A 144,179-nucleotide genomic window follows, 5' to 3' on the forward strand; every position below is an offset into this window, starting at 1 on the left:
AAGCCCCTAGATCACCTGTTGCCTCGCAGATCTTCTTCGGGCTAGCGGAACAACCTTTGACCTATTAACCTGCACAAATATGCTTGATAATTCGACAAATGTTCAACCCTAATCTCTGTTATGGTTCTGGTATTTATAGGAAACTCGACATGGGCTTCATCGAGTCGAGCTCATATTTCAGACCCAGCCCGACATCTTTACGAGGTCGTAATTGTGTCTTTGCCTCGTATTTAACCCTACAAATACGAGGTCATATTTCCTATATGTTGCCTCGTATTTGACCCTGCAAATACGGGGTCGTATTTCTCATAGCAGAATATTAGTACACATTCAATACTTAAACTTAATCTAGTATTCTATGCATAATACAAAGTTCATTAAGGATAATCACATGACAAAGACATATTACAGTATAAGCCCAAACAATCTAGACTGCTATTGACATAAACGTGCACTTACAGACTCCCCCTTGGCAATAGCTTCTAGACGTTAAAATAAATGTCTTCGTTTCGTCTTTGTCATTAATCTACTTCTTCTGCTTTATCTTCTTGCTCTTGCTCTGCTCCCCCTCAGTCTTAGTCTCATTCTCAAAATCAGAATCTGACTCTGACTCTGGAGGAGTATGAGTTAACCCTAACATTTCCTTCTCTTGATCCCTCATAGATCCTGGATCATAATAATAATTCGCGATCTCTGCTCTAGCTCTCATATGAGCCTATGGATCATAACCCAATCTCTTCTCTAGTCGACTCTGTAGAAGCATTGGTAGTAGAATCGATCTTGGTCGACTCACTATCCTGAGCACTAGCAATTTCATCAGCAAGAGCAACAGCTTCAGATTGCCCTACCAAACCCTTACCCAATCTATCAACATCAATATCTTCTGTAAGGAGTTTGGTTTGAGGTGCCTCAGACTCAACTAACATATTCAGCTCTGTGACAATCAGTTCTTGAGTCTGTGGAGCTTCTGAGGTAGCCTTGCCAGCAACATCAGCCTAGCTAGACTCTCCATGAGTCTCTGTTCTGAACACAAAACTCCCTCCTAGCTCTTGAGTAGCTCTAGCAGCATCGGGATCTTCATTCTGATCATCATCATGCCTTGCCTTAGCTAGCTCATCACCGCTACATCCTAAGTTATCTCTCTCTGCTCTAACCTTGAGATAGTTGTTGATGAGCTCATGCAGTTTTTCTTCGGAGATCTTGACTCCCTTCTTCAATGCATCTGCCATCCTAACAACCTTCTCATCTAGAGCCAAATACTTCTTATACATGTTGGACACCACCACCTCGGCCTTGCCCAAATTGTCTTCAAGAATCGTGTTCTTGTCACTAACAACCTTCAAATCAGCAACCAAACCCCTGACCAGGCTTCTCATTTCATCCATAGCCTTATCATGTTGTTCCCTCTGCTCAGATAACTGTCTCTGCAGATCAGCAAGGCTCAAACCAGCCTCTTCAGTAAGTCTTAGTTGTGACTCTGTCTATGTAGTCTCAGGAACAACAACCCTTGGAATATTTTGTGAGACACCAGCAGCAACAGAAGTTTCTTGTTCCCTGATAAGTGTTCTTCTTTTAGGTATGGGCTGCTCTGGCTCCCAATTTGCGTCATCATCATCTCTTGTTCTTCTTCTTTTTCCTTGAGTGGCCTCAGTAGGTCTAGGAACCATCATAGATCCAACTCTAAAGAATGCATGCGATCTGTAAGGATCTTCATCACCATCACTGCTGGAATCATCATCAGAATGTACAGAAGGCTCTTTGTTTGCTTGAACATCAGCAATAGCCTTTCCTCTACCTACATCATCACCACCTGACCCAGTAGCCTGACCAACTCTAGATACACTAGCTTCACCAGCACCTGAACCACTAGCTCTAGTTGCTTCAGAACCAACTGCAGCTTCAGCTACATAATCATCAATGTCCCGGTACAGGTTCACATCCACAAGATCATCCTCATTGGCATTGTACCTTTGCACTTGAGCGATGTCACCCTCTGGATCAGCCATTTGTTCCAATATATCATCCACTATCTCAGGATTGGCTCCAGCTTGGTCAATCATCTCATTTGCAACCTGTACAACAACTTCAGGCTCTTCTGGCACATCACCTTGCACTTCTACATCATGTAGCTGCTTTGGAAGCTCAACATTCTCTGCAGCTTCACCATCCTTTGGCTGAGGCCCTTCATAAGCTGATATGACCCCATCAGCCGGTGCAATGTAGTTTGCATTGATGATCGCACCAAACAATGCAACATCCTGTGCATTTGGATCATTCGGATAGCGAGACAAAAACTCATCATAACCACGACGAATGATCGAACTCACATGCTTCACTTCTCCTACAGCAGGAAGATTCGGAAGTCGAGCATTGATGATCATCATCACAAGTCGAGGAAACAACAAAAACCTCCTCTTGCCCACATCTGTGGTCTGTCGTCTCATCTCTTCAAAGACGAACTTTGAGAAACTATATGGCTTGTTAAATACCAAGCCGACCATCTGTGCCTGTGCTTCCTGGTTTAACATATCAAAACCAGACTTCTTATTGCTTAACCCAACGTTAAGCACATGAGCAAGATACCTCCACCTGCCATAAAAACCCTTCTTAAATAGAGTTCTACTGGCTACGTCACCTGCAAACCCCATCCTCCGGAAAGCACCTTGAATCACTTCATGTTGGAACTTGGTGAGACCTGTAGCACCACCTTCCTGCTCAACTGTGCCCAAACGAAGTATATCAATGAGATATGCAGCAGTGAACTATATCTGCTGCTCGGCAATGGTTGTAAAAATATGTTCGTCTCCATCACGAAAAACATTAGCATTCTCCCAAAAATCTCTTAAATAATCTATATAAATCACTGGCGAATGTGTAAGCGCATGATGAACTCTTGGTCTTCGGAAGAAAGCAAATATCTCGTGATAATACTTTGTGCCTTCTGGATTATCATCGAAGTTCATCATGTAATTATGCGCACCTATGAAATTTCTTGCCATTTCTGTAATCAATAACAAATGATTAATTACCTAAATCGACATAAAAATTCACATGCATAATATACAACTAGCATTATCTCTGTAATCTAGTCAAACATATAAATTATCCCTGTAATTTATATCAATAAACAATTAACATAAATTATCTCTGTAATTTAGTTAACATCATTAACTTTAATTATCTCTGTAATTAAGTTAAACAATCATAAATTATCTCGGTAATTTACAATCAACACATATAAATAAATTATCCCGGTAATTTAGTTATACAAAATTAACTCATTTTCAAATCTTTATTACGATAAACTTTTGAAAATCTGTTAACTTAACTTAAATTAACCCTGTAATTAAGTTAAAATAATAATTAACTCATTTTCAAATATTTTATAAAAATAAAACTTTTGAAAACCTGTTAAGTCAAATACGAGGTCGTATCTCTGTACGAGGTCGTATTTCATGGTCAAAATACGATAAACCAAACTCTAAAATACGAGGTCGTATTTTCCAATTTGGCCACGTGTTTGTCCAGGTCGTAAATCCAACTCGTATTCCAAAAGTCAATCCAGTCAAAATTAATTGACATTTGCGAAGTCGTATTTTTGGGCTACCAAACCCCTAAATACGAGGTCGACGCAACTGTTCATCTTCCCCAACACGAAATCGTGATTTACCCAACCAGAACTTGTAAGCATTGTATTTATACGTTCGTATTCAAGCAATTAAGTTACCCCAACCCTTATTTTTAACCCAAAAACATCAAAATCGAAGAAACTTAGAAATCCTAATTCGAAAATTTCGAGTTCTATTTTCTTGATTTTCTTGTTGCATGGTTAACAATATTACGATCAAATAGTATACCTAGATTCAGAATTTCAAGATGAATACGAAAATATCACTCAAAAACTCTCGATCTAATCGTATATATCGAATCACGAATGGGGTAGCAAAGTGGTTTTTCGGGGTCGTATTTGCTCTGAAACTGATTTTATTATGTGAGGTCGTGATTAGGGTTATTTGGTTTATATACCCACTTGACCCGAATGGTTCTGGGTCAACCCGACCGACCAATTACGAAGTCGTATTGATGCAAGGCCCAATCAACCAATTGCGAGGTCGTATTCTGTCTTCTTCAATTACGAGGTCGTAATCTCACCTCCTGCACACTTTAAACTTCAATTTTCGTCAAAGTTTCTGAATAATTGATCAATGTTTATTACGAACTTCCTGGAAATATGAAAATTAAAATGACCAAACTTGTAGCCATCGAATATTCATCTTTTCCCTGATCTTCGTCTTAAACCTGAAAAGTTAATAAACTTACACAAAATTCTTTGACTTTTCCACGATCAATCTTTCTTAAACAATCTCGAAATGAGCTTTCCCATTCTGTACCACTTGTGAACGTAATCTGTACCACTTGTGAATAATCTACTTGCAAATGTATTCATACAATTTCACAATATACAAACATAGTCATAAAATTGATTTTTCATTCTTACACCCCCCTCAATTTTATGACTGGGATTATAACTATAATCAATCAATATAACTACCATCATTCTTATGTACTTCCCCTCAATTCCTGACTGGGATACAAAACTAAGATGTTATATATGAATAATTAATCATTCTTATGTACTCCCCCTCAATACATAACTATGATTAATTATCAGAGCAATATACATTTATGAAACGAAAATTCTTATAATATAAAATCTCTTTATATTATATAAATTTCAAACAATATTGATTACCTACTGTCTCGTTTCATATTATCAGAGCAAAACACTTTATTATAAAATGTGACAATATATAACACATTTCACAATTATGTAGAAATTCTTATAATATAAAATCTCTTTATATTATATATATTTCATACATTTTATCATATTGATTATAACTTCATATTCTTATGAAAATAATTTCATAACTATATGACCTGAATAATCAATATTTTACACTTTTAACACATACAATTATATTTCGATATCTAAAGTTGTAAAGACACATAAAACTTTTCATATTTAAATATAATTCTTATGTCTAAAGCATTTAACCTTTCACATTCATATATTCATTTCTATTTCTAAGGTCTGCATACTTAAAAACCTTTTAAATTCAAATGATATATCTATGTCTATGTCTAAGGTATGAATAAAATATTCAGCCTTTCACATTTAAACATTATCTTTCTATGTTTAAGGCTGTTCATAACCATGTAATTCTTTTCATATTCACTTAATGTTTTTATGACAATGACAATAAGTCTATATCTAAGGCTTTACATAACCTCTACATTCACATTATGACTATGTCAAAGGTTTACCTAACTTCTACATTTACATTATGTCGATGTCTAAGGACTTTAACATAACCTTTTATATTCACAGTATATCTATGTCTAAATAATCTTCAACATTCACAAATTGTCTATATCTAAGGATAGCATTTAACAATATAAATCCTTTCACATTTACTTAGTATCGATGCTAAGGTTTTCCTTAACCTACCACACTCATACTACGTCTATGTCTAAGGATTTCTATAAGAATTATGTTGATAATCTCAAAATTTCTATATCTAAGATCTTCAACTAATATATATATTAAACATTGCTATAATCATCTTGTTAAAAACTGTATCAGAGCATAATACTTTTAATAACCTGATGATCTTAGCCTTGTTTTAAATCTTCAGTCTTTTTCTCAAAACTCCTTCCTGTGGATTGAATTTTCTGCAAATACACTGAGCAACAAAAACTTCAAGACAACAAATTAATTGCCATACCCGAAACTTGATATCCTGAAACTTCAGATTTAAACAGCAAACTTCAAACTCTTTGTATCGTCATAACAATCAACTAATGCACCAAAGCTTGTTGTAGTCCTCCCCTCAACGATAAATCTCTCCGAATTAAGCATATCCCGAGTCCCTGCTCGCCTAGCATAACCGGCATGTGATAGAGAGGTTGAATTTCCAACAATCAATCCTGTACTAGTTGACTATCATGAAAACCAAAAACTTTGAAATTTGAAGTTCAAACTTCAGGAACATGGAACATCCTGTTTCAAAAACAATTTATTTGTCTCTAATATTCAAAAATCTGAATGTTTCTTCTGATCACTTTTCAAGTCGTCAAACAAAACATATGTGTACAACAAAGAATTGTTTTGAAACAACGATATAAGTCTTTTAGACTTTTCATTAAACTTCTTTGTGCTAACACCTGCACAACCAAGCTCAAAAATACAAACAAAGATAAAAATGATAATATTGTTCTTCATTATTTCATCACTATCTTAGGAATGACTTAATCTAGAACTACATTTTTCATTTTCTTCTCCAAATTTTGTTATTCTTCACTATTATAAGTCATAAAGCATGACATTATCTTAGTTTAGAACTACAAAACAATTAAACAAACCTTATAATCGAAATCATAAGATTAAGAAATTATGACCTATAGATATCTAATCTATTTGTCAACCCATCAATAAAATAAGAATATTATGATCTCGGTCTTATCATTCTAAGGATATTTATCAACAATCTTGAATGATAGGAACCATGTCTTACCATTTTAAGAATACATATGGATAGTCTTCTCTAAGATCTTCCAAACAATTAATTAGAATCTTAAGAACCCTGTCTTATTATTCTATTGAAACAATGGATAACTTACTCTGAAGTCTTTCATTTTATCTATGGATAACCTACCCCGAGGTCTTCCATTAACATCTATTTCAATCATGCAAACCTATATTGATTTAGTTTCAAGTCACTTGATTTTAACTAGGTAAAATCATATAACTAACAACTAATCACTTATACTTTTGCATAAGAGACCTGATATCAAATGTAAAATGTAAATGACCTACACAACCCTCCGTGTTCGTCGTTCTTGCCTTCCTGATGAGATCTTGCTTGACAACCTACAAAAATACACATTTGTCTGCTATCCTGCACATCTCATCAAACACTCATCATATCTTCTCAAAGTAACAACATACAATCTAAAGAAATGAATGACATAGATAAACATGAATATACTTAACAATCTATTATTAACCTTGGTTACGGTAAGGTCTATAATTCATTGTCAAGCACTTTCATACTAAGCAAAATTATTTGACTTCTCTGTATCAAATCTTTTTTATTAACAAAAATCTTTTCAAAGATAAGACTCAAACGATGCACAATGATTCATAGTTTCAGAATCTTCTTTCTAAAGATTAAAACAATTCTTTTAAAGATAAAATTTAAAACTATGAACATCTATGTGTTCATTCTTAAGAAAATCTTCTTTCTAAGAATAAAAACATTTCTTTCAAAGATTAAATTCAAAACTATGAACAACTCAGTGTTCATTCTTAATAAAATCTTCTTTCTAAGAATAAAAACATTTATTTCAAAGATTAAATTCAAAACTATGAACAACTCAGTGTTCATTCTTAAGAAAATCTTCTTTTCAAGAAATTTACATTAACTTAATATTTGTTTATTGAAATTAACAACTCTGTGTTATTTTCCTTAAACCTATATTTAGTTAATAAAACACACTTTCTTTTAGCTTTTGATCGCAACACTATCGCTTAATTACCCTATTTGTTTATTCGTTGTTCCATAAGAACGTAGTTGAGTCCTCTTGGAAACTAGATTCTATTATGACTCTGTCTCTCGTGCAATAGGAACTTTTATTTAAACAATATAAACATAAATAAATAAAAATACACACATTTTACGAGACACGACACACACTTAAACAAACACGAAACATAAACAAATAACATAGTCACTAGAGCTAAAGTACTGCATTGATTAGATCAGCTTAGCATGTTACATAAGCCCACATGAAAAATAATTCTCTTATTATTAGTTATGAACAGTGATCCAAGACGATTACCAATATGTTTGTCCTCTTAAACACTCGGTACTTCCAGTTTCCTTTTGGTTTGTAACACTTTCGACATACCCTGGCTAAGGACAGTCACCATGTAACCCGGGTAGCCTAATATGCCCCTTAATCAAGTTTGCGAACTTAAGTGACCCACATTTAGATATACTCTCACAATCGACACAAGCACTACGATTAAGACATTTGGTAACTAAAGGGAGACGGTCTTTAAGAATCAAGTCAGCGGTGACAGGTCGGTGATTCCTCACACGTAGAGCGACATAACTTGACTCATCGTACAGAAATATACCCAACATTGCATAATGCTAAGTACCTGCATATTTGTGACATAACTTTAAAGCACTTATGAAAACCCGTGACTTTCTATGAGACCCATGTAGGGAACTTTCTGATAACCTATCCCAAGTTGGAAGCTTTAGGTAGGCTAGGTATACAAAGACACCCCAATGACTTACTTGTCCGAATCTCAAAGGCCAAATTAGCTCCATAATTTTCAAAAGATTTATTAGATATTTGCATATCTTGTCACAAATATACATCCGAAAAACAATAATACATACTCATGTATGTACCCGAGACCTTCTATATAACGACCAAATATATATAATTACAATGCAAGATCTTTCGCAAGATTTAAGGACCATACTCTAAATAAAGAGCAGGCATTCTCAACCATAAATCTGAATATGTTTCCCATAAGAAAATTGTATACATTTAAGTTCAGATTATAAGGAAACCTTGGTACTTTGTGCCTATCGATACATCATATAATGGAGTCACTGAACAAAGCAATGTTAAAAGTACGGTTAAGTAGGCTTAAAAGGTAAAGTATCGTCACGTCTAATCGTCTTCACAGAGTGACCTTACCCTTTTTCTATTTTCTTTTTCTTTTCTGATTTTTTTGATTTTTATTTTGTTTTTATAACTCTATATGACACACAATACAACATGACACATTTTACAAAGTTCATGTTGAGAGACACTGTCACTATAGATTTCTCATTCCAATCAATTGGACTAGCAACTCGAAACGAGTTCGATCGAAAGCCTTAGTGAACAGATCAGCTAAATTAAAGTCAAGTGACGAGTGACTTTAAGTAGAATTTCAGCACAATCACGTATAAATTGAAACCTTAAGTCTGTGTGCTTAGTCCTACTGTGCTTATCAGAAATAGATATGGTGGATAAAGTATCCTTCTTTATGAGAGTATAAAGGAATTTCTAACCGTAATCCTCTGAGCCTGTGAACAAGCATTCACTTGCTGTAATGTATTCCAAAATCTCTCCTAAGATTGACATCCACTTATGTCTCTTTCCTCAATAACACCAGTTTCTTTATCTCTGTGATTAAACTAATGCAATTCTGGAACAGACATAAAACATATCAAATAACATAGAATAAAACATACTATAGATCATCATCTAGAAATGATCTTCTACAGTAAACAGTCTATCACAAACTTTAGAAAACATTACAAATAATAAGACTAATTAGAGCATGTTTTCTTCAAGCAATGATCATCAGTTTCACGGAGTTTTCTCTTTCATCCATCTAACCGATCTTCAAAGTCCTTCACAATTTGTTCATGAGATCTGCATATCTCCTCTTGTTGAAGAGTTAACACAAGAGGCACAACTCTAGGATGAACACGATTGTGATCCTCTTTTCTAACTTCAACACTCCACACTTTGTCAATCAAAACCCGAGGAAAACAGTCTTTTGAAAATTCTCTCTCGGAAAAAACCCGATCACCACCCTTTAGTGTATAATGCGTAAGATAGACTTTTTCCTTTTCTAAGTCCTTCTCTGACATCCGTACACCTGGTAAAGAGTCTTGATCCTGTATTTCAACAAAATTAACATGGTCAATTAAAATACTTCCTTTTACAACTCTTCCAACCCCAGAGATTATTCCGCCTTTGGAATCTATAAAACAGACATATGATCCTTTGACAGGAGTAAACTCTGTCACTAGACCCTTGTCTTTCATAATGTGCCTGGAGCTTCCGCTATCGACAAACCATAAACCAGCGGTCTTCCTTAGCAGCTCATGCACATTCACAAACATATTAGTTTCTCAAGGGACCCCTAGCCTTGTTGGCTTTGGGTCTATCATTTTCTTTATCAGAAACCATATCGGCCCAGTAACCACCCATAGGAACCCATACTTTAGTAGATTAAGTAGTTAAACTGCATGAGGGTCCTTTTCTGGGTGAAGTCTGTGAACTTCTTCCTTCACTAGGTCGACGACTTGATGTACAGCCGTAAGGTTTGTCCATCTAGTCGGGTGTGACTTATGTCACACTTACAAAGATGTATATGTTATATGAGATGCGTGACTTAAGTCACAACTATAAAGATGTTTAGATGATATATGTGAAGATGCAGAAGATGACTAGTCACATTTAGGATGACCCATCCTATATGAAAGATGTGTAATGCGAGATGTGATATGATATATGTGATGACTTGTGATGATATGTGTCTTTAATATGAAATATGACTTTTCTATAATGTTTTAAATGGACAAATGTTTTATAAACTATGTGTTATCTTACTTAGCTAATTCGTTAGCTAACACTTGCTCTTTTAAAATTTGTTGTGCCCTTAGGTCCAACAATAGCGAGCATGTAGATGTGAGAAGATGTAAGGCATGGGTATATGATCTTGAAGCTGGCTGTAGTTTACCAATAGTGGCTGCTCGCATTAGACGCTGATTTATGTTTAGATATTTATCATTTGTATTTACTATAATGTCAGTTGTTTAATGTTGGGCAATGTTGGGCAACCGATGGTTCTCCGTTATAAATGGACTCTTAAAGTTTAGGCAAAAGTTAGGCAAAAGTTTTTGGAAATCCATATTTTTAAACGATGGGTGTTACAAGTTACTCTTCACATCTTTGACCATGTTGCAAGGAGCCACCCAAGCAACCACATCTACGCACTAGCCGGGCAAGGGCAAGCACGGGTTAAGATTAACACTTTCACATCTAAATTACGAGCTCGATTTCACATCTCATATAGTTTAGAAGTCCACATTACCTAAACATCATCACATAATCATCATTTCACATAATGTTGAGGGGGTATCAAAGCATACATCGCTGACATACAAGGGGAATCCTGGCTATAACTAATATCATTGGCCTTACATAATACAACGCGTTTTGGGCGTATTGGTTGTGGATAAGAGGAGAACTCCACAGTTAAACGTGCTCGGGTGGCAGTAATGCCATGTGGGTGACCCTTCTGGGACGTTTGCCCGAGAAACCAGAAACAAATCCATGAGCCTGCTGGCAAAGCAGACAGTATTGTGTTATTGTACGGCGGGGTGTTACAAGTGGTATCAGAGCAGCCCTTGGGATTGTTGGGAGTATATGGCGCACTTGCATGAATCAACGAGGACGTTGAGTTGTGTTGAGGGGGTGTGAAAGCATACATCGCTTGCATGAATCAACGAGGACGTTGAGTTGTGTTGAGGGGGTGTGAAAGCATACATCGCTGACATACAAGGGTGGCTATAACTAATATCATTGACCTTACATAACACAACGCGTTTTGGGAGTATTGGCTGTGGATGAAAGGAGAACTCCATAGTTAAACATGCTCGGGTGGCAGTAATGCCATATGGGTGACCCTTCTGGGACGTTTGCCTGAGCAACCAGAAACAAAGCCGTGAGCTTGCTGACAAAGCGGACAATATCATGTTGTGGTAAGGTGGGGTGTTACAATATTCATCTTCTTTCAAGTCAACTCCAATGAAAAGTTGTGGACATGATTCCAGCTCTTGTGCCACTATCTTACTAACACCATCTCCCGATTCCATGAATTCTTGTTTCAGTTATACCATTATCACTTCACCAAAATCAGATTGCTAAAGACAGACATGTGGTTACCTCTATTTCATCAGTGTTCAGGATTTGAATGGAATCTTGTATCTCTAAATATTTTTGGCTTTCAGGAGTTTGAGTATGAGATTCATTTTCCAAGAGATCATAAGCTTCCGTTGTTTCATCAGTCTCATACTCTTCTTGCCATATTGTTTCATTTCTGGGCTCATACACAAATTCGTTAGATTGTATAAATTCTTCCAAATAATCAAATACCTCATCCGTATTCATCCCTACACATTCTTCGCTTATAATTCGTATGATTCGTCATTTAGCCCACGCTCATAAATCGTAATAAGTTCACAAACAAAAATGTTGTTCGTGTTTAACTTACCAACTACATATCTAATCCTCATCCATGCTTCATACCAAGTTTCGTTGGGTAATTGCTTAAAGTATCGAATCTCGTCCGGATATTCTCCCTCCAACTCATAGTCTTGATCGGCCATAGCTGACACTAATACTGCAAAACAAACACTAGCACACCCCGTGAAAAGCACAAGAGAAAAAGAAAAACTAAACAATAAAGAAAATAATAAAAATATTAACACTAAATTACGCTAACTAAGAAAGCAAGTAACTTTCTCGTAAATGAATACAAGAAAGGATCGAACTACAAAATTAAACAACTACTTAAATTAACTCTCTGCCATTGGCACCAAAAACTTGATGTGTAATTTCGAGTTTTAAAATTTATAATCACGAAATACCTAGCTACTGTCTACTACACACTTGCGGGCAGTGTACCCGATCGTATGCAATATAGTTAACTTGGAAAACCGAGGTCGAACACAAGGACTTTGTAAGTAATTGTTGAAATAAAGTAATTTGCAGATGCACGTTTCGTGCATAGATTATTGTCCGTTGCAATGCAATTCCAAGGGCTGATTATGGTGAAGAGAAGGCATCATCAAGGTTGTGATGACGTCAACATGACCTCGTGATGACATCAGCACGAGGCAACTAGTTTGTGCGAAGGAACTCGAAGCCCACAAACGTGATAGAAACCCAGCCCATGTAGCAGCCTATATATACAAAACTTAGGTTACAATTTAGGGTTAATGGTTTGAGTTGCAACAGAAACTATTCATCTCGCACGGGGTAGAGATCTATACCCCGTGCCAATCAGATGTATACTCTATTTGGTGTAATGTTCATATCATTAATGATATATTGTTGGTGCAGTTTCCCTGCACATATTATTGTCCGCTGCAATGCAATTCAGGACAAGAGGTTGTTGTATGAGACATTATCTATACTACATTGTGTATGAGAGGTTGTGTATGAAATGTTGTCTATACTACATTAATCTCTATGAGATGTTATTTATACTACATTCTCTATACTAGTTGATATACTACATTCTCTATGAGATGTTGTCTAACCGGGTCGGGCACGGGCGGGTCACGGGTGGGTCACGGGCGGGTCACGGGTTTTGGTCCAAATGCTCATCCCTAGTTGATATCTCTATACGTGGTTAACAACTTTGTACGTGATTGATGATTAATACACTGTTGTTCTCTATCGCGTGATTGAATTCTTGATTGGGGCTATGCGAAGATTCTATACGTGATGAGATATGGAGTCTCGCAATTGGCAATTAATAGCTTGAGGTCTTATTACTGGAGGCTGAATGAATCTAGAAAAAAAGTAATGAAGTATTTGAGCAAAGCGGGGTATCTGAGAATTAATTGTGATGTATACGACAAAAGCTTTGCAAGAATTTTGATCAATTGAAATGGAGTTTATTATTTTGTTTATTGTGGACTTGTGGCCGTATGAAGTTTTTGATCAAGTATGTTCAAGTTTTAAGCTGATTTAACCTAAGTCCTTATAAATTCGTATGAATTTCTTAATGAGATAGGTTTTGAATATTTATGGACCAGTTTCATGGAAAAAATGAAGTGAAGAATGGGAGATAACTAAAACCGAAGACGAACAATGATGGGCTAATATTTAGAGTTTGTTGCAGAGAAAAGAGGGGGATAAAAACTTTCAGGTTTACCTCCAAGTTTCTAAGCAAAACTCTTTGTTACTTGAAAGACATACCAAGATCTGACTATAGATAATGGTGTGCTTAATGTATTGAATGTTCGAGTAAAAATAAAGGTCATAGTGTTTTCTGATTTGATTGATATCATTCAACAAGATGATCTTTTATATAGTGGTTGTGAAAACTTTGTTGAAATATTGGAGCAATGAAGCTTGTTACTTATAGTTGAGTATTTGAAGATTGAACCTATTTATATTATAAAAATATAGAGATGATAATCAGGCAATTTTTGATGTCGGTTGCGAGATTAAGATCTCTATGTTATTTGGCGGTGTATATAACTGAAGGGGAGATCTGATAGGAAAGACTTCTGGTGATTGGTAGAGTTGTGAAGGTACGAGACAGAGTCAGATACTGGTAGTTGAGACAGGATTTATGGTTCTACATTTTGTGATTCAGGTTGTAGAGTTTCTTATCTTTGTGAGAGCTGATTGATTTGATGTTAATTGTTGGAAATTCAACTTCTTTATTATATGCTCATTAAGCAAGACGTGATTAATTTCTCGGGCAATGATCCAAGGGTGGAAGATTGCAATGCTTAATTCGGATGTGGCTACTGTTGAGGGGGAGAACTACGATGAGATGTATTGGGTTAGTTAGTTGTCATAAAGATATAGGGGTTTTGCAGTTTGAAGATCAGAGTGTAGTGCCAGAAGATCGAGTTTCAACACAGAAGACCCGATATCATTAGTTAAGGGGGAGTCTGTTGATGCAGCAAGTTTTTCTATAAGTAATGTATATCAGAGTTCAACGAAATTGATTGCACCGGAAAAGGGGGAGTCTGTTGGTGCAATTTCCGTGCACATATTATTGTCTGCTTCAATGCAATTCAGGACAAGAGGTTGCTATATGAGACATTGTGTATGAGACATTATCTATACTACATTGTGTATGAGAGGTTGTATATGAGATGATGTCAATACTACATTAATCTCTATGAGATGTTATTTATACTACATTCTCTATACTACAATGTCTATATTACAATGTCTATACTAAAATGCCTATAAGACATTATTGAAGTATACGTGAAATGTAGTATACAACCTTAAGCCCAAGCCCATTCATATTATGTGTCAGTATATATATGTATTATAGGTCTAGGGTTTCAGTTTAATCGTTTTAGACTAGTCAAAAAACTATTCACGGATCGGGGTAGAGATCTTTGCCCCGTGTCCACAAAGTAATTCATTATCAAGAGTTGTCTTTTTGATTGTAATCCCTAATCGTTAAGATGTATTATAAACGAATTCATTATTGTAATCATTCGACTAATGATAAAGGAATTATTATTGTTTATCTCCTATTTTTATCAGATATATGTGTGATTTTGTCAAAAGCTTCAAGAACGGATTCAGGTGGATTCCGCACACCTGGATTCGTACAGATCTCGATGTTCAAGGGTCAACGGGACCTTACACCGATTGATGACAAGTGATACAAATATTTATTTATATTGATATATGTATTCTAAATATTTAAACACTAGCTTGCGGATACTAAGAAATCTCACAAAAACCCTTATACATAACGTCAAAAAAGTCAAAATCGCAAGGACTGCTTGAGGATCGCAAGCCATGTTTGCATATCCTTGGTTGCGATTTGCAACTCCTCCTTGAAGTTTTACGACTTTGTGGGTATTTTTTTGTAAAGTTGAAAAAACTTGGCTATTTTGATATATTTTAGATGGTTTTTGTTTATTTAGGCTATTCTCTCTTATAATAAACTAGTGTTCAAGTCTGTCCAATGGACGGATAGTCTCAAAATATATTAATCAAAGGTAAAAAATTGAAATTCAAGTATATTAAATAGATACTGAATAAAATTAAAGTACCTAAAAATTAAACATAAAATGATTAATCTAGTTAACCCATTTTTTTTTCCAACTTTAGTTAAATAAAAAACTTGTAATTTGTTATATCTAAACTTAAGTCAAACACAAACAACGATTTTAGACTATAATTACGAAAACTAAATAAGGAAACATATGAAAAGGAACACCATATAAATATTGTATCTAGTTAACCCCATTTTTTTTATTCAACTTTAGTTAAATAAAAAATTTGTAGTTTGTTATATCTAAATTTAAGACAAACACAAACAACAATTTAAACTAAAGAAAAATATAATTTCGAAAACTGTAATTTGAAAAGTACATACCAATTCATCAACAAATACCATCTCGAGCGTTTGATTTTCTTTGGGTTATTCCACTATGAAACTGTCCATACATGCACAACATGGAGTCGTAGATGATGATTAACATGTGTTGTTTTAAGATTTTCAAAATAGACTAATGTGGTTTTATTTTTTGTTGTCAAAAAAGAAGTCATGATAAACTCATAATATAGAACAAACAAAAATAATATAAATAATACTAACAATAACATAAAAATTCAATGTTAAATAATGATTAAATATGAAATCCCTCTTTGTAGTCGACTTTTTGGCACGTTTTTGTTTTTTTTGAAGATATATGAATTGTTTTTTCTAAGTCGTATATATATATAGATTTCTTTGACTACCAAAGTAAGCATTCTTCATCTGGTCACCAACCAAAAGTCAAACCCCCTTTGCTTCACCGGATCCAGTTCCATCTGACATTTACTAACATTTACTGTTTCCGTCATTAGCTTGGTGTTTTTCTGCAGAAATGGGGTCGCGTGGGTCCATTAAACGATATACTACATACGGAACTCTTTATCCTACGGTTAGTGTGGTACAGTATATTTTTTATTTTTATATAACCAATTATTATCCTACGGTTAGTGAAACGTTCAAACACTTAATTTACAAGATACAAATAAAAAGATAAATAAAAGATAAAAGTAATAATGCAATTTTTGATCAAAATTAATAACTTACTAGTATTAAATTCTTTGATATTTGGTAAAGTGCGGAATTGTTAATTACTTTGAGCAATCCAAGCGGTTCATATTGTTATGAGTTTAAATTACCAAAAACTTCATACCCTAACTGGCACATGGTTACTTAATTGAGTATTTTTTATTGTGCTTGCCATTTATGATATGATCGAATCACAAGTATATCTAAACAACACTTAACACTTGCACTTGCAGGAGGCACAGAGACGACAGCATAAGGTGAACACCAAAGAGTTATTTTTATCATTTTATTATTTGTATGTATAATTAACATTTCGAGGTTAGTGCAATATATTTTTTCTTTTTATTTAAATGTTTGAATTTGGTATTACATATAATGTCTAATTAAAAAAAATAACAGAACTCAACTTGTTAATAACTTCTTAGTATATATTCCAAGGAATGAATAATTTTTTTTGATAATTGTTAAACTTCGAAATTATAAACCGTCGTATAATTATTATGATCATTTCCAAGCGGTTCATATTGTTTTGAGTATTAAGAGCTCAAACTTCATAACCTGTGTAGCACATGGTGACTCATTTGAGTGACTAGTAGTTAAAAACTCTAGGAGTTAACTCAATGTGTTTGCCATTTATGAAGCCCATATGATTGAATCACAAGTATATTTAAACAACACTTGCTCTTGCAGAGAAATTTTCCGCGATCCAGAACACCTAAGAAGGTACCACCCACCAAAGAGGTATGTTTGTTAATTTGGTATGGATATGTAACTCTCTTATTGTTGTTCTTGAGAAACGTACTTCCAAAATAAGCCTTATGAATTTATATAAGGTTTTTTAAGTGTAACGAGATACGTTATCCGGGCGTTGCCTCGGGAGACATTATATTTATTGTGTTCCGTACTATGTAAAAATTATTACATGCTTTTAGAAACATTATTTAGCTCAAAACCTGAGTTGATATTGATTTTTTAATGGGTAAACAATTATAAATTATAAAAAATCAACAGTATAATTTTATGACAGATTAATATGTTATATAAATTCTAAAAGATAATAAGTATGAAAGTAGAATATTTAAAATAAAAAAAAAATTAATAATACAAACATAATTAAAGCTAATTTTCCAAATCATTGAAAATAGAAACTGAAACAAAAATAATCCATAATAATAAAACATCAACCGAAATAACATTGAAACTAATAATTATTGCAAACAAATTTTTCGGAGATGGTTAGGTGTATATATTCAAAACATACACCCTATTGTTATGTGTATATATACTATGTAATAGTTCACTTGTGCTAAGATGAGATAATTTTAAAAATATTACAAACTTAAAAAATAATAATATGCAATTAAAATAAGTGATCTTTTATAAATAAATTGGAAGCAACTTAAAAAATCAAAACATAATTTGTCAAGCCCAAAATTAAGAATATAAGATCGGTCCAAAAGAAAATGAATTGGTCCATTAAGAAATTAAAACGGGCCCAAAGAAATAAAATGACCCGTTACTATTCTTTACACGTATTTCCGTACCTTTGTTTTTAATATATATATTAATATCTGTGGTGAAGGTATCAAGGGAAACTAAACTCTCCTGCTGAGAATAAACCTTGGCAACATATTTAGACCTTCAAAAAGAAAGTTGCAATATGTATGTTTTAACACGCAAATAACAACATATATAAGATTGTAAAGACCACCCCCTCCCTCCCTCTTTCCTTTGGAATCTAAGTGAATCAGGCTCAATGTTGTTTTAATGGTAATTGTGTTTGTTTAGATGTTAACTTTTTTTTTTTTCAATTAGTCTAAGATGGGACCAATTTAGGGTTTTTTTAAAGTATCTATTGAAATCTTTCCTCATTTTTCTACAACAATATAAACAGATCATGAACGTAACCGAATGATGTCTAATCTACCGGTTAAATCCTCGTTGTTGGAGAACCTTTAATCTGAAGATAGCCTCTAGGAAGCCTAAAATCGACCAAAGGAAAATCATGGGTCATATATTAGGGTCTCGTCTTGTATTAATAGTGTTAACAATTTAGCTTTTCATCGGCTATATGTGTCGCATATCCGACCTTTGGATGACATTTTCGACCAATTTGTTTTACCTTTTATACGTCGCATAAGTTTTCGTTGTGTCGCTTATTGCTCCCGGCTTCCATAAGTTACCTTTATTGCGTTGCATGCCCATTCTTTGTGTCAAATACGCTGTAGACTCAGAGTTGTAGGTCTCTTTCTCGTGGTTCTGTGGACGACTTACTCGTCGGAAGTGGACTTTGTATGAAGAAGTGATGAATACCAAGACAACATCATTGGCTCTACATAAACATTATTTTCTTCATCTTGATAGCTCTATTTTCTTCATCTTGATAGCTCCAAACTTTGTGTAATTCTTCTGTAAATTCATTTAGACTTTCTTGTAATCTTTTTTAGTCATTTCAAGCCTTGTGAACCTACATCAACATTTTCATCCATTTAATTATCAAAAGTTTAGAGACAACAACAGCAACAAGGCCCAATCCCGTGCATATTCTTGGTTTTCTTTCTCTAGGATTTGCTCGTTTCTCTCTCTACACTCTTGTTTGAACACGCATGACACACACCCATATTTATAGGCAAAGACTGGAACACGCAAATGCCCATTTGAGTGTTTCAGGAACATGCAAATCTAACTGGGCTTTGCGTGTTTCTTTAAGTCCAGGCCCATTAGGGTTTTGGCCGTTTGCGTGTTTCCCTGAACACACAAAACAGTTTGAGTGTTTTTGTGGTCAAGCATACGTTTGCTTGTTTCCACAGAAACTCTCAAACCATTTGAGAGTTCTTGAGAACAAGCATACTTTTGGTTGTTTCTTAGAAACTCTCAAATGGTCTCCATTTGAGTGTTCTTACTTGAACAAGCAAAACTTTTGCTCGTTCCTAAGAACCCTCAAATAACACTTAGGATATGTTGAGTAAATGTTTACTGTTGTCAAGACGCAGAACCAACATTGTACTTAGAGTTAATGTCTTTACTGCTGTCAAGACGCAGAACCGACATTAACTCAACTAATGCTTTAACTGCTGTAAATATACGCAGAACTAGCATTAGCCTTCGACAACATTTCAACTGCTGTGAATACGCAGAAACAACGTCGTCTATATTACCTATTGGAAGTGTGTATTTAAGATAATGTTTATACTGCAGTAAATACGCAGAAACACAATTATCTTAACTTCCCTTTGGAAGTACATTAAGTTAATATCTCAACTGCTGTTGAACGCAGAAACAATATTAACTTAATGACTCTTTACATGTTATATCTAAAACCTGCAAAATACAAATAATAAACAAACACATAAACATAAATGGATCCCAATTGGCTCAACAAAATATGCCAAGGTAATATTATGGACAAACGGTAATTACAAGATAATTACAAGACTTGAACTTATAAATAAATATACTTCACATATCTAGAATGCTCATGTCACTGAGAATCATGCACTAACATTATATATAACCTTTTGATTATATAATAATAATTGATTGTGCACCGAATCGTGCAAGCCTAGTGAATGGGTGGAGATGTTTTGAGGATGAACCCTAAGGGATTTTTAGGTTTTGTTGGCGATTCCCCGAAGGTAGGAGCGGTGCTCCTTTACGCCAACGAAGGTTGTTTGATGTGAATGTCGAAGCTTGTTCGACTTTAGTTAGGGTTTTGGTCGATCCGTGATCATATGGTATTGTGTGTTGATATTGTATATCGAATTGTGGAGGAATCCTCCTTTTATAGGCGGAGGTTCCTTGGAGTAGAAGGTTAGAGTTTTCCTTATTTATTCTTTGAATCAAACTCTACTGACCATGTTTATCCGATTTAGTTTCCTTAGGAGATAATCCTTAGAACATTCCGGACTAGGCAAAGATTGTGTTTATCTTTGGAAAGGATTTATGTTAATCCTTTAGCCGATTTACTTGAGTCGACCACCTTCGGGTTTCTGTCCTTCGTGACAGTGTTTCGTAGTTGTATTTTTCGTATAGTGGCTCAGAGTGGTACATCGTCAAGCCCCCCAGTCTAATGTTAGAGGCTCGGAAGACTGTAATTTTAGACTATTCTCGTGCTTAGAAATTTTTAACCATGTCATGAAGGACCAAAAGAGATCTCTTATTCGTCATCCAAGGACTAAAGAGCGGTGACCATATGGGGAGGGACTATTTCTGGGTAAATGCAAAAGATAGTGGAGGTCACACGCATTTATGCACGATAACCGGAGTGGTAGGTGAGGGCTATTAAAGCTTTGTCCCTTCACTTTCCAAGATTATTATCTTCTTTGTTTCGATCAATATTGCAAGAAAATTTCCTATCTAATATTTTCGAATCTCTGATGGCGCGTTCTAAGGCGAAAAGAATTTCCTTGCCTAATGAGGCGGGCACCTCTGCTGGTGGAAAACCTGCCCCTACATATTGTGAGGGTCGTCGGAAAAGGTCGGCTGTGAAAAGCAAACATCCGGTTGTTTTTACAGATTCTGATTCCGAGGTAGACCCATCATATCGTGATTTGAGATATGAGTGGGCTCGTCTCCGTTGAGAACTTGTAAAAGTGAAGGGTAGGGAAGCGCGCCTAAAGGGTGACATCAAGTGTGCCGGTGATAAGATTTGTCATTTGTCCCATGATATGGAAAAGTCTATCCCTTTGATTGCCCTTCGTTGCTCCAATAGACGATACCAAGAGAAACTGAAGGAGCCAGAGGGAGTTTTTGAGGATTTGGCCAAGAAGCTTGATGACTCCGAGAAGCGACTGTCGGAGAATAACATTTATGTTGATGGGGTGAGGAAGGTGTGGGGTGACAAGTGTGAGGACTCAAACTACTCAGTCGAAGATTCAATTTCTGAAGGAGCAATTGAAGAACTGGAGGAAGGAGTTATTCCTCGCATTTATCAAACTACTCTTGCTGATCCTGAGGCTGCAAAACGCTTGGTAGAAACGGCAACTGCTTGGAAAATGTTTCCGATGTGTGCAAGAAAAATAGATTATATAGATTTTGTTGTTTGTTAATGTCATAATGGATATGTTTATTAATATTTTATTTTCCTTCTTTTGAAGTGTGCATGGTCCCGAAGGGTCCCCCTACGGTGTTTCTTTTCATATTTGTTATATATGCGTGGTTGTGAAGGGTCTCCCTTGGTTGCTCCGCGTCTTTGTGCTTTATGCATATTATAATCCTAGGACGGTGTCCTTAGGTTTCTAATTATACGCTATTTGGGCGTCCCCTTGAACATGCGTTTTTCTCAGAGAAACACGTCTTTATAAGTTTAATCGTAACGATCGTGGTGGTGAAAGAAAATACGTAAGGGGGCGACCATTCTTATAAGGAAAATGCATTGCTTTTTGCAATTGCTTTATTTATTCTAAAAAGGATAGTTGTCACATTGTGAGTTCTATCTATTTATTATGACTTAGGTACAAAAAATAATCAGTTTTACTGATAAAATTTTCGTAAATTGGAGTTGTTCCATGTGCGGTCCACTGGTTTGCCATCTCATGTTGTTAGCTTGTACGCTTGATTGCCGAAGGCTACTTGAACTTGATATGGGCCTTCCTATGTTGGTCCCATTTTTCTTGTGTACTTAACCTGACTTGCACTGTTTAGACGAAGGACATAGTCACCAACTTTGAATGAAGTGGGATTCCTTCGCTTGTTGTAGTATTTCTCAAGCCTCTTTTTATGTGTTGCTTCTCTTATCGCTGCTATGTGCCTATGTCTCTTCGTTCTTCTAGCAAATCCAGGTTTTACCCTTAGTTCTTCTTCTTTTTCTTTTGTGTTAACCTTGGATGTTCGGCAGGTTGACACTTGAATCAAACTCTACTTATCATGTTTATCCGATTTAGTTTCCTTAAAAGATAATCCTTATAACATTCCGGACTAGGCAAGGATTGTGTTTATCTTCGGGAAGGATTTATGTTAATCCTTTTGTTGATCTTATCGAGTTAAGCACCTTCGTGCTTATGCCGTGCGTGAGGTTGCTCCGTATTGTATGTTCTTCTTATAGTTATTCAAAGGGGTACATCGTCAATAACTATCATCATGAGTATGTCCTAAATTCATGTAATATTTAAATCAAGAAACTATATTACATCATATCTTGAGAGTGTTATTACTTGCATTAATGTAGTTTATTGTTTGGTTATATGTTTTTATACATTTTTTTATTATTATACTTTATTTTTATTATCGTAACAGATTTTGTAGTTTTTTTTTTTTAAATTTAGGTTTAAAGATTTGTAACGTATGTATTTGTATTACTTATATTACTATATTTGTTCGTATCCAAAACTTGTCGTGTAAGTATTTTCCGCGGCAGTGCGTGGATGTGATAACTAGGGAAAAACTAACAAAGCCTTCTACTTATAGGAGGAAAGATTCTAGGTTTCTACTTTTTTCAATGAAGGAGGGAATAAAAATTTCTTAAGTTCCCCCAATCACCCCCCCCCCCGGTGTGTTTGACCAACTTAGGGCCCTTCATGGGTCACCTTTTGTATGACCCATGGTCAAATGGGTTGGCCTAGGGTGTTTTGGTGCCTGACCCGATTTTGACTTGTTTTTTGGTTTTAAGTCAGTTCATCGTTCTAATTTTTTTTTTTCTAGCATTTATACATTTCCAAGTTCAACTAGCATTTTTATTGTAAATCGTGTGCGACCATTCTTGGAACATATAAAAATGACCGTATTGAATACACTTATATTTCTTTAATTACTTTCCATCTTGACACATTTAACACGTATAGATAAACTCTATTACATAACAATCACTAAAATCCCTATATGTAACCAGAAAAAAATTCACGAACTCAGACAATATCTCTCAAACGGATTTTGATTCTGATTTTCTCATACCCGCCATTTTTGCTCTTTGTTCTACTTAGGAACTCCTTCAAGAGATTTTAGCCAAGTTGTCCGATGAAAGTCTCTTAAAGGAATGTGGATCAGGAAAGTTGTACAAAGGACAACTCTTGCGGGATAGCAAGTTCATGGATATTGCTGCATGGCGGTTAGGTAGTGAGTCTGTGGAAGGATATGTTGACTTCAAGACAGAGATTTCAATGCTTTCTAGTCTCGAGCATAAAAATATCAGCTCTATCTTAGAGTATTATGATCAGGATAATGAAAAGATCATCATTTACAAGGAAGCATTTCATGGGATTCTTGACCAACATCTATGTAATCCAACTCTCAATTGGTCCCGGAGACTGCAAATATGTTTAGGCGTTGCACGTGCATTGAATCATATCCATTATGATGTCATACATTGCGATATTAATACGTCTAAGATACTTTTAGATAAAGATTGGGAACCTAAGATATTTGGTTTTGAACTTTCCACAAAATATCCTCAAAGTTGGAGGCATCGCATTCGGTACTCTCGCTACCTTGGCTCCAAAAGCATTATAACACCAAAATATGATGTATACTCTTACGGGGTATTACTGTTTGAAGTGCTTTGCGGGAAGAAACCGATGATTGAAGGCAATCGTGTTAAAGAAGAATTAGATGAGATCATTGACCCTAATCTAAAGAAACAAATGGATGAACAATCGTTGACTTTGTTTTTAAAAATAGCATACAAGTGCTTGAATCAACAACTTATGGAGCGTCCAACTATGGATCAGATTGTCAAAGAACTTGAGGAAGCATTGGAACTTCAATGGAAACATGAAAATCATGTAAGATTATCATGTTGTTTGTCATGATTTTCTTAATCCTTATGTCATTATTGATTATTTTTTATGTCTATGTATTTATTTATGTTGTGGCAATTTGTATAGAAGGTGCATTTAGCAGATGCGAAGGAAGGGATATCATCGAACCGCTTGAAGGTAATTATCTCTTTTTGCTTAGTTTTGAGGTGATTGTGGTATGTAAAATTGATTTTTCACCAGGTTAATTATTTTCTCATGGTATATTTAGTTGAACTTGTAATTGTTGTTCTACTATTGTATTGATTGATATTGTGCGATTAAGATGATTACAAGAGGTTATATTTATAGAGTCTACTAAACTAATACATGAAAACTAATACTATGAAAACTTATAGAAACTAATATATCTAATATGTTTGAAGTTTCTTGAAAATAAAATTTGATACTATAAATTGGTTTTGAAAAACAAATATATTGAACAAGATAAAGATAAGAGACCCTTACCCAACAAGGTTGAATCAAAAAGGTGTAGTTTTGAAAAATATGCTTTTGTTAATTTTGGTTGTGTTGTTTGACAACTTTGCTTTGTTTACGAGTTGGGGATCTTTCTGAAACTGTGTTTCTACCTTTAGCTTGCACTATTGCTCTTAAACCGTGAAAAAATATGAATCTTGTATCAATTCTCAATGTATGATGGTAACAAGTCTGAAATTAGTTACTCGATAATTATTAGTTAGGTGTTTGCCCCATTTTTCTGTATTTTCGTTTATAATGATGTTTTGTGATTGTTAGTATATTTTCTTGAATTAAATTTCGTTCAATCTTTTTTAATTGAAAGTATAGAGATTCTTTGTTATATTTGTAGATAACTTAAAAAAGTTGTTAGTTACACATTTTCCTCATATTTCATCATCATCCTGCTATCATGTACAAGCTTAAATACTCACTTGTCACTGAATTTTGTAGATGCACTTTCTGAAGATTCCGCTAAGCGAAATATGGTTGGCCACAAATAATTTTGATGAAAAAATGGTTGTAGGGTGTGGTGGGTTTGGTAAAGTGTATAAAGCAAGACTTGACGTTTTAGATATCCAAAGTTTGTCATCGGTGGAAGGGAGAAGTAAAGATAAACCTGTCAAGAAAAGCAAAACTGTAGCTATTAAACGCATCTTCCAGAGGTCAGACGAGCAAGGTAAAGAAGGGTTTTTAAGGGAGATTGAATTGCTTACAAGATGTAAGCATTCAAACATTGTCTCTCTTCTTGGTTTTTCTAGAGAAGATCGCGAAATGATTCTTATATATGAGTATGCTTTTAAAGGAAGCCTTAGTGAGTATTTCGGAAGCACAGATAAAAAAGTTAATCTTACTTGGTCGCAGAGAATAAAAATATGTCTCGACATTGCACATGGAATTAGTTACCTTCACACCAACATGGAGGGTAAACCAAGGATAATACATCGAGATATAAAGAGCGAGAATATTTTGTTGGATGAGAATATGAAAGCAAAGGTTGCTGACTTTGGGCTCTCCATATTCCACCCTACTAATCAACAAGCGAGCACTATCTATACCAAAAATATTGCTGGCACAGAAGTGTACATGGATCCGGAATATCTCACTACATCCAAGTATAAGAAAGAGTCAGATGTTTACTCATTTGGAGTAGTTTTATTTGAGATCCTATCCGGGAGATTGGCCTATGATTCGATATACATTAAGGAATACGACCTGGGGCTTGCACCTGTTGTGCGGCGACGGTTCAACGAGGGAACATTAAAGGAATTGATAGATCCTTGCATGATAGAAGAAGATGATGAACATATCTTTACACTAAACAGAGGACCGAATCAAGAATCTTTTGATTCATTTTCAAAGGTCGCATATCAATGTTTGGCAGAAACTCAAGCCAAACGTCCAACAATGGATACTGTCATAAAGAGACTGCAAGATGCATTAAAATTTCAAGTAAGTAGATATTTTACATCATTCATGTTGTTAATCAGATATATGAACATATAACCCATATCATTGAACCATGGACATATGTATTTGAAGAAGGGTTAATTATACTTTTAGTCCTTGAAGTTGGTAGTTTTTGCACTCTTAATCACTAAATTTAAAAATCAGCAATAAAACATTAAACTATCCACTTAATTTCACTTTTGGTCACCTCTTCCAACTTCGTTAGTTTGTCGTTCTTGCCCATATTTGTTAGCTCTTTTCATTCTTCCCTTTGATTACATGATTAAAAGTGATCGGCCCAACTTTAAGTTTTAGATATTGTTTTGATCGATTAGTATTCAATTATTGAGTTTTGAAACAACCTTTTTAAACTTACAGAGTTGACTACTCTGTTGGTTATAAAGTAGTTGATATAGTTAATTGGTTATTTGATAATTGTTTGGATTTGGTTGATGAGTGTTGTGCAATTTTTTTAATATTTATTTTAGTTTTTCTTAATAAAAATATCCTGAAGATGATTTTCAGATTTAGTTTTTTAAAAATTTAAAGAAAAGTTTGAATATGTTTTCTTGGTGATAATATTTTTAAGCTTTGATTGGATGAAATAATTGTTTGTTGGAAGCTTTATTTATAAAGTTGTTAGGATTTTTTAGTTATTGTGTTTGAATTGTATAGAGAAATTGCTTTGATTTTTTTTATTTATTAAAAGATGTGGTATAAGATTGATGTTGATGAATTGATGATGATACATACAAAATATATATGCAGATATAATATTTTCTACTATTTATATACAAAATGTTTGGTAAGTTACACTTTTCGTTCCTGAAGTTCGGCCGGTTATCACTTTTAATCACGGAATCAATGAGAAGAACGAAAAGTGAAAGAAAAAAACTAACGAAAGTGGGCACGTTAACTGAGAAAACCTAAAAAAGTAGGACGCGGTGACCAAAAGTGAAAAAATTGGATAATTTAATGTGTTTTTTTGCTATGATTTAAGTTCAGTGATAAAAAATGCAAAAACTGCGAATTTCAAAGACAAAGTGTAATTTACCCTTTGTAGAATTATGAATCTATAACCACATTATTTCTATTATTTTAAACCTAAGAAGGTGTTATTTTATTATTTTTTGATTTGGTTATTGGTATTTCAGACTTCCATTTTGAAATGAAAACTCACTTAACATGACTATTAAAGTTCTTAGGTGTGTGCTACAAATTCTTATGTTATGATGTATTAATTGTCTCACCTTTCGGATCCAAAGTTTGAAAATTGATTATCAACTCAAATATTGCAGGGGGAAACCACGGTACTCTCAAGGTTTCGGCTTAGTGATATAGCATTTGCTACCAAGAATTTTTCAAGAAAATATTTTAGTGGCTTAGACTCAAATGGTATGGTGTATAAAGCAGTACTTGATCATTTTGACAACAAAAGTTTGTTGGCGACAGAAGAAAAGAATAGTGGTGAATCACCAAAGAGATGCAACAGTTTAGCTATAAGACGTATCTTATCTAGTAGAGAAGAAAGGCACAAAGAAGAAGGGTTCTTTGAAGAAATAGAGATGCATACAAGTTATAAGCATCCCAACATAGTTTCTCTTCTCGGGTTTTGTGATGAAGGTAATGATAAGATCCTTGTCTACGAGCATGGTTCTAACGGAAGCCTCGATGACTATTTGAGAGACGCTAATAAAATGGGAAAGTATACATGGATGCAACGTCTACATACGTGCCTTGAGACTGCACGTGGACTCAATCATCTACATACTGTGATGGACCATAAGCAAGGAATATTACACCTTGACATAAGGAGTGCCAACATTCTGCTAGGAATAAATTTGGAGGCAAAGATAGCTTATTTTTGGATGTCGAAATTACTCCAAGCAAGTCAAGAAGAAGGCACCCACATCTCTTTAAACAGTGAAGGCATAAAAGCGTATCACGACCCAGAGTATGGAAAGACAAGTGAGTTGAAAAAATCGGACATCTACTCTTTTGGAGTTGTTCTATTAGAGATCTTGTGTGGGAGGTTAGCATATGATCGAGCTTACATAGTTGAAAATGAGAATGGGCTTGCACCCATTGCTCGTCGATGCTTCAATGATGGAACAATACAGCAAATAATAGATCCTGCGCTAAAGGAAGAAACTGATGAAGACGTATTAAATTTACATAGAGTGCCTATTCAAGATTCGCTCGACACATTTTTAAGAATCGCAAATCATTGTTTGGCGGAAATTAGAGCAGAACGTCCATCCATGATGATGGTCATCAAAGAACTTACCACGGCACTTAACTTTCAAGTAAGTCAATGTACTAAAAGTGCAACATATTTTTCAGATACTCAGAGTTTAAGTGTCTTATAAAAAAAATTCAAATTTTCAACATTTTTTTTATTTATATACTAATAAATTTGATTTTACTTAATCATTCCTATGTTGAAGTACTTTACGAATAAATTACAAACTCAATATATGTATGTGTGTTTCAGACAATTCAAAGTCAGAACCAGTCGTCAAATCCATTCGTCGTCACCTCTTTTGTGGTGTCCTAACTTAAATTTACAAATAATTTTTTAATTACTCATCATTTACTACCACACATCGTGCAAATACGATTTCTGGCTGAACTAATTTATTGGAGAGTCCAAGCTAAGTTTATATGAAATTTATATTATTTTTTGAATTATGAAGTTGATTTAAGGTCAAATTATTCATAGGAAAACTTCGTGAAGACCCTCCAAGTTTCACTTGAAGACGTTAAGGTAGCCACAGAAAACTTTAGTCAAAGAAATTGTGTTGGAAGTGGAAGATATTGGAAAATGTATAAAGGAGTATTTCCACATGTTTATGATGCTGATGCTAATGCCTATGGGTGTAGCACCATTGTGGCAAGGCGGTGGGATAGCGTGTCTAGCCAAGGAAGTCATCAATTTCGGACAGAACTTAATATTATTTTTAAGCATAAGCATGAGAATATCGTTGGTCTTGTAGGCTATTGTATTGAAAGTGATGAAAGGATCATTGTTTATGAACACGCGTCTAATGGAAGTCTTGATAAGCATCTAGATGATGCTAGTCTATCTTGGAAGAAAAGGCTCGAGATATGCATCGACGTTGCAAACGGATTAAAATTTCTCCATGGAGGTGCTGTAACGTTAAAGAAAGTGGTACATAGGAACATCCAAAGCCATGTCATTCTACTACATGACGACTGGAAGGCGAAAATATCAAATGTGGAGTTGTCTTCGTTAGATTCAGTGCCGCAGGACATGGATCATGTCAGTGATAATGCTTATGGTGCATCCGGCTATCTTGACCCAGAGTATGACAAACAAGGTTTCTTAACTGAAAAGTCTGATATATATTCATTTGGTGTTGTTTTATTTGAAATTTTGTGCGGAAGACTGGCATGGGTACAGGGCTGCAAGGATCGATCTCAATCTTTAGGTCCATTAGCTAAAAGAAAATATCAAAAAGGAAAGATTGATGATATGGTGTTTAATGGTATAAAGGAACAAATTGGTCCAGAGTCATTGGCAACATTTGCAGAAATTGCCAATAAATGCTTAAATGAAAAGAGAGAAGAACGGCCAATGGCAGCCGATGTAGTAATACAACTCAAGAAAGCGTTGGATGCCCAAGTAAGTTCTCTGCTTTTACTAATCTATCTATATCACATTAATGTATCGCATTAAAGTAATTAAACGGGTTTTATGGTATCATAAATATAGTATACTGGTTTTATGAATAATGTATCTTATGAAATACATAATAAAAACATTTTATAAGATAATTTTGTTGCGATTCTATATTGAAACCACTTTGATTTGGTGAATATCTTTTTTAATTTATTTCTCACTGTAATATATGTAAAAACTGTTGACCTCATGAACAAATTAAATTTACGTTTTACTAAAACCTATGTGTATATAGGTAGAGCATGAAAAATGGGAGGCCGAACTGCCTAAAGACTACAAAGATATAATTCTGATGTCAGAAGACCCCAGGATTCATCCTAACATGAAGAGAAAGGATCTTTATGACATACTTTCCAAAGGAATCCTGATTGCTGATGGCAAAGTGGTATTGACCATGATCTCCTATCTTTTTTTTTTCTTCTCTATATTGGCTTACAAATGTTTATGCATAATACTGATAATAGAAACCTTTCTTTTTTTGTCTTTTGTAATAGTGGTTCTCACTCGGAAGAAGTGGAGAAAGAAATGAAATGGTATCCGCAATTCAATTTTCATACGAAAATCGTGACTCACATAAATGGCTATCTATTCCAGAGTCAAGGTTCCCTTCCTGTCTCTTTGTTTGTTTTTTTGTTTGTGTGCACACGCACAGATGAAAACCTTATTTATATGTTAAGTTTGGGTTCTTTTAGCTTTAAAGATGACAAGGTTTGAGGGAAGCATAAACTAGTTTGCTACAAGAAAATTGTCATTTAGTGATGCATCAAAGAATAGTTTCTAAAGTAAAAAAACTAGCAAAATTCAGTCACAGTAAAATGGTGAAAAGCTTTTTTCAACTTCATAGAAAATGTAGATAAAAAAGTACTACCTATTTTGTTTTGTACGTATGATAAGAAAAAGTAACTAAAATAGGGAAATATATAGAAGTGTGTGATGCATAATAGTGGCTATTACTTAGACTGCAATATGTATCTTCTACAATATGTATCTTGTAATATGTGCAGGTTTCATAAAATAGTGGAGATATCAGATATTTCAAATTTGAAGATCCAAATAAAAATAAGAACCCAATTTTTATCTATGGGTGTCAATTATGGTGTTCATCTCATATTTAGATTTTGTGATGCAAGAAAATCTCTAGCGAAACAAATATATGTGAACCTAGCATACAAAATGGGCAAGGAAACCTTAAATGCATATTTCGCAACATGGAGAGAAGATGAGTGGATGAAGATTGAATTGTATCGGGTTTTGAATGACAAGAAAAACACTGACGTTGAGTTTCTACTAGAGAGCTTTTCACAACGCTATTGTGGTAGCCGTGAGATCTATGTTGAAGGCCTTGAGTTTCGAGTCATTGACAATGTGAGTTTAAGAATACTCTCTTTCTTATTACAAAGTATTTCTATTTTACTCTTTTATAAAGTAAATTATATGTTTATTAAATTTAAAATTTTTAAGTACATTAAAATAAAATGGAAACTAATTTTTAAGAAAATTAATATGAAAATTTTAATTTAAACTTTTGTGTAGCATAGTATACACATTAAAAATATTTTTACATATACATGTAGGTTGTAATTAGATTATTAGAAAAAAAGACACCAATAACGATATGATATTTGTACAGGAGAAACACGAAGAAAACAACCAAGAGGAAGTTCAACAAGGCCTGAATCTAACTTCGAACACGGATCCAATGCCACATGTGCTAGCTGCTCCTTTTTATGATATTTGTGGTATTTTTACTCAGACTTTTTTAAAGTTGTTCAGTTGGAGCAGCAAGGAAAAATATTATATGCTTTCTGCAATGGGGGCCATTTGTGATTCTACCAATACGGAGCTTTTTGATTCGAAACCCTCCACCGACTCCAGGTTTGCCCTTTGTGACAACTTCAATTACATCGTCTCATTCTTATCATTAATCTTTCTTTTGTTCATTTCCCATTCACATACGTATGCAAATAAAAGCAACTTACTTAAAAATAACTCATTTTTGTGAATTGCGAGTGGTTCTTATAATATGAAAATATTTGTTATGTGTATATGACTTAATAATAGGGTCTTGCTTTATGCATAAAATAGTTATACACTTGTCATAAAAGTCAGGTTAAATTTTTCCATGCACATTAACTACAGGTTGTTGACTTGTTGCCTTTTGCTAATAATAAACAACACCTTAGTTATGTCAATAGATAAAACAAATACCTGTTCACTTCAATATTTTCTTGGATTTTATTTTATCATTAAAACTATGTAATCAAACATATATCTTGTATGTGCATGATGCATCCAGATTTAAAAAGGTGATTGAGCTTTTATCAACACAAGAATTTCGTATCAAGTGCAAGATTGAAAGTGAAAGATTCTTACCAAACACAGAATACGTATGTTACCTTGTGTTCAAGCTTTCAGATAATTGTAGTGAGTTACATTTTCCAGTGAAAGTACAAGATCAACACCAGCCCGAGATCGAGATCAATCAGACTCGAATTGTTTATTTTAGAACCCCACATTCATGGAATGTGACCGGTGACGATAATGAGGGTCCAAAAGAGAGGGAAGATGGATGGATGGAGATTAATTTGTGGAAGTTCAAATCAGAGCTTGATAATGACTGTATTTTTATAAATTTGAAACTTGCAACTTACGAAGGAACTATGTCTGGTCTTGTTGTATGTGGCCTAGAGTTTCGGCCGATGTAGAAATCCTTATATTAGCTAAAAGCAGCTTTCTATATACATATATGGATATAGTTTCGCGCATAGTGTGCTTTTATTATTTCATTTTGCTTCTGGTATCTACAAGTTGCCGTTGTAAATGAGTAACCTTGAGACAATTGTGTGTTACATTCCTGAATATTTGATTTTGTATCCAAATATCGTTAATTTGAATTTGAAAGTTCATTCTAAAGCTATCCTGTATGTGTCCCTGCCTCGAGAAGGTTTATGACTTCATGTTCTTTTCCATTGGTATCATTACACACATTAATTTTTAGGTAAGTTTTGGTGCTATTCTGTTTCATAATTCTCTTATTTTGACACACTTATAATGGCGACATGTGCCGCCACAATTAGTTAAAGTCAACTTTAAGCTTATAATAACGACATGTCATCACAATAAACCATTTTGTATTCGGGCATTGACAAGACTTGGCTGTCACACATAAGAGGACACGGAGTGGGTAGGATATACCCGGCGGTTTCCCTCATACCGGCGGTATCAAATTTATAGGTGAACGGTGTGGAAGCAAGGCAATTTACCCGGTGGACATAAATGGGGAAAGAGAGCGTGCCATGGCTAGTTGGAGAGGGGACCACTAGTCAAACGAGCCGTTTGACATAATAGAAAAAATAAAAATTTCTCCCCTATTTTTTCTTTGGTAAAACCAATGTTATAAATATCGGTATTTTAATTATACCGAAGTTGTCCTCAGGTATTTTGTAAATATCGGCCGGTATTTTATATAGCCCGGATATATAATATATTTTCCTTGAAATTTAATATAATACATGTAACAAACCTGTTGTTTTTAACATGAAATACATAGGGCTACTTTTGACCATATAACAAGATTTAACAAGATTCATACTTTACTTTAATAAACTAGCATATAAGTATATAACAAGATTCAATAAGATATACCTTAATATAGTCTTATATTCCAGCAGAAAAATATGGAATACCCTAATAAGTTTAAAAAAATTGGCTCGAGATTCATACTTTAATTTAACAAGATTCTAAAGAAATTCATAAAGAATGAGACTTAATAAAGAAAAATTACCTTAATAAGTTCATAATTTAGGTGGTGGTGGTTTACAACTCGGAACAGGTGGTGGTGGCGATTGAAATTTAGGGTATTAAGGGTTGTATGGTGTGTGTTAATTTAGGTGGTGGCTGATGATATTGTTCACAATTAGGTAGGTTTTTTTTAGGGTATGTTTTTTTTGTATGGTGTGTGTTAATTTAGATCGGTGACTCATGATATATTGATGTCCCTTTGTTTAATTTTTTTTTTTTAAGTAAAGATGCTTATGGCCGGTATTATCTTACCGTTATCAACAGTATTTCGTACCAGCCGGTATTTACATGGGGCGGTATAATCAAAATACCGTTTGTAAAATACCGGGGTACCATCCGGTATCCGGTATTCTGGGTAATACCGGCCGGTACGTATCGGTATTTAAAACATTGGGTAAAACTCACATTTTTTACATTTTTTCCCCAAAACAAAACATACACACATTTTTTAACCAAATCAACCCCTTTTTTAAATATGTATTACTTGTAATGAACTTCGTCCTTTCTTTTTTAACGGCGGGTGAGAAGGTCGACATCAAAATGGGTAGTATGTTCAAGGTTCGTGTAACACCCCAACAAGGTGGAATCACGAGGGTTACACAAATAGTACAACATGACATGGAAATTATGTAGAGTTAAACTAAATGCAAAAAATAGGATCAAATAATCCATACCAAATGATAAAGAATACATGTATGAGTTCATGCATATACATAACCTGTAAGAACCCAAACCTTTTTAAACAAAATCGAATAAATTTTTTTTTTTTTTACACCCACTGCGACTCAGTGGGGTTAGGACACCTCCCACTGCGACTCAGTGGGAAATCTCTGATCGGCAAGCGAAAAAACTTCCCGCTGCGACTCAGTGGGGTTAGGACACCTCCCACTGCGACTTAGTGGAAAATCTCTGATCGGCAAGTGAAAAACCTCCCACTGCGACTCAGTGGGGTTAGGACACCTCCCACTGCGACTCAGTGGAAAATCTCTGATTTGCGAGTGAAAAATCTCCCACTGCGACTCAGTGGGGTTAGGATACCTCCCACTGCGGCGCGGTGGAGCTACCTGCAGCAAACTTTTGTTCAAAATTAGGTTTTCCATGTACTTGACTCATTTTGTTAAACCAAAACACCATTTCAACTTCAACATTTCCGAATACCAAAACATGACCTTTAGAGCATATAAATCACCCATACATTGAAATCATTCCTTTTTACAAGACTTTTGACTACAAAATTCCACAAGCGGGTCGATAACCCTACTTGGGTAATTGTCAAGTTAGTTACAAATTCTACCCTTACCAAAGTTTCCAATGCAACTACAACTTTTCAGAAGTTCTACCAAAATGATTTGACCAAAGAACATGTATCAAAAGCTAATGGGTACCAAAGGGATCATCTACCCAAATTATCCAAAATGCCAACCTTCCAAAAGGCAAGAGCTTCCAAATTCTAACTTCACTCGATCACTTCTTTACCTTTGCTACTACCAACTCCTATAAGAGAGTTAAACAACTAAAACATAAGCAACGCTTAGTGAATGCATACACATATAATCATAATCATGTCATTTCCACTCTGTGCATCAAGCACCATATAAGCCTAGCAAGCTAGCCTTTTCATACATTTCAAACAACATACATTCATTTTCAACATGGTCATGGAAAGTTTGGCTAATAGGAATTTACCCACCTACTAGCTCTTACAAACAACTTGACTAGTAGGAATTTACCCACCTACTAGTTCTAACAAAACAACTATCAAATGGGTCATAGGAATTTACCCACCTATGACCTCTAGTAATAAGAACATGATTATATGCATATACACTCACCTTAAACTTGGCTAGTTGACACAACAAGGCTACAAGATCAACAATTTAATCTTCAACACCTATACAAGAGTAATCACATATCATCTATGAGTTCCATGACTCAACTACTTACATTCAACAACTCTAAGATTATGGTGTTTGGCTACTAAACACTTTCCAACAAATCTTCAATTTCTCAAAATAAAGCTTTATTTTATAAACACTAGCCAAACACCATGAGATTCTTACCAAAGGGGATTCTCACTAACAACAAATTCTTTCAATCAATAATCCATATATCATTCAAATTTAGTTAGAGTTTTACTTGAATACCCCAATAGCAAAAACCCCAACTCTAAGGCTAAGAACCCTAATTTTAATAACAAATCAAACTAGGGTTATGAAATCTATACCTCAAGAATGGGAAACAAAGAATTAGGGTTTTCAAATTGAAATTCTTCCCCTTTTTCTTCCTTAAAGAATCGGTCACCACCACCTCCAAGAAAGCCCCAAATTTCAATTCTAACACAATAGGAGATGATTGTTGATATAGTTGTAGGATTGAAATTCTTTAATTTATGAATGAAGATTCAATTGCATGGACAATGGAAGAATTTTGAGACAAATGGGATAGTTGGGAAAGAAGTGAACTTGAAGTGGGAAAATATGAGTCACAAAAGTGTTTGCCTGGCTCATCACTTGAAAGCCACGTCCCATACAAAATTTTTAGTGGGTTTAATACCCGCTAGCCACTAAAGTTCCAACTAAATTAACCTCTTAACTTAAAACAAAATACCAGGAAACTAATTAAATGTCAAAACTACAAAAAGGGTTAATGTTCTATTACCTTAAAATATTGAGGTGTTACATAACCCTTAATCAGGGATAATGAATTACGGATCCATGAAAAGGTCCAAGTCCAATCCTAGCATGCAATGCCACATCCAATAAGTTTCCAGTTAACTTGTTCACCGGAAAAGTGTACTAAAACACGTCAATATAAAGTTGGTGAGTTCGTAGGGACAAGTAATAGGAAACAAGTGTCGGGATAACAACCGTTTAACCTGGATTCGATCAATAAACGACCATACAACGAACATGTAATCTTATTAGGTCATAACGATCATGTATCAAACTTGTAACCTTGATTTAATAACCAAACAAACATATATCGAACTTGAAACCGTAGTAATTGTTTTCCGTTTACAAGTAACAATATCCAGAGAAGTAAGTTAAAAACTGTTATCTACATTTAGCAATTATTGAAAGATATATATATATATATATGGCATGCATACATTTGTATATATTCATCTGATTCTTTTATGGATACGATTCCTTGAAATCTTTATATGACATAAAGTTCGTATAATTTTGAGGTTGTTACATCTAACGAGGGTTTAAAACCCGTGGATTGCACGGACGGAAGAAAGGTAATTGATTTCATACCAAAATTGATGGATTTTCTCAAACTTGACAAAAGCCATAGAGATACGAACAATTTACACGCACATAGGAAACATAATTGAGTTTTAAAAGCATGAAAGATATATATATATATATATATATATATTGAAAAGTTATTTTAGGAAAAAAAAAGGCAGGAACCCTTTTCCACCAAAACACTTAAGGGTACTACAGTAATTTGTTAATTAGCCATTATTTTAAATGAAAACTAAATTTACATTTACCATAATTAGCTCTTGTAGTAACGTAGATTCAGTTTTGCAATCCCATAATCTCTCACTCATAAGACTGTTTCCTGTGTAATATTTGTCACGCATATTTTCAGACAACTCAATGGATTTGTGTTTAACAGATGAATCAAACATTGATGAAATTTACAATTCGATTATCTTGAATGCGAGGAGTGATATTCCCAGCGAGCATCTTCCAGGTAGTTTTCGAATTTTTAATCTCTATATGTATTTGTGATATTGGTAATGATTGTATTAGGGTTTTAAAACAGCAACTAAGAAAAAAAAAACGAATTCAAGGTTCTCATTTTAGTGTTTTTAAAGGTTTTTTGCTTATCATACACGATCATAGTGTATGGGGTTCTTAATGGTTCGTATATATGTGATTTTTAGGATTTACCATCGTGTATGTTGTTGTATGTCGGCACAATCGGTTTTTGTTCCATCTGTATATATGTGATTATGTGTATGCATATCATAATTTTTCATGTGTATGTTATAAAATATGATCAGTTGTATGCGTTAGCCTATGATCACATGTATGCATATGAGTTGAGTGTAACATATCCTTGATCATGTGCAAGTAAGATACCTATTTTTGTGTATGCATCTCAGACACCAGTTTGGACATGTATATTTTATGTGATTTTAGTTGTTGCATACAGTTTTACATTCTTATTATTTTGTTTGCACTACAACAAAGTCTTCATATGTTAACAATTTTTTAAGCATACAATCAAAGATTTTCAAATTAACAAATCAGTTAGACAATTCTTTCACAAAGCTCAATCAAAACAATTTGGACAGTCAAATAAACGAACTTACTTTGCAACAAACATTTTCTGAGCTTAACCATGCGTTGCGAAACAATTCCATCATTTATGAGCGAAAAGTTGAAGAAGAGAGAACAAATTTTTGTGCTCAAAATAAGTGTCTTGAAGACAAGTGTTTGAAACTTCATTCAAACGAAACATTTTTGACAAAAAGAATTTCTGACCTTGAGAGTGAATTGCAAACACAATCTAAATCTTTTCAAAGTCCAAATCATTGTTTTGCTTCTTCTAACTAATCTAAAGAAGTTATTGAAGTTTGCACTCAACCTAATTGTCCTATATGTGAAGTTGTGAATTCCTCTGTGCAAACTAATTGTGATGTGGTTAACACCATTGAGACCTCACCTCAAACTGATTTTGATTGTGTTTCTAATAAGGTTGAGGTTTCTAAATGTTTTTCAAAACCCGAGCCATCCAAACCTAAAGTTGATGTTCCAAAGAGGGTTTACACGGGTAAATCTTCAAAACCTTTTGAAAGAAAGGTATCTCAGTTTACTAATTACTCCTTGCAAAAGGGTAAGAAGTACGCTAAGAACCCAAATTTTGATGGAACAACTAGTTTAGTGTCTTTTCTATCATTCAAGGATAATTCTGACCACATTTTTCAAGCCAAATCTCAGTTGACGAAATCTAAATGAAAACCGATTTTAAAATCTAAGTCAACTGAGTCTAAATCATTCAAATATTCTTTTTTGGAACTTTTTGGTCTTGCACCAAAACCTGTGAAAGCAGTCGTGCAAAAAGTGAATGATTTTGGTTCGAAAAATCATTTTTAAACTCCATCTCCCAAGATTGGATGTTTTTCAAAGAAATCAAATGATTTTTCTCCGTTTCTTCCACGAAAACTCTATTCAACTAAACCACCGGGTTTTAGTTCTCCGTGGAATGCAAATCGATGAGACTTACATTTGGTCTTTTAACAAATTAAAAACCGTTGGGCCTATTCTCAAATGGGTTTCAAAGGTAATTTCGAAGTGATTTGATGAAAAGTGTCTTATACACACTTCAGTGTATAACCCGTGCAAAAACCGATTTTGTAATTTCTTTATTTTCAGAAAAATCAAAAAAGATTTTTAATTTCTTATTTGAAAAATCCAAAAAGATTTTCTCTTTTTATCATTTTATTTAAGTTGTCTTTGAGTTTCTCACAGAATATTAGGATGAGATGCATGACATCGAACGCCTTTGTGTACTGTCTTCGTAGTCTCATTTTTAATGTTTCTGAGCAACTTTGAAACCTTTTAACTCACCCTTTATATACAAAAACTTTGTTCATATAATGCATATATTTAGGGGGAGTTTGTTTATTAAACCAAAACTTCCAAGTGTTTAAAACACTTTGGATGTTTTTCAAACCATTTTCTATCATCTTGATTGAAGTTCGGTGTTAGATTTGCACACGAGAGTTTAGGCCACTCATAAAAACTCCATGATCTTGTCATCGCCGATGAGATCTAACCCCGGAGTTAAAATCTCAATTTTAAATTGTGAGGGCATATGAGTGTGATGATATTTGTGCAAATAGGACTTGAGGGAGTAGTCGAAAAGTGAGAGGTTACGGTGAAATGATGTGAGAAAGGGCTAAAAGAAATGAAAGCCCTTCCTCAAATTCTTAAAAAGTCGGGTCAACACGTTTCTATTGGATTTCATTTGGTTATTTCTCGATATTAAAGAAGTATTCATGGACCAAGTGAAGCACTGCACATCTTTACCTAACCACTCAAGTGTTTCTTAACAAATGCTTGTTTTATTCTCACGAAGATTTTCTTATTTCCATCGACTCTTCATTTGGAGGACGTTGATATTGAAAAAGGGAGACACTCTGCTCCGGTCCCCGACTTCATTTGATCACTATCGAGTCTAAAGCGTACTTGATATATCTTTCATTTGCCTAGGACACATCGAGTATTTATATGTCTTTGTGACATCGCATATCTTTGTGATATTGCCGGAACATTCGTAGTAATATCATATTTTTGATATTCCACGATGATCGAATGGAAATCCTACCAATGCTAACATCTTTTCCAACGTTGAACGTAGGTCTCATATTTTCATTTTATAAATTTACTGAGTAAACAAGAAGTCTATGTGACCTCGGATTTATTTACCCAAAAGTCTTTAAGGATACTAAGACATGGTTATCGAACGCCTTTGTGACACTGACCATGAAGTACATTCTTTAAAGCAATCTATCGGTTGAAAAGCCATAGACCGAACTATTTAGAGATAAGCTTTGTGCATTTCTCGATAATAATGGGAAGTCCTAAAATAGTAATCGTATTTTTAGGTCAAACCATTAATCCTTTCGATTTTTGGTTGTGTTAATGGATCATTTTTATCTGGATTTCATTTCTCTTCACACAAACACAAAGAACACAAACACCATATAAAATTTTTTTTCCAACAACGCAATCTCAAATTCTAGTTTTCCAATAGGTTCATTGGGAATTGGGAATTGAGTTGGGTTAAGTTGTTTGCTTGTTGTTTGTTGTGATCTCCCTTTATGCTATCAATCATTATTGTATGATGAAACCGTTTCACATTTTCATCATAAGGGGGAGAAATGATTATATGATTGACAGATAGAGTTCAAGGATAAAATTTAGTTGGTAGAATTTGTTCGAGGATGATTGTTGTGTTTGGATGTTCAAAGGATCATTAGTTTAGGTGAAGAGAGTGAATAATTATTGTGCTAAGTTGAGCGTTTGTTTTTGAGAAAGTTAAAGGATTGATTCAAGATCGAGTATATTCAAGATGATGTACATGGTTGATACTTGAAAGATTTGTCGGTTAAATGACCATTGTTTGTTGATAAGAAGAGTTTGAGATTGAATGGTGGTTACTTAGATAGTTAAGTTCTCTCATGCTTTGAAGATTTTGTTCATAGTTTGAGGGGGAGCATGAGTAAAGTCATAAATTGTTACATATGCTCTGAAATGATTGCTTGTTCGAGAAGGAGCATGAAATTTGAATATAATTCATTTTGTTGATAAGTTGCTTCAAGAAAGTAATATTTGTTTGAGGGGGAGCTAGAATAAGTTGATTAAATGATCAAATGCTCCAAGATGATTGTTGATTCAGAGACACATTAGACCAAGAAATGAAGTTTCAAAGCCAAAACCAAGCTTCCGCGATACCAAGAGAATTCAAAGATAACCTAGCTTCCGCATTCAAAATATTTCAAAGGATTCAAAGTCAAAACGAAGCTTCCGCATGCTAATCAAAGATTCAACTTACTTCTCCAAGCAACATGAAGTTGAAATCAACATTAAAAAATTCAAGTTGTGAAAACTCAAATGCTACAAAGATTTGAAAGATGCTTCCAAAGTATTCTAAGTTGCAAGAGAAGATCAAGATTTAGAGAGTCATCGTCAAATCAATATGTTTGTTGAGAAGATTCAAAGTCAAAGTTGATACAAGACGTTGAAGACAATGAGAAAGCTTCAAGGTCTACTCAACATTGAAGATTTTCAACAAATCGGCTCATCATGTTTATTTAAAGACCAAAGACGATGCACATTTACAATTCAACACCAATGGGGAGATTGTTAGAAATATAAATATGGTGTTAAATTGTAATATAGTTATTGTAGAAGGGGTTTTAGTGTTAAGTAGATGAAATGTATAAATACCCCTTCCTTAGTTATTTTGTATTAAGCCTTTCACATAATTCCATACTTACTTCTATCTAAAACTTACTTTCTCTCTCTAAGTTCATTTTCAACCTCCCAACTCCCACACACTCTCTAACATACATTCCACCATTAAACCTTCAATTAAGCTCAATTCATACATTACAAATCGTTACATCATTCATGCACTAGACCTCATATAGCTCAACCTTAGGGCACAATAATTATCTCAATAGCAAGCATGACTACATAATCATCACTATATTCGCACTTAAATTCTTAAATAGTTCAATCCTAAGGAGGAAAACCTTTCATATTCATATTATCCATGGAATTTCATATCAACTTGTCATACCTATATCCCCTTTCAGTTCATTCATAAATAATCAATCTTATTGTCTTATAGTTTAAACAAGTCATGGATTTCATGTCTCATATTAATCACATTATTTTAAAGTGTATATGCTACTCAATGTTCAACATCATAATTCATAAAGCTTTTATGCATGCATTTCTCACAAAATTTTCACATTACACAATCCAAACTTTCATATTGCACATTATAAGCTTTCACATTGCACATTACAACTTTCACATTGCTCCTTATAAATTTCACATTGCAATCAAATCATGCCCATATTCGCATGTTATAGCATAGAGTAGCATGTATCAACGATTATATTTCAATCTTAGATTCATTTCACTCCTAATCCTTAAATATAGCAAGTCTCAAATCATTATGTATGCTTAGGTGAATGTCTAAATGCAACACATATGCTCATAAAAACGGATTTAATAAAGAACTTTTTGAAACGGAATCCTTTTGAACATAAGTCCAAGTGGCCATTTGAGTTTTACATGGTCCTCTCATAATTAAACGTAGATTCATGACTTTACGTTTAATTATGGTCCTACCATGTAAAGCTCAAATTAATCCGCTTAACCTTATGCTTGACTCGACTATAAAAACTGTTTTGAAAAGTTGCTATAGTTTTGAAATTCCTGGAGGAACTCCAATGTTCTCTATAACCTTAGGCCCTGATACCATTTTCTGTAACACCCGAAGTAAGGCAGAACAATGAGACGTACAGAAAGTCAAGTATTCATAACAAAGGATTATAAATAACATTCACCATAGCTTTATTTGATAACAGAATTTTACAAATATACAAGCATGTGGAACAAATTTCCAAGTACAAATGCGTCCACCATACTTGGATATTATGTCCACAAAACAAATAACAAGTACATGAAATAGTATACTACAATGATCAAGGCGGATTTCATTGCCCATCACAAGGTTTGATCTTTGACTCCAAAGTACAATGCAAATAATCATGATGCATATAATTCCTCAAAGCTTAAGCTTATTTCCTGAAAAGCATGAAGAAAAAGTGTTAACTACAAAAACGTAGTTGGTGAGTGCATAGGTTTTTATATAAATCTTGGTATATATCTATTTTAACACTTAGAAAACATATTATTGTTACATTTCAAAATACCCAAACCATATGACCGACAAAATTTCCATATCCAAATATCAAGTTTTTCAAATACCATAATGTCATTTCAAAGGTGTTGAGAATCCATGGTAACTTATAAAGTTCTCACTCGTCAAAATCATCGTGAGAGAAAAATATATGAATCCATTAATCATATATCACATCAAAACCATTCGGTCATCAAGATTTCAATATCGCCATTTTCAACAACTTTCAAGATTCCATATAAGGTCCAATACCCAAACCGTATGTTCAATCCATAATGTCCAACCATAAATAATATCAATAACATTTAGCTAAAGGCATAATTTGATGAGTTTGTGCTTGAACCACTACTAAGACCCTTCACGTCCAAAATAATAATGATGATGATGGCATATCCCATAAAAGTGATAATAGAATTACATGTTGTCAATCATGTGTGATAATAATGATAAAGGGGTCGTGCCATGGAGACGACCAATAATATATAAAGTAGATTAGAGCACCCCATGACCGACAACGTTAAAGGCGGCCACATAGGCGGCCAAACAACTTGTTGCCACTGATGTGAGTAAGGGGACGAATCCTAGTTGCGCAACCCTCTAACTACAAAGGTCTTAATGAGTTAATAGTAGTGTGACATATATCACATTGAACATACAACATATATCCCATATCATAAACATTCTTTCGAGAATCATTTCATATATAGAAAGCAATTTTATTTATCATGCTTTTCACCTTTAAAGTAAAACATATAAAAGAGTTTAAAAGGGGGCTATGACTCACCTTGTTATGCCGCACATTATATTCACCTATCCAAAATGGGTACTTCCTATCAATCGCTTCCTTGATCATATATCCGTCATGTTCCTCAATCACATTTCAAGCCAAAACTATCCCTACGAGAGGACCAATATACATAAGTTCCTATCTTAAGTCATTACTTAGAAATGCCACTTTCATTATGTTGCTATCAATTGTGGGATCTAAGTGTATTGCTAATATTCGCATCGTTTTGGTTGTAAAGATTGATGGTGTAAAAGGTTATTTTCACTATATACGCAGTTATAAGTTGTCAGAATTTCGATAACTTGGCTTCATTTGTGGTCTCGTTTGGCATCTTAGGATATCATATGCTGATGTCATATTAAGTTATGTTCTCCTAAACGTTATTGGATGTGTAATCAATTTTAGTGTAAATTACCTCTCGAGGTATCATTTTATATTTTAATTAACTTAGTTATTTCCGTTTATCCACTTAATTTGTGTTTCACGTCACTTAATTATACTTTAATTTTATCTCACATACTTCTTGATAATCTTACAATCACTCGGGCTTTAGAAGGTCACTTAAATGTTATCGGCCATGGTTATTGGGCTTGCAAGTCATGGGCTTCCAAGTGTTTTGGGCTTAAGTTTGTTATTGGGCTTAACCTTATCTGGGTTATATACTTAATGGGTTATACTGGTTAATGGGCTATATGGTTTATTGGGCCAAGTGGGCCTACTGATTTATCTTCCTTATGGGTTCACTAATTGGGCCGGGCTAGCCCATTAACTCTTTAGTTCATTACATAGCCCATTATACAATTTATAAGATTACTTACAAATTTTCTGTTTTATACTTTATTTTTATAAAGTGTTGGCTAATGTTTAGTGATTGAAAGCAACTATTTCGACCTTTCTGATTTTTATACAATGACCTATATGTGTCTTATTAGTTCTTGAATTTTGGCTTAATTTTTAAGTAATGTTTACAGCCTCGAAATATTTTTATAAGTGAAAGTGGTCAAAACAGTGACTGTTTTGCATACTTGAAAGTTTTATAAAAGTTCTTAGGGTTTTGATCTTAATAAAAATTCCATGATTTTATTTTAAGTTTAAGACACATTGAAATTTCTTTCTACCAAGTATGGCCTCCTGGAAACTTATGGATTCAAAGATAAAAATTGTTAAAGTTGATAACATATTTAGACAAAAATGCATTTTTCACCAGTTTTAGTATAAAAATCATATCTTTTGTTCTGTTCAGTATTTTTGGGTGATTTCAGTTGGTGGTTAAACATAACTTGTTTATCTACAACTTTTAATTTGAATGTTTTTCTTGAATCTGCCCTCACAGCTCTGTTTATCCGTCCTAAGACAGAAAACTGATTCTGTCAGATTTGTTTTTGATTATATCAACTCACCAATGACCTTTCTTGCTTTATTAACACTTAAGTTTATCATTTACAAGATTAACACTCCTTTTGTATCACTTCAACATCAATATTCACTGATTTCAAACATGTTCAAGACCATCCTTCATCATATTAAACTGAATCTATACAAAACTTAATCAACAACTATGTTTCTTACAAAAATCATCCAAAAAGTGAATGCATGTACCCATCTAACCATTTTAGCAACAAAACTTTTATTAAATCTTTCTTGCAACAACAAAATGAGTTTATTTATGAAAAATCATAGAAATATGTTCCATTCATATCAAAAAAAAAATCGATTTTTATGGAGATTCAACAACTAGTTTGAAAGCTTTCTCATGAATCATCAATTTTGGGTCTTATGTAAGTTGAATCCTTGAATGTTTCCTCTAGATCTTGACATGCAATGGCATGAAAGAAAATATTCTATCAACATGCCCTCATTAAGTGTATTTTCAAAAAGAAAATCAAAGAAAAACATGATTTTTGATAAAAATGTTTTAGTACATACAAAAACAAGATAGATTATGAGTTATACCCTTGATGAACTTGAAATGGAGGCTGTTTTGGGCAGCCAAACTCACGACCATATGACCCCAAAATGGACTCCTTAGCTTGCTTTAACACACCCTTAAATGATCAATCATGAACCCTTATTATTATAGTTGATTCACTTAAGATTTTTGAGCTCTAGTTTGTGTTGTATGAATCGAAAATGAGAAGAAGAGAAGGAGAGAAAAGTGCAGAAAATTTGAGAGGAAATGAGAGAAAAATGGGATGGTGTGTGTATTGGAAGTGTGAAAAGAGTGATGATGGAGTGAAATGTGTGAAATGGTGTATTCGGAGTGTAAGAAAAGAAGTGTAGTTGAATTTTAATTTGGTGAATGTAGTGTATGTATATTTTGTATATAATGTATACTTCTATGTAATTATTTTTTTTATTTGTTAAATGTTAACATTTTTATTTTTCTTAGATAAAATATGTGTGGTTATATATGCATGTGCATATTTTGTGTTTTAATTTTATTACTTACCTCATTATATAGAAAATTAAATTTAGATTAGACATATATACTTTCCTATTGTTATTTAAGCTCACTTTATACACACACTAGTTTATAAATAAAATTTTGAGTTGGTAATTATATTTTTATGTTCAAATGTACTTTAATTTGCTTGGTGTTTAAATTGTTGGACACTTACAAAAATTTTTGGTTGTTATCACAACTTATGAGTCTTGTACAATTATTTTTGTAGCTTAACTTTTGAAATAAATTTTTTTGTTTATTGATATCATCTCACCAAGTTTAATTAGAACTAATTTACGGTTTGAGATTGTCTTGAATGATAATAGTTATTGTTTATGGCATTTTTAAGATAATTAGTCATCCATGGTATTTCATTGAACTAGGGGGCAATTATCACTTTGCCTTAAATGTCTAGAAGGTCAATTCTCTTAATAAATCTCTAGGGATAGTTACCTAGATAATTTTAAGTAAGTTGTCCTAGTTGGAAAGTGAGGGTTGTTACAACAATCACTTTCTATTTCATCTTCAATGACGAAATCTTATGATTCCAACTTAAAATCTTCATATCTAAGAAGAAAAAAAAAAGACAAAATAAAATTTTCAAGTATGAAAAGAAAAGTTGATATACATGACTTATTTTTGTGTAGTTCAACCGAATAACCTCATATGTGTTCGCCATGTTTTGCGATATCTTTTAGATCTACACAATATAAACAAAGATGGTACTTTAGATCTACACAAAACAAACAAAAACAATCATATTACAACCAAGAGTAACTTAGACCTCAAAGTGATAACTTGGTTTTCTGATGGATGTGATTCGGTGGTGGTTTTGAAGAATAATAAAAAGATAGTATAGATCTTATGATAGTTTTATTAGGATTTGACAGGCTTTTTTGTGTTGAGATATTTTTGTGTTTGAAGGTGAAAGAGGGTGCTCTGCCATAAAAAGAGAGAATAGAAAAGTTAAGGTGGGGAATGAAGATAAAGTTCATTGAATATTGAAAATCATATAAAATGAATAATACCGACGGATTACCTACGGATAAATCAAAGTAGATTAATTAATTCCAAATTTAATTAAATGATAATCCGAATCACTTAATTTGTTAAATTCGTCGGTAATCCGTCGATAAATATACAATTTTAATTAAATAAAAATAATTAGTAGTATTTAAAGATTTTGTCGCTAATCCGACGGTAAATTTTGTATATTTTCGACAGATTACCTACGGATTTTCTCCATCGCAAATCCGTCGGTAAATCTATCGTAAACGACTCATAGTTGTAAAATAAAGTATATCTGTCGGTAAATCCGTCGGAAATTGCGACGGTTTATTCCGTCGGTAATTTGGTCGGTAAACCCAGTTTTCTAGTAGTGTCTTCAAACGCATACAGATACATAAATCCACAGATTCATTCGACCCCATTCATATAAAAACAATAGTTTGTTAAATATATATACATATACAATATAATTTATTATAGCATCATCAATTATATTCTATATATATTTCAATTAAAGCAATATTTTAAAGAAAGCCATGAAAGTCAATACCCTTTCTTATCTTTATTGTCTACACACATCCAGATGATCAAACCAATAAAATGTTGATGTGAGATGCACACGGGTCCCTTAAGACTAAGAAATGTAAATAGGAATAGGCGAGATGATCAAACCAATAAAATGTTGATGTGAGATGCACACGGGTCCCTTAAGACTAAGAAATGTAAATAGGAATAGGCGAGATGTGAGTGCGTGAGTGTTCTTTCCAACCCAACGGAACATGGAAATCAATTTACATGAGTATTGTTTCATCATCAACAGCAGCGGTAGCAGAAGCAGTAGCAGCAACAACAACATAATCATCATCATCATCATCATCGCTTTAAAATTAAATAACAACTAGATTGAAAACCCGGGCATTGCCCCGGGAAAATAACGATATGTAAAATTGACTGATATGTATATAATGATAAATGTACATTACAAAAGCGTATAAAGTTAAGAAAAGTAAACATGAATAATAAAAAGTGAAGCCAAGGAATACTTAAAAGCTCACCTCGTTTTGTTATATGATGGGAACTATTGTTGCAAGAGATTGAATGGGAGAACTAACATTGCGAAAAGAAAAGGCCACACAATAATCCACACGCTCTATTTATTTATATACGAGTTATGTTACTTGGGCGTTGACTCAAAAGACATCAATTATTTTGTGTCATAATATGTAAGATTATAACATTTTTCTTGACTTAATAGGCACTTATCTAACGCTCCTTATATTCACGTATACAATGGTCTTTTTACAAACAATTTATACTTTTGAGATCCAACAACTCTCCTAATCGAATATCACAATCGGATAATTATATAAATTGACAAAGTTTATTAATAAATTTTCATTTGGTTTGTAATACATTATAAAAAATGATAATGATAGCCCTAAAGGTTGTTATTAGTATCTTCTTACATGCATAAAAAGTAGTATTTTATACATTAAAAAACCATCACCTGAAATTTTTTCGCATTACGCAACCAAATAACTTATATAAAGGCTGACATTAATAAAACTCTAAAAAAAATGACAAGCACTTACCACTGTCTTTTGTTATAAGGTAGTATGAAACGTGAGCTTACTAAACCTCATATTGACTCATATTAGATATGCGACATGTAATTGAAATAAGTTTGAAATTTTTTTCATAACTTTTAACGGATTTAAGACAATAAATATAAAAAAATCTTTTATAAAAACCTTCATGAAATAAAATGAATTAAATACGGAGTAAAATTTAAAGTTACCACGTGGTCATCTACATCAGACACGTGTACCCCACAAACGTGTACCCCACAATTAGTGTTACAAATCAAAAGCAAAACCATTTCATTATTTTCGTTAATACTTAAAAGGACATATATTTCCTCCATCTAACCATTTTCTAACTTCCATTTTAACGCGAAACATTAAACAATGGGGTATTCCGTTTTCCTTTAAGTTCCTAAATTTTGTTTTGAGAATATGGTTCGAACGACCTCAATGAATATGCCCTTTAGTTTCAGGATATAAGCAAGAATGAGGAAGATGGAAGAACCCATATGTGGGGATCGATGATGATGGGAAAACGATGGTCGTCAAGTGTTGATTGGAATGGGATGCCGAAAACACCGACATATCGGTTTCTGTGGCAACTTTTTTTTCCTTAAATGTCATTGTATCAACTTATTCAAACCGAGTCCATCAAGAATCTTTACTTTTCCCTTTCTAATGAGTTCAGTCTTGAACATTTTTGTTTCGATGGTTGATATGATGACCTGTAGACTACTGTGTTTTTGCTCACAAGGGAAATAAAGGATAATTTCTAGATATTCAACAATGGAGGCTTTACCTACTATACATTTCAATCAACACCATGTGTTAAATATGTTGTAGGCTGTGGTTATTCACATTACACTTTGTCAACTTTGTATAGTAGAGTTGGTCATGCATTTTCATCTATAAAATCTGCATGACAAAGTAAAAGAAAAGCAAGTTTCCTAAAATAAGTTTACGTACATCAACTTTTATAGTTTTTAAAGTATTACTTTCATTTGTAATACTATCTTTTATAAATCCAAATTTTTAGTTTTCAAGTTTTTTTATCCAATCAAGTGTCATATACTTAAGTAATTCCATCATATTTCCAATATAAATTGGCATCAGAGCTTGGTCAATCTATATTGGGTTAAACGAGTTACAATATTTTTAACACTCATAGCAAGACAATGATTTGATCTTAGTCATGTTGTTGTCCCAATTTTCGATGGTGAAAACTACGATTATTGGTGTGTCAAAATGGAGACATTATTCCAATTTTTAGATGTGTTAGATGATGTCCATAATACATTTGAAGAGCCATTATCAACTGAAAAACAAACGGTTAAACAAATGGCTGAATTAAAAAAGAAAAAAAGCAGAAATGCAGCTGTTTTAAGTATGATTCAGCGGGGAGTCATACCATCAATTTTTCCAAAGATCATGCGGATCAAGAATGCTAAAGAAGCTTGGGAAGTTCTCAAACAAGAATTCCAAGGCGATATAAAAGTGAGAGCTATCAAATTGCACTCTCTCAGACGAGATTACAAGAATATGAAGATGAAAGAAAATGAGTCACTTAAAGACTATTCGTCTAGATTAACCGATTTGGTTAACCAGATGAAAAGTTATGGTGATGAAATTGATGACCAAAGAATCGTTGAGAAAATTCTCATTACCATTCCGGAAAAATTTGATCCAATTATAGCAGTCATTGAAAACACCAAAGATCTCAAAACTTTGGGTATTCAAGAACTGTTAAGTTCGTTGAAGTCTTACGAGCAACGCATGACACGTCACACTGGCAGGGCGATTGAAAGTGCATTTCAGTCGAGTTTACAAAGTGATAAAAAGCCACCACAAAGTTACGAAAGAGGGAGCCCATCCCGTGGTGGAAGAGGAGGCAGAAATTTTAGAGGTCGAGGATGTGGCCAAAGCTATGGAGCTTCAAGACCTCGATTAAACTTTGAAAGAAAATCACCCACCGAAGCAAATTCTTACAAGTGTTCGATTCGCAAGAAAGATAATCATGAAGAAAAAGATTGTTGAAACAAAGGAAAGTTTCAATGTTCTTATTATAATCGATTTAGACACCTTGAAAAATTTTGTCAACAAAAGAACCAACAACAACAACAAGCCAACTACTCCGAAGAAAAGCAAGAAGATGGAAATGTCTTTTTTTGTCACTCAGCCACCGTCAACAAAACTGACATTTGGTTTCTTGACAGCGGTTGTAGTAATCATATGACCGGTGATGAAAGTATTTTGGTCAATATTGATACTACAATTAAGTCTCATGTGAAAATGGGAAATGGAGCTGTGGTGCAAGTGAAAGGCAAAGGCAAGCTCCCGGTGGAAACCAAAAGAGGGTACCAAATACATTAATGATGTTTTTTTAGTTCCCGATCTTGACCAAAATTTGCTTAGTGTTGGACAACTTGTAGAGCATGGATACTCTATAATTTTTGAAGGAAAAAGGTTGCAATATTTATGACAAAGGCAAGAACAAAAGTTTAATGCAGAAGATAACAATGGGAAAGAACAAAAGTTTTCCCATCACACTCAAATATGGGAATCACGTTGCTTTAACAGCAACAGTTGCAGATGAGTCTTTGTTATGGCACAGGAGACTTGGACATCTGAATTTTCAGAGTCTAAATTTACTTCACCAGAAAAATATGGTTGGAGGTTTGCCACAAATTCAAGAAGTTGAAGGAGTTTGTGAAGGGTGTGCACTCGGAAAGCATCATCGGAAACCATTTCCGAAAGGAGTTGCTTTAAGAGCCAAAGGAATACTCGAGCTAGTACACACCGATCTTTGTGGTCCAATGAGCAATCCTTCTCATGGTAATAATATCTATTTCATTCTATTTATTGATGATTTTAGTAGAATGACAAGGGTTTATTTCATGAAAGAAAAATCACAAGTTTTTGGAATTTTTAAAAAGTTTAAAAGTCTTGTTGAAAAACAAACTGGTCGTTTTATCAAAGTGTTAAGAAGTAACCAAGGCAAAGAATATAATTCAAAAGAGTTTGATAAGTTTTGTGAAGATGAAGGCATGGAAAGACAGGTTACCACACGATATACACCTCTACAAAATGGTGTAGTCGAAAGAAAAAATCAAACCGTGGTATAGACGGCGAAATCAATGTTGCATGAAAAAGGTTTACCAAAAAGTTTTTGGGCAGAAGCAGTTTACACTGCAGTTTACTTGTTAAACAGAAGTCCCACAAAAGCTCTAAATGACAAGACTCCACTTGAAGCGTGGAATGGAAGAAAACCCTCGGTAAGGCATCTTAAAATTTTTGGATGTGTTTGTTATTCTCAAATACCAAAACAAAAGAGGCACAAGTTAGATGAAACAAGTGAAACTTGTATTTTTGTAGGCTATAGTAGCAAATCAAAAGCTTATAGATTGTATAGCCTAAATAAGAAAAATGTCATTATTAGTAGAGATATAGTTTTTGATGAAAATTCTTCCTGGAATTGGGAAGAAGAAAAGAAAGAGGGAACAAGTGTTTCTATGAAAAATATGCAGGATGGAGCTGTTTCAGAATCCGAAGAAGATCATCAAGCAAATGATGAAGTACCAAATGAACCATCCCCAAGTTCACCTCCATCAACACCAACAAACCAAAGTTCTCAAGCATCCTCACCATCTTCAAGTCCACCACCAAAATTTCGTGGGCTAACAGATTTATATGACAACATACAAGAGATTATTTGTCTTTTTTGTCAGGTGGAACCAGAAAGTTTTGAAGAAGCGATTCAAAATGAATCATGGAGGAATGCAATGGAGGAAGAAATTAGAGTCATTGAAAAGAACAAGACATGGGAGCTCGCAGACAAACCGATAGACAAAGATGTCATTGGTGTCAAATGGATCTACAAGGTCAAATTCAATGCAGACGGTACGGTGCAAAGAAACAAGGCAAGACTAGTCACAAAAGGCTACTCACAATAGCCTGGAGTTGACTATGACGAAACCTTTGCTCCAGTTGCTCGAATGGATACAATCCGAGCAGTCATTGCATTAGCGGCTCAGAAAGGTTGGTCTTTATACCAACTTGATGTCAAATCAGCATTTTTGAATGGAGAACTCAAAGAAGAAGTTTATGTGCAACAACCTCAAGGATTCGAGGTTAAAGGATAAGAAGAAAAAGTTTACAAGTTGAAGAAAGCTCTTTATGGGCTTAAACAAGCACCGCAAGCATGGTATAGCCAAATTGATGGTTATTTCAAAGAAAAAGGTTTTGATCAAAGCAAGAGTGAGCCAACCTTGTATGTCAAAAATCAAGGTAAAAACAATATCCTTATTGTGGCACTCTATGTCGATGATCTTGTTTTCACAGGAAACAATGCAAAAATGACTGAAGATCTCAAGGACGAAATGATGAAGAAATACGAGATGAGTGATTTAGGCCTTCTAAATCATTTTCTAGGAATGGAAATCTATCAAGATGATAGCGGAGTTTTTATATGCCAAGAAAAATATGCCGAGAAGATTTTAAAGTTTTTGACACGTCAGAATGCAAACCGAAGGACACTCCTTTGGTTGTGAATGAAAAGCTCTTGAAAGAAGACAGTTCAAATAAAGTGGACGCCACACTTTACTGAAGCTTGGTCGGAAAATTGTTGTACCTCACAGCAACAAGACTAGACATCATGTTTGCTGCAAGTTTACTCTCAAGGTTTATGCATAATCCAAGTCATATTCACATGGGAGTTGGTAAAAGAATTTTAAGATATTTGCAAGGACCAAAAGATTTTGGAATCAAGTACGAGAAAAACAAAAGTTTAAATTTACATGGTTTTTGTGATAGTGACTGGGGTGGATGTACAGATAACAAGAAAAGTACATCCGGATATACTTTCTCACTTGGTTCAGGTGTATTCAGTTGGTGTTCAAAGAAGCAACAAACAGTTGCGCAATCATCCGCAGAGCAGAGTACGTAACAGCAACTCTAGCCACATCACAAGCAATTTGGACAAGAAGAATTTTTGAAGACATTGGTGAAAAGCAAATTGAGCCAACAACAATTTTTTGTGATAGTATGTTAGCGATAGCAATCGCAAAGAATACAGTACATCACAGTCGCACAAAGCATATTGCTTTGAAACATCATTTTATCAGAGAAGCAATTGAATCTCAAATTTTGTGGAACAAATGAGCAGTTAGCAGACATTTTTACAAAAGTACTTCCACGAGAAAAGTTTCAGGAGCTCAGAAATCAATTGGGAGTTCAGCCAAAACACATTACGGGGAGAATGTAGACTACTCTGTTTTTGCTCACAAGGGAAAGAAAGGATAATTTCTAGATATTCAACAATGGAGGCTTTACCTACTATACATTTCAATCAACACCATGGGTTAAATATGTTGTAGGCTGTGGTTATTCACATTACACTTTGTCAACTTTGTATAGTAGAGTTGGTCATGCATTTTCATCTATAAAATCTGCATGACAAAGTAAAAGAAAAGCAAGTCTCCTAAAAATAAGTTTACGTACATCAACTTTTATAGTTTTTAAAGTATTACTTTCATTTGTAATACTATCTTTTATAAATCCAAATTTTTAGTTTCCAAGTTTTTTTATCCAATCAAGTGTCATATACTTAAGTAATTCCATCATATTTCCAACATGACCAGATGACGGATGATTGAAAGCTACGGTAAAGATTTCCGCTAGTGGCAGGCGAGGGATATGATGAGTGGAATTTGTCCGATCATGACGGGCGTCAAAGCGACATCAACTTTTCCACAAATAAAGTGGCATATGTTGAGGATAGCTATACGATGGAAAAAACTGATAGAGAGTATGGCTTTGTTTGTTGTTAGTATTTGTTGTTGTTGTTTTGGTCTATGGTGAAGAAGACAAAGCAGTACGTGGAAGAACTGAAGAAGTGAAGAAAAGAAAAGTTAAAGAAAATAGAAAAAAGAGTTTATAAATAGAAATAAAAAGTATTTTGTAAGAATGTGAGCCCCACGAAAATGTTAAAATAAAAAGTATTTGTGAGAGAGCACGAATAGCGAGCAACGCAATTATATATATATATATATATATATATATATATATTAGTTTTTAAACCCGCGCTTCGCGGCGGGTGTTGACATTTAGCAAAATAATGAATATCGTCTAAGTAAATTTTACATTTAGGTATCAAATTTTGAGTTTTGTTGCATTTGTATACAAAATATCATGATAATTGTCATAATATGTGCTTGTGGCGAGATATAGATATTACTTGGACATATCATATATTGCTTTATATATTTTGACATTAGTTATGGAAAACTTATAAGAATAAAATTAAGCATGTATTTATGAATGAGAGTGATAAACCAACAACAATATTTAGATATTCACAACAATGTAAGTTTTATGTAGTTATACACTGTGTAGTACATTATGTACATTTGTTTTGAATAACTAAAACTGTGTTGTAGATATATCACTCTCCAAAAATAATATCATATGAGAAAGCAAACTTTTTATTTTGTATACACGGTAATGTATAGACAAAAGAAATGGATTTATTCCGGCTAGGGAAGGAAAGCGACGAAGCCTTCGGGCCCATTTATTCTGGAATAATTTTTTTAGGAGGGACAATTTTACATATTTCTACCAAATCAGCTAAAATTGTGTTGTAGATATAACACTCTCCAAAAATAATACCATATGACAAAACAAACATTTTATTTTGTATACACGGACTAAAAGATGAAAACCAAAATTATTTAAATTGAAATCTAAATTTAGAAAATTAAAGTAAACCAAAAAATTTGTATACTCAGTATAACACTAGATTTTTACCCGGGCGTTGCCCCGGGAGGCACAACGTTACATAAAATTTATAACGTGGTATATACGATTTCCTTCTAAGTAGAATTAACGACTCATTACACGGATTGAAAAGTATAACTTTTATTCTCAAAAATTGATATGTAAAGGTGTTATATTACATACTTAAGTTGTTAAGAATCAGAAATACACTTGCCATATGAATTTTAATAGTAATTAAAATATACAGTATAATTCTCAATTTATATAGACTGTCTTTTACTATCTACATCTACATGTTTAATAAACGCAGATCAAAATCTTCAATTTGTTCTTTAAATAAGCCAACCCAAATATATAATGAATTTTCCTATAATGTATATTTAATATAAACTAAATATATCAAAAAATAAATATAAATTCCAAACCAAGTGGCTTACAAAAGTTTGAGCCATATACGTGTCAATTCATATCGTGATACACTATGTATATCTCACATTTAAGTTGTCAATATCAAAAAGGTAGGTGTAAGAAATGAGTTTCCTCTCTTTTTTCTTTTTTACTTTTTTTTTTCTGTGTAGGAAAGCATTTTCATTTTAATCAATAATTCAATATATATCATAAAGTGCCTTTTGCCAATTTTTGTTCTGTAATTTGAACGATGATCAAACCAACATCAACAATCTTACCACCACCACATCAACCAACCAAGCGCTATTTCCACCACCGTCGTCACAACAATTATTGGTGCTGCCATCCCCGTTCACCGCCATTGCCTCTGTTTGTCACTAACCGCCACTAACCCACTCAGCCGCCTCAATCCTGACGATTTCAAATCGTGATCTACTATTTCCATCACTGTAACACCCCGACAGCGGCGGAAAACTCGGGATGTAAGATAAAGCACACGCGCACATGGATGTTACATAGGAATACTAAATGAGTGCATAGATTAAGCATAAATAGTCAATTTCATAACCAAACAAGCATAATAGTAGTCATCACACACAAGTTAAAACAAGCATTCAAATAGAGATGAGATAAGTTCCCACGCAGGGGAAAAGGTTAGGCATATTGGCATCAAGCATAAACAAGAGCATGCAAACTTCAAAACCTAGCCTACAGTCTGCTAAAAGTCCCATGCTACCAATCCTAGCCATGATTTGCTTCATTACCTGAAAGGAATACTTAAACGTGTCAACACAAAGGTTGGTGAGTTCGTAGATTTGAGTACATAAACAAGTTGTATAAATATGTTTTATGTCGTCGATAGAATGTTGAGAATAAAGTAGTATGATGTGGCTAGAGACTTACTTTGCACAAAAGTATGTGTTTGAGTATAAACATGCACTTACGGTACCAGGCTAGCATATATTAATCGTGCACACACAGTCATCAACATGACCGGCAAGTATATCAATCGAGCACTCACAGTCATCATCATGACCGGCTAATATGTATCAATCGAGCACTCACAGTCATCAATATGACCGGCTAATATGTATCAATCGAGCACTCACAGTCATCAACATGATCGGCTAGTATATCACAAAGTAGTCAAACAGCCATAGAATAATAAAAGCAATTACGACATATAAAAGCATGTGTAGTATTCCATTCACCCCAAAACATAAGTAAAGAAAAAGGGGCTACGAAGACTCATAGTGATCCGGTACAAGCGTAGTTTACAAGCACAGAGATTGAGCACAGATATAAGTAAGATATATCTATTTGAATCCAAGTATGTCTTGATGTCAACCTAATCACAAGTCATTGAACATAGATGAATACATGTATTAGTTCTTGTGATTACTTATTCACTAAAATAACCTTGATGAACTGATGATTTGGTCCTTAGAAGATTCTTTGAACATCTTGACTCAAAAGTGTCTTAAATGAACTTTGAATACATGAGCCGGAATCGAAATGAACGTCTTTGAACTCACACATAAGTACTTATCGTAATAATGAGTTGTATGTTCCTATAATAATGAGTTGTATGTGCCTATAATAATGATCTTTTAACCGTAAGAACTCGATTTAGTTGCTTATAGAACTTGTACTTTAGTAATTTAGGTTGAACATGCCATAAGCGTACTCAATTTAGGTTTGCACTTTGTACGTTGTTTTAGATCGACTCATGAACTAGCTCGATGTTAACAAGTAGCCTTAGATGTGTTTAGTCGAATGATAGTGATGTTATGAACTTGGTTTGGTGTTAAATGATCATGTATGGTGTGTTATAGAATGTGTACATGTTGATTCAAGATTGCACAAGTCGTTTTAGGGTCTTTGAGTTGTAAGCCTAGCCTTCAAGCTAAATCAAGATCGTTTTAGGTTTCCAAGCTAAGGTCGTTTCAAGGATTGATGGCTTAAGATCGTTTTAGGTTTACAAACTAGGATCGTCCTAGGTACCCAAGGTGAGATCGTCCTAGGTACCCAAAACCATGAACAAGTACAAGACTCATGTTCGATTCAAGAACAAGTGTTTGAGCTAAACCAATCCAAAGGATCGGTTACCCATTAAACGTACAAACACATCACCACATCACACAAGAACAAACGAGCAAGAACCATGAATCAAGAGGCTGCCCAGGACGATTTTGAGGACCAAGATCGTCCTAGGGAGATCGTCCTAGGCTCCAGGTCGGCTGAAACAAAGACTTAATCAACACACAAAGATCTAGGTCGCTCCCGGGACTTGTTAGAACACAAAACTAGTACATATATACATAATAACACTATGGGTTTTGTAGATTTAAGCATGTTATGACCCAAATTTGTTCACAAAAAGGTTACTAAACACATTTAGACACAAACCCATTAGCTATTAACACGTTTTTCATTCAAAAATTGGACCAACTCATCAAGAACATAAACTTGAAAAGTACACTTTTAATTTGATCAAAAACTCAAAATTTGTTGTTGTTATCTGAGATTTGATGCTAGAAATATGTTTTGATTATCACAAGGAAGCTAAAAGTACAAATAATTTTGGTTTAACAACCCAGAATCAAAAGATGAATTTTGTGTGTGTGAATGGAGGCTGCAAGTGTGTGTTTTTAGAGAGAGTGAAGAAAGATGGAGAAGATGAGTGAATAGTGTCTTTCTCTCACTAGGGTTTCATTTTCTTCTTTATATACCTTTCTCATATTAAATGAATTCCATAAATGCAAGGACTGTTTGCGAACATTTTGATCTAGACATTTTATGAACACAAACGTTTACGACTCGAATTCTAGTATTTTATCGTATTAAGTTATAAACTCGTCATTTAAATCAAGCTTTAAGATCGAATGGGCCTTCATGCAAACACATAATTAAGTCTAAAATATATCAAGAAATCAAGTTAAATTGAGCTGTCTAGTCGTTCTAATGGCGACAACACGATTCGAAGATTTTATTTAAAACATTTCTATGACGGTTGTTACATTCTCCCCTACTTAAAGGAATTTCGTCCCAAAATTCGAGTTACACGTCATGTTTCATGTTTCGAGTGCACATCAAATTTACAAACATTAAGTTGCACGTTAAGTTTCAAGTATGTAATCACACAATAAGTAACAAGTAGCATGTTTCACATTGAATTTCAAGTATCATATTGTATAGCACGCGTCAAGTATCAAGTTAGAAACTAAGTCCATAAGTTTACTTACTAGCTTGAGATATTAAGTTAAGCAAAAAGGTGTGGATACTTAAGCTTCATTTAATCTTCTCGTTCCCAAGTGAATTTTGGGCTTGTACGGGAGTTCCAACGAACTTTCACAATGGTATACTTATGTCTATTGAGCTTTTTGACTTCTCGTTCCAGAATTTCAACAGGTTCTTCTTTGACACTTAAATTACTATCTACTCGTATCTCGTTCAAAGGGACATAGGTTGTTTCATCGGCTAGACACTTCTTGAGGTTCGATATGTGGAAAACGTCGTGTACGTTACTCAACTCTTGGGGAAGTTTCAGACGGTAAGCTACTGCACCAATGCGTTCTACAATCTCAAACGGTCCAACATATCTTAGAGCTAGTTTCCCCCTCTTTATGAATCTGACCACGCCCTTCCAAGGCGAAACTTTAAGCATCACTCGATCACCAACCTGAAACTCTAAAGGTTTCCTTCGGTTGTCTGCGTATTTCTTTTGTCTATCTCTCGCCTTCATGAGGTTCTACTTGATTTGAGCAACCCTCTCGGTAGTTTCGAGAATGATCTCTGGACCTATTAACTGCATGTCTCCGACTTCGTGCCATGCAAACGGAGATCGACATTTTCTTCCATAGAAGACCTCAAAAGGGGGACACCTAATACTAGCATGATAACTGTTGTTATATGAAAATTCTACTAGTGGGAGATGAGTGTCCCAACTTCCTCCAAAGTCTATGACACAGGCTCTTAGCATGTCTTCTAGTATCTGAATCGTTCTCTCACTCTGTCCGTCTGACTGCGGATGGTAGGCGGTGCTCATATCGATATGTGTTCCCAAGGCTCGTTGCAACGATTTCCAAAATCCTGAGGTAAACCAGCTATCTCTATCACTAATGATTGACACTGGAACGTCGTGTTTAGCTACAATCTCCTTAAGATACAGACGTGCATACTGCTCCATTGAGTAATCTTCCCGTATGGGTATGAAATGCGCTGACTTGGTCAGTTGATCCACCACCACCCATATTGCATCCTTACCACTACTTGTTCTTGGTAACTTTGTAACAAAATCCATAGTAATCTTCTCCCACTTCCAACTGGGAAGCTCTGGTTGTGTTAGTAGCCCTCCGGGCTTCTTGTGTTCTGCCTTGACCTTCAAGCACGTTAGGCACTTGCTTACATAGACCGCCACATCGCTCTTCATTCCTGGCCACCAAAATAGGTCTCGAAAGTCTTGGTACATCTTATCTATCCCTGGATGGATAGAATATCTTGCTTTGTGCGCTTTGTCCATTATCAGCTTCCTTAGTCCTCCATACATTGGTATCCACAATCGATCACAAAAATACAGTCCTCCATCATCACTTTGAGTAAACTGTTCTATCATACCTCCCAATCCTTCTCTGTCAACATTGTCTTTCTTGTTTGCTTCCACTTGTGCCCCAATCACTCTATCTTTCAGATTGTTGTGCACGATAATGCTCATGGCTCTAATTCGTCTTGGCCTAACTCTCTCCTTCCTACTCAAGGCGTCTGCTACTACATTTAACTTTCCGGGATGATATCGAATCTCACAATCGTAGTCGCTAAACAACTCTAGCCATCGTCTCTGGCGCATATTAAGGTCTTTCTGAGTGAAGATATGTTGAAGGCTGTTATGATCCGTGTATATCACACTCTTCATCCCGTATAAATAGTGTCTCCAACATTTGAGTGCAAAAACGATAGCTCCCAACTCCAAATCGTGTGTCGTGTAATTCTTCTCATGAATCTTTAATTGGCGAGAGGCATATGCAATAACCTTGCCTCGTTGCATCAGCACACATCCTAAGCCTTGACCTGACGCGTCGCAATAAACAATAAAGTAATCGGTTCCTTCTGGAAGACTTAAGACCAGCGCATTACATAATTTCTCCTTCAAAATTCTGAAAGCTTCTTCTTGTTTCTCTCCCCATTCGAAACCTCTATCTTTGTGCGTCAACAATGTAAGAGGTTGTGCGATCTTTGAGAAGTTCTCGATAAATCGTCGGTAGTAGCCTGCTAATCTGAGAAACTGCCTGATCTCTGTCGGTGTCTCTGGCCTTCTCCAATTCTCTACTGCTTCTATCTTACTGGGATCAACCTTTATTCCATCCTTGTCAACTACATGACCCAAGAACTTCACCTCTTCTAACCAAAATTCACATTTCGAGAATTTTCCATACAACTTTTCAGCCCTCAGAAGTTCTAAAGCTTCTCTCATATGGACTTCATGCTCTTTCTTAGTCTTCGAGTAGATAAGAATATCGTCAGTGAAAACAATGATGGACTGATCTAAGTAGGGCTTACATACGTGATTCATCAGGTCCATAAAAACAGCAGGCGCATTTGTTAATTCAAATGGCATCACTAGAAACTCGAAGTGTCCATATCTCGTGCTAAATGCTGTCTTTGGCACGTCTTCTTCACGAACTCTTAGTTGATGGTAGCCTGAACGAAGATCGATTTTTGAGAAGTACTTTGCACCTTGCAACTGATCGAATAGATCATCAATGCGCGGTAAAGGGTATCGATTCTTAACTGTTAACTTATTTAGCTCACGATAGTCGATGCACATGCGAAAAGATCCGTATTTCTTCTTAACAAATAATACCAGTGCACCCCATGGTGAAGAACTCGGTCGGATGAAACCCTTGTCTTGTAGCTCTTGTAATTGTGTCGCGAGTTCTTGCATTTCAGAAGGAGCTAAACGGTATGGTGCCTTTGCTACTGGAGTTGCATCAGGTAAGAGATCAATTCGAAATTCAACTTGTCGAGACGGAGGCAATCCTTCTTCGGTTGTCGTGCTCATTAGGTTTCGTTTGTGAGACTCGGGTCGTTCACCTTGGATTTCTAGTACGTCTCCCCCACTTAAGGGTATTCTAAGGATTTTTGCGCGACATACAATGGTAGCATCTACCAGGGATAACCAATCCATCCCCACTATTACATCAAAGCTACCCATTTCAAATGGGACTAAGTCTATATAGTATGAATGAGTATCAAGTGTTAACACACATTTAGGCACAATTTGGTCAAGTTTAGAGATTCCACCACTAGCTACCTCTATTTCATAACATGCATGAGTACGAATGGGTTTCACGTTAATAGTGCACACAAAGTTAGTGGAAATAAAGCTGTAGTCGGCACCCGAATCGAATAACACAGTAGCTAGATGATTGTTTAAGAGAAATGTACCCGTGACAACGTTCGGATCGTTAGCGGCTTCCACAGCATTCAAAGCACAGACTCGACCCCTGGCCTGCTGGGCTTGGTTAGCTCTTGGTGGATTTGGTGCTGCGATCTGCAATCGATTCTGATCGACTGCGGCTGGGGCGGGTCGTCTAACAACTCTTGGGCAAGCATTGCGGTAGTGCTCAGTGCTGCCACACTCATAATAGGCTCTCTGATTAGCTGGAGGATTTCTGAAGTTTCTTGGAGCGACATTCAGTGGTGCTGCTGGGATTCTAGATGTTCTGTAATCTTTAGCTAAGTGCCCAAATTTCTGACAGTTCTGACAAAATCGGCATGGCACTGTTGTTGAATGATGATAAGTACAAGTAGCATACTGAGGAGCTTGTCCGACATATGCCCTCTGCCCCGGCTCAACTGCTGCAAACACCTTTCCAACCCTGACTCTCTTGTCTGTCCTGAAATCCCTTCTCTTACTGGGTTCACCAAAGTCTCTCTTCTTCTCTGCAGACCTAGACAATGTTCCAGCTCTAACCAAGTCATCAGTCATTGCACTGGTTCTTCGAATAGCTTCTTCAATGGAGTAGGGAGGAATGCCAGTCATAGTGTTACGAATCTGAGGAATGAGGCCATAGATGTATCTCTCAATCAGCTTCGACTCAGAAGTCACCAAATGAGGTACCAATCTAGCCAACTCTTGAAACTTGCTAGTATACTCTGCATGACCAGATCCTACCATGGTGTGGTGCCAAAACTCTTGCTCAATCTTCTGCATCTCATTCAGCTTACAAAAGCAGTTCTTCATCATCTCCTTAAACCGATCCCATGGTGTTTCCAAAGTAGCAGTTCTTCCACGGGCTCCTAGCAAAGTGTTCCACCATGACAGTGCATCATCGGTGAATGAACCTCCAGTGAATCTTACTCTCTGATGGGATGGACATTCGCTTATGTCCATGACTGCTTCCAATTTCTCCAACCATTTCATAAACACACCCGCCCCTCCTCTTCCATTATAATCTGGTGGACCACACTTCTTAAACTCGGTGTAACTAAAACCTCTTCTTTCCACCGCATACTCATCATTTTTGGGAAACCTCCTAGGTCCAGGGCCCACATACACCATCTCCGACAAACTCCACTTCTGGATCAAAGTTCCCTTGTTCTTGATTTACTTGTTGCAGTGCAACTCTTACTGGTTCAGCTTCAACTTCAGGTGCTCTTCGGTTCTGATTCGGGGCAGCACCCATTGCGGCAGTCACTTGTTCGATAATAGTTGGCATTGAGTTCGCCAACTATTCAGCAATGATAGTGGCCAAGTCGGGATTTTCAACATGACCCATCCCATCACCACGGCCACCACGACCCCTACCACGGCCTCTTCCTTGTTGACCTCCACGTCCAACCCTTGGATTGCCACGACCACCTCCAGGATTACCACGACCAACTCCATCTGCTTGAACTTCGACATTCGGGTTTGCTCTTGTGCGTACCATTTTCCTATGTTAGGAAAAGACGGGATCGGCGTTAGAATGAGGAAATAGTCGTTCGTGACGTCATTTACGCACTCTTAAGCACACTCGTGTTAGTTTTCTAGAATCCTATACGTTTATACTTTCATTATCGCATGTAACTCAAGAAATCAAGTATTATATCTGAAGGTAAGCATTATCATCAATATCAATCATGCAGTACAAGGTAACATCGCAACAAAATATTCTATCCATGAAAGATAGTTTGCAAGATGAATAACATAGCCATTTCAACTTAAATGTAATTTTAAGTTCAATTAACTTTCGATAGCCAAAGTGCAGTCCGAATCTACCACCTACATCCGTTGCACTAGCGGTGTATGTATACAGGGTGTACCAGTGGCTAACCCTCCACACCCCTAGTAAATCTAATGCAAGGTCGGTTCACGGTACTGTTATGCTCTCTAGGTATTGGCAAATGTATGTATACAGGGTGTACCAGCGGCTAACCCTCCACCCGACCAACACCCATTGAGCATCCCAGGATTGCTACCACACTCCAACCATCTTAGGCACGATCCATGTTGCCATCAAGTCCATAGAAAATATACCACACGCGAAAAGTTGATCAGGCTTTTCTGTGATGATATATCGTCATACTTCCTTGCTAACAACACGTCATTTCGCTAACTTATTATCATTATTTAAGTTTAACATATCTCATAGTTCGAATACCAATAGCATGAATGTACTTGGCAAGGTAGCATGGTTCTAAGGTCTGCGCATGTATGAATATAATAGCATGGATATCGCAGATATAGATCAAATTCATAGAGGTTGAATGCACACATAATTCCTATCATGCATGCTACGTGCGGTTCCTAAGTTATAGTCTAGGCAAATCCACCTAATTCACTATAACCACGGCTCTGATACCAATCTGTAACACCCTGACAGCGGCGGAAAACTCGGGATGTAAGATAAAGCACATGCGCACATGGATGTTACATAGGAATACTAAATGAGTGCATACATTAAGCATAAATAGTCAATTTCATAACCAAACAAGCATAATAGTAGTCATCACACACAAGTTAAAACAAACATTCAAATAGAGATGAGATAAGTTCCCACGCAGGGGAAAAGGTTTGGCATATTGCCATCAAGCATAAGCAAGAGCATGCAAACTTCAAAACCAAGCCTCCAGTCTGCTAAAAGTCCCATGCTACCAATCCTAGCCACGATTTGCTTGAATACCTGAAAGGAATACTTAAACGTGTCAACACAAAGGTTAGTGAGTTCGTAGGTTTGAGTACATAAACAAATTGTATAAATATGTTTTATGCCGTCGATAGAATGCTGAGAATAAAGTAGTATGATGTGGCTAAAGACTAACTTTGCACATAAGTATGTGTTTAAGTATAAACGTGCATTTACAGTACCAGGCTAGCATATATTAATCGTGCACACACAGTCATCAACATGACCGGCAAGTATATCAATCGAGCACTCACAGTCATCATCATGACCGGCTAATATGTATCAATCGAGCACTCACAGTCATCAACATGACCGGCTAGTATGTCACAAAGTAGTCAAACAGCCATAGAATAATAAAAGCAATTACGACATATAAAAGCATGTGTAGTATTCCTTTCACCCCAAAACATAAGTAAAGAAAAAGGGGCTACGAAGACTCATAGTGATCCGGTACAAGCGTAGTTTACAAGCACAGAGATTGAGCACAGATATAAGTAAGATATATCTATTTGAATCCAAGTATGTCTTGATGTCAACCTAATCACAAGTCATTGAACATAGATAAATACATGTATTAGTTCTTGTGATTACTTATTCACTGAAATAACCTTGATGAAATGATGATTTGGTCCTTAGAAGATTCTTTGAACATCTTGACTCAAAAGTGTCTTAAATGAACTTTGAATACATGAGCCGGAATCGAAATGAACGTCTTTGAACTCACACATAAGTACTTATCGTAATAATGAGTTGTATGTTCCTATAATAATGAGTTGTATGTGCCTATAATAATGATCTTTTAACCGTAAGAACTCGATTTAGTTGCTTATAGAACTTGTACTTTAGTAATTTAGGTTGAAAATGCCTTAAGCATACTCAATTTAGTTTTGCACTTTGTACGTTGTTTTAGATCGACTCATGAACTAGCTCGATGTTAATAAGTAGCCTTAGATGTGTTTAATCGTATGATAGTGATGTTATGAACTTGGTTTGGTGTTAAATGATCATGTATGGTGTGTTATAGAATGTGTACATGTTGATTCAAGATTGCACAAGTCGTTTTAGGGTCTTTGAGTTGCAAGATCGTCCTAGCTACTTTGAGTTGCAAGATCGTCCTAGCTACTTTGAGTTGCAAGATCGTCCTAGCTATGCTCTCAAGATCGTCCTAGCTGCTTTGATATATAAGGTCGTCCTAGCCTTCAAGCTAAATCAAGATCGTTTTAGGTTTCCAAGCTAAGGTCGTTTCAAGGATTGATGGCTTAAGATCGTTTTAGGTTTACAAACTAGGATCGTCCTAGGTACCCAAGGTGAGATCGTCCTAGGTACCCAAAACCATGAACAAGTACAAGACTCATGTTCGATTCAAGAACAAGTGTTTGAGCTAAACCAATCCAAAATCGGTTACCCATTAAACGTACCAACACATCACCACATCACACAAGAACAAACGAGCAAGAGCCATGAATCAAGAGGCTGCCCAGGACGATCTTGAGGACCTAGATCGTCCTAGGGAGATCGTCCTAGGCTCCAGGTCGGCTGAAACAAAGACTTAATCAACACACGAAGATCTAGGTCGCTCCCGGGACTTGTTAGAACACAAAACTAGTACATATATACATAATAACACTAACCATTAACACTTTTTACGATTTCAAGACCATCTATAACATGAACAAGGTGTGGCACATCAAGAACAAGTTTTCCCTTATTTTCAAAAATGGGTTTTGTACATTTAAGCATGTTATGACCCAAATTTGTTCACAAAACGGTTACTAAACACATTTAGACACAAACCCATTAGCTATTAACACGTTTTTCATTCAAAAATTGGACCAAATCATCAAGAACATAAACTTGAAAAGTACACTTTTAATTTGATCAAAAACTCAAAATTTGTTGTTGTTACCTGAGATTTGATGCTAGAAATATGTTTTGATTATAACCAGGAAGCTAAAAGTACAAATAATTTTGGTTTAACAACCCAGAATCAAAAGATGAATTTTGTGTGTGTGAATGGAGGCTGCAAGTGTGTGTTTTTAGAGAGAGAGTGAAGAAAGATGGAGAAGATGAGTGAATAGTGTCTTTCTCTCACTAGGGTTTCATTTCCTTCTTTATATACCTTTCCCATATTAAATGAACTCCATAAATGCAAGGACCATTTGCGAACATTTTGATCTAGACATTTTATGAACACAAACGTTTATGACTCGAATTCTAGTATTTTTTCGTATTAAGTTATAAACTCGTCATTTAAATCAAGCTTTAAGATCGAATGGGCCTTCATGTAAACAAATATTTGAGTCTAAAATATATCAAGAACTCAAGTTAAATTGAGCCGTCTAGTCGTTCTAATGGCGACAACACGATTCGAAGATTTTATTTAAAACATTTCTATGACGGTTGTTACAATCACCGTCACCACAACAGGTGCTTTTTGCTTTCAGGAGTGAAACCTTATCATCGATTTAGTGATTCAAAGTCTTGATGTATCGATAGTCAGTTCATCACTTATGCATTCATCAATTTATATCCATCTCGTAGAGATATTCAGTAAAAAAAGATAATGCAACCGGTAAACGACATGCCACCACCAATGCACAAAGAAATGCGATCAAAAGCTAGCTTGCTCGCAAACTCTTTTTTGTGCAAAATCTCAGTAGTAACCACCGTCTCGTATTAATTCTATGCAACTTATGTAGCTATGTAAGTAGCATCGACTTTGCATTGTAGAATCTCTATATGGGTTACGTTGAAGATGATCTTAGTTGAGCATCGATTGTTAATTTGGGATGTATCTATATTTGTATTTTTATGTGTGTGGTTTGCTGAATGCCTAGATGTGTATGAGACTTCTATGTATTTTGTAAAGGAGCGGGGGGGGGGGGGGGAAGAAAGATGTTTTAACTTATGCATATGTATTTGTACTTTGTAGGTTTGTACTTTGTGCATATAAACTTGTAAAAAACAGGTTGGTTTTTAGTATATAGGTAAATAGGAGAATGGAAACAACAACAAAATGAGACACGCGTGAACATAGCTGTATGCATGTTAAGATGTATCCCTCGATGCTCCAGATGTAGTATACTTACACAAATTTTATTTCAATTTTATTTCATCCTCCTTTTTCTCGAATGTGTCACAACTCACAAAATAAAAACACAACCATAAGCAAAGTTCTCCGGCCTACCTCCTACCTACCGACCCATTTCACAAAATTATGGGTTTTCTCTTGTTTTCCTTGTATTATCACTTTCTTTTATCTGTCTCTCACCCGCACAAAAATACACATTGTCTCTCTCTCCTTTTCCAAAACTAAGTGTAAAGTTTGCAAAAAGTTTTGATGGTGAAAGATATAGATTTGTTGTTTCTTTTTGGGTAAAAAGATAGCTTCCCGATCATATGATAACATGTGACCATGATGATTTCGACGATTCATGAATCGATCGACGAATAAGTGGTTATTTCAAGCCGTCGTCGGCATCCCATGCATCTCGTAGCATGCGAACACAGGTGGATGGCATGTTGGACATATTATCTTTTAGTGTTGTTGATGATGACGATAATGTTGGAATAACCATGATTCGATTCGAGTGATAAAACATCCCCAATCGTCCTGTGGAACTTGTAAGAGCATAAAGCATAATTGCTATTAATTTCGGGTTCCCATAACAAAGTGATTGAGTAATAATGGGATGATAAATTCGGCTGGAACATGATGCACAAATTTAGAGAGGAGAGACACACGAAAATTAGGGTATTATGTGTGTAGGGATTAACCTTAACTTAGGGTTAATTACCCTCTATTTATAATGAGAGTAATTACACATTTAACCCTTTAGTATTTACACATTCAACCCTTCTGGTGTTTAATGTGTGTACCATTAGTCCTCTTAGTTACAATCACCTAATGAGAAACCCTATACTACGTCTCTAAGAGTAAATACGCCCATCATATATTTACTTAGACATAGGGATTTCAGTTATCGTCAATTATCATATCAGGTTTGATACGTGATCAGTGACGGTCATACTAACGTGGTTCCAACAGATAAGTCTATGTGGAGTGTGGACGGCGGTGCCATTGTCGGTTTTTTCCGTTTATTTATATTTTAGATTCAATGATGCTAATTTTAACGATGTTGCGTAAAAGTGGTTCATCAGGAGTTGCCGCCACCGTTGTTTGATGCGGTGGCTGTTTATGGCGGATGTTATGTTGGTGTATATGTTTATGCTTTAGAAGTTGTTGTGCATAGAAATATTGAATTACTATTTTAAAATTAATATAGATAAATAATAATTGAGAGGATGTACCCTGTTGTTGTAATGGTGGGAAAAAAATTGCTGGAAAAGTCAAAAGAAAAAAAAAAGAAATCACGGTCGGCACCAATACCTCTACAATTGCTTTAAACAGAAAGTAATAAAATGAATATAAAAAGAGTCGTACGTGAGTATGCACGCAAACTGACCCACGGTTTTTAAATCTATATAGAGAATTCCACTTCTTTTTTTATGGGTTAGCTGCTACTTTACAATTACATGTTATCAAATCTTTCCTTCTTTTTTATGTTTATCATTTATTTAGTAATTGTGATTGAAACCACTGGGTTGATAGCCCAGTGGCCACCGCCCCTTCATAAGGGATCTAGGAGTCTGTAAGTCGTGAGTTCGAATCCTGGCGCAACCCAGTATTCGTTATTCCCACCTAACCCTGGGGAAGTCACCGGGATGCCAATATGCGGTAGTGCGGCATGGTACCCAAATGGTAGAAGGGGCTAAGTGCAAGGGCGGTACTAAAGGGGACAAGGGTGTCCTATGCCCCCCTCCAAATTTAAATTTTGTCATGTATTTTTAAATTTTTCATAAAATTTTAAAAATTTTCTATAGATTTTTAACTTTTTTCCTCCTTTTAAATTTATTTTTCATAAGTTTTCTAAGTTTGCCCCCTTTGTAATTTTTTCCTGGTACCGCCTCTGGCTAAGTGGTCCCCTCCCAATTACCATTTTTTGTGATTGAAGTGTATAAGCATAAGTATGTAGGGGCGCGCATATGATGTTGGTTACAAAACACATTCAAGAGTCAAGACATATATTATAAAAGATACATATGGAGATCTATATTTATATACATATAATATATATATATATATATATACATATAATATATTATATAAAGACTCGGTGTTATTACAAGTAAGGTCCGTCAAAGTGTCACATGGGACACAAATTGACTATTTTTAAAGTTGTGACCAGCTACCGGTGGTTTATCCGGTTACATACATTACGTAGACACAAATTCGTTTTTAGTTGCATTAGATAGACGGAATTCGAGATCGTTACATTACATAGACATTTTAGCTTAGTTAGCTACACTCACATGTCATTATCCCTTACTTAAATCATAATCTTTAACTATTTACCAATTTTATATAACAAAATAAACCTCAAAAACAGACGAAAATTGGAAAATCAAATTAAAATATCCAAACTTTTTCAAGAGAAACAACAACTAAATTACTTCAATTCAAGATATACCCTATTCAGTTGAAACGAAAACCAAAACTAAAATACTTTATGAATACTAAAAATTATATTAATAAAATCAAAAGAAAAAAAAACCCTAATCTCATCATCTTCATCATAGTGTGGTTCATCATGGTAAGCGGTAGCATTTTCGTCATCAATTGCAAAATTTACAAACCCTAATTGAAAAACCCAAATATACATATACATATCTATATATGCACACATATATTCCTTTGATAGTTTCTGGTGGTAATTGGGAAAGCAAAAAGCATCCGATGAGATGAAGATGAGAATAAGGGGCTAGGGAATAAGAAAACAGCAGGTGTAATGTAGATGAAGATGAGAAGAAGACAGGAATGTGCAAATCAGGTGTTTTGGTTATTATTTGTATAATAAAAGACAATTTCAGACTAAAAAGGTTGTACCTAAAGCTAAAGGAAGAGTACCCCCTTACAGTACTTTGTCTCATAATATTTCATGTTTTGTTGTTTTATAATATGCTTTTAAAAAGCCAACCACCATAAATATTAAAAGATTCTTCACAAAACTTCAATCTCTAAGAATATAGGAGTGTATGTTATATGTCAAAAATATAGATATAATTTCAAAATTAGATTTATTTATTAAAAAATATTTAAAAACAAATATTGTATTTATTTAACAGCAAATTGTTAGTTTCTATTTTATAAGTAATACATTATAATACGAAAAAAGTGAATATATGACTGTCATGTATCCAAGTTTAAGTATAAAACCCCTCACTACTTTTTAATTTTTTTTATATAATTAATAAATGATTAGGTTCCGTGCTTTTATAGATTATAATAATAAGATGTCAATCACATATTCTCATTCTTCTTATAATATATAGTACTGTTTAAACCCCTAATCTTCACATGAAAAACTTTAAGAAGATACTTTATGACCGACCGAATGACATGTTTCCATTAATTGTAAACCTACTAAAAATCCTTTTAATGATAAGATTATGATATATGGTAAAATTAAGAGTTGATATTTAAAAAAAAAATTAGCAGAATACGCATGTCATAATTTCAAGGTTTTTTAAAAATATTTCTAAAAGAATATTTAAAAGGATTAATTATTTTTCCAAAACATATACTCCGTATTTAGCAAATAAAAGCAAAAGAGAATCTTATGGACTATATATATATATAATATATATATATAGCCGGTAGAGCAGAGAGAAATAAAAGAATGAATTCTCTCGCTTCTGATTGTCTGAGAGTTTTATTTTCTTGTATTTTGATTGGGTGGGTTATATTTAGAAAGTATTAAATGTCATTTTTATATTTGGTAACAACTGAATTTAAAGGGAAACTGTAAAAAATAGATTCAAATTTAAATGAGTTGGAAATCTTATAATATAACTTAACATTCATAAACTCATAATTCTGTAATTCTGTACATTACAAAAAAAAAATCAAAAAATAAATGATATTTTGTTTGTAGCTAATAAATTATCAATTTATATATACGGTTTATTTATCAACAATGATTATTTATTTTTCTCCACAAAAATAAACATTAAATGAACTAATATTAGATACATTCTTTTATGTTCTAAGATTATAAAATTAATTAAGAAGCCTTTAATCTAATGCGGTACGTCTGTTTTCTAAAATATTTATAAAGTTGTTTTTGTTTAAACTCTATCCTCTCGGCATTTCACACTTTAGTTAAATTGTCTTAATATAATGGTACATGTGTTTCTAAAACGTTTATAAAGTTGTTTTTGTTTAAACTCTATCCTAGCAACATTTCACATTTTAGTGAAATTGGCTATCGAGAGTTGAAGAGTTAACCCTAATTGATTAACAGACTTTATCTTATTATTGGCATGAAGTGTTTTGTAAAGAATAGAATAACCCAAGTAATACTATACTTTGACTACTTTCTAATATAATATAACTAGATGTTCATTACCAAAAAAATACGTTTCTCTTAAACAACTCATTGAACTTAAAAAAAATTATCAATAATATCATTAACAAACTTAAAATTTTGATTGGCGGGTCTATTTAACAACTTGAAAACTCAACCTGGACCGATCCGAGAAATCATGTTAGTAGGTTAATGGGTTGAAAATTTCTGATAGTTTCAAGTCGGGTTTCAAGTTAAGTCGAGTATTGAAAGTCTGGCTAATGACTATTGTCTATAAACTACTTAATCATAATTTTAAAGATCGCGTATTAAACTTGGGCGAGTTGAAAATTAAGATTAGACGCTTCAACAACTTATTTTAATTTTCAAATAAAAATATCAAATCAACTTTTTTTGTGGTTTATATAAGGTATGTAGATATATAAATAACTATTATTGTTAGTAAGGCTATCAATGAATTCAGGTTGGCGTGTTGACGGAATTAAAAACTGTGACCCTGACCCAACCCATTAAAAATTTCAGGTCTCTTACCTACAATATGTCAACCCAAACCAACCTATCAACTTGAAAAAAAAAATTGGTTTGACGGGTTAGTAGGTCGAGTTTTGGGTTGTTGGGTTAAATAAGCTACTAGGCTGGTGGGTTGACGGATTGACGACTTAAGGTCAGGTCAAATAGGTCATATGGGTTGTGGGTTGGTGGGTTGATTTCAGGTCAAATGGGTTGATGGGGTCGACCTGTTAAAAAATATTATATAAACTTAAAAATATTTTCACGTTGGAGGGTCGACCTTTTAACCCAATAGATGAACCGCAACCTAACCCCAAAAAATAAGGTCAGTGGGTTGGCACTTCGAGATTCAACAACCTTAATCGGGTGTTTTCGAGCGGATTCCACTTCTGGTTTCGAATTGAGTTGAGTATTGACAACCCCAATTGTTATGGCTGTTAATCAGGTCGATCTGTATCGAGTTGACTTTAGGTCAAGTACTCAAGTGGGTTTACAAGTCAAATAAGTTGTTTTTGGGTAACCCACGACCGGGTATTAATCTAGTTAATAATAATTACAAGTTGTCAAGTTGATCCTTTGATTGTCAATAATAAAATATTATGTGTGTAGCAAAAAGTTACATGGTGTTAGTGTGTTACAACGTGGAAACCGAAAAATGACAATTTTATTATCGTATAAAATTGAAAACGAACGACTTGGGCAAAACATCCACGCGGGTAGGGCCTAGGGAATTATAAATTTCTTTTAGGAGGACTACTATAGCAAGCATTCTTCGTCAGTTCATCTGGTCACCAACCAACCCTCTTGCTTCACCGGATCCAGTCCCATCTGGTAACTAATATAACATTTACGGTTTCCGTCATTAGCTTGCTGTTTTTCTGTAGAAATGGGGTCGCATGAGTTCATTAAACGATATACTGTATACGCACCTCCTCATCGTAAGGTTAGTGTGATATTATATATATATATATATTTTAATTTAAGTTAACCAATTATCCTACGGTTAGTGAAATATTCAAACCAATTAATTCACAAGATACAAATAATAAATATAAATAAAATAAAAGTAATAATGCAATTTTGATCAAAATTAATACTCGTAACTTACTTGTATAAATTTTTTTGGTATTTGGTAAAGTGCTGAATTATTAATTACTTTGAGCAATCCCAAGCGATTCATATTGTTTTGAGTTTAAATTATCAAAAACTTGAGTATTTTTATTGTGCTTGCCATTTATGTTATGATATAATCGAATCACAAGAATATTTAAACAACACTTGCTCTTGCAGGAGGAACAAATACGACAGCATAAGGTGAACACCAAAGAGTTATTTTTATCATTTTGTTTAATGTATAATTAACATTTTGAGGTTAGTGTAATACGAGTATAATTTTTCTTTTTGTGCAAATGTTTAAATTTGGTATTACATACTTGTATCAAGTCTAATTATTATTCAACTAATTAACTTATAAGATAAAAAAAAAAACAAATATAGGTTATATGCATTTTTGATCAAACAGAACTCAAAAATTTTGTGACTAGTTTGACTACGTTTACCTATCTATAACTTATTAGTATTTATTCTAAAGAAGGGATACAAATTTTTGATAAATGTTAAACTGCAAAGTTATCAACCGCCATATAATCACTTCGATCATTCGCAAGCGGTTCATATTGTTTTGAGTATTAAGACCCCAATGTCATAACCTATGTAGCACATGGTGACTCATTTGAGTGACTAGTAGTTAAAAACGCTACAATTATCTGAATCATGAGTTAACTTAATGTGTTTGCCATTTATGAAACCCATATGATTGAATCACAAGTATATTTAAACAACACTTGCTCTTGCAGATGCCATACAGAAATACACCTAAGGTGAAGAAGTTACCACCCACCAAAGAGGTATGTTTGTCATTTTTGTATGGATATGTAGCTCTGTTTTTGTTGTTGTTGAGAAATGTACTTCCAACATAAGCCATATGAATTTATACAAGGTTTTTTAAGTGTAATATCTGTGGTGAAGGTATCAATAAAAACTAAACTCTCCTGGTGAGAACAAACCTTAGCAACATATTTACACCTTCGAAAAGAAGGTTGCATTACGTATGTTTTGATACGCAAATAACAGCAAATATGAGATTTTAAAGACCCCCAACCCTCCTCCTTCGAAATCTATGTGAATTGGGCTCAATCAATGTTGTTTTAATGGTAATTGTGTTTGTTTAGGTGTTAACTTATTATTTATAACTTATTATTTATATATTAGTCTAAGATGGCAATTTAGGGTTTCTTAAAGTATCTATTAGAAAACTCTCCTCATTTGTCTACAACAATATAAACAGCTCACGTACGTAACCAAATGACGTCTAATCTAGCGGATTCTCATTGTTGGAGACCTATTAATCAGATGAAAATAGCCTCCAAGAAGCCTACAATCGACTAGAGGAAAAGCATGGGTCATAGATAAGGGTCTCGTCTTGTATCTATAGTGTTAAAAATTCAGCTTTGTATAGGCTATATGTGTCGCATATCGGGCCCTTCGGATGACATTTTCGATCTTTTTTACCTTTTATGCTTTGCATAAGCTTCCATTGTGCCGCTTATTGTTCTGACTTCCATAAGTTATCTTTCTTACGTTGCATGCCCATTTTGTGTGTCGAATATGCTACGTTTTAACCTTAGGTCTCAGAATGAAAGTGTAGATCTCTTACTCGTTGGAAGCGGACTTTGAATGAAGAAGTGATGCTCAAAATACTGAGACAACGTCATTGACTTTACATCAACATTATTTTCTTCATCTTGATAGCTCCAAACTTTGTGTAATCCTTCTGTAAGCTCATTTAGACTTTCTTCAATCTTTATTAGCCATTCCAAGCCTTGTGAACCTACATTAACATTTTCATTTATTTAAGTATCAAAAGTTTAGAAAAACAACTATAATTCATCGATAAAATGCTCAAATATGATACTAGAATATGTATAATATTTCACTCATGAGAATGCTTTAAAATCTTGCAATTAGCGATGAGCAAATAACCCGAAAACCCGAGACTCGTACAAGGCCCTCCTGAACCCAACCCAAACCGACCTGCCCAATAACGGTCCGGGTCACGGGTTCGCTTTTGATGCATTGACGGGTTTCGGGTTTGCACGAGTCGGGACGGGTTTTGACATGTGGTTGTGGCTACTTTCAACGATAGAGATTAAGATGAGTTCTTAAATAAGTCTTAGAGATATTGAATGTATATGAAGATTGAAGATATTTAGAAATTCACTTAAGCCTTTTTTTTCCTAAATATATTTTAAATGAACATTTGTTGTCTTTATGTTAATCAGATATTAGTCTTAAGGGGTATTTATGTTTAGTTGTACAAGTCATTTAAACTTGATATGGCGTTTGGGACTAGAGAGCCGACATTCACACACAAGAAACTGAGGAACGCATCTATTCAAGAAAAGAATCAATGTTTGAAGCGTACAAAGTAGACACTACAACGCGACACAATGGTTCAAGAAGAACCATGTTTGTTTGAAGGAACACAGGAACACAACTGTTGGGAGAAAAAACGCCTAACAACAAGTATAAATAAGATATCTAAATGTCTTCGTTAAAAGGGAGAAAAAGCTAGAAAGTCCTTCGTTTGATTCTTCGACACAATTGTACAAAGATTATCGTAAATACTTTGTATCAATAGAAATAGAAGTGTGGTTGGAGTCCCACTAGGCAACATATTGGCATTAAAGCCTAGGATTCAGATTCGCATATAGAAGCAATGCAAATTCGAACAGAGTTCGATTTAAGGTTTTTCATTTGAGATTCAGGGACGAGGAACAAGTGAAAAATCACAGATTTCAGTGCTTTTTAGCGCAGTGTTATGGAAGCAAAATCAGAGAAGATTGGGGGTTTGATTCTGTATTTTGAGATTGGAACCAAGAACAAACAAGAACGTTGTTGTGGTTCGGATAGAAACAAGAGGTTAAACAAGGAAGTTCTAAGGAGGGCAAATAGAGTAGGGACCTAAGGGAAGAACACCAGAGGTGTGCTCGGTTTGTACGAAGGAAGAACATTTTTTGTGTGTTGTTGATTTGAAAGACACTAGAAAAGGAAGACATTTTGTTCTTTGAGATTTTTTGAAGACACTAGACGAAGAATAAAAGAAAACCTTTTGGGTGGTTTCAAGGAAAGAAGAAAAACCAGAAATGGTTTACTAGTTTTGATGATGTTTGTAGATACGGACAAGGTGACAAACAATCGGAAAAGACTAGACTTTTGACTTGACTTTGTCAGTTTTAGATTAGACAATTGAAAAAGTTGTTCTTGATCTGTACATAATTACCAAATAAGTATTGTTAATAGAAGTTGTCAAAACAAAAGTCCTGTGTTTGACAAAGTTTATTAAAGATCAAAAATTTGGGTAGTGCGTAGTATTTGAATACCAAACAAGGTATTCAGGGGTGAGAGCGTTTTCAAGGAACATAGAAACCAACATTAGTGACGAGCGATTCGCCCTATCCTACTTTCTTAAAATTCGCTTTCTGAGGTGCAGAGGAGTTAACAGTAATATCAGTGAGTTCATTATAGCGAATGACATAGTCAAGGTCTAGCATCCCCAGAGTTAGAGGTAATTAATCTTTTCATGAAACAAAGTTTGCACTAGTAGGGGGCTCAATGCGTAAGTTAGGTACTACAGTGGAGATAAGGAGGATATAAATTTATGTTACAAGCACTAGAAGATTATTATAGTAATGCCTAAAATAAGTAGGCCTAATAATAACGAAGTTATAGTGACATGGCTATCTAAGGCAAACTGTAACACCCCACCATTGGCGGAAACATGAGGTGTCATGAAAAGTACAACACGACATGGAATTACATAGATACTGCTAAATGAAATAGAATATAATAAATATATTCCCAAATACATGAGTTCAAAGTCATAACAGTGCTAAAATAGCTTATTACAGCCAAGTCCATAAAGAAATAATCCAAGGCATGTAGCCTTAAAGTCTGAAAATAAATAAAGGAGCACTAATCTCCGAAGTCTAAACCTAGCATAGCTTATTCCTGATGAGCCTGAGTACCTGAAAAGTATACTAAAACGTGTCAACACAAAGGCTGGTGAGTTTGTAGGTTTTATGTCAAAAGTCCTAGTCAAAGAAATAAGTCTTTTGTCGATTCTTTTAAATCTAAATAAGTAATAGTTCAATATATAACGAACAGAGTTACGCCATAATAAGTCCAAAAGTCTCAAGTCTCAATGTCTCAAAGTCCGGCCTTACGGTACTTGCCTTAGTCCAAGTCTCAAGCCTCATACTCACACAATAAGCATGTCCAAAGCACAACAAACAAACACATAATCACACACAAACAAACAAGATCAGAGCACGTCAAATGGCATAAGTAACTCTATACGTACAAGCTCAATATTGAACATAAACAGAAATCGACAAAACTGTTTGAAAAATAAGTATACTTTCCACCCCAAAACTTGTAAAAAGAGGGGCTATGAAACTCACCTGAAAAGTGTAATGACAGTATAATGAAAGAGCACGACAAACACAATCAAAGTCCACGACAATCAACACCTATCCATAATACATGACAAGTCAAAATGAACGTCATTTGTCTTAAGTCTTAGCCTATTAGAAGTGCCTTTAAGTCCATATGTCTTTATTTAACTTTTAAAACGACGTTTGTTAAAATTTACGAGACTCGTATAAACCGAACAAGAGTCTGGATTTGACACCAATGGCCTTTCTTAAGTTTAAAATACATTATTTTATCAATACAACCTGATTTGAAATCATTACATAGCCCAAAATAAGTTTTACTCGAAACCAGAGATTTTAACCGAAAAGCTTACGAAACCGAAACGAGTTGAGGTTAACCTCAACCTTATGGTTGAACTCGACCAACTACAGCCCAAAAATGTTATTTTGAAACCATTTAATCATACGTCAATCAATTGGACCAAAACTACACCTTTTTGAGAAAACTAGTCAAGTTTAAGAACCGATAAAGCGCGTATGGGCACGAAAGGCTAATGAAATCGATTATATGAGTTTGGAAGTGGTCGAACTCGACCAAGACAGGTTTAGTTGGACCTGGACAGAGATCAAAATGAGTTTATTCCAAGTTTTAAAGGTCCGAGAGTTAAAACAAGTCATTTCGGGTCAAACTAGTAACTTTACGTGACGTTTAAGCGGCAAAAGTCAACAGAGGGTCAGCCTAGACCACCAGAGGTCGAGCTAGACCAGCCTAGGTCGAGCTAGACCTGGCCGGGGTCAGATTTATACGCGATTTGAACAAAAACGAACGATTTTGACGCGATTTTGTTAAAATAACGAGATCTAAGGCTAGCCAATTCATACCCATGAGTCTTGATTGCACAAAAGTGTCACAAATCAGTACAAAAAGGGTAAAGTTCGACCGATTTCGTACATCATGTGATCGACAATTGCACAACCTTAATCTTGGATACGGAATCAACTAGTTTTAGAGTCTTTTACCCAAGTAAAGGATATCTTCAGTTTTTGTAGTTGCACAAAATCCAAATTACATGAGTGCATAATGTATGAGATCAAAGCCTTAATCAAGGTTCAATTCGTTTCTTACACACAATTGTAACCGAAATTGCACAATCAACAATCAAAGACATGATTCGCTTAGCTTTTGATAAGAACCAAAAAGTAATTACATAAATATGTTAAGGTCCGAATTAAAAACATGGAAATCAGTACCTTATTATGTTTTTGATGAAGGAAATGATAACACACACTAGTTTCTTGATCGAAGATTGAAGCCTTAATTGATTTGCAAGCGTTTAGAACCGAAATCAAGCGATTTTTCCAAGATAGAATTTGAAAGCAAAATTCTATGTGTGCGAGGTGATATGGACGACCAAAACAAGAAAAGAAAAGCAAAAGGCTTGGCCTTGTATTTATAGGCAAGGCCAAGGGAGGGGGGGTCCGTCAGACTAACGGAACGTCTGACAGTTTTAGTCTTTTTTGCTTACCGGGCGAACACCGAATGTCATAGAAATGATTTGACCATATTTTATGATATTATTTTGAATTACGAACACAACGACTAGTCACATGACCATATTTGGCTCACGAAAGTATTTTAAGTCTTTATTTAGGCATTTATATTAAACAGCTAGTCTTTCTCAAACATTCGCACCAAGTCTTAAAAAGTCTAAAACACTAGTATACAATAAAATGACATGTCTTAATCATATTTTACTCCATAAAAACTCACATCTTTAGACTTATGTTTGACGGTTACTAACCTTATTCGAACGGAAAAATACAGTCAAACGAACGCTCAGGTGACGGTTGTTACACAAACTAAGTAATGTCTATTAATAGTAATGGAACTAAAGAAATGCCTAAAATAAGTAGGCCTAATAATAATGTTCCTTATAGTACATGCTTAGACATTCAAGTCAGACTAAGTAATTTCTCTTAATAATAATGGAACTAAAGTAATGCCTAAAGTAAGTAGATCTAGTATTAATGTTCCTTAAAGTAATGAGGCTATGATCATTATTATGGTAATGAAGCTAGTGATAGGTGAGCCTATTGTAAACACCAAAAACAATAAGCTAAAGTGAGGCTCTACTTAGATGTTAAATCACCTTTGGGCAAAAATAACTAATATCTAAATAAACATGAGCAAAAAGGTCATCCAACACAAGACTTATCTTTTGATCTTTGGGCACAAAATCAATAATCGTGTATATCATGCATGCAAATATTCCTATTAGCACACAAAACATATTAATCACATTTGGGCAGAATCAATATACTTTGTGTTCATTCTGCCGAAGGAAAAATACGTAACACGAGAATCACATTTGACCTTTGAGCACAAATGATAAAACATGTACCTTAGTACGAAGCCCCAAAAAATTACGGGGGTCCGGGGGCAACGCCCTTGGAAGTGTGGTCCAAGGGGCGGCAACCCCCGGCGTAAGTAATAACTCATGATGGAGTAAGCACCAAGTTAAGTATTAGTTCGTGATGATGTCAGCATGAGGATTAGTAATTCGTGATGATATAAGCACGAGGATATAAGTAATTCATGATGATGTAAGCACGAAGATATCAATAACTCGTGATGACGTTAGCACGAAGATGTCATAAACTCATGATGTAAACACAAGTTTATCAATAATTCGTGTAGAAGTTGAGTTGAAGTTCATGATGATGTAAGCGCGAAGATGAGCATAAACTCGTGATAACTTAAGCACGAGTTTGTCATAATCTCATGATGACGTAAGCACAAGTTTGCCATAAGCTCGTGATGACATAAGCACGACTTTGTCATAAGGCCATGCTAATGTAAGCATGACTTTGTCATAAGGTCGTGATGACGTAAGCATGACTTTGTACTTCTGCTAGTTTTATTTTCACGAAAATCATCAAATCCGAACCAAATCATGATTGATCGTTTATAACGCGGCTCTGATACTACATGTTGGAATAAACATGATTTGACTTAAGTGATAAAACATCCCAGATGATCCAGTGGAACCTGTAAGAGCATTAAGCATGATTGCTATTGATTTCGGGTTTCCAAAAGAGGATGATCGGATGATAAATTCGGTTGATGTTATGCACGAATTTAATTGAGGTGGTGTGACTCACACCCCGACTAGGACTAAAAACTAGGGGTGCAAAATAAGCACACGCGCACATGGATGTTACATAGAAATAACTAAATGAGTTCATAGATTAACCATAAATAGTCGAATATATAGTTTAAATACGCAAAACAGAAGTCTTAACCGATAGGTTCACTAGCATTCAAATAAAGCATAAAATAAGTTCCCACGCAGGGGCAATGATTAGGCATATTGCCAACTAGTACAAAGAAGTAATCATGCAACACTCCAAAGTCCTATGCTACCATCTTAGCCACGATTAGCTTGATCTGATCATTGATTTGATCATAGGTGAAATCCAAGATTACCTGAAAGGAATACTTAAAAGAGTCAACAAAAAGGTTGGTGGGTTGATAGGTTTAAAACCATGTTTGTTTACTTGAAACCTCGATTGGATCACGAATAGATTATTTGGATAACCTTAAGCATTTATCGTTTGAATAAATAAGTTTTATGCCGTCAAATATGAATACACGAATAATATAGTATGATGTGGCTATAGACCTACTTATGATACATTAGTATGAATATACGTATAAGTGCCCCTTTATAGTCGATAGATAACATACCACATTCATACATAAGAGATAATTTCATATCAATTAAATGTTAAATGACTTATAAGAGGTATGTAATTTAGTCTTTAGTAAATTAATGAAGTTAGAGAATGTAAAAAAAAAGTAAGGCATGTAAGCAAAACAATCCAAGGGTTGATATTCAATTTTGATTTTCATCCAATGGTTAGCTTTTTCAGAAATGACTTTAAGGGGTTGTTTTATAATTATTGGGAGATAGTAAATTAATGAAGTTAGAGAATTTTTTAAAAAAAAGTAAGTCATGTAAGCAAAACAATCCAAGGGTTATTATTCATCTCATTCCTATCTTTAATAAGCATATCAAATGCAGTAAGTTTTTCAACAAAAAAAAATATGGCTTTTTATATAAAACTTTTTTTTTTTTTTTTGGTATTTTGTTATTTTTCAATTGTACTTTGATTATGGTTTCTTCTTCTACTACAAAGGAGTTTTTTCTTTTAAATTTGTTTTCTTCATGTTTTGTTATCTTTCACCTATTTTGTTATTTATTATTTTGATATTTACCTTTTATATAAATATATATATATATATATATATTGAAACTATCCGTCTATCAGATGGGCTTGAAGACTAGTTACTTAGTAAAATAACCATAATGAAGTTTTGAAACAATCATGTCAATGTATTTTATCGACAAAAATAGCATGGTACAATTTATGCACTTCACCTTAATGAATTTAATAGATTTTTTCTAGGTTACCAAAAAAATTGAATCAATTAAGCCTAGTTATGGAAAGCATGCCTTGCTTTTGAACTTTTTACCGAAAAAACAAACAAAACAAAAGGCGTATTAAAGTTTTATATATAAGTTTTCAAGAAAATGAAAAACATCTTTTTCCTTTTATAACAAAAATTTCGAAATCAACATTATGATGTTTTCCATTTTCCATTTCCTCATCCTTTCCTCAAACGGATTTTTAGAACTTTAATATATTTTTAGAGATGAGAAACCTATTTCATTTTTTAGTAAATTAGAATCGAAAACTAAAAAGCATTTTTTACAACTAAACAAAAACTTAAATTTTCACACTACCCTCAATTCCTATCTGGAAAGGATTTCTTTGAAGTTAGGAGCAACTTTATAGGTAAAGTTGAAGAGCCACGAATTTGATAACTAATGCGTTTTATTATTGTATCTTGTGTGGAATAAACAAAAGTACATACGTTTAAATAAAAGTCTAAGTTATATTGGGATCCCTCTAATATTGACTATTGTAATATCAAGCTAAATGTATATCTAATATTCCCCCGCAAGCTGAGGCCGGGGAACGACCTGCAGCTTGGACCGTAAAAACAAGAAGCGATCACTTGGCAATGGCTTGGTGAAGGCATCTGCAATCTGATCATGAGTAGAGATGATTTGTACTTGTAATCTTCCCTGGGCAACCTTCTCACGGACAAAGTGAAAATCAACCTTTACCTTCTTAGTACGTACGTGAAAGCCAGGGTTGGCTGAAAGGTAGGTTGCTCCTAAGTTGTCACACCAAAGAGTGGGGGCATATTCGGTGACCATGCCAAGTTCGCATAGGAGGCTTTTAAGCCATGTGAGTTCTGCCACTGTGTCAGCAAGAGTAAGCAAGAGCTTTGTACTCTGATTCTGTAGATGAGCGGGATACAGTGCGTTGTTTGCGAGCTCTCTATAAATTAGACCCCAAGTAAATAGCAAAACCAATAGTAGATCGTCGAGTATCTGGACATCCAGCCCAGTCGGCATCAGAGTTTGCATCAGTATGAAGAGTGGAGCCAGAGGCATGCTTGATCAGTAAACCATAACCAGAGGTACCAAGCAAATATCTCAAAATTCGTTTAACTGTAGTCCAATGCTGTTCTGTTGGAGCATCCATACATGACCTGACAAACCCGATTGACAGCAAATGTGATATCTAGTCGAGATAAAGTAACATATTGTAGAGCCCCAACAAGCTGCCTATATCTAAGCGGTTGGGAAAATAAAGGACTGTCCCGGAAAGATAATTGCATGGGAGAGGAAACCGGTTTAGCATTGGAGAGACCAGCCAGTTGTAGAAGTTCCATGATGTATTTTTGTTGCGATAGAATGATATCACTACCATGTTTAACTATCTCTATACACAAAAAATAATCAAGATCACCCAAATCTTTGAGTGCAAATTTAGTGCTCAGACGAGCAACAACTTTGTTGATGGTTGCCAAATTATTCCCGGTAATAATGATATCATCCACATATACCAGAAAATAAATGATTGTACCACGGGAATTATATATGAAAAAAGATGGATCCGTTTTTGAACCTGTGAAACCCAGCTGTTGGAGAGCTGTGGAAGACAGGTGGGGGAGGAGGTGGGGTTGGGATTTGGGTTGTTGGAGAGGAAGGATTTTGGTCAGATGATGGAGTGGTAAGTTGTGGCGAGTCAAATGTGAAATTAGGAGGGTTAGCAGTTGTAGGTGTAATAGGAGTTGAGGGAGTGGTAGGCTGGCCGGGATGGATAGAGGATGGAGGTGGAAAAGGTACAAAAGTGGTGTATGGCTCGGGTAGTCGCTGTTGAGTTGATATTGTAAGTTGAAGTTGGAAGGGGAACAAACTCTCATTGAGCGTACATGGCGAGCAATATATACGCGTTCGTTTGTAGGATCAAGGCAACGATAACCATGGTGGACGGGACTGTAACAGAGAAAAATGCATGGTATGGACCGGAAGTCCATCTTGTGGGAATTGTAGGGGCGAAGATATGGGAAACATTGACAACCGAAGACACGTAAAAAAGGAGTAGTTTGGTGAACGTTTGTCAATGATTTCAAATGATTTACTTCAATTGGAACGAGATGGCATTAGATTGATTAGGTAAACCCCTGTGTCGAATGCAAAGTGCCAAAATCGTTGAGGGACAGATGATTGGGCGAGAAGTGAAAGACCTATTTCCACAACATGGCGGTGTCGTATCTCTACGGTTCCGTTTTGTTCACTTGTGTGAGGGCATGACCGACGATGAAGGATGCCAAGAGATGTGAAAAAGTTGCACAGATTGCGAAACTCACCACCCCAATCGGTTTGAACGGTTTTTAATTTAGTATTGAATTGTCGTTTAACCATGGCAACAAATTGTTTAAAAACAGAATAGACATCTTATTTTTGTTTTAAATGAAAGATCCACATGTACTTAGAATAGTGATCAACACACAACATGAAGTAACGATGACCATCAAAAGATAAAGTAGGTGCGACACCCCAAACACCACAGAATATTAATTCCAAAATATGATTACTACGAAATGAAGAATTTGTCAAAGAAAGCTTTGATGACTTTCCCATTTGACAAGAAGCACAAACAGAATCAAAATGTTTATTGGTGATAGGAAGTGAATATTTGGATAACATAGTTCTCAAAAGGTGATGATGTGGATGTCCTAAGCGTTGATGCCACACATTTGAGGATGCACGTGTGGGAGAGAAAGCTGACTTGGAAATGGACCGAAGCTTTGGAAGAACAAGAGTGTAAAGGCCATCTTTACTTGGACCCGTGAGTAGGATATTGCGTGTAGATATGTCCTTCACACAAAAGAAAAATGGGTTAAATTTAAAGAAAACATGATTATCAAGACGAAACTTTTGAACAGATAATAGGTTGTGTTTGATTTGTGGAACATGAAGGATACGAGATAATGAAAAAGTTTTGTTAGGTGAGTATATATTTGTTCAACCAATGTGAAGTATATGTAAACCTTTACCGTTACCAACGTAAAGAGCATCATCACCATTACATGCTTCTGAAGTACCTATGCTTGACAAATCTGGAGAGACATGGCTATTGGCACCCGTGTCTGGATGAGGCAGTGGAACGATGATCAGCAAAACTGGCAGAGGGACGACGGTTACGGATTGTTGAGGGATCTCTATTCGGACAGTCAGATGGTATGTGAGCAATTCCGTATCGGTTGCATGATCCATACACGGTGTTTGTGTTGGAGGCCCATGCAAACTGTCCACGATTGCCATGTGAGCGGTTGAGATTGCCACATCCGCGATCACGATTGTTATAATTACCGCGCCCGCGATTGTTACGAGAACCAAAGAAAGCCTGTGATGGGGCTGATGAGGTTAGTTGATATTCAAGTTGTGAGGCGAGTTGTTGAACTGCTTGAAAATGGGTTGATGTGGCGGCAGTGTTAATATCAGAACCAATAGTAGCAGGAGTACCTGGGCGGATATTAGAGGTTGTTGTATAAGCCTGGGGTATAGAACTTCTTGTGGGTTGAGTTTTGTTCATCAGGTAATCGTAGTCTGAAAACAAGCTGCTTAGTTCATTGAAAGCAATTGGAGTTTGGCGACCTATATAATTAGACTTCAATCCATTATATTCTTCACGAAGTCCCGGGATAACAAGCATAACCACATCTTTTTCAGGAAGTGGTTCACCAATACTCCAAAGGGCATTAGCGTATTCTTGAGCCCTGGCAAGATTTGCTGTTGGACTTTCATCTCCTTTCATCTGAATTCTTTGTAGTTGTGTTTTTAGAGTGAATTCTCTGGGTTGAGTGTGGGGTGCATATGCTCGTTCAAGAGATAGCCAAAGGTCTCTAGAGGTATTACCTTGAACATGATGAAATGAAGCTTCAGATATTTTTGAAATAAGATGCATCCGTATGTGAGCATCATTGGCAATCCACGGTTCATGATTAGGGTTAGGAAGAGTGGCAGTAACAGTATCATCTTTATCAGCTCCCGAGGCAGCAGTAGTGATGGTAGGGGGTGGACAGGGGATGGTTCCGTCAATGTAACCAAACATGTTGTTTGTGAGTAAAAATGGGTGGATCAATGTTTTCCAAAACCCATAATTTGTAGGAGATAGGGTGAAGGCAAATTTGTGAGAGTCATGTGAGGTTTTCTCTTGTGTAGAAAAGGCAGCAAGTAGAGCCATCAGAAGAACAATTGAGGTGATAGTTTAGGGTTCAGATGATGAGTGGGAGATGACTGGCAGTTTTAGGGTTCAGATGAACAGGGGAAAGTGAAGCGTTAGGACGACAGGCTCTGATACCATGAAGAGCCACATATTTGATAACTGATGAGTTTAGACTTTTATTTAAACGTATGTACTCTTGTTTATTCCACACAAGATACAATAATAAAACTACTCTTGTTTATTCCACACAAGATACAATAATAAAACTTTTATTATTGTATCTTGTGTGGAATAAACAAGAGTACATACGTTTAAATAAAAGTCTAAGTTACATTGGGATCCCTCTAATATTGACTATTGTAATATCAAGCTAAATATATATCTAATAAAAGTTTAATCAATTTTAACCATTAAATTAACCTCAAAAAGGTCAAAATTCAAAATTGATATTTGAGTTTTGACTACTCTAAGGGTCAAAATTGTCAACTTTACTTATAAAGTTAATCTCAACTTTAGAAAATCCCAAAACCCTACCTAGTTCCTAAATAAGATGGTTTTGTGAAAAAGAAATCTCGATAAATTATAGTAGTTCGGAATGACTTGGGCAAAACTGGACAGTCTAATAAAATCAAACAAATATATTGAAAAACTAAATGATTAACTTATGAACAAAAAATGAGTAAGTATCAACTAGAATGAATTCTAAGAAAAGTTTTAATTGAAATTGTAAATTATTCTAAACACAATATCGATAATTTTCTAAGGAGACTACTAAAATCCAGTTCAAAATAAGCACTTCAATAAACAACCATTTTAATGTGAAAACATAAAATAATTCGAAATCTTCAACTAAACAAGTTTTAGTGAATCAAACCTCAAATCGATATATCAAATCCCAAAAACAACTAAACTCCAATCCAAAATTCCATTTTAAATGACAAATATCTATGAAAACTAACCTAAAACTAAGCTTGGAAATTTTATTTGAGTGAACTGTAAACACATAAATTGTATTAAGAACAACCTAGAAACACCTCAAAACGATCTCAATTCACCTCCCAAAGCTCAGATACCAAATGTAGGATCGAATATGTGAATCAAGCTTAATCAATGGTGTTTTAATTGTGATTGCGTGTGTTTCGGTGTTGTATATGATATAGAAGTTGGAGAAAAAGTATGTGCAAAATGAAATGTATTATGTCAAATGTAGGTTACACATCTTAATAACAAAGATAGATGGACTAATTATAAACTTGGTTGGGATTTTATTATAAACTTGGTTGGCCTTTATAGTGGTTAAAGGCCTGTTAGTTTGATTGGCGTCCAATATAAAATTATTGCCAAACTCCTTGTCAACCGCCTTGCTAACGTAATCGACTCCATTGTTAGTCCTGAACAAACTGCTTTCATAAAAGGTAGGCAGATCTGGGATGGTCCTTTTTTACTTAATGAGGTGATTGATTGGTACAAAAAGAAAAATAAAAAATTGATGTTGTTGAAGATTGATTTTGCTAAAGCTTATGACTCGTTATCCTGGGATTTTTTACTTGACATACTCGATGTTTTGGGTTTTGGCAAGAAATGGATTTCATGGATTAAAGCTTGCCTTAATTCCGCTAGATCTTCCGTCTTAATCCATGGAAGCCCCACTTAAGAGTTTGCCATTCAACGTGATTTACGTCAAGGAGATCTTATGGCACCTTTTCTATCTACCATTGCTATGGAAGGTTTGCATGTTGCTTTTGATAACCTTGTCAAAAATGGCCTTTTTGTCGGTGCAAAAATCAAAGAGGGTCTATTGTCCCATCTTTATTATGCCGATGATGTTATAGTTGTAGGTGAATGGTCCAGAATAATCTTATTAATGCTTCCAAAGCTCTGAATTTTTTTTATGCCATTTCGGGTCTCAAAATTAATTTCCAGAAATCTTCGATTATTGGTGTTGGTGTTCCTCATGATGAAGTTGATCATCTTGCAAGTTTGATCGGGTGAAAATTTGAAAGTTTACCGTTCAAATATTTGGGTATCCCCATGGGTGGTAGTTGTAAGCGGATTTCATTTTGGGAGCCTATTATTACTAAATTTAAAAAACGTCTTTCGGGGTGGAAGGCTAATCTCATTTCTATTGGTGGTAGGACTACTCTTATTAAAGCGGTTGTTGGTTCATTAGGTAACTATTTTTTATCTTTATTTCGCATGCCCAAAGCTGTTAACAAGAGATTGGAGTGATTGAGGTTCTTTTTTTTTTTGGGAGGTTCGATGGCCAAGTGGAAAATCCACTAGATTAACTGGGAATCGACGATAGCTAGTAATGCGGATGGTTGGATTGGAATTGGCAGTCTCAACGCCATGAACATGTCTTTATTATATAAATGGAGATGGCGTGGACTTAATAATCAAGATAGCCTCTGGGTTCATATTGTTTTAGCGATTCATGGAAAGGATTGCTTTTTTAATATGTCGGCAAAATCTAGAGGTACTTGGAATAACATCACTTCGGCTATAAAACTATTACATCTTCCAGATTTCCAAGGATTTTTGCCATTGAAGTTAATAAGGACTGCACAATTTCGGACAGGTTTTATGACTCGAATTGGAGCTGGAATTGGCGTAGGAACATACGATCTGGGGTAGAACAGGAACAATTACATAACATGTCGGAGATTTTACCTAATCATACTAATAGTGGCGACGACTTTTGGACGTGGAATCTCGACGGTAATGTTCATTTGTCTCTTGCTCCCATCCGAAAGTATATCAATCATAAATCCTACTCTAGCAACGGAATGCAAACGACATGGAACAAACGGGTCCCCAAAAAGGTCAACATCTTCGCTTGGCGTCTTCTTAGAAACGGCCTCCCCACACTTGTTAATCTGTTTGCGCGTGGGATTGATGTGGAAACGATCAGATGTAATCTATGTGACAATGGTATTGATGATACTAGTCATATTTTCCAGCCTTGTTCGTTTGTAACTGACATTAGACAGAAGCTGTGTGGATGGACAAAGTTTAATATTCCAGCGGATAGCCCTATGGAGCTGCTGAATTGGTACAAAAACCTTCAACTTACCAACTCCAAACTTGAGGTGTTCGAAGCTATTATCTTCTGTTGGTGGTGGCATATTTGGAAGGAACGAAACAACGCGCTTCACAATGGTGCACATACTAATGCTAACGATACATTCATGTCTATTGTATCCTTCTCATTTTTATGGATTTCCACTCACGATAGAAAGCACTCTTATGTATGGAATGAATGGAGTGTGAATCCATGGGATCATAGCTGAACACGTTGTTTTTATTTTGGGTTGAGCCTTCCCCCGAAACATGGTTGGGACTTCATCAACAACACCACAAGGTGAAAACCGGTGGCTCGACCCTTGATTGGTTGGGAGTTTTTCTCGTGTCTCCTTATGGTAAACGGCACGAGTTTTTTTCACTCCTTTTGTGATCCTCGCAGTTAATGTTTCGGGTAGAGTCTAGAATTTGTTGTTTTGTTTCTTTTCTAGATTGTATTTGTATTTTTTGGCGACTAGTGACTTGCTAGTTTGTCCATCTCATTAATATATTATTTCTACTGTTCTAAAAAAAAATTCATTTATTTACAAAATTAATTTTTTAAATCAAAAGTGTAAAGTGTAAATAATTAAAATCGTTTAATTATATGAAAATAATTAATTAATCTAGTTATTCAATGACATGAACATTTAATTAATCTAAATAATTATAAATGCAGAATCTAATTACGAAAACAATCAAACTATTTGATTCACGAACCAAGATCATACATGCATGCAAATATAGAAAATTAAAATAACTAAATAAAAGAGTAAGCGACACTAACCTTTTAGAAGAAACCTTAAAAATCGAATCTTGACGCGAACAAGAATTCAAGTGTAAGATACTTCAAAGAGTACACACACATAGGAACGAATCACCAATGCTAGCTAGGTGCTAGCCACAACTCGAACCAACTAAACGCTTTGAGTCGAAACTCAGACTAAGGCTAGCTTGTAAAACCTTTCACACCTTAGTGTGAACTTTCAAATAAGATGAGAGAGGAAGAAAGAAAAACTTCCTTCAATATTAAAATTATGAATGAATGAATGAATGAAAAACTAAACACAAAACCTTCTATTTATAAGGTGAAAAGCTTCTAGGTTTCTACTTTTTTTTCCCCAATGTACGATGGAATAAAAATTTTCTATATTTTCTCCTCCATCTCCTCTTTGGTGTGTTGACCGACCTAGGGCCCCTCATGGGTCACCTTTTGTATAACCCATGGTCAAATGTGTTGACCCATAGTGCTTTGGTGCTCGACCCGGTTTGACTTGTTTCTCAGCTTTAACTTGTTCGCCATTCAATTCTAAACTATTTTATAGCTAATCGCGTACAACTCTTCTTGGATCATATATGGTCGTATAGTTTTTGTTGAATATTTCCGCTATTTATACACACTTATGCTCTCTTAATTACTTTTCATCTTGACACATTTAACCCTTATAAATAAACTCTATTACATATCAATCACTAAAATCCATATATCTAACAAAAGAGAAATTTACAAACTCAGATTATCTTTGAAATGGATTTTGATTCTAATCCTCATGCTGCCATTTTTGCTCTTTGTTTTACTTAGGAATGCCTTCGAGAGATCTTAGCCGAGTTGTCTTATAAAAATCTCATAAAGGATAGTGTATCAGGAAAGTTGTACAAAGGGCGACTCTTGCGCGATGGAAAGCTCATGATATTTGTTGCATGGCGGTTAGATAGTGACTCTGGGGAAGGATACATTGACTTCAAGACAGAGATTTCAATGCTTTCTAGTCTGGAGCATAAAAATATCGGCTCTATTTTAGAGTATTATGATCAGGATAATGAAAAGATCATTGTTTACAAGGAAGCATCTCATGGGATTCTTGACCAACATCTATGTGATCCAACTCTCAAATGGTCCCGGAGATTGCAAATATGTTTAGGCGTTGCACGTGCATTGAATTATATCCATTATGATGTCATACATTGTGATATTAATACGTCTAAGATACTTTTGGATAAAGATTGGGAACCTAAGATATTTGGTTTTGAACTTTCCACAAAGTATCCTCAAAGTTGGAGGCATCGCATTCGGAACTCTCGCTACCTTGGCTCCAAAAGCATTATAACACCAAAATATGATGTCTACGCTTACGGGGTATTATTGTTTGAAGTCCTTTGCGGGAAGAAACCAATGATTGAAGACAATTGTGTTAAGGAAGAACTAGATGGGATCAATATTGATCCTAATCTAAAGAAACAAATGCACGAACAATCGTTGACACTGTTCAAAAATATAGCTAACAACTGCTTGAATCAACAACTTGTGGAGCGTCCAACTATGGATCAGATTGTCAAAGAACTCGAGGAAGCTTTGGAACTTCAATGGAAACATGAAAATCATGTAAGCTCATCATTTTGTTTGTTAGGAAGCGTTGGAACTTTTGTCATTGTTGATTATTTTTATGTCTATGTATTTATTTCTATCATGGTAATTTGTATACAAGGTGCATTTAACAGATGCGAAGGAAGGAAAATCATCCAACCGCTTGAAGGTAATTATCTCCTTTTACTTCTTGTCTTTTTTTCAATGGCGGAAATTATCTCCTTTTACTTAGTTTTGAGGGGATTGTGGTATGCGAAATTCATTTTTCACCGGGATATTTTCTCATGGTATCTTTGAAGTTTCTTCAAAATAAAATTTGATACTTAAAACTTATTTTGAAAAAGTAAATTTATTGAACAAGATAAACACAAGAGACCCTTAACCAACAAGGCTAAAATCTAGGTGTACTTTTGAAAAATATGGGTTTATTAATTTCTGCTGGGATTGACATCTTTGTTGGGTTTGACCCTTACCAACAAGGCTAAATCAAGGGATCTTTCTGAAACCGTCTTTCTACCTCGTAGTACGATGGTGTATATTTTACATCCTCCATATCCCACATATCTTAAGGATTGCTTATTGTTATTAAACCGTGAATAAATTTGAATAAAAATTTATTTCTTAATTACACATTTTTCTCAAATTTCATCAACATCCTGCTATCATGTACAAGCCCAAATACTCACTTGTCACATAATTTTGTAGATGGACTTATTGTATATTCCGCTAAACGAAATAAGGTCGGCCACAAATAATTTTGATGAAGAAAAGGTTATAGGGTGTGGTGGGTATGGTAAAGTGTATAAAGCACAACTTGACATTTTAGATATCCAAAGTTTGTCATTGGTGGAAGGGATATGTAAAGATAAACTTCCCAAGAAAAGAGAAACTGTAGCTATTAAACGCATCCTTAGTAGGCCAGACGAATTTGGTAAGGAAGGGTTTTTAAGAGAGCTTGAATTGCTTACAAGTTGTAAGCATTCAAACATAGCCTCTCTTCTTGGGTTTTCTAGAGAAGGTAACGAAATGATTCTTGTATCTGAGTATGCTTCTAATGGAAGCCTTAGTGAATACCTGGGAAGCACAGGTGAAAACATTAACCTTACTTGGTCGCAAAGAATACAAATTTGTCTTGATATTGCATATGGAATTAGTTACCTTCACACCAACATGGAGGGTAAACCAAGGATAATACATCAAGATATAAAGAGCGATAACATTTTGTTGTATGAGAATCTTAAAGCAAAGATTACTGACTTTGGGCTTTCCAAATTCCACCCTATAAATCAACAAGCGAGCACTATCTATACCCAAAAAATTGCTGGCACAATGTATTACATAGATCCTGAATTTCTGACTACAGGTAAATATAAGAAAGAATCGGATATATACTCATTTGGAGTAGTTTTATTTGAGATCCTATCCGGGAGATTAGCCTATGATTTGGTATACATTAAGGAAAATAGCGACGGGCTTGCCCCTATTGTTCGACGGCGGTTCAACGAGGGAACGCTAAAGGAATTGATAGATCCTCGCTTAGTGGAAGAAGATAATGAACTTATTTTTACCCTAAACAGAGGACCAAATCAAGAATCTTTTGATTCGTTTTCAAAAGTCGCATATCAATGTTTGGCAGAAACTCAAGCCAAACGTCCAACAATGGAGACTGTCATTAAGAGACTAGAGGATGCATTAAAATTGCAAGTAAGTCGATATTTACATCATTTGTGTTGTTAGCCAAATTTATGAACTTATAACTCATACCATTGAACCACGGACTTATGTATTTGTAGAATTATTAATCTATAATCACAGTATTTTCTATTATTATAAACCTAAGAAAGTATTTTATTTTTAAAATTTTTTCATTTGGTTTTTGGTATTTTTGGACTTTTATTTTAAAATGAATACTCACTCTTAACATCACTTTTAGAATTATTAGGTGTGTGCTACAAATTCTTATGTTGTGATATATTAATTGTTAGTTTCACTTTTCGTTTCCAAAGTTTGAAAATTGGTTATCAACTCAAATAAAAAGTATTACCAAAGTATAAAGGCCGAGTGGTTCCTCAAGTTTTGAATGCTCAATATTGCAGGGGGAAACCATGGTACTCTCAAGATTTCGGTTTCGTGATATAGAATCTGCAACCGGGAATTTTTCAACAAAATATTGTATTGGCTCATACTCAAACGGTGTGGTTTATAAAGGAGTACTTGATCATTTTGACGATAAAACTTTGTTGGGGACAGAAGGGAGATATAGCGGGGAACCACCCAAGAGATGCATCCGTATAGCTATAAAATGTATCTCTAGTAGAGAAGGCAGGGACAATGAAGATGGGTTCTTGGAAGAAATAGAAATGCATACAAGTTATAAGCATCCCAACATAGTTCCTCTTCTCGGTTTTTGTGATGAAGGTAATGATAAGATCCTTGTCTACGATCATGGTTCTAACGGAAGTCTCGATGACTTTTTGAGAAGCGCTGATAACGTGGGTAAGTATACATGGATGCAACGTCTACATACGTGCCTTGAGATTGCACGTGGACTCAATCACCTACATACTATGATGGACCACAAGCAAGGAATAATACACGTTGACATAAGGAGTGCCAACATTCTGCTAGGAAAATATTCGGAGGCAAAGATTTCTTATTTTGGGATGTCGAAATTACTCCAAGCAAATCAAGAGGAAGGCACCCACATCTCTGCAAACAGCCTAGACATAAAAGTGTACCGCGCCCCAGAATATGAAAAGACAAGTGAGTTGAAAAGAGAATCGGACATCTACTCTTTTGGAGTGGTTCTATTTGAGATCTTGTGTGGGAGGTTAGCATACGATCGAGCTTACATAGTTGAAAATGAGAATGGTCTTGCACCCATTGCTCGTCGACACTTCAATATTGGAACAATAAAGCAAATAATAGATCCTGCGCTAAAGGAAGAAACTGATGAAGACATATTAACTTTACTTAGGGTACCTATTCAAGATTCGCTTGACACATTTGTAAGAATCGCATATCATTGTTTGGCAAAAACTCGAGCAGAACGTCCAACCATGAAAATGGTTATCAAAGAACTTGAGACGGCACTTGACTTTCAAGTAAGTCAATATTTTTAGAAGTGCAACATTTTTTTCTTCTCGGAGATTATACTAATGTATTTGATTTACTTGATCATTCCTAAGCTTAAGTACTTTACTAATAAATATCAAACACAATATATGTATATGTGTTTTAGACAATTCAAAGTCAGGCAAATCCATTCGTGGTCACCTCTTTTGGGGTGTCCTAACTTAAATTTACAAATAATTAATTAATTACTCATCATTACCACCGTACGTCGTGCAGATACGATTTCTAGTTGAACTAAATTATTGAAGAGGCCAAGCTAAGTTTTTATGAAATTTGTATTATTTTTTGAATTATGAAGTTGATTGAAGGTCAAATTATTCGTAGGAAAACTTCGTGAAGACCCTCCAAGTTTCACTTAAAGACGTTGAGGTAGCCACAGGAAACTTCAGTCAAAGAAATTGTGTTGGAAGTGGAAGATATTGGAAAATGTATAAAGGAGTATTTCCTGATGCTGATGCTGATGCTAATGCCTATGGGTGTACCGCCATTGTGGCAAGGCGGTGGGATAGCGTGTCTAGCCAAGGAAGTCATCAATTTCGGACAGAACTTAATATTATTTTCAAGCATAAGCATGAGAATATCGTTGGTCTTGTAGGCTATTGTATCGAAAACGATGAAAGGATCATTGTTTATGAACACGCGTCTAATGGAAGTCTTGATAAGCATTTGGATGATGCTAGTCTAACATGGATGAAAAGGCTCGAGATATGCATCGACGTTGCAAACGGATTGAAGTTTCTCCATGGAGGTGCTGTAACGTTAAAGAAAGTGGTACATAGGAACATCCAAAGCCATGTCATTCTACTACATGATGACTGGAAGGCGAAAATATCAAATTTGGAGTTGTCTTCGTTAGATTCAGTGCCGCAGGTCATGGATCATGTCAGTGATAATGCTTATGGTGCATCCGGCTATGCTTATGGTGCATCCGGCTATCTTGACCCAGAGTATGACAAACAAGGTTTCTTAACTGAAAAGTCTGATATATATTCATTTGGTGTTGTTTTATTCGAGATTTTGTGCGGAAGATTGGCATGGTTAGAGTACTGCAAGGATCATTCTCAATCTTTAGGTCCTTTAGCTAAAAGAAAATATCTAGAAGGAAAGATTGATGAGATGGTGTTTGATGGTATAAAGGAACAAATTGGTCCAGAGTCATTGGCAACATTTGCAGAAATTGCCTTGAAATGCTTAAATGACAAGAGAGAAGAACGGCCAATGGCAGGCGATATAGTAATACAACTCCGGAAAGCGTTGGATATCCAAGTAAGTTCTCTGTTTTACTTGTAATGTGACTATTTTTACTTGAGGCATTTATACGTAAGAAATCAATATACAGATACCGCGTTAAATTAAAGTAATCTGGTTTCATGGAATGTAAAGTAACACCCAATGCCGTCTTACACGGGTTTTGGGTCCCAATATCGTCTTCGACGATGTATGAGGAGGTTTAGCTATAGACAGTCTTACCTCTACCTAAGGTAGAGAGGCTGATTTCAGGTTCTACCAAAGGTAGAAAAAGACCTTCGGCCTTGTTGGGCATGAGCTGAGTATGAGGATCAAACTCTTGACTTCTTTCTCTAAAAACAAGGGCTCCAACCACTTATATCAACCCAGTTGCTTTTTGGTTTCATGGTATGTATCTTATATACATTCTATGTATGTATACTCGTTTCATGAAATGTATCTTATAAGATACATAATAAAACCATTTTGTAAGATAATTTTTTTGCGATTCTGTATTGAAACCACTTTAATTAGGTGAATATCTTTTTAATTTATTTCTCACTGTAATATATGTAAAAACTGTTGACCCTCTCATGAAGAAAATTAATTTACAATTTACGTAAACCTGTGTGTATATACAGGAAGAGCATGAAAAATGGGAGGCCGAATTGCCTAAAGACTACAAAGATATAATTCAGATGTCAAAAACCCCCAAGATCTATTCTAAGATGAAGAGGAAGGAACTTTACGACAGACTCTCCAAAGGAATCCTGATTACTGATGACAAAGTGGTATTGACCATGATCTCCTATCTTTTTTTTTCTTCTCTATATTGGCTTACAAATGTTTATACATACAACTGATAATAGAAACTATTTTTTTTTTGCTTTTGTAATAGTGGTTCTCACTCGGAAGAAGTGGAGAAAGCAATCAAATGGTATCCGCAAGCCAATTTTTATACGAAAATAATGACTCACATAAATGGCTATCTATTCCAGAGTCAAGGTTCGCTTCCTTTCTCTTTGTTTGTGCACACGCACAGATGAAAACCTTATTTATATGTAAAGTTTGGGTTCTTTTAGCTTTAGAGATGACAAGGTTTGAGAGAAGCATAAGCTAGTTTGCTACAAGAAAATTGTCATTTAGTGATGCATCAAAGAATAGTTTCTAAAGTAAAAAAACTAGCAAAACTCAGTCACAGTAAAATGGTGAAAAGCTATTTTCAACTTCATAGAAAATGTAGACAAAAAAGTAATACCTATTTTTGTTTTGTACGTATGATAAGAAAATGTAGCTAATATGGGGAAATAGAAGTGTAGTGTGATGCATAATAGAGGCTATGACTGATATGTATCTTGTAATATGTGCAGGTTTCATAAAATAACGGAGATATCAGATATTTCGAATATGAAGATCCAAATAAAAATAACAACCCAAATTTTATCAGTGGGTGTCAATTATGGTGTTCATCTCATATTTAGATTTTGTGGTACAAGAAAATCTCTAGCGAAACAAATATATGTGAACCTAGCATACAAAATGGGCAAGGAAACCTTAAATGCATATTTCGCAACATGGAGAGAAGATGAGTGGATGGAGATTGAATTGTATCGGTTTTTGAATGACAAGAAAAACAATGACGTTGAGTTTGTACTTGAGAGCTTTTCACAATGCTATTGTGGAAGCCATGAGATCTATGTTGAAGGCCTTGAGTTTCGAGTCATTAACAATGCAAGTTTAAGAACACTCTCTGTTTCTTATTACAGAGTATTTTTATTTTATTTTTTTATAAAGTAAATGAAATGTTTATTAAATTTAAAATTTTTAAGTACATTAAAATAAAATGGAAACTAATTTTTTAAACAATGGAAGTACAATCTCATGCCACATATATCATAGAGATTTTGTAATTAATTCGATAAATTTAATTGAAACTTTTGTGTAGCAGAGTATACACATTAAAAACATAATTACATATACATGTAGGTTGTAAATAGATTAACGATATAATATTTTTACAGGAGAAACATGAAGAAAACATCCAAGAGGAAGTTCAACAAGGACTGAATCTAACTTCGGATTCAATGCAACATGCTCTAGCTGCTCCTTTTTATAATATTTGTGGTATTTTTACTCAGACTTTGTTAAAGTTGTTCAGCTGGAGCAGCAAGGAAAAATATTATATGCTTTCTGCAATGGAGGCCATTTGTGATTCTACCAATACGGAGCATTTTGATTCGAAGCCCTCGACCCAGTCCAGGTTTGCCATTTGTGACAACTTCAATTACATCGTCTCAATCTAATGATTAATCTTCCTTTTGTTCATTTCCCATTCGCATACGTATGTAAGTTAAGGCAACTTTTGTTCTCAACTTAGCAAACTTGAGTAGTTGAAACTAACTCATTTGTGAATTACGAGTAGTTCTTATAATACGAAAATATTTGTTATGTGTATATTGCTTAGTAATGGATTGAGAATTAAAAATCAATAGTCAGAATTAAAAAGTCATCTTTCAATCTTAACGCTAGGTTTTAGTCCAAGGTCAAACTTTTGTTAACTATAGCTTTTGATATGTAAGGTCAAATTTTTATCTAAGGTCAAATTAACTCTAGCCTGTAGCCTTTTGCTATGTAAGGTCAAATTTTTCCATGCAAATTAACTATAGCAGCCTTTTGCTTATAATAAACACCTAACTTATGCCGATAGATAAACAAATGCCAGTTCACTTCAATATTTTCTTAAATTTTATTTCATCTTTTAAAAGTATGTAATCACACATATATCTTGTATGTGCATCCAGATTCCAAAAGGTGATTGTGCTTTTATCAACACAAGAATTTCGTATCAAGTGCAAGATTGAAAGTGAAAGATTCTTACTAAACACAGAATACGTATGTTACCTTGTGTTCAAGCTTTCAGATAATTGTAGAGAGTTACATTTTCCAGTGAAAGTACAAGATCAACACCAGCCCAAGATCGAGATCAAACAGACTCAAATTGTTTATTTTAGAACCCCACATTCATGGAATGTGACCGGTGATGATAATCAGGGTCCAAAAGAGAGGGAAGATGGATGGATGGAGATTAATTTGTGGAAGTTCAAATCAGAGCTTGATAATGACTGTATTTTTATAAATTTGAAACTTTCAATTTACGAAGGAACTATGTCTGGTCTTGTTGTATGTGGCCTAGAGTTTCGGCCGATGTAGAAATCCTTATATTAACTAAAAGAAGCTTTCTATATACATAGATGGATATAGTTTCGTGCATAGTGTGCTTTTATTATTTCATTTTGCTTCTGGTATTTACAAGTTGCTGTTGTAAATGAGTAACCTTGAGACAATTGTGTGTTACATTCCTGAATATTCGATTCGAACCCGTTTGATTTTGTATTCAGATCTTATTAATTTTAATTTGAAATTTCATTCTAAATCTATCCTGTATGTGTCCCTGTCTCCAGAGGGTTTATGACTTGATGTTCTTTGTTATGTCCATTGGTAACATTACATACATTAATTTATAGGTAAGTTTTGGTGCTATTCTGTTCCTTAATTTTTTTATTTTGACCCACTTATAATGGCGACATGTGCCGCTGCAATTGGTTAAAGTCAACTTTAAGCTTATAATAACGACATGTCGTCACAATAAACCATTTTGTATTTGGGCATTGATAGGACTCGGCTGTCACACATAAGAGGACACGGAGTGGGCAGATATACCCGGCGGTTTCCCTCGCACCGCCAGTATCAAATTTATGGGTAAACGGTGTGGAGGCAAGGCAATTTACCCGGTGGGCATAAATGGAGAAAGACAGCATGCAGGGGCTCCTTGGAGAGGGGACCACTAGCCAAACTAGCCGTTTGACATAATAGAAAAAATTAAAATTTCTCCCTCTTTTTTTCTTTATAATTTCACATTTTTTACATTTTTTCTCAAAACAAAACATACACACATTTTTTAACTAAATCAACTTCTTGTTACTATCACTTTAATGGATCCAAGAAAACAAAAATATGTTATGGGTCTAAATATTCACGAGGACAGGGCGGTTGAAAGCGATTCGTTCCCCCGATGTACCAATCGACGTCTCAAGTCTCAACCCGTTTATCGTCCTCAACCACCAACTCTTCAACGTTACCACCATCAACCGGCGTATTCACAACCCCTATAGGGCTATAGTTATGGGCCACCTCCACAATTTCATCCAAGACAATACGTAATTGACAAAACGGCGGAGCTTGAGTTCGAACCGTTCACTAACAACCAAGACACAACGTTGCCAAGCGATGACGATGATGTCGTCCTGAATTACATGAACAACCAAAGGGTAACGTATTCTTTTGAAATATATATATATATATATATATATGAGAAAAGTGAGTATGGGGCTGTTATGCACCCAACTTTGGTGAAAAACCCCTCACATACCAATATTTTAATATTTTGAATAAATGTTTGGCCCCCTATGATTTTTATGCTTTAAAAAAAGGTATGTGAGGGGTTTTTCACCCAACTTAGATGCCTAACAGCCTCATATTCCCTTCCCCCTATATATATATATATATGGTAACACTCCGGTGAGAACAGTCTTAAAATAAGAACGGTGAGAACACTTAAAAAACATCATTTTGATGCATTAAAAGTCCATAAAACTAACATATGCCATAACTAATTATTATCATTTAAGTGTTTAACAACACATTGATTCGTCAAAATCAAAAAAATCATGTTTTTTGGTGGATGCATCATTTTGAAGAATATGCATCCAAGATGGATGCACAAAACAAAAAACATGATTTTCTTGATTTTGACAGGCCAATGTGTTGCTATACACTTAAATAATGATAATTAGTTATGCACTATGTTAGTTTTATGGACTTCGAATGCATCAAAATGATGTTTTTTAAGTGTTCTCACCGTTCTTATTTTAAGACTGTTCTTATTTGATTGTCCCCCTATATATATATATATATATATATATATTATAAAAAAAACCATATTATCATGGCGGGCTAAAAGGGTGGACGAAGTGGTCGACCGACCGAGTTCCAATTTTTTAGGGGGTCCGATTTTTATTTTTTTATGTTATATATTTTGAAAGTTATATATTAGTATATGTAATTAACAAAGCCATTAAAATTCTAACATTCATTTATAAATTAAACAATATAATTTAATCCACATAAAAAAAACCACTTACACATCTTTTGTGGATAAAAGAAGAATAATGTTATTTAGAGCATCATCTTGGAGCTGCTACTCAAGCCGTTGTGACCCGTCACTTCACTATTTATCACTTTTCTTTTTGCAAGGCAAATAGTCATTTTTCACTTATTGTAATCAATATATGTATATAAAATCATTAGATAATATATATGATATTATCTTTAATTAAGAAAATAATAGCATAACAATTATTGCTTGTCATTTTTCAAAGACTTTTTTTATTACCGTTTTGAATCTAAATAATCTTAGGTTTTACATTTTGTATTTTTTCTTATATAAATTAGTTTTTGATTTTAAATTTTAGAAATTAGATTTGATTTCAAGTTACTAATTGCTTCATAATTTCATTTTATTAACTATAATTGGATGCACCTGGCCTATGGGTTTTTTTTTTTTCTCGGCCTGGGTTCATAATTCCTCAGAGACGGCCCTGCATATTATATTTTATAACTAAGATTGGAATTTAAGTAAGAGGTTTAGTTACTTTTATTATCATTATACTTTTAATGAGAATTAATATAGTCCTATCAAACCCGTTCGGCTAACAACCCTCCACTAATCAAGGAAGCGGTGGGTGAGAGTGGACACCCATTCAACTACCATTTTATAGGCATTTTCCTTATACCCCTCGTATAGACCAGCTTCGTGAATGAGGCCTACTATTGATTTGACTGACTTTATTCTTATACATATAGTAATAATTAAGCTTTTAATTTTACATAGAGTATAAGGTGTATTTTAAAACTTTTCAAAATACGATGATTATTAGATCATTATCATAATCAATTCAACAATTATAGCAAATTCAATTGAAAACAAGCCTTACGCTCTGATATCACTGATGGGTTTTAGGCACTACAAACTAACTTAAACTTTTAAGGGAACATGCAACCTAAAACGGGATCTATGTTTTCACTATTGAACCTATAACTATGAATATAATTAATAATAAGCCTAATACTCTACTAAATAATCTAAACTTTCTAAAGAAAATAAATAAATAAACAAAATTACATACCTCTTAGTTGTTGTAGTAAACAAGTAAAATTATCCCTCCAAATCTCTTGGAAGTAAGCACCACAAATGTCGTGTCTCTAATAAAATCACACCCGGCGACTCAAAAAAAATAACTAAGTGTGGATGAACTATAGAAGAGTTCTTCTAAGAGGAGAAAGAAGGAGGCGAATACTCAAGCCAAAAATGTGCAAAAAGAATGAATCCCTAAGGCCCTATATATAGCCTTGGATAGCCTCCATGTTTTTCTATTCCACCGATGTGGGACAAACTTCCCAAGGGAAATTTTATTCTCCTTTATCACTTCTATTCATTTTGAGCCTCGAGGGCAACCCAAAAGGACTGTGCTTCCATCAATTATAGTTATGGCTTAGACACCTAATCCAACAATAATTTCCCTAGTTATCAGCTGGAAATGATAAAGACAAATCCCAATCTTTTAAGAGAGTAATTCTTATCCTTTTATCTACCTGCGGAAGCCTTCGTGACGGATGATCCTCGGTTTGTTATGTCAGGGTCTGCGTACCGCTGGAGGGGTATGTCATTAGGGTTTATACAAGTTTAATGACTATGAACTCGATATAGGTCACTCGGAATAACTTGTGTTTGGTGTATCGTTTTGCTCGTCATCAGGTAAGATACACTATTTTGACACGCTGAGGGTTAAACAAAAACATGGTTTTCATATAATAACTACCCAATTGATATCTTGATTGCTTATGGGTATTCGGGGTTACAATGGAGGTGATATGGGCTATGTACATGACTATTGAAGCCTGAAACGCAGTCCCTATGATATAAAATGTAATGATATGCTATGAAATGCTTTAAGATGTTATGAAATATGATATAATATGTATTGTATTGTTATCAGATGCCATGATATGATATGTATTGTTATAAGTTACCATGATCTGATATGTATTGTTATGAGATGATAGTTGATATGCAAGGATATACGATATGAGATGAAAGATGATATGAAATGCATGTGTAGATGTGAAATGTGATGATTACATGGCTTGTACATCTAGTTCACTATACTTATTAAGTTGCCATGACACGTGCACGTTTAAGGGCCCAAACGTAAAAGATGAATATGTAAATATGTAATGATGTTTAGGTAATGTGGATACCTAAACTATATCTGATGTAAATCGAGCTTGTAAATGATGTGAGAAGTGTTAAGCTTAACCCGTACTCGCCTTTGCCCGGTGGGTGCGTATATGTGGTTGCTTCTTGCAACATAATTACGTGGTATGAGTATCTCCGAGTGGTGTGATTAACCACCAATGTCTTTGAACATACGGACTACTCCTGGATTGACTTGTCATTCCTTAACGACAATGATGGACCGCTAAAAGGCTTATCCATCAAGTCGGGTGTGAGGTTCCCTGTTGTGTCTTGTGACCGTCTACACACAAACTTACACCTTATATGTGATGAGTGACATATGTGACGCCTAATGTAAGTGACTTATGTCACACTATACGACGATGCTTATATGTTATATCTGAACTAAAAGATGACTAGGCACATCTAAGATGGTTCATTCTATTATGATGATGTTTGATGTGATGATATACAATGTGAGATGTAATGTATTATGTGATTTGTGCCTTAACGATTCAAATGACTTTTCTATAAAGTTTTAAATGGACAAATGTTTTATTAATGATGTGTTATCTTACTAAGCTAATTCGTTAGCTAATAATGCTCTTTTTAAACCGTTGTGCCCTCAGGTCCAACATTAGTGAGTAGGTAGATGTGAGAAGATGTGAGACATGGGTTGATGATCTTGAAGCTGGTTGTAGTTTACCCATAGTGGTTACTCGCTTTAGACATTTGCTTTATGTTTAGATAGTAATGACTTGTATCGACAATGTTGTTGGTTGTTTAATGTTGGGCAACCGATTGGTTTCCATTTGAACTTATTTTGATGATATGGCTAGTAACACCAATTATTAAATGAACCAAACAAATTCTTTTGATTTGGTCTTTTAAAGTTTACTTCCGCTTTTTATTGACGCCGTTAGGCGAAAGTTTTTTAAAATCCATGTTTTTAAACAACGGGTGTTAGAACTTTTGGACATCAAAATCAAACAAGTTAATAATAAGACTAAGAGGGAAAACTACAAGTTTTTTAGGAACCCTCATAACGACATTGATGATCCAGATTTGTCAATGTAGGTGCTCAACAAAAAAACCAACTTGGGGCGCAATATAGTCGGTGGTAAATATTTTAAATTTGTATTACTTGTGGTTTTATTTCAAATTTTTTTTGTTTTTGAGCAGCGAGTTAGTAGTTGGCATTCGAAACACCATATCAACATCTAATTGGGCAGTATGTGGTGCTCGAGCCACGCATGCTTGGGATGAAACTCATGACTCTCGAAAACCCCCGTAATAATCCACTCCTACAAATGTAGGAAGTGAGATTCGAACTCTGGTGGATTATCCCAAGGTTAAAGACCTTACCAATGGATCACCAACCCATTGGCATTTCAGTTATTATGTATTGGACTTTGTCGTAATTTTATTTTTATTAATCATGTAATGGATTTTTTGTTTTAATGTAATAGTATGTTTTAGTTATTTAAGATTGTTTAATTTTTGTAAAAAATAATAAGGAAAAATAACTTTTGGGTTTGAAAATTTATTAGGCGTAAGTGAAATTGGTTCGGAGAGATAATTAGGAAGGTTGAAAGGTTAAAATAAGTTAAACGAACCCCCCCCCCCCCCGTCCCTCTTCCCCACATGTTATTGGGGTTTTTTAACGTTGATTGCTTGTAAAGTCATGCTAACTATTTGTGTCATCGTTGGTAGTGACATAGAAATTACTTTTTTTAATTTAAACTCATAGAAAATTATTTAAGGCCTACGATATTTCTTGATTTTTTTTTTCAAATAGCTATTTAGTTAATTGAAGAGTAGCTCCCTAAAAACCTAATAAAACATACTATATATAAATACTTCTAAAAGTTTTTATGTATACAATAAATTTAAGTTATCTTTGCAATTTATAAAACTTTTAGTTTGATTTCCATGATTTTAAATGTGAATTATAAAAAAACAATTTATCTAAAATTTATCCCGTTTAAATCCACAGAAATATATAGCCTACTTCATTCATGATAGGCCCATTTGGCACAATTCGAAACATGTTTGTTTAATTTTTTTTTTTATATTTCAATTCAATATATAAAAACAAAGTATAAAACGAATTGTATTAACAATAAGATTTCTTTAATCTTTGTGTAGCTATTTTATCTCTCTGTATAACTAAGAGAGGATAGGAAAAATCTTATATAACACCTTTATCGACTAACCTTATTATATTATATTTTTAAATTTTTTTCAATAAAATAAATCTTTATATTTTTTAAAAATCTCTAACTATTTTTCATATTAATGATTTTTTTAAATATAAATACATGAGTTTTCTTTGTCAATTTTATTCTCTTTTGAAGACCTATGAAAAAGAAAAATTTGAAAGTTTTAATACTTTGACAACCATAAAAGTTATTATTTACATCTAATATAGTTTATTATGAAGTATTAGTAGTTTTATAACTTTTATCGTTAATTTAATGATTGTATTATTGTTTAAATGTTTTTTTAATAATATATTTATAAAGTTAAAATAATTTATCATTTTTGATATGAGTTATTATTGTGTGAATGTTGTATAGAGTATTTATATGGGTAAGGAAATTTTAATTATTAAATTTTATTTTTAATTAATAATTGTCATAATTATATTTTATTTACCGTACAACGTACGGGGTTTAATCTAGTGATTAATAAATGAAAAATGTCAAATGCAGTATGTACTTAACATGTATAAAGTACTTTACATATTAAAAAGTTACCTTTAAATTTTATGATAAGTTTACAACTATTTAATACCGTCTTTAGGATATTTTTTTTTAACAAAACCTTATAAATAATAGATAGTTTTTTTCTTTTTAACTCTTAATCTTTCAATCGACCAAAACTAAGTTTACCTAAAAATAAACTTTCGTATCTACAAAAATCTTTACAGTTATTTAGTTCAAACTACATCAACTTAATACTCTAAATCTTATCTAAAAAATCTTTATAATAGTATTTACCAATAATTAGAGTTTCGCTTAACTTTAAAATCTAAATATAGTAATTTACTTTCTTTAATAACAAGAAACCATTGTTTTTTTTTTAACAATAAATAAAAACAAAACTTCCTTTCATCTCATTATTTCTCCATCAAGAAACCAATCTTTTAACAAAAAAAAAACCACTTTAAATAGAAAAAAAAAAAAAAAGTAGAAACACTTTAAAACATAAAAATATAAAACCTTTGCTCCGACCCATCCTTTACTAAAACCTAAACTGTTTGTTTCTCTTTGAAACACACACACAACCACACATAATAGAAATTGAATAGAAATCAAGAAGAAGAAGAAGAAAGATGGGAAAAGATGGTTGTTTAGCCAAAGTAACCGCCGGAGTCGCCGTCGGTGGTGCTGTTGGTGGCGCTGCCGGTAAAAAAAAAAATTTCATCTTTTCTTATAAACCCTAATTCATTACTTTGTATACATATATATTATATATTTATATACATGTGTGTATATTATATTATAAACCCACTACTTTAATTAGAATTTTTGTAAGTATAATTTGTTAATAAAATAATGATGAATGACAAACCTCAACCACTGTTTTAATTACTAGTGTGTAATATGTTTATTTCATAAAATAGTTCTGCATCAGTTTACTTGACATTATTTGCTCTAATAGTTATACACTGGTAGAAAAATATAGGGGCGAGTTATTGTAAAAATGACCCGATTTGTGAGGAGGGTGAGGAAGGCCCTCAAAATATATTAAATTCAGATTGTGCATCATAAAGATCGGTTTTTGAATTGAAATTTGGTGTTTGCATCAAAACACAATGTATTTTGTGTGTCGGTGAAACAAATCATTTGTTTTCCAATTGGGAATCTGCCTTCTCGTGACTTCTCATTATGGCGGCTTTTTTATTTGATCATTCGCCTAAATGTATAGTCTTTTAAAAGCATAAGAATATATATTGTTAGAAATTTTAGTGGCACACATCACGATAATGAATTTCTTTAGTTAGAATATAATTGATTCGTGAAGTTTAAGTAACGGTTTTGTAAGAAACTTTTATAAATTTCGGTATTCTTATATCCATTGCCGAAGCTTTGAGCTACATTATAAAGTATACAGCTCATTTTGTTTAGAAAGCATTTCATTGTAGTACTTAATAAGATTAGAACTCTTTTTTTGTGTATCATATCACAATACTAGGCTTGAACAAAGAAGGAATGTTTTTCTATTATCTTTCTGGTAGACTGAATTGTATGTGCATGAACCATATCTTCTTTTGAAAAGTTACTTACGCTGTGTCTGTGTATGCTTGCACCGGAGGATGAAGTTATATCTTTAATATTACTCTTCCTGTATAACATGATTCCAATCAAAGAATTGACATTATCCTGTAACATATCTCATTCCATGGAACATCTAGTAAGACTATAACCGAGTACTTTGTGATTCTACTATTTGAGTGTATCTTTGATGCTTTAAAGAATATTCTTGTGCACTTTTAGGGTATCTTGTCTAATGTAGAAGTGTAGAACTGCATCTAATGGCATGTCTAAGGGTAGGACACTTTTAGGCTCATGCCATACATTGAAACTTTGCATATTCTTTATTGGTCTGTGAGATCTCAAGATAGCGTGTTGCAGCCTTCAGGTTCAATAAATGACTGTAACTGTATGGTTGATGTACTTTATGCCTACCCCCCCAAGAAAAAAAAGAAACCAATAGATGTGCAAATGAATTATCATGATTTAATATTGATGTTTAATTTAACTTTCGGGGTAGAAGCACACTAATCGAAATGAAGCGTTCTAGCCTCTTACAACTTATTTTTGTCTGCTGCTTCTGTTGGCGACTCCTTCCTATCTTCTCTTATTTTTTTCATTTTCTTTCCATTAAGTTAATCAATGACAAGAAGTTGGAAAAAAGGCACATTTTTATGTGTTATTTTTCGAACTCGGAACTTTGTAAAGTATTGTTTTGGAGGCATCTGCTAGCCAGATTATCTGACTTTTGATGTCCAAGACGTTAGTCATGCCTTGTGTTAGATTGACAACAGTAACAAGCACTTGCGAAAAGTGGGATTAAATAGGGATTTATCTGTTGTATATGGCCAATATTTTTATTTCTTTATATGAATCTCTGTTTGGAGGTTTTGTTATAATCTGCCTTACCTGTTAAAAAAAGAAATCTTCGATCTTAAAAATGGATGAATGCTTATTTATGTTCAGCAAATACTGAAAGAGCTATCTTGTGTGATTTGTTAAATTCGGTTATAATATATGGTCATCGTTGATTCTGCTTTTAGTTTACTTTTTATATTTTTATCTGATGATTTATATATTCATTTGCAGGTGCTGTATATGGAACGTTTGAAGCTATTAGATACAGGGTATGATCTTATGATTGTTTAAGTACGGTGTACCTTCTAGGCTATAAATTTAGGCAGTAACTTATTGTCATTATTTTTATCAACCCCGTAGTCAAAACCTCAAGTGTCACCTTACATAAGAGGTGGTGATTTCAATCTATTTCTTTCTGAATTGATCGATTTGGGTGCTTTATATCTCCAAAGGGTCAAAAGGGTAGGAATTGGGTCAACCAGGAATGTATTCTTTAACACATCATTGTGCTAAAGTAATCTCCAAAATTCACCATAAATTGTAATATGATGTAACAATAGTTTGTCTTTTGCTCAACTTATGCCCCTTCTAATTGTTTTTTATATCGAATAATGGAATGCAGATCCCCGGTCTTATGAAGATTAGACACATTGGACAAACAACACTTCGTAGTGCTGGAATTTTTGGTCTTTTCCTGGGTGCTGGGAGCTTGATACACTGTGGGAAGTCCTATTGAGTCTTTTTGCATATTAAAAACAATGAAACCGTAGTTGACTTTCAGAACATGCTAGTGCTGATGCGCACAATTCTCTTATTGACTTCAATAACAATCACGGCACTTTTGCTGCCTCTGTTTTTATGTTCACAAGTTTTTGTTGGTTAATGTTTGAGAAGCAAAACCACCCCGTTTGCCTCTGCAACAGTGGTGATTTTGTCCTTCCCTGTTGATGGTGGTGGGGGTGGTCCGGTGCCCCCCTAAAGCTTTGCAAGACCAGTGGTCTCATGATATTATGGTTGTCGTTTTGGGTTTTGACATAATACTACTTTTACATGTTTTTTTATCATTCAAGATATTTTTGTTTTCAGTTTGGATCACAATGATTGTGAGTTGTGGTAAATGTTCATATACTTTACATTACTATAGCCTGTGGATGTGGGTGCAATAATCTACCAATAATCCAGGATGTGTTCTGTGTTGATGTATTATATCCATCTAGTGATTGTAATCTTATTGAACAAAACAGAACTTAGTTATTAGTTTCATGGGCATTCTCTGAATCACATGGAGTTGACTTCATCTGATACTATGAACACCAAGAATTGTCATAATACTTGAAAACGCTTGGGATGAATATAGAAGATTACAAATACAGATTGCAGTTCAGGTCAGCGGTGGGAATCGTGAGAAAGATGATGAATGATACTTGGATTGCTGCAGATCACTTGTACTGCTAATGCTAAAAATATAACTACATGTGATCTTGATTATTAATCGGTCCGACTGAAAGTTTGTTTAATTAGTCAATTCTGTCTTAATGAATGTTAGACTCGAAATATTGATAATGAAGTAGAAATTTAATCTATCACAATCGACGTTGGCGCCTATGTACAGAAATTGATTTGGAGGACATGAAAGCAGTATGATATTTTAATATTTTTCACAACTTTGAGTGAAAATCAGGACGCCTAGAAGTCTATGTAATTTTACTAAATTCCACATCTTTGATCTGAATACATCTTAAGTTTTAACCCTATGGCAAAAAAAGACGAGGGATGAGAGTTCACCCCACCTTTTTCTCCTTTGAAACTTTATTACCAACATTATATGATTTACACGAGGATCATAATTCATAATCAGTCTAAGACCTTTCAAACATACCGTAATGATCGTTTAGATTTTTGTTCTAAGCTCCAGCTCCAGCTCGGCTCATTTATATGTATGAAATAAGATTCGTGTTTAAGATCGTCTAGGATCACGAGCTTAATCGAGCCTACTGTTCAAAGATTCAAGCTCGATTATTAAACAGTCTATAAGTTATGCTCGAACTTGGCTATAATTCATTTACGCTCAGCTTGATTCGAGCTTTGAACAATTCGAACTCTAGTGATTCAGCTTACTCACTTAATATCTTTATCGATTTCTTCTTCAAAGAACTTAAATGCACGTATTTTTAATTTCAGTTGATATTGTAGGATTTGAATATCTATCAAGAATTTATATATATATATTCTTTTCATTCTACTGATAACACATTTCAATTTATCTTTTGCTTCTACGCAATGATTTGCATTCATTCTTATCTCCGCGCGTAAGCAGGGCTCGAAAGTGAAAATAGAGGGGGGAAATGACATTTTTAAAATTCAAAACTGAAAAGACACAAAATAGCAAAACAAAAAAGAGTAAAATGTAAAATCTCCCCAAAATATGAAAAACTAATAAAAAGAGAAATCTCCCCTAAATATGAAAATGAGAAATGAAGGTGGTGCTGTTAGACATTTAAGTTGAGTGAAATCTCTCTCACATGCTAATTTTTTAATTCAAAAAAATCATGGGGTCCCATTATTTATGCATTATCTATAATATAACTAAAAGAGGGGATAGGGGGTTGGGGGTATACTTGGCACCCCTAATCCCCCTCTTTTATAGCCTAATCCTCCATCTTTATTAGTCCTCTAAATTTTTATATTAATCTAAATTAATTTACACTTTTTGGTTTTCTATCACCAATTTAAACTATAACCTCAATCTAAAACAATTAATTTACACTTTTTGGTTTTTTATCACCAATTTACACTTTAACCCAATTTAAAAATAATTAACTTACATTTTTTTATCCTCCATCACCAATTTACACTTTAACCCATTTTAAAATTAATTAATTATACTTTTTAGTTTTCCATCACCAATAAACACTTAAAAATAATTAATTTACACTTTTTGGTTTTCCATCACCAATTTATAATTTCACTCAATTTAAAAATAATTAATTTACACTTTTCGGTTTTATTGGTAATCTATAATATAACTCAAGTACGACAAAAAAAAAAAGTTTCGATCAACTACAAAAGGGTTTTTCTTTTTATATACTTTGCACATAACTAATCTTTCTATAAGCTTTTAGATAAAAAGTCGAATTTTGCTATGAGTAAGATTATGATTATTTTAATATATCGACTATGATTATTTTGAATATGTTTTGAAACTAGCTCATTAATAGTGTAATTTTTTAGCCGCTATATTCTATCAGGAAAAAATGCTACATAACGAGATGGTGTTGAATGTTTTAGTATGATTATCTAGCATGGTGGAACAGTTCATCATTTTAGTTTGTGTATGACAAATATACTTCAGAACTTATGAAAAACATGATATCAATTTTAAATAATACCTTTAAATAAAACCTTTTGATCCACGTTATGTTTAGGATTTAACACAACAGGAGATGGCTTTGCAAGGTTTTTGGCTTAACTCCTTTTTTTAATCAAGAATTTGTTTCCCTATCTTTCTTGCATTAGCCGATAAAATCATTTGATCGACGTTTGGAATGTTGTTGGTTGGGTTCCTTTTTTATTCTGAATAATTTTCTTAGATCTGTATGCAAAGATGTTTATTCGATTCTTATGGTTAATTTGTTTGGGGTTTATTTTTTTTAAAATTGGATTAAATACATAAAAGCACACTAAGAGAACTTATCAATTTTTTTCATGTTTTTTTTGCTATTTGTAGGGCATTATCATACATGGCTCGGTCAATGGTAAATGAGCGGAAAATTTTAGGAGTATTTTGATCGATAGAATGGCTATCCAGCTAGCAAATTTCGAAATTGATTTTGGTATATATATTTAATATATTTGACATCCAATTTTTTAGCTTTAATTAATGTATTTTAAGACTACCCGTTCATTGGACGGGACTGAACACTAGTACATTTATAAATTAACATGTGAAAGGGATTTCAAGTTAGGTGATATCATCTTACACCTTCACTTTTCCCATATAAAAAACTAATAAAAGAGAAGTAGGCTGAGTTTTGATCCCTAGACCTCTCACTCAATAAGACCTAGACCACTCCAACTAAAAGCTTGTTGTAACTCCGCAAACTAAATATATATTTTATACGTTTTTTCCTGTTCACTCCAATGACTTTTACTAAAGGTATATAATATAATTTCAGCTGTATAACTAAGGTATAGAAACGTGTTTTTGTTTTCTATATCAATCTATCTTTCTGAAGTGAATTTATGGCTTACCATACATTACTTAAAACAGTTATACACTATTAAAATATCCCGACACAAAACTAAAAATAACAGATACTTTACAATGTCCGTCAGTTCGGGTATCAACATTTTCTGTAAATAGACATGCCGTCAAACATTGTAATTGTAGATAATAGACATGTATGATCAATCTAAACTACGGATACACATATGTAACAATCAACTATAAAATTATCAATGCATACTTGAAAATATATAATGGGAACGATGTTGACTTAATAATGAATATACATGGAACCGGCTTTTAAAGAATAAGCCAAAAGACCAACTAATCACCTCCATTTCCCCAAGCTCAATCCCTTCCAAACTAGATATTGAGGGGGAACTCAATATACGCTCACAACGAGTTAATGCAAAATATGAAGAAAGAAAAGAAGAGGCACACCCAAAGGTTTTCGGAATGCTCCTTCTTGTGTTAAGTAAACTTTGCTTCCAACCTCTTAACAAGACGTAGGAGCGAAACTTAGCCTATAAATTTGACCACCATTTCTTTACGAGAGATGATGCAGAGGGAAATTAAAATTATATTCATTTACATACTATGTGATGTTCCTACATGTCAATCATCTTGCTAAGTCTTCATTTCCAATACCCACGCTTGATTTATCAAGCATTCTGACATTGTACTGTTCATAAACTCTTGTCCGGTTCTCTGCCCACCACTGCTCTGCTTGCTTCTCACTGAATCGCTTCCGGCTGCATATAAATCATGTTAATGTTCATATATACAATCGGGATTATATGGTTCCTTGACATTTATGTGCAGATTATGATAGCACTAATAGGGGGAAAAAACTACACAGTGAGCAAAACGTTTAACCAGTAAATTAAACATGTAATTATGTTTCTAAAGAGTTGAAAAAACGGATTTGTCCAAAAACACCCTGTCCAATTTTTTTTTTATCTTATTTATATATATAGGTAAGGTTCAAGAGAGAGTATTATATATATTTTTAAATATATGATTATAACAAATATAATTCATAACAATAACATCATATAACGGTCAAGGATGTTTCAGGTGTTAAAAATTCAGTTTGGTCTACTTTCAACCTGTTTGAACCATTCATGTCAGTTGATCTGTTTCTTATGCAAATTTTTTTACTTAAATATTGACCTGAACCCATTTGAGACTTCAAAGAAAAAGTATAAGCCAAATTGACCATTAACAACATATGAGTCCAAAATTAAATATTGGAATGTAGAATGGCTTACCTGAAGCGAACTCGTTTAAGATCTTTGGCACCTCCGGGTAACGATGTGAGGGTAATATAGACACCAGGTTCATCCTGTTTCACCCATTCATCATCAGCACCTTGAGATTCACTATCTTTGCTTCTGCTACTTTTTATTGTTGTTGCCTCTGAATTGGGAGGTTTGTTGTGGCTCAAACTGCGGGTATTGATGGCATTTGGTTTTAGCTGGCTGTTTGAACCATTTGTATCCGGTTCTTCATACGGTACCATTTGACCATTATGCCGGTCAACTAGGCCATTTGACAAAGTATCACCGGAAGCAAGATTTGATCCAAAGGATGTAAAGGAAGGAGATTTGATGTTCCTGGCAGCTCCCACTGGCAACCTTTCAGCCATGTCTTTCAGCTATAATTACAAACAAAATAAATGAATATAAAAAATTAAACTCCCTACTCTTGCCACACAAAAAAAAAAAAAAAAATCAAATTTTACTATTTCACATGTCTACAAATATATAACTACTCAAAATATGCTAAAAAACCTCCCATAATATAGCTGTTGAGTGTTAGTTCCATATCAGAAGATGAAGAAGAATATTTACTCTGAGAATTTGTTTGTGTAGTATAGGATCAGAATCGAGTGTGTTTTAAAAATGAAAAATCAGTTGGCCAAGTGAAATTCCTAATACGATTTACACATGTATGTGCCTAAAATGGGAGATATAGCCTCAACTTAAAATAAAAACCAATATGTCAGGACTGGAGATGATTAGGGTTGCATCCCAGCCTCGTATAGAAATGGAAATATGAGCTGAAAATAAATAAGTGCTAGTTTGCTTAGTTTGAAATGAAATAAGGACTTTACCTATAACACCACTATGATATTGATAGCACTTTCAGGGAATAATTAAGTATTAAGTAGGTTTATTAAATCTTCTTGATTGTAGGGCACATTTAGTATATACATATGCATCAACAACAGTCTAAACTAACCATTTACATTGGATACAATGTCATAAGCTACCACATAAAACTTATAGATTTCAAAAACGGATCTTACTTGGGCGGTAAGTGATTTAATCACTTCTTTTGCTGCCTTGCATTTTGAGCTCTCTTCCCCTGCAATAGCTATTGCCTCCTTCAGTTGTTTAGAGGTTCGTTCCAGCTCAATCTCTTGAAGTTCTGCTTTACGAGTAAGATTTTCGACCTGCTTGGCAATTCGAGTCGGTAAATAACCTCTCAAGGAAAACTAATAAATTAATTAAGAGGTAGCAAAACAAGCTGGTGGAGCAGGTTTGGGTAAGAAATCATAGTGGGTTGGGTAAGAAATCATACCAGGTTGGGCCGTTGGGTTGGAATGACCCTGTGATACTCTTTTTGTATTTTTTTTTTTTTTTTGACAGCAACGTGACAAAAAAATAAAGACATATATTAAAAAGTAACTAGTTACTAGTCCACTCTCCTTTAAAAAATACTTTTTCTTTTGTTGAAAAGTATACAGATTTAGGACATCGTAAGCATTTGAAAAAACCTTAAGAGACTTTGACTCGTCTAGCCCAATTAACCAACTTAGACAATTTTCATATAGCTGATATTCTACACTAAACCCAATATAAGCACATGGACCCATTTCCATAGCCTGTACACTAAGTAAACAACATTACAACGTATACGACTTGCAATCATACTATATCAAGTTAAGGCACCACAAAATAAATTCTGCCAACCAGATGTTTTTGATGCAAAATGAAGTCAGAAACAAATTCTATATAATCATATAAACTTCAGTTGCAATATCATGTATATAACATGCAGCCTATGATGTTAAGTTGCAGCAGCAGCTGGCCCATCCAGCTTCCCATCCCAGATGCACATAACAATTATTTAAAAATAACACAAATAAAAAAAAAAAAAAAAGAAAAAGATATGCATCATGCACTAGAACACATCATAATGTTTCACTAAAACAATCAATTTATCTGTGATATCACTTTAAATTTATATTTACTAGGGGCGGCAATTGCAGCTCACTTAAATAGGTCATTTAGATTATGATGTCTGGAACAGATCAAATTGGTTACTAGATGGTCCAATTGAAAAGGCAATAGCTAAAGCAGACTGCAGCACATAAAATGTTTATATACATAATATTGGTTTATTATGAGGTCTAGACACTATTCTAACAATATACATTAAGTCATTTCATCTACTTAAAATGGATCCAAAATATGTGTTTCTGGTTTGACCAAAGCAGACCTGACCTATTTTCACCCGCACTTAAAAAGTTACCTAATTTCAATCATTACCCGGCTTTTTCGCCTCTTTATTCAACTATTCTTTAGTCTTCCCAGTTCTTTAGGCACCCACTTATTAGCTTTTTGTAACTTTATAATCTAACATAGATCATATTTAAATGATGAAGAATGATGTTCAGCTATACTCAGTGTAATGAAATAAAAACTACATACCTGTGCTTTTAGTTTCACAACTTCTTCATTGATGGCATCATTTTTCCTTTCAGAATCATCCGTCACAATCTTTGGTGAAGATAGCCCACCCAAGGTTGGGATTGGTGTGGTTGACCGCGGAGGACTTGGCCGTTTCGATATTGGAGATGTTGCTCGAGATACAATTCTTGAACCAGGAACTGAAGCTGAGAAGAACTTTTTGGAAGATTCAAATACTGGATTAAGAGATTTAGATATATTTAGACCTCCCCATTGAGAGCTTCCATTAGGTATAGGTGACACACGACTGCTATTGAACTCTAGTTTTTTGTTCCGTTTTGAAGTACGGTTATCAATAGGTTTCAAGGCTTCCATCGATGAAAACCTAGCAAGGCGAGGACGAAAGCTCGGGTCTGACTTTTCATCTTTTTCATTTACATCAGTCATACCTGGATTCACACTTCCTCTTCTACTCACAGATGACTGTGATGAGATATCAGCATCTATAGATTTCTTCAATTTATTAACACAGTTATCACAAACACGATAAGGTTTGTTAGGATTTAATGCCATAGAGGCCCTTAACGACTTCTTGCTACTACATGAATGACAGAAAACAAGTCCACAATTATAGCAATTGTGGCGTTTTCTTTTGAAATTGAATGGTAGGTGGCAGCCAGAACACATACTCTGATCAGTTCCCGAGACCCACTTATGAAGACATATAGCTGCAGTAAAATTAGTACCACATGCAATAGTTTTTACTTGTTTATCTTTTAATGCTTCTACAAGGATGGGAGAATTTCTGTCATCTATGTCTCCATGACCAAGTCGACCATTACTACCCTTACCCCAAGTATAAACTTCGGTCCTAGAAGTCAAAACTGCAACATGATAAGCCCCACAAGATATCTCCTCAACAAAACTCTTTGAAAGTTTGCCTTCAACACGAGTCGGGAATTTTCCATCGGCTTGTGGGTTTCCTAGTTGACCATAAACTTGACTTCCCATTGTGTACACATGACCCGAGGTCGTAAGTGCAACAGTCATGCTATGTCCACATGTAACTTGACAAAAATTGGGATCAACGAGTGCAGCAACACAAGTGGGTACTAATTTAGTTTCTTTATCGCCATGGCCAAGTCGGTATTTATCGCCATCACCCCATGTAAATAATTTCCCCGAGGAACAATTACTAGAACTTGAATTCCCAACCATAACTTCTACTACTGCGGCAGTATGCCAAACACCACAAGCAGCTCTAACAGTTCGAAGTCCCTTGAGAGATTCAACTTCTCGAGGTTTTAGAACACTTTTTCGATCTCCATGTCCTAAAACACCAAAAGTCCCATCACCAAAAGTAAATAGTTGTCCAGCAGAAGTCACCACAGCCGTATGAAAGGGTCCACATGAGATGAACGAAACATGGATACCCTCTAGTGGCCCATTGACCCGTTTTGGGACCCAATGGCTTACCTCATTCCCGTGTCCGAGAATTCCAAAATGCCCATCACCCCATGTATAAAGTTCTCCAGAGAGTGTAACAGCACATGTATGATACTCACCACATGCTACAAGCTCAATGTTTGTATTGCTAAGAGATTCAATAAGTTTCGGGCACAAAACGTCTGAATCTACACCATGCCCGAGTCTCCCTCCAGATTCCTCTCCCCAAGAGAAGATTTCTCCTTGTTTGGTTACTAATGCAGCATGTCTTCCACCACAAGCAATATTCTGAACATCGAGCACAACTGCTGATTCTAAAGCTTTGGGTAATAAAGAATCAGTTTTAGCACCAATGGAACTGCCGATTCTCTGGGATCCACCATCTCCGGTGATTTCCCCCCAAAGAAAGACGTCTCCCAAGGCATCCCCATCATCATGACCAGAACCTTGACTTGATGAGCTAACAGCACTTGATAAACTTACTCTAAAGGCATCTACACCCGTCACCCTTGTGTGGCCATGGATGCTATCAGAACCTCGAGATGACAGGGAATGAACAGAACCACTGGCGGAATCTGAAGGGAAGAAACCCTTAGGAGAAACCTTATAAAAGTTCATGTCTGGAATGTTTTTTGGAGGACTTCCAAAAGGACTTTGAAGGGGGAGCTGATCACCTGTGTCCTGAATAGGCAGATATAATATGATATTTAAACATTTACTTGACATTAATTAAGAATTGAATCTGTAAAAACCTACATGGAAATGAATAGAGAAAAAGAGTGGCAACATTGGTGATTTAAATTACGTATGAAAATGGGTGATATACTGGATCAACAGTCAGATTGACAATAAAGACTATATGTGTTAACTTTAATTACAGAAATTAAACTATTTCAATAGTAATATAATGAGTAAATAGATAAATTCTCAGTACTTTTGACCAATTTGACCGGTTTCTGAAGAAACTATACTATTTATTTTATTTTACCAGTTTGACCTGTCAAGGATAAAACAAAACCTGAGTTGACTCATTTGATAAATGAATTGAAATTGTCAGCTCTAACAGATGGGAATATATATGAAGGGAAAAATATGAGTGTATGAAAGGTCAATCTATCTATTTAAGTGCGTAAAGCTAAGAACAAAATTCTCACCTTCTGGGAGCTATCACCACTACCAAATGGAGAATGTAAAGGTGAGCTTCTCCGCGTATAGGTCCTGGGACTATTAGCTTCAGATGGGATTCCGTCACTCCTTGATTCTGTTCTCCATTTTCTCTGATGGCCACGTGATATTAATGCCTTAAGACCACTAAACCACACCTCGGCTTCATCCTTATCCTTGCAGATCTACAAAGACGGAAAATTCAATTGTTAGATAACCAGGTCAAAGAAGATATAGAAATCACAAAATTCTTTTTCTAATTAGGCAGACAACACTACAACCAATATAAACACTTAACTGAGTCAGGAAGATGGATAAAATTCTTACCAAATCTAGAGACCTATCGTTATATATTAGAGAAAATGATTGATACTCCTTCTCAGGCCGTGGATATCGTTGAAAGATTGGCTGGAAAAAAATCATATAAAGATTATATGTTATTCCATGACACTGGAAAATCATAGAATTATGTTATATCAATTGTAATAACCTCCAAAGTATAACGACAACTTTATATCCTAAGTAAATAATCCCCCGGCCCCAAAATAAATGTCCTCTTTTTACTTTTTGGAGTTTTTTTTTCCCACTTTGACGTTAACTATTTTTGTTTGCGTTATAACACCTGATGAGAAAGAAGACTTCAGGGAATCCAATCAGTAAAATAATCAGGTTAATATATAAATGTATGCATGCCGGTGTATATAAGGTATAATTGCTATCCTTCAAAATTGCTAAATATACAATATACATATCAGTTACTTACTTCTTTGAATATTTTTACTTGTAAACAGAAAACAATTACTAAGGTTTCAAGGTAATGATGCTGAAACAGTAACTAAAAGATTTACTATCTTCGAAGGGAACAACTTACGGTTCGCTGCCCTGAAACAATTCTGGAGATATGACTTAGTTTAAGGTGTTTTTCCTCTTTACCGGAAAACCATATAAGGACAGATTCATCCTGAAACATCAGATGAATTCGATACTTATTTGCATAGTGAACTAACAAATAATTAATTATAATGAAAACATACATAACCTGAAATAGATAGTAAGAAGTCAATGCACAAACTTTCAGCAGTAAGCACAAAGTGCATGTTGTAAAGCACACTTTTTCACAAGCACCTATTGTGCACATTATAAAATTATTTATAGAAAAAGGGCAGAAAACACCTATGCGCAAGTGCATGTGGTAGTAAGATAATGACTAATTTGAGGCTTTTATATATATAGCTAACACTACATGAAGGACATATAAACCAGAATGAAGGATATTAAACTTACATTAGATAGCCTGAAGGGACAAAACTTAGGTTTCCCTCTTCTCCCATATTTGAGAAGATAAGCCCCCTTCTTTAGAGCAGTAATTGCCTGTAGCAAATTTCAACCAAAACATAGGTTAGAATAAATTCAGCACATTTACTGGTATAAAAAGAGATACTAGAACATGAATATAACAAATTAATAAGTAATAAAAAAAAGTCTTGTAATCAAAAACTAGCAGATATTACCACTAGAACTGCAGGAAGCTCATCTAACCTAGTAACAAGAATTCAATGCTAAAACTAGGATAAAGTTTCACCTATGAAAAATAAAAGAAGTAAAAGAACCTTTCAACTTCTATTCTTATAGTGTAGATACTCGAGTTGCAAGGCATCTAAAATCCCATACATCAGAGCCCATGATAAACAGGAGGAAAGTTAGAACACTGTACATATGTCAAGTCACTAGAAACAGTTCTAAAAAATCTACATATGTTTTCACAATGTATATGTGATACTCATGATATTATGTATGTGTGTGTGTTGGTACCCACTCAGAAAATTCGCAAGCAGCAGGCTTAACCCTGTGAAATCACAGGGTTCAATTGAAGCGTGTGGTCAAAAGAGCAGTAATAGTCATGCAAAAACGTGCGCTCTTTTCGCTTATCTAGTTATTTGGTATAGTTAATTAGAATTGAACAAGGGGTTATACAGACATATATCTGTGTTTGAATTCTTTCCACATTTGCTTATTGTTTATGAAACTTGCCACAATTTACACCAATCTCAACGCATTAAATCTGTCACTATTAAAGACATTAACCTTTGTTAAGTACTTAAGTAGTCATAGGTTCCACTTTAAGCATGTTATGACATGGTATCGGTTACTCTTCATTGCCCCTCATTTCATATGGTTACCGTGATAAATGTGGATACGGAAAGAGGTTTAATAAGCCTATCTTAAATATTGTACGACCAATAAGGGAAAGTGAGGCAGTTAATTAATATTGGCGGAGTATTAAAAACATCATTGACAGTTGTGTCTATGTGTACTATTACAACCAATCTGTCACAGATTCATCTCCTTTCTCCGTACTATTACCCATGCAAACTCCAATGTTCACTAGTATAACTATATCTATACTTACACTGCATGCAAATTGCCATACCTTGATCTAAAAGACTGCTATCATCCAGAAAGCTACAATCCCACAGATTATGTTGAGATCTGTTGGATACTTATGCAATGGCAAGATCCTAAAGCCTTAACGTCAAATTATCATGGCTGGTAAATACCTTTGGCATTACATTTCAGTATAGACACGAGAAACTTAAAGATGTCGATATGAAATTTGAAAATATTGTCTGCGTCCAGCAATATGGGAGTTTGGGATATGAATGCCAAAGTTTCATTAGGTCGCTCTAAGATACATAGAATATCAGAAGTCAGCTCATTCTTGCATTCATCCGTAAGACATGTATAGTTATATATCTGTAAGACATATATACGGTATATACAGTTATGCATCATTGCATAAATAGACAAATATCATTTGCCTATGTATCCTACAAGTATGTTGATTGTCATCCAGACTTCCTTCAAATTATGTTTGACGTTCAGGCCCAAAATTTTCAAGATGGATGATTGGACTCTTTATTTAAATACAGAGCATAAAATGGCTTATATATACAGCAAGAATTGGTAGGGAAATCCACGACTATATGCAACAATATAAAAAGACATGTAATCACCACTTTGGCATGGTTAACATAGTAAAATCAGATATAATTATTTTAATGATACAACAGTAATCCAGGACTACACTAAACCGTCAACAAAAGCACTTAAACAGTTACATGTACCAAAACTTCCTTTCCGGACCTAATCTATTCCAATAAACATATTAGGCAACAATCATCTATCTATCTATCTATATCAGAAATAAAACAGACAAATAAAAAACACAAATACAAATTAGTACAGAATTCATAATAGCGTAGATGGACTAATTAAAACATCCTTATACAAATAAATACGCCGATATAACTCTCTCCCCATTATATTTTAGGAACAAGTGTTTGAAAATGTACTTAACTTTAGTCCAAAGTCTATTATATGCATCCAACGTAGATTCGTACATATCAAACTTTCAAATATTCCTATTATTATAAGTATACAAATCATACTTTTGATACTTTAGTTGACGTATCATCGATTTAAGGTGCAACTTAGCAACCATAAATATTGCAATCTAGGTAAATTTTACAACGACAATATTTAAAAGTTGAATACGCACGATAGCAACATTCTAAAACTGAATACATTTCCATACAAGTTTAAAATAAAAACGTACATAAAAAAATCAACTTTATGTTAAACGTTATAAAAAACATAACACAAATTATTATACTCAGTAAATATATCAACACTTTTTGTTGCTTAACATAAAAACCTACATAACAACAACAAAAAATATATACATATACATATAAATATAAATATACACATATATAATAGTAAAAATAATAATAACAACAATATTATAAAATGAAGAGCAAATTATATTTTATTATATATATATATATATATAATATAATATAATAAATGAAATTAAAATAGAAACCTGCTCAATGTCCCTTTCAAGTTGACCACCAGCAGCTGGTCCAGTTCTAGTAGCAACATCTGAAATCATCCTTGGAGTCTGTAACATCATCATCATCTTCACAATCACAATCACCTCAGCCACCAAATTCCAACACTCAACCTCATTTTCTATTCTTTTTTTAATTTATTTACTATTTATAAAAAATTAATCAATTTATTAATAATAATTACAATAACTTATTGAAGCTATTAATGCTTATATTGAAGTAAAATAATTAAAATACTAGATTCGATCACAATGAGGGAAGTAGAAGAAAGAAAAAAGGTAGCGTAAATTTGAATGAAATTGAGCTTAAAAAATTTAATGATTAAAAAATTAGATCAAAATGATGACGAAAGTGAATGAATGCGTGTGATTGATGATGTTGTAATCAGCTGTGTGTGTGCAGGAAATGAGTTCAGAGAGCGCAGGGAAGAAAGAGAAAAATATATATAGATATAGATAGATACACCTATAGATACAGGTGCTGTGTGTGTGTGTGTGAGAGAGAGAGAGAAAGATTATGTGTGTACTTAAAAGGTGTTTTTGAGTAGAGTAGTATGTGAGTAAGAATTAATTCTCTTTCATTTTTATCCGTCCTTCAATTTAACAGTATGAATACTTTTTTATTTCTTTTTTAATAAATTGATGATTGATGGGAGTAAAGAAGGAAGAAATTAATGGTTTGTGAAATTGTGGTGTATATAATTTTGAAAAATAAACTGCATTTATTACTGAGTTTGACTTGACTTCTTTGAATAACAATAAAAATAAAATAAAATGATATTGTTATAACAAAATTTAATCATCTACAATCATTTCTACCTAATATGTCCAATAAAATTTATAACTTTGTTGTAAATAAAATTTGGTTGTATTAATATAACTACCTACTAACAAACGACTGGATTGAAACGATAGATATAATAAAAATAATGAAAAATTATTAGAACACAATGTATATTTTTTAAATATATTTTATTTATGAAAAATGATAATAACAACCATACTTTAAAAATTGTCATTGATAACTTATTACACGCATAAATACCAATACTTTATAAATTAAAAACCAATCCTTGAATTTCCGCACATAAAATAACCTAATAACCTTTTAAAGTTTTAACCCACTTTAAAAAATCACTTGTTGAAATGGATTGAAAGAAAAAGTTAATAAAAGTTTTCAAAATCATAAAATCCAGGATCTATAAAAAAAAAAAAAAAAAAAAAGTTTTGGGAAACTTATTATTTATATTGTGCATCAACTATTCAGTTTATTCATATCGTATGTATTCGATTAGTTTTTCTAATAGGTTTACAAATTACAATTAGAGTCATATTGCATCCATAAAACCTACTTCATCTCATATTTTACATGTTTAATGAAGTCAAAACATGCAATAGCATTGAATTAAATGTTTTAGCACATAATGCAGTCGAAATCGACCCTATGCCTTTGATCTAAATATTAACTTATTATTTATATATTAATTAATAGTTAACTAATATTAATCTTAATATATCTTATCTTAATCTATACTATAAGACATTTGAACTAATGACTTATTAACTAATCAAATCGTTCAATTTCATTAAATTGATTTTCGCTTATGTCATCATTTAGATTAACTTTAAATTAAAAATCTTAATAATCATCCAGATATATTATTATATTAGTATTTATATTTATTTATAGATAAATTCTCATTAAGTTACATTTTTTTGTTTTTCATCAATAATTTACACTTTTCAACCCTAAATACTTAATTTATATTTATTTTCAGTCAACATCTTGAAAAGACTTTTTAAAAAGTTACAAAAAGTATTTATATTTAATTTTTTAATGTTAAAATTATCATTAAAAGTCCTAATTGTCAGTGGTGGTACCACATGGGGGGCAAAGGGGGTAAATGCCCCCCTCAAAATTTAGATTTTGTTATGTATTTTTAAATTTTACATCGATTTTTAAAAGTTTTCTATAGGTTTTTAACATTTTGACCCATTTTATATTTATTTTCACGAATTTTTTTCTTTTTAATTTTGCCCCCTTTAAAATTTCTTTATGGTATCGCCTCTGCTAATTGTTTTTAGAGAATATGAAAACAATCGTAATTGTTATCTAAATATTATAAGACAGATGATTAAAAATAAACTTATTCGTGTTATGGTTATACATCATGATCAAATACATATACTTGAATATCAAATACAGGATCACAAGTATGTTTGTATTTTAATTCTTAATTAACTTTCATAATAATATCATACTATGAGTATAACTGGTTTTAAAAAAATATATATTATAGAGAAATTACTATAATATGTGTCTTGTAGAATGATTACGATAAACAATTTCATCAATATGTCTCAGCTAATAATGACAATGACGAACATGTGATTATTGTACTACAACTTGCAAAATATAACACTTAGAACCGTATATCATCAAAATTATAAGCTTTTATGAATTAAATGTATGAAAATCTAATATTAATAATATCGTAAATCCCATGTCCAGTTTTGGCCACGGGTCTAAAATCTAGTATCTATACTATATTATAAAGCAGATTTCCTCTAGATTTTCAACATTGAACTTAAATTTTCAATATTGATTTTAAGTACCTTCCCAAAAATGTCTCTCATATGTATTATATATTTACCTAAAATAACTATAATAGCCTTTCTCTTTACTCAAATCTCAACCTATCATTTTTTTCTTCTACACCATAAATCATTTTATTCTTCTAATTTACCTAAATCATTTTATTCTTCTAATTTATATATTTACCACTAAATCATTTTATTCTCAACCTATTATATATTTACCTAAATCATTTTATTCTTCTAATTTATACAAAAACTTTTATCTCAAAAACCATACATCGATAGATTATAAAAATTATATGGGTGTTCTTAAAATTTTATGTTCTTTCATTAGAGTGGACATTTGATATACCTTCGACGAGTTTTTAAATCCGATGGCGGAGCCCGTCAGGTAGATCACCCCATCACCGCCACCGCTTTACATCATCACCCCGCCATCACCTCCATCACCGTCGTAACATGCGGGTACCGTTCTCGTAATATTAATAGTTAATAGTATACAATTTGTCATTATGTCACATAACTTTTCTAACTATATGATGATCTGTATACCACTTTTATTAATGCATATACCATGAAATGTGTTATAGGGTGTTGTCTTGTACTCGTAAAATATTTTAAAACATACTTGGTGGTATATGACTGAAAAAGATGGTGCAAGAATCATCCTTAATATACATGTACATGATTAGACAAAGGTAAAACCAACAAGGTTCGATAAGTGGATAATATTCTTGGAGACAGAGGTCAAAGGTTTTATCTCCATGCCTTGCAAGAGTGGAGGTCTTTTTTTTTACCTTAGATAGAACCTGGAAACAACATTTTTACACAGTTGTGATAGGGATAAAGTTGTCTATACACCGTCGACGTATTGAGATTCAAAACCCATAATAGACGTCATTGGATGCTTTACTTTTACTTTTCTGTGATTAGACAAAGGTAAATAAATTTAACTTGAATATGTAGCATCTCGAATAGTTTATAGTTGATAACATCTAGAGGTGCAACAATCGGTTAACCGGTTAGGTTATTTATTTACAATAACCGTAACCGGTTTTTTCTTAAAAAAAATTAACCGATTATGGTTAACCGATACCGGTTAATAACCGGTTTGCATATGTAAAACCCATAACCGACCATATCGATTTCGGTTAATAAAAACCGGTTAACCGGTAGTGGTTAACCTATTTCGGATTTTATTAACCGAAAATTAGATACACGCTGAACATCAAAATTACACATAAAGGAACTTACTAGAAACACCAAATCTGCAGAATTACATAAACTAGCAGAATTATATTAAAGGTTAATGCATTAGACAAAAATTAGCATTAGACACCATTAGCCAGAAACATAAGCTTGCTATAGCAGCAGTAGCATTAGTCATGGAGAAACGGATTTGGGTTAGGAATTGAGCTAGCGTATTATCGACTTTTTATTGTTAAGGGTTTTTTTTTGTGATAAACAAAAAAATGATATAACTTATTTGTAATTCGATTCGATCGATTTGGGTATAGTTTAGGTTTTATTAGAAATTTAGAATATTTGGGTATTTCGATTGAATGAAAGGAGTATTTGATTGAATGAATTGGTTTTGTATTTTATTTAGGAAAGAGAAAGCGGCGCTTATATAGGGTTAAAGACAAGTAGTCAATATATAATAAATATAAATATAAATAATAATAACATATAAAGAACTGGTTAATCGATTATTAAATTATTAAAATAACCGGTTATAGGTTAACTGGTTAATAACCGGGTTTGGATTTGAAAGTTGTAATCGATTACTAACTGGCGGTTATTGGTAACCTATAATCGGTTACTACCTTATCGGTTATTAACCGGTTTCGATTATAGGTTAATTTTCGGGTCGGTTAGGTTAACCAGTTTTTCTTTGCACCTCTAATAACATCTATGAAACTCAAAAGGCAATGTACACTTAACCATGTCACCATGATTCATCACTAACCCAAACCCCTTTTTTATTTTAGATATGCAAACCCACTGATAGAGACCAAAGTGATGACCCTTTTAAAGGACTTTTCATGGGCTTAAAAGGAAAGGCATAATTGTGCCCACATCAAAATGGTCCTCCTTGCTTTTTGACATTTCCATGTTCATGCTCCCATGATATGCCTTTTTTAATCAGTTTTCAAAACCAAACCAAGCATTGCCACAAGCATAAAGGCTAACTTGTAGTCTTTTCCCTTTTTTTCACACATTTTCTGGTACATGTGTTATAATCATATACACACATGCAATAAAAGTTGTTCATCCATAGTGTTCCGGTTATTCGGCATGACCCCCCTAAGATGGGAAGTTTAACCAAACTCTTTACCAAATTATTGTTCCTTAACAGTGTTTGCTTGTGTAGTGCATGTTATAATCAAGAAAGACGTAAAAACCTAGGACACTTTCGAGTACCAATAGCAACAAAAAAATCACATGGGCAGGCGCTAGAAAAGGCATAAGATCTGCAGACCAAGATCAGGCTAGAGCAAGCCAATGACCAACAACTAGTGATCCAAAGTTCAACAGCATATAGAACAAGAGGTGACAATTTCAACTCATTTGCTCTTCACAAGTTACACCATACATTTTATATCCAGGTAAACGTATAAAATGTAAAAAGAACCAACATAAAAGGATGGTAATCAAATGGGTCATAAGCCTCCAGAACAATGCAAAGAATCTACTAGAACATAAAACTCAAAACGGTCAAAAATTACTCGAGTCAACATTTTTATTCATTTTGTAACACTAGTTGTTTATAACAAATATTGTTTAGTTTCAAAGCGAAGTTGATTTTCTTGAAAAAGGTTGAAGCCCGCATGTAGTCGTCATGATTAAAATTGATTCATTATATTTACAACACAACTGTCTTATATTTTTGATAACATGTAGACAAAAATCATTTTCAGGTAACTACCCCAGATCCACTTTGACAAGTGTCAAAAGTTATCCAACTCCTAATACGTCCAATCTTGAAGCCTTTACGTGTACAGAAATGACCTTCAAAACCAAGAAAGCATACACGTTTTGATAACTGAACAATGAACAGAAAGAAAACCAGTGGCTATCAGCAGATCACACAATCTTATTATGTCCACTCTTCTACAAAAAAAAAAACTGCGTGATTCGGAATAGCCTTACAAAACTAAGTACACACATATAAAAGAAGTATAAAACAATCAAGCTTGAAAGTTTTCACCATAAACTGCTAATATATACAACTTCAAAAGAAGTGGTCAAGCAGTGCAATGTATTGGTTGGAATCTCATACCTGAAAAGCTTACATATCCTGCTTACAATGTCACTACTCTCAGTTTCCCGCTTTTCAGAATTTAAACTATTAAACAACTACACTTTCCTTTCACAACACAATAGTTTCTCAATCACCCGAAGAAGTAGTTTCCGCATTTTCATCATTGCTAAAACTAGAGGTCATCTGCAGAGTCGACCTGCAAAGGTATGTTTTAGTTTTCAAAACTTATTAAACCAAACTGAAATAAACTACATTACACTACAGACATCCAATATTAGAGATGCGAAATAATGGGTCAGGCATGTTGGATAACAGGTCAAAACGGGTTAGGTTCAACGATAATATTGGTACATTGTGGTTAGGTACAACCGAAACAATTTTAGTCTTAAGAGTTTTATAGTTGACAGGTAACTGACAACGAATACCGAATTATCCATTGGTTTGTAAGATGATACGTAGATTCTGACTCTGTACAGTTATTCCATTACACATTTATCACATATAAAATAAAAAGAGGTTTCTTTATCAGTGATGTCCAGAGTCCAGAACAAAAATGAGCACTTTTTTAACTCATTAAAGACTTAACCCTAAAACTGGAACCACATGAATATAGTTTATCTACAATACTAAATTGGGAGTATGCTACATGAAATACACCATGATTAGCCTTTACATAATGCATGTATCATCACATGAAGAAAATCTTCAACAAACTCTGCTAAAATGCTAAATCTTAGTGAATTTGGTCAAAAGAGAAAAATCTTTTAAACATATAAAAGTATACACACTGACCTTTTAGTCATGTTGGTTCTTGGAGGTAGATCAACCATTGCTTCTTTACTTGGATACGCTTGACATATGAGGTCATCCCTACTTCTCTTAGTAATATTCAGTTAATATAAAATAAGTTTAAAGTCAATACTTAGATTCCAATAATGCATAGGAAATCACAGAGTTAATGGATGAATATGTACAAAAGCTAAAATTCGCACCTGCATTTCATTTCCTGGATGAATCTTTACCGAAACCAGTTTGGAGTATTCATCAGTTCCTCTTCTTTCTCCATCGAACAAGTCATCCTACAAATTATCCCCAAAACGAAAACTTCATTAGGGCAAAACTTTGTATCCCAAAGTATAGCAAGAGACAGAGGTGGCAATCTAGATCAATTTATGTACAAATGGGTTGATTCGGTTATGCTTTATCTCTAACAAGTAAAATAAGTCGAATATCACCTAAAAAGGATCTCTAACTCATAAGACCTCCTTAGTCAGTTTATTTAATATTAGATATTAAATGGAATAATTAAGGTAAATTAATCATATTCAGTTCATTTCAGCTGCATTGTCTACTTTTATAATAATTAGTACGGAGTATATTCTTAGAGAAAAAGTGTTTCAACCAAGTCAGCCTGAACCTGTAAACTGTTACATATATTGAACCTTTTCCCATCCATGATACCATCTTTAAAAATCGGAAAAGAAAACAAAATTTAAAGTTAGGACCTTGGGTGTTCTCCTATATATCCCTTTGTCTTCAAAATCAACGTATTCACCTCGTTTAACATTCAAATCAGAAGTCAAATGATCAATATTATCTCTATAGTTGACCTTTGAAGGGCCGCTGTGATGGCTACGTGGGTAGTTCTGTACTTGCATAACATCAATGTTTATCCCATAGCCAACTCGACTGCGGTTAGACTGAGATTCTGCTCTCCTTACTCCAGGACCGTGTTTTATTCTCGTCTCAAAGATCTCTTTATGGCCATGAACTGAAACTTCTTCATCAGAACCGCCATTTACTTCCATCTGCGAACTCCTCCCAGATTGAGAGCGTATATGTTTCGAAAAATGAGGTGTTTGTTTATATTGGTTGTTAGCGTGTTTCTCATAATGCCTGGATGCATGTCTTATCTCAAATCCTGACTCATCCAAATCAAGAGGGTGGTAGTTCTTCGGGTTGTATCTTTCAAGCATCTAGTCAAGAAAGTGGAAAAAAATTAGGTTTAGAATATACAGTTGAGGGCTTGAGGCAAATATGAGGGAAATACTATGATAGCTATAGAAAAGTTAAAAATATGAGGAACGCAATCAAATTCAGATTAAATCACAAAATCGTGACAGGAATTAATAGTTTATATAAAACACCAATCATTAAACATCCATGAAATATAAGTAGAAATACATATTAACTTTGTTTCTGATGATGCCTCGGGGTTAATGTTTAGTGCTTCATATTCATACTTGTTCAGTTTGTTAATATCCATACTTGTACCTAGACAACAATGAGAGGGCCGGGCTGGTTGCGTAACATATGAAAAGAAGTTCAGGTGAACATGGGAATATATCCAGATGTCAAAACGGTTTGGTTTGGGTTGGGTTGCCCGTAAATTCTTTTATCCAAAAATTTGTATGTTCAGTTTATATATAGATTAAATGTGTTATATATTATAAAGCTTATATTCTACGAATACAGTCTAATCTTTAGAATAAATAATTTAGAGAATTTATGAGCTAAACATTACACATTGGGGACTTTCGGCCCATTTGAATTTAGAATAAAACGATTTAGTACATTTATGACCAGTTTCCTTTTATCAATCTCTTTATTTTATTTTGCATGTTTTACTCGTTTAACGTGACAGAAATCCATACATAAATATAATGGATCATAATTCTCGCCTCTATTAGGACCGACATTCAACTTCCAAGATTATTTGAAAGGATATATGGCTCGAAACGATATTTGAAAATTAAAAAGAATCTAGTTCCTTAGTCATAGAAGAGGTAAACCTACAACCAAGAGATTGTAGGTTCGGGTCCCATTGTAGAAATGTGGTGTTATGTGTGACTTATTTGCCTTCAAAAAAAATTGCTGAAAAAAATTGGAAGAGCGCATGTCATACCTTGCTTGCACTAGGAAGTTGAAATGTCTTAGAACTATCCGGTGGATGAAGGGCAGTAGGATCACCAACATAGTAGGGCTCTGGAAATATATCAAGAAGTAATAAGTAAGGTGAAACATAGTTCGACACCTACATAAAATATACTATGTAGTTATAGTGGTCCAGAATCAAATATCGGTCAAGCTTAAAAGTGCCAATATATGAAACATTAGTGTTAATACTTGCAATAACTGGTGCTGATAATGTCGTGTTTAAGTTTAGGCCGAAAAGATAGAGCCGCTATTTGGACCACTATAGCATCAATATCGGTATAATAATGCCGATAATTGCTGGCCTGCTATTTTGACTGAGGTCCGCTGACCGTGGGACAGCAGTGAGACAACGGTAATTTTAATCTACATTATAATAATCTATACTTAATACTTAATATTAAAAGACCTATCAAAAGTCAAGCTTAAAAGTGTCAATATATGAACATTAGTGTTAATACTTGCAATAATTAGTGCTTATTATGTTGTGTTTAAGTTTGGGCCGAAAAAATAGCAACGTTATTTGGAACACTATACCACCGATATCGGTAAAATAGCGCCGGCAATAAGTGGCCCACTATTTGGACTGAGGTCTGCGAACTGCTATAGGACAACCATAGCACCGCTATAGCATCACTATTGATAACATAGACAATATATGGCCATGTTAACCATGATATGTACTTTGTCGTAAACTTGGCTCACTAGGCCAAGTACTCGGCAATTAATTGCTACTCAGTCAGTGAACGAGGCAAGTTGGACCTGCCTGGCCTCACAAACCAGTTTGGTCCAAAACTCAGTCAAAACTTGTATTACTCATCAAACAAGACCAAGCTTGGTCAAAAATCAGTTTTTAAGTATTTGAACAATTGTGTTAATGTTTCTAAACATATTTATGTATTAAAAATATACTTTCAAACCACTCATCTTTTTAAACATCTAAATTCAAGTTTACTATTTATATATCAAACCATTCAATCCGGTTACTCTCAGCCCAGACCAAGTACTAGCTCCAATGTCCCCGACTGGTCGAGGATCAATTAGTGAGATATAAGACTTTGTTTAAAAGTGGGATCCAATTTTCATTCATTAAAGTATAGCAACATTATTGGGATCCAAATGACCATCTTGGCATAAAACACACTAAGAAATGTAAAAAGGATATGTGTTGTCATTAGGACATGCTATGCATATAATACGAAACAATTACTACTTACGGTTGACTGGAAACGTGACTGGGTTCTCAAATGCTCCAGGAGGAAGTGTATCAAATTCAGTACCAAGTGGTGGACCATCCTCACGATAATGCCTTCCCAATTGCCTTCTGACAGCTATGATTGCAGCATTCTCTGCTTGACCTCTCACCTTTAAATATCCTGATGGACCCGGCTTGCTCTTTACACTATTTACATCTTTATGAGTTGGATATTTTGACCTCACTAAACAATCGACATTTTGTAGGTGGAAATTATCCTTCAATGGCGAGCTACTTCCTGAAGATGTATCATCATCCATTTCCATCATACTGTTATGTTGATTTCCATGGTCAAACCGAAGTTCTATCGGTAAAAGTCCTTCAGTAGTAAATCTTCTGCTCTCAACTTCTTTTGGATCAAAATGCTTGTTATCTCCTTGTTTGGTACTGCCACAAGAATCTTGTCTGAGTCCACTGCCGCGATCCTGTATGACACCACTTGACAAATCTTGTTTTCCCTGTGCCTGCCCTTCATCATTGGGTAGTTTTTTGTCTTTTAATCTTCTGTGACAAAACCAACCAGAAACTTGCTTTTCTGTTAGACGTATTGACTCAGCAAATTTTGCTTTCATTGCCTCAGAGGGATACTTGTGTTCTGCAAAAAGAAGAAAAAGACTGCTAAAGGATTTCATGGAAAGGTAGCAGCTTTGATCCAGAGATATATAAACGGGTTAATTTGTGTTGTGGTGATCTCAAACAAGTCAATTTTAACAAATAAAAAATTTGCTAAAAGAGAACAGGTCGAAGTCACCCAAAGTGTAATTTTAATGCATTAAACTCCTCATCAATCAATTTATATTATTATGAGTATAAACAAAAGCCTGAAAGGTTAATATCCACATTAACTATTTATATAAAAAAGTTTTTTAGCAAAAAGTGTTTCGTGTTAGCCCAACCTGACCTTGCAGGTTTAGACCCGTACACAAGACAACCTAAATTGAGTTGGATCCATTTTGCCCCTCTATAACGTGCTTTATGAAAAGATAAAAAATGCAGCAAGAACAGACGTACCATTATAAAAGTTCTCAAGTGCTGCAATTTGATCTGGTGTCTTGACAGTTCTCTTAGGTTTCTTGTCTGTAATAGCCTTATTCTCATCGGCATGAACTACTTGTGGGTCTATCAGCAAAACCACAGAAAGATTAATATAAAATAACGATGTACTGATGATTCTTCACCAGTGGTAATTACAAACTCTGATTACGTTCCAAAGAGGTTACTAAAACAACTGTAAAAAAATACAAAAGAAATTGTGGCATTATTAAATACTTTTAGATCTAAACTATTCACAAACGTGCACTCCATATTGGGAAACCATGTAAAGTCACCACACTGAATCCCTATATGATAATCTTCTTTGGCTTTAGCATAGCTTATTGAGAAATAACATTGAACACATAAAGATCATGCAAATAGTTTACTGTAAAATCTTGTCCTTTTACCAAAATAAGCAAAAACTACTTTCCTTTTTTTTTAACTAATTTCCCAGAAAGACATTCCTACATTCTATTAAGAGTGGGAACATCAGCTGCATGTTGCTCTCATCAAATGTTAAAAGAACAGTACTCTAACAGTTATAGGAATAGCACCGTCTAATGTTAAAACTTAAAAGGACATCATTTATCGTGAAAATCTAAAATGGAAGGGATGCTAAATTTCCGATAGTTATATGGAGAGCTTTTAGAGCCTAAAATATAAGTTTACTAGCAGAGAATTTCACACATGCATAGTCAATAAATTTGTAATTACTACACCAAGTTGAAACAAAGAAGTGAAAGAACAAACTTGATAATCTGAAGTACCTGCATATGAAAGATGCTCCTTCATATTATAAACACTTATAGTACTTATACAAAAGAAGCAGGTTATATATCGACTGAAAACCACGTGATCGATCAGAAACAAATTACGTCCCTCAGGGTACAACAACAACCTATCATGTGTTTGTTCTAAGCACATATTGCTTTAAAGTTCAATTTTTCAAAGGGGCTTGCATACGTCAACAATCATGCTTATCTTGCATAAAGTCTGCAACCGGGAACTATCAGTTCAATAACATAATGCCACATTATCTTCACTTCTGACCACAATAATTAAACTCGAGATTTCAGATGATCTATTGCCATGATAAAAACATAATGTCTGTTTGCCGAAAGCTAAATCACACAACCCAAATCTAATGTACCAACTAAGCTAATCCGTTTGCTATCAGCCAAATAACACATAAAAGCTCAGAATATGAAAAGTAACATCCTTGCCGTGAAAGAATAAGTCTTTACGCCTCCGAATCATTTAACTTGTTCTCACATAGATCTATCCTCTCTAAACAGGGGGAGAAATGAACACTAGATTTTAAAAGGGTTTTAGCATATCGACAGAAGCAAGATAATCGCAAATATCCAATTAAGAATAGCCATTTCAATTTCCTAATCATAAACAATCATAACAATTAAAAGTAATTAACAGAGAAATTCTCAAACCCCAGAGAAAAAAAAAATAAAAAAATTTCTTAACTTTTCTTATATTATTTTAGTTTCAACTTTATTAATACAATCCCAAATTTAATCAAACTTTCACAAAATAACATAAAAAGGCCATAAAACAATAAAGTCAAAATTGTACTTTTAATTATAAAAGTCAAAATTGTACTTTAACTCTGTAACAGAGCAGATGGAGTGTGTCATGAAACCAAAAATAAATAAATATAAAAAAAATCCATAAAACTTCATGAAATCTAAATCACAACATCATATTAATAATAATTACGTAATCGAATTAAAAATAATAATAAAATAAATAATACCTTCCATAATTGAAGGTGAAAATTAGGGTTATCGAAATCCGTAATGCATTCTGGGTATTGGATTCAACAATGGGAAGTGGATAATGCAAAGAAATTAAACAGATTTATGATTTACAAGAGTTTTTTAGTTTATATTTAATTTAATTATTATTGCAGATTGAAAGGTGAAAAAGTAATTGTAAAGTATGGAATTGAATGAATTTGGGGGGGTGGGGTTTGTGTTGTTGAAGAAGAAGAAGAAGACTTGAAACGATTAAAAAAGAATTTGTTAATTATTCGTGTATATTGAATTGAATTAAATTGAATTCGATGAATGAAAACTTTTCATGAAAAAATATTATTATTAACCAGCATGGTACCCGCGTAATGCGGCGGTAATGGTGGGGAAGACAGTTCGGTGGTGGCAGTGAGAGTACTTTTTAGAGATGAAAATAGTTAAAGGGCATAGTTGGTATATCACATGAGAAGGTGCCTAACAAGAAAGATTATTTAAGGGTATTTTTGTATTATCATTTTTTTAATTAAGTAAATGGGAGGAACCAGTTTCGTATTATAGATTTATTATTATTGATGATTATTTCATTATTATTTATTTATTTAATTACTCGTATAAATATACTGTGCTATGCATATACAGTACAGTATAGATCTCCTATGTACTATACATACGTCAAAATTTGCTCTTCTTGCTCACTTCGTTCGTACTCAATAACATCCAATTTTTTGGATAAATTATTCTATATAAGTTTACAAGATTTCAGGTAGTTCTAATTTAAATAGTTTATTATAGGTTTTGTTTACTTTACAGAAAATATTAACTAAAAAAAATGATAAATGAAAATTGTGTTCTAAAAATATGAAAAGATGATGCAATAATAACTTCCAATAATAATCAATATCAATAGTAGAATCAAATCCAATAATAATCAATATCAATAGTAGAATCAAAAGTAGAATCAGAGGCAAAATAATAACTACAATTTCATTCATTTATTTTATAACAAATGATGCAATAATAACTTATTTTGAAATGACAAATAACCTAAACCTTTATCATTTTACCTCATCAATTAATTAAAAAAAACATTATAATCTATTTAACCTTTTACCCAACCGTCAATTTTGTCAATTTCACACATACTCTCTAATGTAACAATTTACAATTTAATCTAAGTTTTTTTGAAGATACTATCATAATAATCTATAGACGGAGCAAATATTAGGGCTAAAATTTTATTCGAAGGTCAGTGACAAAGATGGTTAAGGATAACAGAAAAAAAAGAAACTTCCATATTAAGGGGGAAAAAAGGCGTATGGTGTAAGTTTTTGTCATGAAAAAATAGTCCCGAAAGGAGCAACTATGCTATTAACAAATGTAGTTTTAGGCTCCTCTTTTAGTTATAAGATAAATATTTGATAATAAAGGGTCATGATTCCGAGTTTCCCAACACGTTCAAATTCCACCAATAAAATTTGTCAACTCATTTTATCCTTATAACCCTTCCAACCATTTTTTATGATGCACATAACATTTCATTACTAAAATTCCATTACATAGCAATATAAGTTGAACTAGGACAAAGTCCATTATATGATAACTAGTAAAATTTGGCCCCACGTTGCGGGCTTCAACTGTAACAGTTGCATTATTTTATTATTACTGCGTTGAACTCTCAATTTGTTTAATTAAAAATGATTACGTAATTGATAATATTGTTTCGAATATATATTTATTTAAGACCATAACCACATTAGGTTACTTATGCGCATTACGGGGTTTCAATAATTTTGATTAAACTTTGTTATTGATAACGTGTAGTTATATATGTTAGTTAAAAACTTTAACATATGAAGTACATATTTACTTAAAGTTAACACCACAAACGATTCTAAAAATTTATATTAACGAATACATATATTTTATAGGTGCAATAAACCAAATATCAAAAATGAAAAAAAAAAAAAGTTTAAATGAAAGTTTTTAATATATTAGTTTAAACAATCAAAGGAAAAAAGTGTGAGAAAAACTAGATAATAACATAATGTTTCGGATATACGACGAAAAAGTTGCAATATGTTGGTTGAATACCCAAAGGGATAAAACTATGAAAAACCACATTAAGTTACTTATGCGCATTACAGGGTTTCAATTATTGTGATTAGACTTTATTATTGATATTGTGTCGTTATATATGTTAGTTAAAAAGTTTAAATATGAAGTACTTATTTGCTTAAAGTTGATACCACAAACGATTTTAAAAGTTTATATTAACGAATACATGTATTTTATAAATGCAATAAACCAAAAATCAAAAATGAAAGAAAAAAGTTTAAATGAAAGTTTTTAATATATTAGGTAAAATATGAAAGAAAAAAAAGTGTGAAAAAACTAAATAGTGGTACATAATGGTTCGGGATATGACAAAAAAAAAAGATGCAATATATTGGTTGAAAACTCAAAGGGAAAAATGCAATATATTGGTTGGAAACTCAAAGGGAAAAAACTGTGAAGAAAAGCACTAAAAAACCCATATTTAAAACTCGGAACGAAATGCGATATGGCAAAATCTGATTAGTGATTTAGTATGTGTGGTGGACGAATAGTAACATGCCACATAGGCGGTTACTATTCATCCCGTGCACTGTTCATGACTGCATTCCTATTAATATTAGGATATAATAATAGAAATAAGACAACGAATATATAAGTTTACACTGTCATCCATATATCGCTCCAATTGCGCGTTATTGCTCAAGCATTTCGTCTATCATTGTTGGATCGATGATGTGAACGTGTGGTGTATTGAAGAACTTAAAGTCGCCCCTCATATCCTCTTTAGAGGCTTGTTCAAGTTATAAGTACAAAATTGCTTGTGTTTTTACCTTAAAATCATCCATGTACTATGTTTACCTTGGTTCAACGGTCTCAACAATACTACTCTTTGACGAAGCTCACTAACAACACTCTATTTTGTTAGGTTCAGTTTTGCTGAAAACTGAATCTCTCCAGTTACATCTGGAGAGCATGAAGAATTGTCCGAAATATTTGAAGTTCAGTTGTAATGTACAGTTTATGCAACTGATGACTTCATCCAGTTGAGATCTGAAGACATATACCTGAAGACATTCCAATTGAAATCGAAGACAACAAATGAAAGAAAGAGAATGGCAATGGCAGCGAAGCCCAGTTGACATTCTGCCAGATCAATCAACTGGGGAATCCTCCAGTGTAAATGCTTTTACAAAGCTTTACACTGATTACGAGGAGGACCTTTTACACTACATCCTTTTAACCGGACAATAATTTCGTCTGTGGATAAAAGTGCAAAGATGTAGAGTGGTTGAATAAAGTAACCTTTTGTCTTACTTTATTTAACACACACAAAGGATTATTTACTAATACTTTTGTGTGTTGTCAACCATATTTGTACATCGAAGTTGAGATCCCAATGCTCATACTTCGACTATAAATAGAGGTCCTTGCCCAAGCATTTCAACAACTTTGCAAACACATACATTCTGCAATATTGGTGAACTTGTGCAATATTCTCTCAATCGTAAAAAGGAACATTTCACAACTTTAAGTGTTTCGATTGTTGGGAGAATTTCCAAGTATAGATCAATTGTATTTCATAGGTTGTTAGGATATTTACATCTTTGTATTATCTTGGTTCCGCAACAACCTTGTATTTTATTTAACAATCAATAAATAAAATACACTTGAAAAATATATATTGTCTCACCATGTTTACTTACTTGTCACTTACATTATTGCATTGTATTTACTTATTCAGCTTGTCACCTTAATAAGTAACATTCCAGTTAACCTGGTACACTACTCACTTTAAATTGGTCACGTCCAGATTAAGTGATAGTGTTGCAAAGTACTCTCACTATTGACATAGAGGTGTCTTCAGCACCCATCTAGTAATAGTTGGGACAGAACAGGCAGGTTGAATTGCTTCAATTCTATAACCTAGGTCTGCTTGATGGCTGCTGAAGGTGAGAATGGTTCTGGCCCTAAAATGAAACTAATCCTAATCCTAATGTTAATGTTACAACTCCCTTGAATACCAATCCTCCTCCTTCTCTTACACCTGGAGCCAGCCACGTTCATGTACACTATTCCAATACTCCAGTTCCCAAATTCGATGGGAATGGTGAGACCTTTGGTACATGGAAAGCTAGAATGCTCTTGCATTTTGGTGGGATAGAGAGGTATATGTTAAAAATCCTCAAGGATGGACCATATATACCCATGTCCAGTGGTGTTAGTCCTCTTCTAGACCCAACCGGGAGAAGAGGTACCAGGGAAAAGTCTGAGGAACATTGGTCTGACGAGGATTGCAGACTGATTGATCTTGATACCAGACTGAAAAACATGATCCTTGCCATTATGTCTTATGTGTGTCAACGTGTAAGCCTAGCCCAAAAAACAATAGAAGTAGGTCTTGGACTTTTCTTTTTTCATTTAACCCCTACAACAAAGCAGCATGGTTGGATCAGTGGTAAACACCTTTGCCTCTGGAAACAGAGATCACGGGTTCGATCCTCATCCCATGCAAAGGTTGGAGGGCATTTTCTACCATTTAGGTAAAAACTGGAAGCAGCTTCTCTACTTAGGTAGATGTAAGGTCTGCCTATATCTTAACCTCCCCCATACACCGTCGAAGTATTGAAGCTCAAAACCCGCGGAAGGCGGCACTGAGCAGTTACTTACTTTTATTTAACCCATACAACAAAATAAGGATGTGATTATATTTTTACCTGCTTGGCTGTTGGCTGTGCATATAAATATATAATTATAGTAGATTTGTTTATTAAATAATTTATTTTGATTAAATTATTTATTAAGAATATCATTAGGCCATATAAGTAATGTTGAACCTCTCTTTGCATGTTAAATAATGTACAAAAATAATAAATACTTTGTTCTAAACAAATGATACATCTGTTCCAGTTTGATAATACTAACGCCTATAATACTAACGCGCGAGTTGTTATACTAGTTATTTACAAAATAATTCTTACACCATACACATTATTATAGCTCTATAGTTTTTTATAAGCCTACATGATGCACGAAATAGTTTTTCAAATATAGTTTCTATAATATTGTTTTTTTCTTCTTGAACATTTAGTTAGGATACCACATCAGAGAAAGCTTACCGTATAACGGTAAAGTCTTATACATACCTTAAAACAACGAGATATTGACTATGAGTTATTACAAAAACCCTAAGACGTGGATGGAACTCAATTAAATTAACTATGTTTATAATAATTATATAAAAAATATCTATCTATTTATTACTCGTATTATGTAAACAGCATCAATAACTTCTTACTAATTAATTAAATTGTTTTGTCATGAATAAAGGGTAGCATATATGGGCTTTTAAAAACGTTTAATAATACAACGGGCCTTTAAAAAGGCTTAACCCTATGCGAGGAGAAAGTAAATAGCCGCCGCCAAGTACAAGTCGTCTTCAAGGTTTAATTTTAATTATTTTCATTTATTTATTTATTATAGAGGTATAGTAAATCTCTATTACTAGTTTGAATTTCAATTTATTTATTCATTTATTATGTATTTATAAACGAGCAAAGCAAGAGATTAAGACAGATGCAATTTTGTGATTTTTTTTGATTTGTGGTTCAGGTGAAGGTACATATATATAGTGTACTGGAAATTAATTAAACAGTTGTGATGGGAAAAAATGATGATTCTTATTTTAGTCTGCTACCATATGAAGTTGTTCTTGTGATATTCAATAAAATACTTGATTTAAAAACCTTATGTCTTTGCAAACCCGTTTCTACAAAATTCAATTTGATAGTTAATCAAGTCAACAACATTCGTTTTGTTGCGTCTCGTGTAAACAGTAAAATTTTATTTAATCCTAGTTTCTACGGTTTTTACGAAGAAGAATATTTTTGGGAATATCCTGAAAGGGCTTTGTTATGCCTTATTATCTTGATTCTAGTTGGGAACCTTGTCCTCCCTCCACTTTTGAATCCGAGTCTTTCCGGTCTGCAATTCGGTCTATGGATATGTTTACTAGACTCAAGTCTCTATATATCGACCTCCCGTTTACAGGCCAAGATGGTATTTGCACCATCAACCGTAGTAGTATTCCTGATTTTTACAAGTGGAAGATTAAGTTTGGTGAGACCCTCGAATCGTTAGTATTTGTGAATATGTAAGTAGTGGCGACGTGCAGGAAGAGGAAGAGGAAGACCAACTACGTGGCACAGTTGCTTTGGGTTATACTCGTAAAATTGAATTTGCTAATCGTCAATGTTTGATGGATGCGGCTGTGAGGTTTAGGATGTTGTTGGGTTGCACGCTTGATTTCCCATTGTTGGAAAAGGTATCGATTACAGAATCGGGTAATAGGGGGGGGCGTTTCTATTAATGATAGAAACAAGATCGTTGAGATAAGGGAGTGGCTACTTTCACCCCCTGATAGTGTGGAATATAAGCTGAAGACTCTTAGCAAGGAGCTTCCTACTAAATTAAGCGTGTGTTACGTCCCTTTGTTGAAACTGCCAGTTTCAGGATACCTGATGAAGAGGGTGTCTCTTGTTACGATTCAGCGGACTATGGAGTTCCTAGATGGAGATGATAGTTTTTATATGACTCCTATTAATTTGGATGATTTTGCAGATAAACAAGAGGCTGCATATGCTGAATCCGTGGTCGAGATGTTGAAGATGTGCCGTAGGGGCCTGCCGCTTCAACCATGGTGACCTTAACAAATTATAACCCTCCTTCACCTTGAAGGGAACATCATATTTGAACTTATTGTACGAGTCTTTGTGTGTTGTGACCATTGATGATGTGATATTAATGTTTGTGATGTTTTCCTTGCCTAATAGACTACTGTTCTTTGTGTATTGTACTACTATTCTGTTTTTACACTGTAAAATTTTGTTATATGACGCTGTTGATGAATGTGTTTTGCATTTAAAGGAAGTGTGATCTTGGTTTAGTTGTTTAACTGTATCTTTAGTTTTTTTTTTTAAAGTGCCATGA

General features: G+C 34.1%; 4 protein-coding genes and 3 long non-coding RNA genes across 11 annotated transcripts; 5 read left to right on the forward strand and 2 right to left on the reverse strand.

Moving 5' to 3' along the window:
• Window positions 1-16,422: 16,422 nt before the first annotated feature.
• On the forward strand, window positions 16,423-100,626 carry LOC122602754. 2 transcript variants are annotated; one of them, XM_043775346.1, is made up of 13 exons: window positions 16,423-16,571; window positions 16,942-16,965; window positions 17,399-17,449; window positions 23,626-24,423; window positions 24,526-24,576; window positions 25,366-26,364; window positions 27,660-28,667; window positions 96,466-97,407; window positions 98,010-98,159; window positions 98,267-98,373; window positions 98,739-99,099; window positions 99,390-99,628; window positions 100,170-100,626. In XM_043775346.1, exons 1-13 carry the CDS (start codon window positions 16,515-16,517, stop codon window positions 100,576-100,578), a joined length of 5,196 nt encoding a protein of 1,731 aa, XP_043631281.1. In that variant the 5' UTR covers window positions 16,423-16,514; the 3' UTR covers window positions 100,579-100,626. The 2 variants fall into 2 exon arrangements, with proteins under 2 accessions (XP_043631281.1, XP_043631282.1); XM_043775347.1 differs by having other exon boundaries at window positions 25,381-26,364.
• Window positions 74,167-92,250, forward strand: LOC122602755. Of its 2 annotated transcripts, XR_006324392.1 has the most exons (4): window positions 74,167-74,377; window positions 74,725-74,748; window positions 75,291-75,341; window positions 92,224-92,250. It is a non-coding gene; the product is annotated as an uncharacterized LOC122602755 (long non-coding RNA). The 2 variants fall into 2 exon arrangements; XR_006324391.1 differs by lacking the exon at window positions 92,224-92,250 and having other exon boundaries at window positions 75,291-75,669.
• Window positions 100,627-107,934: 7,308 nt separating the features above from the next.
• LOC122604059 (reactive oxygen species modulator 1) lies at window positions 107,935-110,924 on the forward strand. The gene is made up of 3 exons (XM_043776959.1): window positions 107,935-108,132; window positions 110,071-110,108; window positions 110,462-110,924. Exons 1-3 carry the CDS (start codon window positions 108,060-108,062, stop codon window positions 110,573-110,575), a joined length of 225 nt encoding a protein of 74 aa, XP_043632894.1. The 5' UTR covers window positions 107,935-108,059; the 3' UTR covers window positions 110,576-110,924.
• Window positions 110,925-114,271: 3,347 nt separating this feature from the next.
• Window positions 114,272-124,613, reverse strand: LOC122603172 (PH, RCC1 and FYVE domains-containing protein 1-like). Its single transcript, XM_043775805.1, has 9 exons — window positions 124,259-124,613; window positions 121,657-121,743; window positions 121,244-121,333; window positions 120,700-120,780; window positions 120,363-120,557; window positions 117,784-119,889; window positions 116,376-116,522; window positions 115,336-115,721; window positions 114,272-114,816 (listed from the first exon to the last, which is right to left on the reverse strand). The coding sequence occupies exons 1-9, from the start codon at window positions 124,352-124,354 to the stop codon at window positions 114,684-114,686; spliced, it is 3,321 nt and encodes a 1,106-aa protein (XP_043631740.1). The 5' UTR covers window positions 124,355-124,613; the 3' UTR covers window positions 114,272-114,683.
• A 5,474-nt stretch (window positions 124,614-130,087) lies between these two features.
• On the reverse strand, window positions 130,088-137,402 carry LOC122604022 (homeobox-DDT domain protein RLT1). 3 transcript variants are annotated; one of them, XM_043776907.1, is made up of 8 exons: window positions 137,141-137,387; window positions 135,349-135,456; window positions 134,300-134,932; window positions 133,054-133,133; window positions 131,654-132,124; window positions 131,141-131,227; window positions 130,941-131,026; window positions 130,088-130,344 (listed from the first exon to the last, which is right to left on the reverse strand). In XM_043776907.1, the coding sequence occupies exons 1-8, from the start codon at window positions 137,145-137,147 to the stop codon at window positions 130,275-130,277; spliced, it is 1,542 nt and encodes a 513-aa protein (XP_043632842.1). In that variant the 5' UTR covers window positions 137,148-137,387; the 3' UTR covers window positions 130,088-130,274. The 3 variants fall into 3 exon arrangements, with proteins under 3 accessions (XP_043632842.1, XP_043632844.1, XP_043632843.1); XM_043776909.1 differs by lacking the exon at window positions 130,088-130,344 and having other exon boundaries at window positions 130,937-131,021; window positions 137,141-137,401; XM_043776908.1 differs by lacking the exon at window positions 130,088-130,344 and having other exon boundaries at window positions 130,938-131,018; window positions 137,141-137,402.
• LOC122604023 lies at window positions 133,304-135,124 on the forward strand. The gene is made up of 3 exons (XR_006324521.1): window positions 133,304-133,437; window positions 134,544-134,818; window positions 134,918-135,124. It is a non-coding gene; the product is annotated as an uncharacterized LOC122604023 (long non-coding RNA).
• A 5,173-nt stretch (window positions 137,403-142,575) lies between the features above and the next one.
• Window positions 142,576-144,019, forward strand: LOC122604076. The gene is made up of 2 exons (XR_006324525.1): window positions 142,576-142,634; window positions 142,803-144,019. It is a non-coding gene; the product is annotated as an uncharacterized LOC122604076 (long non-coding RNA).
• The last annotated feature ends 160 nt before the right edge of the window (window positions 144,020-144,179 follow it).

Source organism: Erigeron canadensis, chromosome 6, assembly GCF_010389155.1.
Source record: "Erigeron canadensis isolate Cc75 chromosome 6, C_canadensis_v1, whole genome shotgun sequence".
NCBI lineage: Eukaryota > Viridiplantae > Streptophyta > Magnoliopsida > Asterales > Asteraceae > Erigeron > Erigeron canadensis.

Bases quoted from the DNA above. Each gene is read 5' to 3' on its own strand.
- LOC122602754 (XM_043775346.1), top strand. From the start codon at position 16,515: ATGGGGTCGCGTGGGTCCATTAAACGATATACTACATACGGAACTCTT. The intron at 17,450-23,625 runs GTATGTTTGTTA...TGTTCTACTTAG, and splicing joins AGGTACCACCCACCAAAGAG to GAACTCCTTCAAGAGATTTT. The intron at 99,629-100,169 runs GTTTGCCATTTG...ATGTGCATCCAG, and splicing joins AAGCCCTCGACCCAGTCCAG to ATTCCAAAAGGTGATTGTGC.
- LOC122604059 (XM_043776959.1), top strand. From the start codon at position 108,060: ATGGGAAAAGATGGTTGTTTAGCCAAAGTAACCGCCGGAGTCGCCGTC. The intron at 108,133-110,070 runs GTAAAAAAAAAA...ATTCATTTGCAG, and splicing joins TGCTGTTGGTGGCGCTGCCG to GTGCTGTATATGGAACGTTT. The intron at 110,109-110,461 runs GTATGATCTTAT...AATGGAATGCAG, and splicing joins TTGAAGCTATTAGATACAGG to ATCCCCGGTCTTATGAAGAT.
- LOC122603172 (XM_043775805.1), bottom strand. From the start codon at position 124,354: ATGATGATGATGTTACAGACTCCAAGGATGATTTCAGATGTTGCTACT. The intron at 121,334-121,656 runs GTAAGTTTAATA...CTGATGTTTCAG, and splicing joins GTCCCTTCAGGCTATCTAAT to GATGAATCTGTCCTTATATG. The intron at 120,781-121,243 runs GTAAGTTGTTCC...ATTTTTTTCCAG, and splicing joins TTGTTTCAGGGCAGCGAACC to CCAATCTTTCAACGATATCC.
- LOC122604022 (XM_043776907.1), bottom strand. The intron at 133,134-134,299 runs GTAAGTAGTAAT...ATATATTTCCAG, and splicing joins AGTCACGTTTCCAGTCAACC to AGCCCTACTATGTTGGTGAT. The intron at 131,228-131,653 runs GTCCTAACTTTA...GATAATTTGTAG, and splicing joins TATATAGGAGAACACCCAAG to GATGACTTGTTCGATGGAGA.